Genomic DNA, 144,179 nt, shown 5'->3' on the forward strand with positions numbered 1-144,179 from the left:
ATTGTTAGGTCTTCTCTGTGGATAGACCCCTTGATTATGATATAATGCCCTTCTTCATCTCTTGATAACAGTCTTTATTTTAAAGTCTAGATTGATAATAAGATCTGATATAAGTATGGCTACTCTGGCTTTCTTTTCTTGAGCATTAGCATGATAGATGGTTCTCCATGCCCTTATTTTCAATCTGAAGGTGTCTTTAGGTCTAAAGTGGGTCTCTTGTAAACAGCATAGATGGATCTTGTTTTTTTATCCATTCTGTTACCCTATATCTTTTGATTGGAGTGTTGAGCCCATTGACGTTTAGAGTGAAAGATATGAATTTATTGCCATTATGATGCTTGTAGGGTTGGAGTTTCTGGGGTGTTCTCCGGTCCTTTCTAATCTTTGTTGCTTTTGGTATATGTGTGTGTGTATATATATATATATATATATATATATATATATATATGTATGTATATGTGTATATACTCATATATATATATGTATATATGTATACATATATGTATATGTGTATGTGCATCTGTGTGTGTATATATATGTATATATGTATATGTATATGTGTGTATGTATATATATTTATATATGTATAGGTGTATATATATGTATATATATACATATATATGTATATATATTCATCTTTTCTCCCCTCAGAGAGTCCCCCTTAAAATTTCTTGCAGGGCTGGTTTAGTGGTCACAAACTCCTTTAATTTTTGTTTGTCTGGGAAACTTTGTATCTCTCCTGTTTTGAATGACAGCCTTGCTGGATAAAGAATTCTTGGCTGCATCTTTTTCTGATTCAGCACACTGAATATATCCTGCCACTCCTTTGTGGCATGCCAAGTTTCTGTGGCTAGGTCTGCTGCAAATCTGATCTGTCTTGGCTTGTAGGTTAGGGACTTTTTTTCCCTTGCTGCCTTCATGATTCTCTCCTTGCCTGAGTATTTTGTGAATTTGACTATGATATGCCTTGTTTATGGTAGGTTTTTGTTGAATCTAATGGGGGTCCTCTGTGCTTCCTGGATTTTGATGTCTGTGTCTTTCCCCAGGTTAGGAAAGTTTTCTGCTATGATTTGCTCACATAACCCTTCTACCCCTATTTCTCTCTCTTCCTCTTCTGGGACCCCTATGATTCTGATGTTGCTCCTTTTTAATGAGTCACTGACTTCTCTAACTTTTTTTTTCAATATATGAAATTTACTGTCAAATTGGTTTCCATACAACACCCAGTGCTCATCCCAAAAGGTGCCCTCCTCAATACCCATCACCCACCCTCCCCTCCCTCCCACCCCCCATCAACCCTCAGTTTGTTCTCAGTTTTTAAGAGTCTCATGCTTTGGCTCTCTCCCACTCTAACCTCTTTTTTTTTTCCTTCCCCATTCCCCATGGTTTCTGTTAAGTTTCTCAGGATCCACATAAGAGTGAAAACATGGTATCTTTCTCTGTATGGCTTATTTCACTTAGCATCACACTCTCCAGTTCCATCCACGTTGCTACAAAGGGACATATTTCATTCTTTCTCATTGCCATGTAGTACTCCATTGTGTATATAAACCACAATTTCTCTATCCATTCATCAGCTGATGGACATTTAGGCTCTGACTTCTCTAATTCTTAAATCGTGCTCTTTTGCCTTAATCTCCCTGTTTTTTTTTTCTGCTTCATTATTCTCTATAAATTTGTCCTCTATATCACTGATTCTCTTTTCTGCCTCATCCATCCTTGCCACTGCAGCATCCATCCATGTTTGAAGCTCAGTTATAGCATTTTTTTAATTTCATTCTGACTATTTTTTACTTATTTTATCTCTGCAGAAAGGGATTCAAATCTATTTTCAACTCCAGCTAGTATTCTTATTATCGTGATTCTAAATTCTGGTTCAGACATCTTGCTCGTATCAGTGTTGATTAAATTCCTGGCTGTTGTTTCTTTGTGTTCTTTCTATTGGGGTGAATTCCTTTGTTTTGTCATTTTGAAAGGAGAAAAAGAATCAATTGGGTGGAAAAATTAAAATAAAAAATATTAAAATTAAAAAAATATTAAAATTAAAAATACACACACAAAAAGATTGAATAAATGCTGTTAGATCCTAGGAGTGTTTTGGTTTGGGTGTTGAAAGTGGTTTGACAGATTAGAGAAAAAAAAGTGTGGGGGGGAATCATTTGAAGATTTGAAAAAATGAATACACAAGTAGACTAAAATGAGGTGATGAGAATAAAATAGAATTTGAAAAAAAATACACAAAAATAAGAATATAGTAGAAAAAAATTAAAGAAAAATATTTTTAATAAAAATTAACAACAAAAATGATTTTTTTCTCTTTCTGTATTCAAGAAAAAGAAAAGAAATGAAAAACAGAAAAAAGAAAAAAAAGGAAATCGTTTGAAAATTTGAAAAAGTGAATACATTGTAGGAGACTAAAATAAAATGATGGAAGTCAAATAGAATTTGAAAAATTACATAAAAGTAAAAATATAGTAATAAATACAAGAAAAATATTTTTAATAAAAACTGAAATTAAAAATGAATTTTTTCTCTTTCTGTATTCAAGAAAAAAAAAGTGAAAAAGAAAAAAAATGAAAGAAAATTGAATAGTTGGACCTGCTAACATATTGAAATATGACTGAAATTACTTCGTTTTCCCCTAGAAGTCAGACTATGAAGTGCTCTGTACTCCATAAAGTAAGCAGGAGGTGAGACTTGTGTTCTTGAAGAGCAAGGTTGGACCAGTTGGGCGGGACTCAGTGTAACAGCTTTGTTCTCCACTAGATGGCGCTGCTAGCCTACTGGGGTGGAGTGTTGCGGGGCTCGTAGGTGCCTATGCGCATGCGTGTGCAGTGAAAATGGTGTCCGGCAGCCTCCAGTCTCTAGTATCAGAAGGAAATCTGTTCTCCCGGATCAGCAATAACGCACCTGTCCCATCTTCAGCTTTCATCCACTCCCCACTTTTTCACTGTCCGTGACCAGGCTCCAGGCAGTACCTTTCTCCTGAGTTTTGTTTCAGGTGTGGCTGTTTTCCCCGGCCTCTTACTTCTGAAGGACTGTGGCTTTGACCCGTTCCGCCCTTCTGCGCGAGGGTCTCGCCAAGCAATGGCCGAGTGTCGGCTGCACCCACGAACCCTTGCTGGACCCTGCTGCGGCCGGTGCCCTGAGACTGCAGCCAGCTGTCAGCCCGCTCCAGAAAAAGTTTGCAAGATAGTGTAGCAGCAGCGTTTCAGGGATTGTGGAAAATCACAGCACACATCTGGCACCAGGCTTCACCCTTAACGACCTTGTTCCAGCACCAGCGAATGTGGCCATTTTCTGGGGTCTGCTGGGACCAGTTGGCCTCAACGGTCTCTACCAAATGTCATTCCAGCAGCGGAACCGTTTTGCCCTGTGTGGCCCAAGAACTTCCCAGATCCCGCTCTGCTCCTGGGGATTCGCCCTTCCCACCAGAACATAGCCAGGTATCGAGCTGCGGAGTTGCAGACTCTGCGCTTCCCTTGTTTACAGTCTTAATGGAATTAAACCCTGTCCTTTCTCCGTTCCCCTTTCTCCTTTCTCAGTTTAGTCCCTGCGGCTGTTTCCAATTTTCTACTTTCTCTCCAGCTGCTTTTGGGGAGGGGTGCTTTTCCTGTATTCTCCCCCCATCCCCGCCCCCCCCCCCCCCCCCCGTCTCCATTCTCTCTCCACCCACAAAAGCGGCTCCATTCCTGTGGCTTCTAGCTCTCCAAGTTCACCTCTCCATACCCCGTACCTGCTGAATTCTGTCGTTCAGGTTGTGCAGATTCTTGTGTTAATCCTCCAATCAGTTTTCTAGGTGTGCAGGATGGTTTAGTGTTGGTCTGGGTGTATTTCATGCAGGGCAGACACACACAAAACTTCCGTGCTGTTCCGCCATCTTGGCTCCTCCTCCCCATTGATTACTATATTTAACAACTATTTCTGAGCTCGTACTATGGGCCAAATACTGTGCTAGACATTGGGGAGACACTTGTGGTTAACAACAGAAGCTAATTCATGGAGTTTTCATTGATATGAGGGGAGACAACCAATAAAATTATCCCTTTAAAGAAAATAAATACAATGTTGTGAGGAGCATATCAAAAGATACTGGTCCTGAGTTGAGCTCAAGCATGGTTTGCTCTATAGATGTGAGTTTGGAGGTGAAAACCCCAACGATGATTAAGGCTGAACCAGGGGAAGGGAATGGAGGGGAATAGGATTCCAGACAGTGGGAACAGCCTGCATAAAGGAAAGAGGGCAGGAACTGGAGAAGGGTCCATGTGACTGCAGTGCAGTGAGAGGACAAGAGATGCTCAACTACATGCCTGTAAACTGCAGTTAGTATTTGGGTTTCCGTCTTAAAAGCAACAGGGCAGCATTCAATGGTGTTAAACCTGAGTAATAATTAAAATAATCAAATTTCAGTTTTGAAGTGATCATTTTGGTTACAATATGAAGAGTATATTGGAGAAGGGTCAGAGAGGATTTAGGAAAAACAGTTAATTGGCATTGATAAGAAATGATGGCAGCTTGGACTAAGATGGTGGTAGTAAAAATGATGATTCGCAGAAAGATGTAAGAGGAAAGAGATAAAATATTATCAGGACTTGGTGATAGAGTTTATATGGGAAAGAGACATGATTGTTAGATAGTGAGGCCTGTATCCACAGAGATAGGTAATAAAAAAACAGCAAGTCAAGTTCAGGGTGCATTTGAGACGCAACATGTAGTTATGAAATAAGGTCCTACCTTTACTAGCCTGGAGTTTGTAGGTAGTAGATCTGAAGAGTCATTGACAGGTGGACACTGACTTATCTAGAACTAGATTCAAGCAAGGAAGCAGGGCCTAGGATAGAAACTTGAAGTCAAAGATGTAAGGTAATTATTGCGAAGAGGTTTCTCTCATATAAAAAAGCTAATTCAGCCAATTGCCAGGTAGAAATTTATAAATCACCTTTGTTCAGGAGATGAGAGAACCCAGCCAAAGAAATAAAACGGAAATTTAATTATTTTAGGTCACCTGTAAATCACTTTAAGAACAAGCCTTGACATGGGGACCTAGAGTTAGACAAAATTAATTCCTCATCTACTTCCTGACTGTAAGAAAATGTTCATATATTTGTTATCTTAGGAAGAATTTGAAAAGCAGTATTTTTTTCTTTAAAAGTGACTTGAAGCCCAACCTGGAAACTGATTATAGAAAAAGAGAGAATAATAGTCTTTGTTTTAGAGAGAAGAGCTGAAGTATTGAAATTTCCCAACAGTCACAAGAAAACACAAGTTTAAAAATAATGCTATTGAAAGAAATGTTTCTCTCTAGCTCCATAAAGAAAGACACAGTTTACCAAGGGTCCTCACAGCCTAGGTAGACATAGCTCATCCTTTGCGAGGACAGAGGTTCTGAGCAGTTAGCCACCTAGATCGACCTCACCTATTTTGGTATGATTCAGTCTGTATCACTTTCTTTGTGTGGCCTCCTCTGTCCTCCAAAAGAAGATGATGCCTTTCTAGGACCCTCTATTTAAAAAAAAAATTGTAATGTTTACTTATTTTTGAGAGAGAGAGAAAGAGCAAGCATGAGCAGGGTAGATGCAGAGAGAAAGGGAGACACAGAATCCAAAGCAGACTCCAGGCTATGAGCTGTCAGCACAGAGCCTGACATGGGGCTTGAACTCACAGACCAGAGCTGAAGTCCAGAGTCCAACCAACTGGACCACCCAGGTGCTCCAAGGACCTTCTATTTTCTTGACAGCTCAGATATCAATTTCTAATCATATATTAATGTGATTGTGTTCTTTCTTTCTTTCTTTCTTTCTTTCTTTCTTTCTTTCTTTCTTTCTTTCTTTCTTTCTTTCTTTCCAGGACCCTCTATTGTGTTTTTTTAGGACCTTCTATTTCTTGACAACCCAGGTCTCGATTTTTAACCATGTATTGGTGTGATTGTATAATATTTATCTCGCATACTAGGACATATGTTCTAAGAAAGGCAGGATTATATTGATCTGGTACCTGGACAGATACATAATAAACACTCAAAACTTCTTCCGATAGATGAGATAGGGTGATGTTAGAAATATGTCCCTGGACAGTGAATTGTTCTCATTTTTCTGGTTGGTTAGTGTTATTTTAAGTCTCACCATAGCCATTTAGATAAAGCCAGACAACATATAATGTAAACGGGGCGGGGGGGGGGGGAAGTATTTTACAATAATTTAGTACAAACATTCTTAATTACAAGTTTTGGGATGCTTGGGTGGCTCAGTAGGCTTAGCATCTGACTCTTGATTTCAGCTCAGGTCATGATGTCAGGGTCATGAGATCCAGTCTTGCACTGGGCTCTGTGCTAATCTTGGAGCTTGCTTAAAATCTCTCTCTCCCTCTTTCTCTCTGTCCCTTTCCTGCTCTCTCTCTCATTGTCTCTCTCAGAAAATTAAAAAAAAAAAAGTTTTGAAGTTATTTCATTTAATGACAAGGCCACCATAATCTATATTAAATTAAAAGTAATTTAAAAGTGTAATATATTAATATATATTAATATATTTATATATATACATATAGATTAATATTGTTCTACATTTCCCCAAAATATATCCAGAAACATAACAATTTTCCTTCAATTTGTCATTTATTCTATTCTAACATATCAACTTTCACAATTAGCAACACATTTTATTTTGAATCAGAAACATAAATGCTTTCCAGAAATATCTGATTAAACTAAAGCAACTCTTTGTGCAGAAATAAATATGCTCTGAAATTTTAAAAGGAAAAATGAAGTGTATGTGCTATCAAATTGTTATAAAGTTATGTTAAAAGTTACCACTATAAGCCTCAATGTATTTTAAAAAGAAACTTAAATAAAGTAGAATGTAGCCATAAAAAGAGCATACAGACTGTAAAACTGCTTAATCATTCATCAGGGCCAATATTTTCCATCTGATGAAGGCAGAATTGAAGGCATAGATTACTTGCATAAACTAACTGCTGAAGATTAAGGATGTATCAAAAAAACCTCTAGCATCGTAGAGTGAAGTTGCTAAGAACTACCTATGAACTGCATATGTATTTTGATATTTTTTTCCCACAGTAATTTTCCAATTAGAAAAGAGTCAAATAAGCATTAACTTTGGGGTCCCGATTCTGCAACTGACTTTCTATATGACCTTGAGAAAATCATTTGAGGTACTTGGTCCTCACTATTTTATGTATAAATGCCTTATGTATACATATACATATATGTATATGTATTTTATGTATAATGCCTCTCTCACATGAAAAATAATGGGATAATTCAAGTCAAACATCTAGCCTAGAACATTCTACATGGCAGATATTTTAACATTAGGCTACTCTTTCTCTTTTACCCAACTGTAAGAATTTCTTCCACAAAATCATGATAAATTGTATCCACCCTTTTCTTCTATCCTTTTGAGTCTAAATATTCATTTTGTGTATGTGTATGCCAGCTTGTTTCCAAATTTGAACATATATATAAATGTTAGCAAGCACTTTCTTCTATGAGATAAAATTTGCTTCTTGCAACCTATTTCTAAAGCAAGAGCAAAGGAACAGAAGGGAGGCAATAATAGGAATTGGTGAGGAAGAAGTGTTGGAAAATCTAGATACCTGTTAGTCATGGTAATAAAAAAATAAAGAGGATACAGTTTTTAATCTAATTAAAGAAAGATTATTTTTATCATGTAGAAATATGTTTTATATGATAAAAATAATAATACATCTATGTTTAGATGCACTATATATATATCATTTATATATATATAGCATTTAATAATATATATAGCATATATATATGCTATATATATAGCATTTATATCATTGCTAACATAAACTTAGCTTGTGTCCTTTTTATAGAAGAGTATATGTAGATAGCCTGGAAAATACAATGTTAAAAAGCAGTGTTACCAAAGATGGGAAAATATTTTCTTAGGGCAGTTAATCCTTAATTCAAATCATAAGAAGAAGACTGTAGTATTGTAAATACATTTTTAGTTTCTTAAAGGATTTATTTTTGAGGGAATTTTAAGTTTACAACAAAATTGAGAAAAAAGCACAGAGATTTCCCACATATTTTCTGACCCCACACATGCCTAACCTCCTTGCCATAATGGTACAGGGCATTTTTTACCAAGGCTGAACTTAGATTAACACATTATGATCACCCAGAGTCCATAGTTCACCTTAGGGTTCACCCTTGATGTGGTACCTGCTCTGAGTTTGGACAGATGTATAATGACATTTATCTATCATTATAATATCATAGAGAGTATTTTCATTGCCCTAAAAATCTTCCATGCTCACTACTTCCATCCCCAGGAAACCGTTGATCTTTTTTACTGTTTACATGGTTTTGCCTTTTCTGGAATGTCATATAGTTAGAATCATACAGTATGTAGCCTTTGTAGACTGGCTTCATTCACTTACTAATATGCATTTACTCCATATCCTTTTATGGTATGCTATCTCTATTTTTTTTAGTGCAGAATAATATTCCATTGTCTGGATGTACTGGGTTTATCCATTTGCCTACTGAAGGACATCTTCATTGTTTCCAAATGTTGGGAATGATGCATAAAGCTCCTATAAACATCAATGTCCAAGTTTTTGTGTGGTCATAAGTTTTCAACTCTGCAGGGAAAATACCAAGGAGTGTGATAGTTGGATCATATGGTAAGAGTATGTTTAGTTAAAAAAATTTTTTTTACATTTATTCATTTTTGAGAGAGAGAGACAGAGCACGAGTGGGGGAGGGGCAGAGAGAGAAGGAGACAGAATCTGAAGCAGGCTTCAGGCTCTGAGCTGTCAGCACAGAGCCTGACATGGGGCTCAAACTCACCAACCGTGAGATCATGAGCTGAGCCGAAGTCAGACATCCAACCGACTGAGCCGCCCAGGTGCCCCTAGTATGTTTAATTATTTAAGAAATCACCAAACTGTCTTCCAAAGTGGCCATATAATTTTGCAGTCCCACCAGCAATGTACAGAAGTCCCTGTTGTTCCGTATGCTCAGTAGCATTTAGTGTTTTCAGTGTTCTGGATTTTGGCCATGCTAATAAGCATGCACTGGTATCTCCTTGTTTTTGCATTTTGCATTTCCCTGATGACATTGGACGTGGAAGATTTTTTCATATGCTTATTTGCCATCTGTATATTTTCTTTGGTGAGGTTCTGTTAACATATTTGGTCCATCTTTTAATCAAGTTGTTTTTCTTTTTGTAGTGTTTTAAGAGTTCATTGTATATTTTGGATGACGGCCCCTATCAGATGTGCCTTTTGCAAATATTTCCTCCCACTGTGTTGCTTATCTTCTCATTCTTTTGATACCATCTTTTGTAAAGCAGAGGTTTTTAATATTGAAATCCAGCTTGTCAATTTTAATTCTTTGTTCCTTTATAGGTGAGGAGTTTTTTCTTCTGGCTTCTCTTTTTCTTCTGGCTTCTCTCAAAGATCTTTTACTTTACCTTGGATTTTCAGTAGTTTAAAACTGATACACTTGTGTGTGGTTTTCTTTGGCATTTATCTTGCTTCGTGTTTTCTGAGCTTCCTAGACTTGGTTTGATATGGGATATTAATTTGGAGAACCTCTCAGTCATTTTTGCTTCAAATATTTCTTCTGTTTCTTTCTCTCTTCTCCTTCTGGTATTCTCATTATAATATGTTACATCATTTGTACCTGTCCCGAGGAGCTTGGATGTTCTGTTAGGTTTTTTTCCAGTTTTTGTTCTATTTGCTTTTCAGCTTTTGAGGATTCTATTGATATATGTTATAGCTCAGGGATTCTTCTCTCAGCTGTGTTCAGTCTACTACTAAGCCCATCAAAGGCGTCCTTTGTTTCTGTTAAGTTGGGGTTTTTCTTTGTCATTTCTTCTTTTTGGTTCTTTCTTAGGATTTCAATCTCTGCTTACATTGCTCATCTATTGTTGTATGCTGTCTAATATATCTGTATCTATACCTATATCTGTATCTGTATCTTTACCTATATTTATATCTACCATCTATCTGTATATAGAGATGATAGATAGATATAGATATAGATTAGATATAGATATAGATATAGATATAGATAGATAGATATGGGTCATTTCAACATCCCTGCCTTGTCTGGTTCTGATATTTGCTCAATTTCTTCAAATTATTATTATTATTTTTTTGCCTTTTAGTATGCCTTGTAATTTTTTCTTGATAGCTCTACATAATGTGCTGGATTAAAATGAGTCTAGGAAGCACAGGAAACACCAAGGAAGATAAAAGGAACTATTGTAAATAAACTTTAGTAATGTGGTAATGAGGTGAAGGGGAGGAGAAGCATTCTATAGTCCTAGGAATCCATCTCAGTCTTTCAGTGAGCCTATGCTTCTGGATTATGAAAGTCATAAGTGTTTCTGACTTTTTTTCCTCCCCCTCTTAGGTGGGATAGGATGGCTAGATCAGACTGGTTTTGAGTATTTCCCATCTCCCATAAGGAAGGGTAGAGCTGATGGGTTGGATACATCTCTTCTCCTGGTTAGTTAGGCTCTGGTTAATTAGTTTCATGTGAGGGCAGACCTTTTTAAGAAGAATAGAGTTCTGGGCAGTATTTCAAAACGATTCCCTTTTCCCTGCCCCTCACTGGAAGCAAGAGAAGATTTTTCTCCAAGACTTTTTGCAGAAATGTTGTTGAATACTGAAGGTATATCTTAAAATATTTTACTAACCCCTCACTCACAACTGGACCCTCCTGGAGTCTTTAACTCTGAGTTGTTTCCAGCAATTTATCAATTTGAGTTCAGATTTACTTATTCTGGAACTGGTTCCCTCGGATGCTTCCTAATACCTCTCTGGTAAAATGAAACTCCCTGTGTCAGTTTCCTCCTCCCCAATCTCAGGGACTGTATTTTGCCCTGAGTGCTCCCCTCTCTTCTGGATCCAAGACTTGATTTTCAGTCTGTTCAGCTTTTTACCTGTTGTTAGGATGGAGTGGCGACTTCCAAGCTTCTTGTAGACAGAACCAGACACTCTTGATGTATTTTTCTAGGGAGCTAAATTCAGAATGACTTTGGTCTTTCTGGTAGTTTGATCTGATACATGTTATATAGAGTTTACATAAGAGGAGGGGGAGAGGACGCTTGTTAGTGTATTCTCCAGGCAAATTCCTTGAGAAACCGTTGCTTTAGATTTCTAAAGCAGGAAATTTTTAAAGCTTTTTTGCCGGAACTGGATAATTTGAATCTACAGGTACTGTTTTAACACCTGAATTCTAGATATTCTAGAATTAATTGAAAGAGTTCATTGAAAGAGTATCTACAGATACCGGCTGGCTAGAGATTCACTTGACATAAATGTAAAAATTAAATAATCTTCATTGTGACTTTATTTTTGTAAGGGATCTATTTAGAAAGAATTGCTACAGTAATAGACAAGTTAAAAATATTTTGCAGGAAGAAAATTTGGACTTGATAAAAAGCTTAGAGAAAGAATTGATTGAAGTCACAGATTTCTCTTCCATCACAATAAAAGACTGGTACATTACCTTGATTTAGCTGTATTAAAGACAGGACTTACCAATTATCTGAATTCAATTATTTTAAAAAAGGTTTTGAGGGTGTTCCTGGATGATTTACTTGGTTAAGTGTCCAACTTCAGCTCAGGTCATGATTTCACAGGTCGTGGGTTTGAGCCCCTCATTGGGCTCTGTGCTGACAGTTCAGAGCCTGGAGCCTGCTTTGAATTCTGTATCTCCCTCTTTCTCTGCCCCTCCCCTGCTCATTCTCTCTCTCTCTTTCTCTCTCAAAAATAAATAAACATTAAAAAACAAAAACAAAGTCTTAGTTCCCATACAACTGTCCATCACAGCTGCAGCTAAATTCAGAGTTGAGCAGAAGGGAGAGGACAGGAGACAACATAGCACTCTATTTTTTTCCCTCTTGAGATTGACTTAAAGCCTTAAAGTCTTCAAATGTATTTTTATTAAATTTTATATTTTCTCATCATTCTACAGGATCTTGGTAATTCCAAAATTTTCCCACATACAGGTAAAATATGCATTTGTTTTTCTGTCCTCTTATATTTCCTTATTTACATTCCATTACTCAGTTTATCTGACCCTTTACAGATTTCTCTTGCATGCGGCGAGTCTTTGAGAGATACTAATCCCAACAGAAACTTGAATATCCATGGTATAAAGTGGTATTATAAAAAGTCAATGATATTTATTTTTTATTAAATTTTTAAAAAATATTTATTTTTGAGAGAGAAAGACATAGCATGAGCAGGGGAGGGGCAGAAACAGAGGGAGACACAGAATCCAAAGCAGGCTCCAGGCTCTGAGCTGTCAGCACAGAGCCCAACACAAACTTGAACTCTGGGACAGGGAGATCGTGAACTGAGCCAAAGTCAGACCGTTACCTGACTCAACCACCCAGGTTCACATCAACGATACTTAATAATTGAAGAATGCAGCCTTCTAAAACATGGAAGCTATTTTTTTTAAACAAAGTTTTAAAAATTACAACTATTTTGCAATGGCTTTGGAAATACACAGCAGGCATGCTTGATTCAACTTCCTCCTAAACTCTGATAATCTATGTCTACCAAAGGGGACTCTAGCTTTGCTTTCCTTTCTTGGCTTTTTTTCCCTCTACTTGTGGCTTTCTGTTCCAAGTTACTGGAGTTGATTTAGATACAGAGACGGTAGTAAAATAATAACATGTTTTTTCTACTCAATTTTTGTTGTTTGTATTATAAAAAAACATTTTGTCAGAATTTTGCCATGTCATGGTACAGAACTTGCTGACTTCAATTATTTAAGTTTTCCAACAGTCTGAAGAGTCTTCCCCTGAAATAACTGTGTTAGATACTAACTTTGTTAGGTTCTATTTAATATTAAGTGTTCAGGTTATTCAGTTTTTTACTTCAATATCTGGAAATAGAATAGGAATCTGTTTACCAGTCTGGTTCTTTCATCTACTGGGGAGTGGGGAGGGAGAGATAGATAGCTCCATGAGACTCTGCAATTCTTATTCTCTGTTATATCCCATCACCTAGCCTAATGTCTCATACACAGAAGTCAGAATTCAATAATAAAATTGCAAAAACAGAAAGAAGGTAGTTGTGTGTATGTTTGTGTGTGCATGTTTACATGTAGGTATTTATAAGCCTAAAATACATGTCAGCAAATACAATATGTAGAAATTGTTTGGATTCTTATCCAACAAACCAACGTTAAATTTTTTTAAAAATTCAATATTTTAATACTTACTAGATATTTGATGTTAAGCGATTATTTTTCAGGATTTTTAAAGTTAAAATAATATTGTGGTTATGATAAAATAAATCTTATGTTTTAGAGATGCAGATTAAGACATTTATGAATATAATTATATTTTTTTGAAAGCAACCAATTTAGAAATTAAGGATATAAATGACACAAGAATGGTCTTGAGTTGACTGCCGTAGCCACGTGACAAGTATGTGGGAGTTACTTATCGCATTCTCTTTTTATATACTTGAAGTCTTGAAGTCTTGAAAACTCAAGTCTTGAAGACTTGAAGTCTATTATACCTTCCCTAATAAGAGTTTTAAAAGTTTATGCACAAACATGACCAGTAATATATTAAAAAACAAAATAAAACTGTGCAATGTCCTCATCTATACAAATAAAATTGAATTATTTAAATTACAGGGACTTAAATCACTGAGTTCCTCATTACTTCTCCAGCCCAGCACTTCTTAACTTTCTTACTCTTTCCATTCCACCCTTCTTCTACCTCAAGTACTTTAGGCAGACACCTGCATTCAAACACTTGTGCCTAATAGCACTCCCATCTGCAACTTGTTTTTTAAATTTAAAAATTTTAAATGTTTTTTATTTATTTTTGAGAGACAAAGAAAGAGCAGGAGTGGGGGAGGGGTAGAGAGCAAGAGGGAGACACAATCTGAAGTAGGCTCCAGGCTCTGAGCTGTCTGCAGAGTCAGACATAGGGCTCAAACTCACAAACCGCGTGGCCTGAGCCGAAGTCGGATGCTCAACTGACTGAGCCACCCAGAGATCCCATAGTGTGTTTTCTTAGACATCTACATGGCTTACAACTTTTAAATATCTAAACAAATCTCTCCCAATGAAGTGTCCCTATATAACTCAATTTCAAACAGGAACTCTTCTAACATATCACTTACCTTCATCTCCCATTGTAAGCTTTTTCCATTTTCTGTAACACTATTTGATAGACATATTTATATATACAATGTAGATACAATATATTTATATGTATAATTATATACATATATATTTGTATCTGTATATTGCCTACCTTCCCTGATAGAAGGTAAACTCAATTGTATTTTTAATCTATTTTGTTCATAACTGACTCCCTGGTGCCTTTAAGGAATTCAACAAATACTTGTTGAGGGAATAAATTAATCAAGTTATCACTAAAAACCATGTTTGTGTATTTCTCTATTTACTTTTTTGGAAATTGTGTATTTACTGTTTTGCTATTTTTTTTAACATCTTTTGTCTACAGTTGTAAAATACTGTCAAAAGTATTTGTACTTTTCACATAAAGTAGGATATCAATTTTTATATGTTAAAACTTGGATTATTTTTCTGTGATTATTACTTTATATTTGGACTTTATTTTTTTATTTATGAACAAACAATGTGAGTTTCTCCTGAATTTATCTTTACCAGGCTAGACTATACCACCAGACATATGTAATATGCTCTAACTTTAGATTTCACAGCACATCTACTCTACTAGATACTCAAATTTTAAAATAAGGCTCCTTAGTAAGGTCTCCACTTAGATTTTTAAGATTATTTTTGTTGTTATTCCCATACTAAATGTTATCCTACTTGAATATGGCCATAAGGTAAATTCTTCCCTTATGAGATCTATGGGAACGCTTCTCTATTATGTGCTCTTTCTCTTTGTATAGGATATGCACAAATTAAGCTTGGGGCATTGAAACATTAAGGAGCAGACAAAGATTATCTGGGAATTTAAGGAATAAAGCCTTGATATATGTTAGTGCAAGTCTTACTGGAAAGCAGTTCAACATAGAAATTGAATTCTCAATTGCCTTAGTCATATCTGCTATTTTATTACTTTCTCTCCATGAATTTGTAATCAAATGGTACATGTTAGATGTGGCCTGAGTCCATTCTTACTAGAGAGTGAGTTTAATTCTTAACTATTGCTCATTAATGAATGTATATGCTGAAGTTTCATTCAAGCCAGTACTTGTTGGAGAATAATGTGCATTTTGAGTTTCTCTTTGGAGCTCTTGTTTTCATCTTTCACATCTTTCACATCTTGTCACATGTATACAGAGTGGATTCAGTTAAGGAAGAGTATAGGTCTTTTTAAGTAGTTTTTTTTTTAAGTAGATGGTAACCTGCAAAAATGTAATTAATCTATTCTGTTTAAAGAACAAAGAATATATGGTGTGAAATTATTCTCCATCTATCTGTGTGATCTGTAAAAAAGTTATCTTTCAATTTTTATTTATCTGTGATGTTGGATTCAAATATCAACATTCAAAAATAAGAAAGATGACCCAAGATGATTTAAAGTTCAGAGATTTTCATATTGAAATGTCTGTAACCATAGAAATAATTTCTTATATACTTGTAGAAATGTTGAAATTTACAACCCAGTGAAAAAATGGCAATATGACGGGTGCCAATATCCATATCAATTTCATTCTACCAGATACAATGTGCATTTCTTTGGACAAAAGTGATTTGCGTTGCTCTCCCTTTTCTATATGTTAACGTTTACCTCAACAGAGTTGCAAACTAGACCAATCAAAGATGAACAAAAAGTGGGAATAACCTAGATGGAAGAGCTACCAGGACACCCACAAAATTGCAGTATCTGACCATTTTTCTTTACCTTCTCTATCCATCTGGCTCAATCTTCAAATACATCACATGGAAAACATAAAGATATATAAGGAACTGTGGAGTTCTTATTTGACTGGTACTGTTTTCAGTTAATGGCACATTCTCTAACCCAGAAAGACATTTAAGTACTCACTCTAGAGAGTGAATTCTCTAGAGCCTCTAATTCCTGAGACCTGTCAGAGTGATTTCTTTAATGGGGTGATGTATTATTCTCTGGATCATAACTTTCTCTTTGCTCCATCTCCAGATACCAGGAAATAACCCCAGCTTCTTTTTGAGATTTATTTAACACCATGTCTCTTGAACAGGTTCTGAGGCAACTCCTGCCATCTCTTTCAGAGGACCCAAATCTGACTCATCAGAAATGCAACTCCATCTTTTACTTTAACAAACATTGGGAATTCAGTCCTCCCAGTGAAACTGCCTTAATTTATGTGTCTGTAAAAGTAGCTTGCAATCTAATTTCTTACTCTTTATGTTACACAGATGAGAGTCAGACGTACATATGTCCATACTGCAGGAGTCACAAGCCTGTATGAGTTTATACTCTTGTTTAAGTCCTAATTGTAGAACAGCTCTTCTGTAGTGTGTTTGGGGGGGTGAAGTGGGTGGGATGGGAGGGAAGGAGATCAGAACACCAAGTCCCACCAAAAAAGAAAAAAATCTTTCATTGTTCACTTTCTCCTTCCTTGCACTTTATAATCTTTATTAGCTGGAAATGGGTGTCTTAGGGTTGCCAATCTGGTCTTCTCTTCTCTGCTTTGAAAGTCCTGAATATTAATGTGACATAAATACATATTCTGTGGTTTTAAGGCATTATGAAAACTGAGACTGGGAGGGTTTCTCTTTCATATCTTAGTTATGAGGAAAACATAACTTTAGTCTCCATGTTTTCATATGTGTTCTATGAACAAATAGCAGACATGTGTACCTAGTAAAGGGGGGCCTTCATTCAAAAGGATGACCACAACAAGTGGAAGGGGCTATTACAATAGGGAGAATCTTCTGACAACAAGATCTACAAGCTTCACAAAGGTCATGCAGAAGGAAATTTTCTTTTACTGGCAGGAGTAAATAAGACTAGCAAGAACCCAGTACGGGTGAGTGCTAACAGATCTGACATTTGAGCAGGAAATGTTCTCTGGTGGGGAAGGTCTGTTAAGGAAGGATAATTCCATATCAGATGTTGGATGCTGGTTTGGCTGAGAGTAAGCCAAAATAAAAGGCTTAACCTAAGTTTAGCAGGTCCTATTAGCAAGTATTTTGTCCAGATGGGTCAATGGTCATAAAAAAGGGGAATCTAGGGGGTGCAGTCAGTTAAACATCTGACTCTTCTGACTCTTGGTTTTGACTCAGGTCATGATCTCAGAGCTCGAAAGTTCTAGCCTACACCAGGCTTCCTATGGACAGTGCAGAGCCTGCTTGGGATTCTATCTCCCTCGCTCTCTGCCCCTCCCCCACTCATGCTTGTGTGTGTGTGTGTGTGTGTGTGTGTGTGTGTGTGTGTGAGAGAGAGAGAGAGAGAGAGAGAGAGAGAGACCCAGAGAGCACTCTCAATAAGAACAAGGGAGAATACCTGGAAGGTCTGTGTTTGGCCTTGTCATAGGTAAATAAGAGGGGCATCCAAAATCTTCCTCAGTTTACATGGGAAAGGGTCATTGTTTTTGGTTAAGCTCTCTGGGGAACACAAAAGGATCAGATTTCTTTACCATCACTCTTTTCCACAGGATACTTGGCTCAGGAAAATTTGACCTTATCACTTAACATCATTTACCTATTCCAACCAACTTACGTCTGTTAACAAAGCATCCTTAGAGCAACCTCTCCTGTTGTACCCTCAAAGAGAGAAACTGATTTTATTTTTTTGAGAATAACAAAAAAATAAGGCAGGATGTAGTTTTTTGGTTTTTTGGAGGTGGTTTTTTTTATTGTAAGGGACACTAGAAGAAAAAATTGTCTTTGGCAGTCTATTTCTGAAGAGGTACAAAGCTTCAGGCCCTTAAAATGAGGCCATGTAGCTGGAAACTTTATCACGTCTTTGCTAAGAGTCCCCATGTGAATAATTCTAGGCAATTCTAAACCTTGTGAAGAATATATTTGCTTTTAGGGAAACTGGAATGCTCCTATATAAGAAGAAGCAAAGTCTATCCTATTAGTCTGAGCACTGGACTGGAAGATAGAACTCCAGTTTCTATTTACAGCCTCAATGGAGATTTGCTATGGTCCCATGGGGCCTCCACTGCCTCAGTCTCCATGTTTCCACCAGTTATTTGCAAAAACATTTCACAAGTTTCTTTAATAGAATCACAGACAAAGCAACACTCATTCCTGGACTTTGCTTGTATATACACAGAAGTAAACATCATCTATGGAAGAGTTGTAAAAAGGCTAATACATGTTTATTAAAACTTGTATGATTCATGAAATAAAGTTTCAGGTTTACCAGACTTTATTCTAAGCTCTTTATGTATATGCCTTCATTTAAAACTTGCAACAACACTTTGAAGTTGATGCCATTATTACCTTGACTTTGCACTTCGAGATAACTAAAGGAAAGAGCAACTGAGTGGCTCGAGTTTAATACTGGAAAAGTGAGTTTTTGTATCCTGATGGCTTGACTTCATTAATTTACTGTTGATAGGTAATCAAAGACCTAATGTAATTAGAGTCTCAATCAACTTGCTATATCAACAATTGGTCCATCTGGTAGGAAATCTTTAGTAAGTCAAGGTTTTAGTTGAATCAATCTCTGAACCAAAAAGAGAGAGAGAGAGAGAGAGAGAGAGAGAGAGAGAGAGATACAGGGGCACCTGGGCGTCTCAATCAGTTGATTTCAGTCTTGATTTCAGGTTTCAGGTTAGGTCATGACACCAGGGTCATGGGATTGAGCCCCATGCTGGGCTTGTACTGATAGTGGGGCTTGCTTAAGATTCTCTCCCTCTGCCCCTTCCCTGCTCATGCTCTCTCTCTAAAATTAAAAAAAAAGTACAGATTTCTGTCTTAGATTTGAAGGATAGTGCCTTCATGTTGAGCATTTGTAATTGAGTGCATCTCTAGAAAATTTGCAAACAAAACCAAAAAGAATCCTGAATTGATGCACATCTTTATATTTCCTAGTAAATTTATGGTGAGCAACATTATTTTACAAGGAGTTCTTTGGAGGTTTAATGAGGATAACTTTGGCCTGAAATTCAATCTCAAGATAATTCCAGAGTAAACGGGAACATTATGTGTTAACAGATTCATTTATCACAGCACTCTAAAGCCTGATAGATGATACAATACCCCATTTTGCTAATTTGCTCACCCCTCCCCAAGCACAGAACCTGTAGCACCTGTGTGTTTAAGAAATTCTATTGGAGTTTATCAACTAACTATCAATTAGGTATTGGGTTATTTCTACACTTGACAGGTACCTAATTAGGTAGTTATATCTCTTAGCAAATAAAACCATTTTATTCCCTTTTTCTGGACATTTTAAACAAGATTTTAAAACTTGAACTTGTCCAGATAATCACTTGTTTCCAATCTTGCAAATATAAGCCAAATTGAATCAAAGCCTGAAAAATAGAAAATGTGTCCCTGGAATTTATATCACCATTTTTCTCTAGATAGCAGATCATTCTTGAGTTCTTCGAGCGATTTGATGATTAAGAAATAAAACTTTCTAAAAATTACAGTCACATTTACCTCACAGCAGGCAACAGCCTTTAAATTCCACAGGAGTTGAGTATCCCAGAGCAAAATTTGGCCCTAAAAGTGATGTAAGAGAGCATAGAAAGTGAAAATGAATTTCCTATGCTAGGCCATATGCTCAGCTTTCCAGAATTTGTTTTCTGTTAGCTCAGGGCCACCATGGTTGTTAGGGAAGTTTAGAACTCCCTAGTCTCTCAAAGAAGGAAGAACACGCAAAACTGCACTGAATGAACCGTTAACACATTTGACGTTTATGTGTCCTTTGTGATGGCTAGTTGTGCCAGGTTATCTTCTGGATGTAGTAAGTTCATTGGCAAACAGGAAGAAAATCTTCAGTTCTATAGATAAATCTTAATTTTCTGATGGGGGGGGAAAGGATGCAATTAGAATGCAGCAATGGGAAATATTTGTTCATAATGTAACGCTAGAGTCAGTAAAAGATGTGTTCATGTGGCAAAAGTCCCTCTACAATATTTAGAGATTAGGTAATTTACTGAGAGCTTCAGTAAACTCTTCTAAAGTTTACTTTAGAACTTTTAGTTCTAAAAAACAACAACAACAAGTTTTGATAAATTAACACATTTCATGTTTAACGTCAGATAGTGTTGTGTTCATGGTTCATTTGTCCCACTTGCAGTCACCTAAATATTTGCCAAGAAATACCTTGTAGTCTCTATGTGAGTTAATATACACATATAAATCATCTTTATTGCATTTAGAGTTTTCTCGTTCTTCATTTGATAATCAAGTTATACCAGAAATAGTTCGAGCTAAAATTAATTTAATAAATTAGACAATTGTCCTTTGGATCAGCAGTCTTAATAAGCACATCAAAGATTCCAATTGCTACCTTTCTCAGACTTATTTGGCATTTTAGAGTCATCTGTATTTATATTTATTTCTGTAAGTCACATTACTATTCTTGTTTTACGGTACAGAGCAGATGACCCTCCATGCTTTTCTACTCATTCTATTTACTTAGTTTCTGGGTTCCAAAAGCATTGTGTTCTTTTATTTCTCTAACCACATACTGTTTTTTAAGTTTTTGTTTTCATGCCAAAAAAAAACCCCTTTGAACATGATTTTATAGAACACACTATGTGGCCTTCCTATCCTAATAGAAGCAAGATTTAAATTAGACAGAAGCCATCTGCCAATATTGCCACATTTTCTTAGCAGTCTCCTTTGCTTTAAACTCCAAGAAAAATTCTAGGAATTCATTATCATTTCTGACACATGTATAAATTACATAGAAGCTATCATCTTCAGGGGCTCCAAGCTCTTTCCATGGCCCTTTAAGCCTATAGATGTTAATGGCTTCTCACTGTCAACACTAAGAAGTGTCAACAACACTTTGTACCTTCTGCACAAAGTGACTCTATTAATGCTCTTGAACAACTTTTGTTGAATTTTCTTTTCAGCCAGGATCTTAACTGACTCAGGAAGGAAGGCACCAGTCTTTCTTTGTGTTTATTTTTAGCATAAGAAGTCCTTGTTTGGTGCTTTATAAGTCACAGAACTTTAGTATATTTTGCACATTGGAGGTCATTCTAGCCCATTTGTTTTCTCACACTCCTTTTCTTTAAGTTTATTTACTTTTAATTTTTTTTAAATTTATGTATTTATTTTTGAGAGAAAGAGAGAGCACAAGCAGGGGAGGGGCACAGAGAGGGGGAGAGAGAATCTCAAGCAAGCTCCATGCTGTCAGAACAGAGCCTGATGTGGAGCTGGAACCCAGGAACCATGAGACTATAACGTGAGCCAAAATAAGGAGTCAGATGCCCAGCCTACTGAGTCACTGAGGTTCCCTGCTTTTCTTTAAATTTATTAAATTATTTGACTCCTTATTTTCAAATGGATTTATTTTTATAGTCACTTTGTTTGTTTTTGTGAATTTCTAGGTGAATTTTAAAGAAGTTTTCTTCCTGATTACCACACCACCCAGTATCGGTTTGATCTGATAGGGAATGGTTCTGAATTGGATGGGCTGGTGCAGCTGTGCCCTATTTTTCTCTTGCCCACATTGCCCTTAGTGAACCCTTGTCCCCTTCACACAACTGTGAAGAAGAAGGACAACCCCTCAGGATTAGTTCAGCATTATCCCTTGATAGAGACTGAACTCTTGTGAGGGAGAAATGTGTACATGCCAACAGTTTTTCATGTTCTGAGGAGTCTACTAACCTCTGCTGTGGAGCCCAGACCAAGGGTGCTCTATGTGAAGGTTTCTGGGAAAGGGTAGATTCCCTAAGAGTTGTGACAAAGGTGGTACAACAGCATACATTTCTTGCAATGCTTCCAATTGGCTTCTCTGCTCCCATAGGGAGGAATCCTGGGAAAGTAGATGTCAACACAAATATTACCTAAGTGGCAGCAGCATGGGTTTTCCCTGTTGTAATACAGTTCAACTTTCTCACAGTATTCCCCCAGAATGTTCCTGCAGCTTAACTCATTTCAGCTTCAAAATTCCAACACTGGAGAATTTAGTGGCATGGGAAGTTTCTTACAAGACAGTAAGGTGAATGTGCCTTTCTCTCAAGAAGTTAGTGTTCATGCAAAGAAATTTAATTATTAGAAACTGTTTCATAGTAGTTATATATTTCTGTGACAACTCATTAGGATGGAGATAGTTGATCTTCAACAGATATTGCTCAAATCAGAGAATGAAGCATGCACACATAATTGCTGGTGTTTAAGTGTTCTAAGCTAAGCTTGTTATATAATGTCAAATTTCTTGTTTCCAAGTAGTTTTTGGTCATATATTAACATGACCTATATTTTTTTGGTGATGCAGCAAGAAAGTTATTGTTAGATACTATGATTTCCACAAATGCATTATACTTTGAGCCTTTATGAATTATTCGTGCAATGATTATGAAGAAAATCTTTTACAGTCATCAAGGCTATACATTTAAAACAGGGAGTTGTGTTTAAATTTCTAACTTAACAATGCAATTGTACATTTCTAATAAAATCATGTAGGCTTAAGTACATTACCACTAAATTGAAATATACTTTGAAAATCAAAAGAAAATAATGAACTGTAAATCATCTAACACAGGTATTCCTGAGAGTAGTTATATTATCCCTAATATAAATTTTAAAACAATAATTTTCTAATGTCAGGCATCTTCAATTAGCTAAATCTCCTTTTTTCACTCTTTATAAAGGTGCTTTGTTTCCCATTTCAGTTTTCAGTATATGCTATTTGTTTCTCTAACAAAATAAGGAGTACTCTGCCTAATGTAAACTGGTGATTTCATAAAGGCATAACCATAACTCCATAGAATGAGAAAACAAAACAAAGCTTAATTTCCCCCATATAATGTCTCTTTGTATTCTTTATAAAATAAAGTCACAGATCATAAGGATATAATCATTGACATTCTAGAAAAAATTTAAAAAATAAATCTCAAGTAATAGAATCAGGGCAAATCAAATGGGAACAGGAAAAACAAATAAAAATATTTAGATAGTGCAGAATAATTATTTACAATAATATCAAGTCAGTGGAGAATTCTGGTTTCTATATTTTCAAATGCATGTTAGCACAAAACTTTCCAGGAAAAAATAATGGAATAATCAACCCATTAGATTTGTGTGCGTGTGTGTGTGTGTGTGTCTGTGTGTGTGTGTGAAGAGAACTTTTAGGATCCATTTTCTTAGAAACTTTCAACAGTGTAATACAGTGTTCTAAACTATGGGCAACATCCTATATTTCAGGTCACCAGGACTTATTTATAATTGGAATTTTGTACCTTTTGATCACCTTACTCATTTCACCCACTTTCCATTCCCACCTTTGGCAACCACCAATCTATTCCTGTATCCATGAATTTGTTGGTATGTTTTTTTGTTTGTTTTTGTTTTTTTTAGATTCCACATAAAAATTAGATGTGGTGTTTTTGTCTGACTTGCCTCACCTACCAAAATGCCCATCCATTTTGTTGCAAATGGAAAGGTTCCTGTTTTTAATAGCTGAATAACATTCTTGTGTGTGTGTGTGTGTGTGTGTGTGTGTGTGTGTGCATATGCCATATTTTCTTTATCCATTCATCCAGCAACAGACACAGTTTCCATATCTTAACTATTGTAAATAATGCTGCGGTGAACCCAGGGATGCAGAGATCTTTTTGAATTAGTGTTTCATTTTCTTTGGATAAATAACTAGAAGTGGAATAATGGGATTATATGATATTTCTATTTTTTATAACCTCTGTATTATTCTCCATAGTGGCTGCACCAATTTATATTCCCACCAACAGTGCACAAAGTTTCCCTTTCTCCTTGTGCTGTCCAACACTTACTATTTCTTTTTGATAATAGTCATTCTAACAGGGGTTAAGTTATATCTCATTGTGATTTTGATTTGTATTTCCCTGATGATTAATGATTTTCATATATATCTTGTTTGATAAAATGTCTATTCATATTCTCTGCTCATTTAAAATTTTTTTCATGTTTATTTATTTATTCTGAGAGAGAAAGAGAATGAAAAGAGAGAAAGAGGGTGATAGAGAATCCCAAGTAGACTCCACACTGCCAGCACAGAGCCCAATATGGGTCTCGAACACACCAACAGTGAGATCATGACCTGAGTTGAAACCAAGAGTCAGACACTTAACTGACTGTGCCACCCAGGTGCCCCTGCTCATTTTTAAAATTATATATATATATGTTTATTTTTTATTGTTGAGTTAGACAAGTTCTTTATATATTTTGGGCATTAACCCTATATTAAATATATGATTTACAAATATTTTCTCCCATTCCATTGGTTATCTTTTCATTTTGTTGATGGTTTCCTTTGCTGTGCAGATTTTTAGTTTTAATGTAGTTACACTTTTTTGTTTTTTGCCTTTATTGCCTATATTTTTTGTATTGAATCCAAAAATTCGTCCCCAAGATGCATGTCAAGAAGCTTATTGCTTGTGTTTTCTTCTAGTAGTTTTATGGTTTCAGGTCTTCCATTCAAGTCTTTAATCCATTTTGAGTTGATTTTTATATATGGTATAAGATAGTGGTCTAGTTTCATTCTTTTGCAGGTGGCTGTCCAGTTTTCCCAACACTATTTATTGAAGAGACTGTTCTTTTTCGATTGTATATTCTTGCCTCTTTTATTATAAATTAATTGATGTTTATAAATAAACACAATAAAAATTGTGTTTATAAATAAACACAGTTTATTTCTGTGTTCTCTACTTTGTTCCATTGTTATATGGATTTATATTTATGCCAGTATACTACTGTTTTGATTACTATAACTTTGTAGTATAGTTTAAAATCTGAGATTGTGATACCTCTACTTTGTTCTTTCTCAAGAGTACTTTGGCTTTTGGGGGTCCTTTTGTGGTTCCATACACGTTAAGTTTTTTTTTTTTCTATTTCTCTGTGATAGGGATTAAAATTTGATAGGGATTGCATTGAATCTATATATTGTTTCAGGTACTTTGGAAATTTTAATGAAAATAATTATTGTGATCCATGATCAAAGGATACATTTTTTATATATTTCTGTCTTCAACTACTTTCATCAATTTCTTAAATCTTTACTGTACAGTTTTTTCACCTCCTTCGTTAAATATATTCCCAGATATTCTTTTTGGATGAAATTGTAAATGGGATTATTTTCTTAAATTTGCTTCCTGATAGTTTGTCTTTATAGAAACACAACAAAATTTTGCATATTAATTTTGTATCCTGCCAGTTTACTGAATTTGTTGATTAGTTCCAACAGCTTTTTGGTGGGGTCTTTGGGGTTTTCTCTATATAATATCATGTCATCTGCAAATGCAGACAGTTGTATTTCTTTCTTATTTGGATGCCTTTTACTTCTTCTTCTTCTTTTTTTTTTTTCTTGCCTAATATGCTCAGGCTAAATTTTCCAATACTATATTGAATAAAAGTGGTAAGAATGGGCATCCTCATCTTTTTCCTAATCTTACAGCAATAGCTTTCAGCTTTTCCCTGTTGAATATGATGTTAGTTGAGGGCTTGTCATATGTAGCCTTTAGTATATTGAGATACATTCCCTCTATACCCACTTTGTTGAGTGTTTTTATTATTATGAGTGTTTTATTAGGATGTTGAATTTTGTCAAATTGTTTTTCTGTATCTACTGAGAGGATTATAAAATTTTTATGTTTAATTTTGTTAATGTGGTATATTACATGGATTTTTGTTGATGTTGAACAACTCTTGCATTCCTGGAATAAATCCCACTTCATCATGCTATATGATACTTTTAATATATCATTGAATTTGGTTTACTAATATTTAGTTGAAGATTTTGTGTTGGTTTGGTTTTGCTATCAGGGTAATACTGGCCTCATAAAATTGGTTTGGAAGTGTTTCTTTCTATTCTAATTTTTGGAAAAGTTTGAGACAGTTTGGTATTTAAGTATTCGGTAGACTTCAGTGAAGCTATCTGGACCTGGACTTTTGTCTGTTGCAAATTTTCTGATTACTGATTTTATTTTCTTAACACTAATTACTTTTTTCAGATTTTCTCTTCTTCATGGTTCAGTCCTGATAGGTTGCATGTTTCTAGGAATTTATCCATTTATTTTACGTTGGCCAGTTTGTGGGTACATAATTTTTATAGTGTCTCTTATGATCTTTTTTATTTCTATAGTGTCAATTGTAAGGTTTCATCTTCTATTTCTGATTTTATTTGAATCCTCGTTTTATTTTTTTTCCCCTTGGTGAGTCTAGCTAAAGGTTTGTCTATTTTGTTTATCTTTCCATAAAACCAGCCCTTAATTTTATTATTCCATTGTCTTTTTAGCTTCTCTTTATTTCCATTCTGATCTTTATTTCCTTTCTTCTACTAATTTTGATCCTCCCCCCCCCACCCAGTTCCTTAGGTGTAAAGTTAAATTATTTAATAATCTTTCTTGTTTCTTAATGTATCAATTTATGGCTCTGAAACTATCAGAACTGCTTTTGTGGCTTCCCATAATTTTTGACATGTTGTATTTCCGTTTTCATTTGTCTCACAATATTATTTCGTTATCCTTTGACTCATTGGTTGTTCAGTAACATGTTGTTTAATCTCCTCATGTTTATAAATTGTCTATTATTCGTGTAATTGATTTCTTAGTTTCATACCATTGATAGGGTTTGAGAAAAAATGCTTGATATAATTCAGTCTTCTTAGATTAAGACATGTTTTGTGGCCTAACATGATCTGTCCTAGAGAATGTTTTATGTGCACTTGGGAAGAATGTGTATCTAGATTTTGTGTTTTGATGGAATGTTTTGTGGATATCTGTTAAATCCATCTCGTCTAACATGTTGTTGAAGGCTGGTGTTTCCTTATTGATTTTCTGTCTGGATGATCTATCCATTCATGAAAGTAAAATGTTAAAGTTTTCTCCTATTAATACATTGCTGTCTATTTCTCCCTTTAGGTTTGTTAATATTTGCTTTGTGTATTTATGTGTTTCCATGTTGGGTGTATAAATATTTACATATGCTATATCCTCTTGGATTGAGCCCTTTATTGTTATGTAAGGACTTTGTCTTTCATTACTATCTTTGTCTAAAATTCTATATTGCCTGATAAAACTATGGCAATTCCAACTTTCTTTTGGTTTCCATTTGCATGGAGTATCTTTTTTCCATCTCTTCAATTTTACTCGGTGTGTGTTCTTACACCTGAAGTGAAAATCTTGTAAGCAATAGATATATGGATCTTGTTTTTTATTCATCCAGCCACTCGGTTTTTTGATTATAGAATTTCCACCATTGACATTAGAGTAGTATTGATAGTTATGGACTTATTTCTAGTTTAATTATTTTCTGACTAATAAGTGTTTGTTAATTATTTCTGTAATTCCTTTGTTCCTTTTCTTGCTTTCTTCCTTTGTAATTTGATGATTTTCTGTAGTCTTTAAATACCTTAGTCTTTATCTTTTGTAAATATAGTATAAGTTTTTGATTTGTGGTTACCATGAGGCTCACCTAAACATAGTCATAATAGTCTATTTTAAGTTGATAATAACTTCAAATGCATTCTAGAGTTTTACTTTTTATTCTACCCTTTGATTTTTTTTTATTTTTGATGTCACAATATTCTTTTTTTATCTTGCATATCCATTAACAAATTATTGTGGTAATGCATTTACTAAGTTTGTCTTTTAACAAATTATTGTAGTTATACTTTTACTAGTTTTGTCTTTTAATCTCATATTAGCTTTGCAAGTAATTAACTCATCATCTTTACATTATTCTAAATTTCACTATAGATTTTACCTTTACCAGCAACATTTATACTTTCATATGTATTCCTCATTCTAGTTATTGTTTCAGCTTAAAGTGGTCCCTTAAACATCTATTTTAAGCGTGGTCTAATGGTGATAAATTCCTTTAGGTTTTTCTTGCCTAGTTAACTCTTACAAAAGCCAACTTTGTGGATTGAGTATTCTTGGTTGCTAATTTTTTTCTTCTTTAAAAAAAACTTCAGGGGTGCCTGGGTGACTTGGTTGAGTGTTGGACTTCAGCTCAGGTCATGATCTCACGGTTTGTGGGTTCAAGCCCCGCATTGGGCTCTGTGCTGAGAGAGTCATCCAAGCGCCCCTCTATTGTATTTTTCAGTTTGATTATTCTACAGCTCCATGACTTCTATTTGGTACCTTGTTGTATTTTCTACCTTTTTGTTGAAATTCTCACTTCATTTATGCATTGTTTTTCAGGAATATACGTAAAGAGCAGACATTAAAAAGGTGTCAGATAAAAAACTGATGACAATTGCTATCTCAGGAAAATATACAATATGATGTTTTCTCTGGGCCTTCCCAAGAACTATGACATGTTTGACTGAAGGGATGACATTTTATTGTAGCACTGAAGAGATCAAGAATTGTCCAAAAGATAAAGCATCAATTAATATTTACTGATATCTTTGGCTATGTAGCAAGGTTGGAAAGGTCTTTTCTGATTAGTGTGTTAGTGGACTAGTGTTAATACTTGCTACACTTGGCAGATTTTAAAGCTGAGCTTTTCTCTTCTGGTTCCTTTGAACACATTCTAGAAGAATGCATGTCTCCTATTCACAGAAGTTCTCTCCAACTTCTTTTTGCAAATTTTTAAAAAAGTTGTTTATTTATTTTGAGAGAGACAGAGCACAAGCAGGGGAAGGTCAGAGAGAGAGAGAGACAGAATCCGAAGTAGGCTCCAGGCTCTGAGCTGTCAGTGAAAAGCCTGATGTGGGGCTTGAACCCACAAACTGTGAGATCATGACCTGAGCTGAAGCTGGACACTCGGTTGACTGAGCCATCCAGGTACCCCTTCCTTTTGCAAACTTATTGCATCTTTCCAGTAGGTTGTTTATGATACTATCTTTTATGTCCTAGGCATTTTATAGATATCTCCAGATTCGTTATGCTAAGATTCCCTTGTTCTCCAGGCAGCCTACTTGGATAGGATCTAAGACACATCTGCAAGAGCAATCTTCTGACGGTAGCTCACAACTGATCTGAAAAAAGTACTTTCCCATTCTTTGCCCAAGGAGTACATGCCAACCCAGGGAAGCACCTTTCTCTTTTTGCTTAGAAAATCTCACAAACCTCAATCTCCTGATCTGTCAGTTTCTTAAGCTTAAGTGAGATACCAGTTCAAGCTATGCTCCCAGCTCCTTGAGACTTATATCTGTTTTTCAGGTGATCTCATTACAACCCCTTTCCCTGTTGGGGAGTATAGGAGTGGTTGAAAGCTGTTGGCTTGGGTTTCAAACCAGGTCAATTTCTTTTAATTTATTTTCTATGATGACACACATGCATTCACATATAAACATATACACTCTCGAAGTATACATAAAAAACAATTTTGGGGGAAGGTAGTAGTCTGAGGGTTGGTGAAAGCAATTGTAGAGTTATGCTTTTATCTTTTATCCTTATCATATAATGTTAGTTGAATGTTTTCACTGCATATATATGTATGTGCCACTGCTATGATTTTATATGTATATGAATGTATATATGTGCATACACATACAGTACACAAAGAAATGCAGAATAAGATTTTTATTATTTTTTTAATTCTCCAATTTCCAGCTTTTCTCCCCCCATCCCCCATTTTTAAGCCACCACTAAACTACTTTCTGTCTCTTATAGATTTCCTTACTCTGGACTTTTGTGTAAATGGAATCAAATAATCTATAATCTTTAATAATTGGTTTCTTAGCAAAATGTTTTGGAGGTTCATTTATATGGTAACATGAATCTGTATTTAATTTATTTTTGTGGTCAAATACTTCATTTTATAGGTACACAATTCTATTATCTTTTCATTCAGTAATGAATAGGTGGGGTGCTTTTACCTTTTGGCTATTATGAATAATAAATCTATGAACATGCAGGTGCAAACTTTTATGTAGACATATATTTTTGTATTTCTCTTAGAGTATTGAACATTTTAATTGCCTCTTTTCCTGGCTATGTTTTATTTATTTTGAAATTTCAAATAATATAGAACATGAAGTAGGTAAGTGTACATAGAATAGGCATGGGTTTAAGCATTAAAAAAAAGTGCTTTATTTTTGAGAAAGATAGAGAGTGGGGGAGGAGGAGGGGGAAGGAGAGAGGAAAAGAGAGAATCCCAAGCAGGCTCCATGCTGTCAGTGTAGAACCTAGTGCAGGGCTTGATATCCCATACCCTGAAATCATGACCTGAGCCAAAATCAAGAGTGAGACACCTAACTGACTGAGCCCCTTCCATTCATTTTTTAAAATGGATTATTTTTGTGTGTTGAGTTGTTCTTTATAAATATTGGAAGTTAATATTTATTTATAAATATTGAAAGTTAATCAATATTTATATTCATTCAGTAGGTTGATTTTTCATTCTATTGATGGTTAATTTTGCTGCACAGAAGCTTTTTAGTTTGAGGAAGGCCTAATTGTTTGTTTTCACTTTTTTTATCTTTTGCATGGGGAAACATATTTAGAAAAATATTGTTAAGGTCAATGTCAGTGAGTCTACCACCTATGTTTTCTTCTAGGAGTTTTATGGTTTCACGTTTTATGTAATCAGTTTTGAATTTATTTTTATGTGTGGTTTAAGAAAGTGGTTGTTTCAGTCCTTTCATATAGCGGTCCAGTTTCCCCATCACCATTTATTGAAGAGATAATATTTTCCCTGTTCTATATTTTCACCTCCTTTGTCATGATTAATTGACTGTATAAGCATTGTTTTATTTCTAGGCTTCGTATTCTGTTTCATTGATATGTCTATTTTTGTGCCACTACCATATGTCTTGAATACTATAGCTATGTAGTATAGTTAAAACATGAAATTGTGATAATTTTAGCTTTGCTCTTTCTCAAGATTGCTTTGGATATTGAAGATCTGTGGTGGTTCCATACAAATTTTAATATTATTCTAGTTTCCTGAAAAATAGTATTGGTATTTTGGTAGAGACTGCATTGAACTTGGAGATTACCTTGGGTAGTACTGTATAGACATCTTAAAATACCAATTCTTCCAATCTATGAACATTGTATATCTTTCGATTTACTTGTCATGTTCAACTTCATTTATCAATGTCATTGTTTTCAGAGTATAGGTCTTTCATGCTCTTGGTTAAACTTATTTCTACATATATTTTTTAATATAATTGTAAATGGGATTGTTTGCTTAATTTTCCTTTCCACAATTTTGTTATTAGTGTATAGAAATGCAACAGATTCATGTATATTGATTTTAAACCACTGTTTCCTTATTGATTGTTTCCTCTGTTTGGATAATCTATCTATTGATTTAAGTCCACTAGAATTACTGTGTTACTGTTAATTTCTCCCTTTTCTTTTGTTAATATTTGTTATATGTATTTAGATGCTCCTGTAATGGATGGATAAATATTTAGAATTGTTATATCCTCCTGTTGGATTACCTTTATCTATAAATGTAATGCCCTTTTCTTTGTCTCTTATTACAGTCTTTAAGAACTATTTTGTCTGACATAGTATTGGATCGCTCTCTTCTTTTTTTTTCTTTCATTTGCATGTATTACCTTTTTCCATCCTTTCACTTTTACTCTGTATGTGTCTTTTGGTCTGCATGTCTCTTGTAGATAGTATACAAATGGATCTTTTTAATCCATTCACTCATCCTATGTCTTTCGATTGGAACATTTAATCAATTCACATTTATAATAATTACTGACAGGTATGTACTTATTGCCATTTTGTTTATTGTTTTCTGGTTGTTTTTGTAGTTCTTCTGTTCCTTTCCTCTTCTTTTCTTGTCATTTGATGATCTTCTTTAGCATTATGCTTGAATTCCTTTCTCTTTATTTTTGTGTAACTATTATAGTTTTTTGGTGTGTGGTTATGTTGAGGTTTATGTATAACATCCTATGTTTATAGCTGTCTGGACTAAGTTGATGGTCACCTAAGTTCAAACACATTTTAAAAACATTGCATTTTAACTTTCCTCTCCTTTTTTTATGTATATGATGTTACATTTTACATATTTTAACTTTGCATATTTCTTAATTTTTGTAGAGGTAATTGATTTTACTTCTTTGGTGTTTTAACCTTCGTAGTAGCTTTGTAAGTGATTGATATATACTACCTTTCATATATGTTTGCTTTTACTGATAAAATTTTTTTCTTTCATAATTTTCTTCCATTTAGTTATGGTCTTTTGCATTTATAGAAGTCCCTTTAACATTTTCGGTAAAGTCAGTTTAGGATAATGAACTCCTTTAACTTTTGCTTGCCTGGGAAACTCTTTCTCTCTCCTTCAATTCTAATAAGCTTGGTTGGTACAGTGTTGTTGGTTGTAGGGTTTTTTTTTCCTTTCAGCATTTTGAATATATCATGCTACTCCCTTTTGTCCTGCAAAGTTTCTGCTAAAATAATCAGCTGATAGACTTAAGAGGTTTTCTTGTATATAACTGTCTGCTTTTCTCTTGCTGTTTTTAGTGTTTTCTCTTTATCTTTAACTCTTGCCATTTTAATTATTATGTGTGTTGGTATGGGACTCCTAGTGTTTGTCATAGGAAGAGGTGAGCTCAGGATCCTTTCACTCCATCTTCCCTTATCACCTCAAGAAGAGTCATTTTGAGGTAACTTTTCCCACTGAGAAAAGTTCTGCAATGTGTGCCTGCTTATAGACAAAGTAAAATATATTCTAGTATAAGGAATATGTAATCAGTATTAATGGTAACTTCTTGAAATTTTCATGACATGCTTATCTCCAAACTTCCATTCTTGATTGCAGTGTTTACCTGCTACATCCTAATATTCAACATGGATTTATACCTATTTTTCTACCTTATAATCTCTCTCCAGTTACATTTTTTGGGAGGAGTTAATATCTTGAAAAGAATTTGGCCATTAGAATTGATTTATTCTATCAAGTGCAGGGTTGAAATTCAAGTAAAAAATTTTTATCAGCTACCTATCCCTCTATACCTGACATATTTCTTATGTTTATCAACAACATAGACAGTTAACACTGAGAGATCAAAAACATTTTGCTCAAATTAAAATCATTTGTAACAAAATGAAATAGAATGCCATCAAAATATAAGTAACCAAAAAGAGAATGGTTAATAAAGTAATTAGGTTAAATACTCAAAGAATGCCAAAGACATATTATTTAATGCTAAAATTGCTAACAATTTAATGTGTGAATTATATTTTAACATGCAATTAATTTTGATATATCAATAGATTTTCCTTAAAAGGAAACTAAAACTTTAGAAAAATCATATTAGTAGTCTGTTTTTTGAAATAGTCTCTTCAAAACTTCAAAACTGACAAATAACAATGCATGCCTCTAAATAATATATATATAATTTATAAATAATATAATAAACAATAATTTATATAATAAATAAATATAAATAATATATAATACATAATAATATATATAATAAATTATTATTTTATAATAAATAATTTATATATGTATTTATTTATACAAATTAGAGAAATACCCACCAGGCTTAAAATTTCTTTCAAAAATGAAAAAACATACGTTATTTAGTATTAAGAGTAGTAATGGCAATAAGAATTGGTAAGATTAAATAAAATGATATCCAGATCTGCATATTGTTAGGTGTGGATCAATTCAACATTAAAAATTTTCATTCACTGTTAATTTTGTATATATTGAATCAGAACATAATATAAGTTATTTGAAGAAAAACTTGGAATATTATTATTATTGTAATTTTAGTAAATGTTTCTAAATTCAACATCTCATTTTTACATGATAGAATATGGGCTTTATGTGGCAAATCAACTGTCACAAGTGTCAAACAAAACTATGATACTGTATGCATACTATATTCTTCCCTTAAATCAGTGCAAATGACTGGTTATCAAAAGGGGGAAAATGTAGCTATTTTGTCTGATGGTAGAAACTTGAGGTTTTTTTGTTCTAGATGATCAGCTCCACATTTTGTACTCTCTGGAACCATCAGCATCATCAGTGACCCTTTGGTAAATAGTATTTCACGTTAGAAGGTTTTTGAATGCCCTGAATAGAATAGTAACAATACAGAGTGTCTAGTCCCAATTCTGCCATCATCTATAATGTTGCCTTATGTGAGTCACTTATCTTTTCTGTTTCTTAGTTTTTTAAGGTGCAAAGTATAAAATTAAAGTATTTCTAAAGTACCCTCTAAGTAAAATTTGGAAGGACCACCCATAGAATAAGTCATAAGGAAGATAATGTTTATTAGTGGTGAGAAGTTGACAATGTCTGGACTGTGGCCAATTGGAAAAGTCACATTTAGTTGCTTAAATGTTGAACCAGGAGGGCAATATCAAGATCAAAAAGTAGAAAGACAATGACTACTTTTTAGACCTCATCATTTTCTGAATGTCAGATCTAGTTGTAAATGTATTCTATACTTTAAAAAAAAGTTTATTTATTTTGAGAGAGAGAGAGGGCATGTGAGCAGGGAAGGGAGAGAGAGAGAGAGAGAGTGATAGAGAGAATCCCAAGCAGGCTCCATGCTCAGCACAGAGCCTGACATGGGGCTTGACGCCAAGACTGTGAAATCATGACCTGAGCCCAAATCAAGAGTTGGATGCTTAACCAACTGAGTCACCCAGGTGTCCCTAAATGTATTCTTTTCTTAATTTCATTGTTATGTAACAGAGGTAAAGTAACATTTTTTTTTTTTTTTGCCCAGAATAGAGACCATGACTATTTCTATATACCTTAAGTGAATAAACATAAATAACTTATGAACATTAGATTGGAATACTGGAAATCCTGATTACAGAAGTGTTACTTTAGCTCTATCATTAAAATTATGTGCGTAGTTAAAGATTTAGGGAAGATTTTAGTAAAAGTGTAAGCACTCCCTCAGGACAGGGCTGATGAAGTAAATCGATATTTCTCACTAACTTAGTAGAGAAATGAAAGTCGTCAGGATAGAGAATATAAGTTACCCTACATCATTTGTATATCTAATACCAATATTTACACTTTCTTCTTCCACCAGCCGTCACTGTATTTGGAAATTCTTTGGCTTGAGATGCCTGGGTAGCTTAGTCAGTTAAGCATCTGACTCTTGATTTGGGCTCAGGTCATGATCTCACAGTTCATGGGTTCGAGCCCCGTATCAAGCTCTGAGCTGACAGTATGGAGCCTACTTGGGATTTTCTCTTTCCCCCCCTCTCTCTCTGCTTCTCCCCCACTTAGCCCTTCTGTCTCTCAAAAATGTCTTTAAAGACATTAAACTTAAAAACTTAAAAAAATGTCTTTAAAGAAATACTATGGCTTGTAATTTGCTACCTTCATGCAAAGAAGAAGGGTGTCTGTGTGCATGCATGTGTGTGTGTGTGTATGTATCTATGATAATCTACTTGAGAAAAGTCTGCAAATCACTTGAAAGTGAGTAGCTTCAATTGCTTTGAAACACACCTATTTATCTACTCAAATCAATCCTACCCATATTATGTTTATTTTGTCAAACACAAACTTGTTAATTCAAATAACTGACTTCTTGTCTCATTCCCAAAGAGCGAATGACTTCTCAAGAACAGGTAGGAAAGTTCACAACAGTAGAAGGAAGAAACAAGTTTTTCAGACTGGAAACAAAACTCAAGAGTGAAGTATCAAAATAATGTGCTAGAGGTGACAGCTCAGGTGTCTATCCAGTACGCTAGAGTTTTTAGGTACTGCTCTTACACTTGAGAATCTTGAGAGGGGAATATCAAAACACATTTAAAATTGATGTAGATTAATCCAAATTAAAGGCCATTCATATGAAAAGAGTATCCCCAGAAATTTAGAATTCAAAGTTAAATATAAACATGGGAATAGAAGTAGTATGGGAGTTATATTGGTTTGGAATTGGGAGCCATATAAATTTTGACTCATTTACCCATTAGAGTGCATTTGCAAAAATTACTTATTATTGGAGTGTCTCCTTATCTGTCAAGTGCATGGAGTGGATTATAACACAACTGTGATCTTTAACAGCTCTCTGCTCCTGTAATCCTCTGTCAAATGCTTGCCAGGTCTCAAATGGCTGTGACAAATCTGCAATAACATGTGAGGACATTCACAAATGAAAGTAAACATGGGATCATAAACTGAAGATAAAAGTGCAGTGCTTTTCACAATATGCTCTTAGGTTTGATAAACTGAAAACATCCTTTAAAAAGCAGAGAAGCTCAAAAAAACCAAACTATTTTTTTTTTATCATTTTTATTCAAATGGAAAGAAATGCTCATCCAGTTTTCCTCTCTTCTTTATGTCGACTACAGTAATGAGGGCCCGGGGAATTCTTCGTCTCTCCAGAAAGGTTTCTCCTTATTTCAGGCAGTATATATTATTTATAATAAATATGCTGTTTCTATTTTTGTGGTGAATCCTCTGCAGAGAGCTCCTGCTATTTCATTACTCGATTGACGAAGCCAACATTCATTTATGGTCAGTAGTAGCACCAGTACTCGCTGTTGATTGTCTATTTGCCATCGTCACTTAGATTATTTATTAAATCCACTGCAAGCCCCATAAGAGAACTATTTTCTCATTTTTCCTTTATTCCTCATTCTTCTCTCTCATTCTCTGTGGTGCTGACCTCACAGAGGCCGTTAGTTGAGGGATCTTAAATTCTCTTTATTATCAGTTTTCAATTTGAAGATCACCTCTCCCTCTTATGCACAGATCTTTATTTCATTCGGACTGCCATAGATGCATTTTTGTGTTATGTGAGATGTTTGCTTCATGTTTTTAATGCTTTCCTGAAGAACTTTGCTCAAAACATTACAATTTTCTTTTTTTAGTTTTCATTATAAAATAAATGTGGAGTGGTACGCTGGGGAATGATGAAGCAATGAATGAGGGAGAGGTGTTGTTTTATAGAAAGGGATTTGTAAGAGAACAGAAATAGCCTACTTCCTTCATCTACTACACATATAGCAGTAGTTGGCATTAGAAAAAAACAGACCACCCGATCACAGCTTGAAAACAGTATTTCTGGTCCTTCACAAACATTTGGAGGAGACTTACAGCCCTAAAGCCAAGTACTTACAGTTATAAGCAGCGGGGAAATGGATCACCTGCTACTCTGTCTGCCTCTAGTGACAAGAGATCTGTGTCTCCCCATATCCACAGAGGAATGCCAACAACTGAAAAACATTAATCAATATATTATAAAAAAATAGTTTGCCTGTCAGAATTCTGATACAATAGCAGACTTGAAATGATTCTCAAATTTACAATCTACCTCATGATCATCTATTTCCATTTCTAGTGAATTTTGACAGGACAATATAATAATTAAAATTAGAGTTAAGATGTGTTTACAAGATATTGAAAACAGATTCAGAATACCCGAAACAAGCTACCTTTTATTATTGAAAAGTAACATTACAAGTCGGAGGAAATCTGTTCAGAGTCTTAACAGATGTCTTGAGATAAATTCCAATTCTTGCCTTTACTATTATTCAACCATTTACCTATAAAACTAAGCATACACAGTTGTTTAAATGCCATAGAAGGTAATCCAAAATTTATTGTAAATGTTAAAATGTGTATGTAATATATATGATAATAATATTAAAATGTGATGAACTGATAGTGAAGGTAAAAATATAATTTCATTGATCATTAAGAGGCCAGATAAGGAAGAAATGGAAGAAAATTTTTGAGGACAAGATGAATATTTTGACCACAAAGAGAAAACAGAAGTCGTAGGTTTTCTACGAATTTAATTTAGCATTACTTGACAGGGAATTCCTCTACCCTTAATACTAAAGTGATTCAAAATAGGGAGAATATTTAATATTTCTTTCTTGGTCTTTGAATCAATGTGGTTTTCCCCTGAGTTTGTAGAAACTCACCAGACACAGATATTCTGGAGATCATTTAAACATTTTTAGAGTAAAAAAAAATTTTTTTTAGAGTAGTAAGCAAAAGGCTAAATACCACACTAGGAAAAGAAACAAACTTTCTTGAAAGAGAACTGGGGAAATATGAAATACATTAAAGGAAATTTGCCATTATAGCATATGGTCAAATTACAAATTTTGAGATGTTTCCAGTTGAAATTCACTTTTAGTAAAATTTGAGCTGGTAATATCTCAAAAATCTAGAGAACATGTGACTACTGAATACAGTCATTTAGAATCACAAAATAACGACGACTTTGACATTGGGTCATTCTCAATTTACTGTAAAAGCTCAGCATCATAGCCACCCAGTCATCACAGAGCTCAATTAAAATATTGCAAATGATAAACGGCATCCTGTAATGAATCACAGAAAGATAGGCAGTGGGGCTGGAATTTCCCTAGGTCATCATTTGGACTTATTGCAGGTAAAATGGGCAAGTATGATAAGATGGATACTCTCTCTGGTGCCTTAGCAAGTGAATAGTAGAACCAGACAGTCTGAATCTAAGTAATAGTAGGCCCATTCTTTTAAAGATGGCCTTTTAGAGAGAGAGACTCAGTCCTTGCTATACACATTACTAAACTTAGAGTTTTCAAGTTGACTGAGGGGAGAATTCTGCCTTCAGTGACTCAGTGGAACAGACAACTTGAAGCATGTCCTTGAATATATATTGTGAGGGTAACTTAAATAAACAGAGAAAATATATTCTACCTTAATGGAAAGGAAAAATCCAAGTAAGGATGCTAGTTTTTTCTTAAATAGATGTACTCATTTGATAAAATTCTAACTAGAATTGAAGTAGAAATTTTGTGGAACTTACAAAGTCATTTCAAAATGTATAGAGAAGAGCAAAGGACAAGGAAAAGATTGTACTCTTCTGAATAAAAAATAAATAAATAACTTAAAAAGAAGAAATCAAAGAATCATAAAGCTGTTAAAATTTCATGTCCCAGGTGTGCCTGGGTGGCTCAGTTGGTTAAGCATAAGACTCTTAATTTTGGCTTTGGTCATGATATCACTGTTTCATGAGTTCATGCCTCTGCAATGCATTTTGTGCACCGACCTCATGGAACCTGCTTTGGATTCTCCCTCTCTCCCTCTCTCTCTGACCCTTCCCCACTTGCACTCTCTCTGCCTCTCTCAAAATAAATAAGCCTAAAAAAAACTTCATGTCCCATCAATTCCTCTGCAAGGTATATAGACTACACTTACGTTGGAGAACATGGAGACTTGTTTGTAAAATGTACATACTAATATTGCTCATAAAACCAAATATAAGAAATGCCCAAAACTTCTCTCTAAGAAGTATGGATAATAACTGACATCTACATAACACTGGGTGATCACAGAAGTAACAATTAATGACTTAGAGCAACATTCATTAACATGAATGCATTCTTAAAATATACTATTTAATGTTAAAGTATTATGCAAATTACTTCTTAAAAGGATAACTTAAATACAATAGGAACTTCTGGGTGCAGTTTTTAGGAATGCATTCACACCTACACCTATTTTAGTATTTCATACATATATGTTAAAATATATATGAAGATAAGGGAATAATATACACATATTCAAGATGGTGATTATATTTAAGTAAGAGTGAGTTATTTGACCAAGAAGAGATATTCAGAAGTCTTCAATGGCATTGGTAATTATCCATTACTTATTTCAGTTGGTGGGTTCATTCACATACATCATATTTTTGTATTTCCTGGAAGTATATGTAACTATTATATTAAATATATATTTATATTATGTATACACTAATAGTAATGACATAGAAGTACTCTTGTATGTAAGACTCTGTACAGATGAAATATGTTTTCTACATATTAGCTCAAGGCTCTCAGAATACTATAACTGGCAAATTACAGATGAGGTGAAAAAGCCAACCCTTCTAATGGTCCTTGGCTTTTCTATTCCAGATTTGCTTTTTCAGGTGATTGGAAGAAATTAAACATTAGAATGTTAGTTTTCTTATGTCTAATATGAAGGTTTCACTGGATAATTCTAAGTATCATTTTATGTACTATTTGTCAGGTTACTGCGTCGAAAATTGGGAAAGAAAAATTAAAAAAAATTGTTTTGAATGCCAAAATTTAGTCATTCCAGAAATTCAACCAAATGCAGTATCTCATTTATTCTTTTCTGAACACCAATTTCATCTTGCCAATTTTATTGTCAATTGTTTTTATTACATTCCTTTGTTCTTCCCAGTACATCCTGTTCTGTTAATTACATTGTCTACTTATTACACCTTAAAAGTTATAATCTCTACTAAATTGACTGTCTCATTTTGTCAAAAGTGCTCACCTTTCTTTATCTGAAAAAAACAACACTGCATTAATCTTAAGCTTCATCTAATTAAATTTCCACTTTTCTCATTCATTTCCTATAAGATTCTTTAATGAATAAGTGATGTGTATTATATGAACTTACTTTCTCTCTTATGCTTAAGATAGCCCTTTGAAAATGTTTAAATTCATCTCCAATACCTTCTCTAAATAGAAAAGTTTTTCTTAGTCCTAGTTATACTTGCCTTTATGTAACTGGTAACTTTTCATGTTTATTAAAATATTTACCTTATTTTCAATAAATGACTCAATGATATCTTAATCTAATCTTTAATATAATCTGGGTGGACCCATACAAGCCTGTCTTCCTTTCTTCACTCATCTTTGTTTATCTTCTTTCCCTTAGACAAATTAACCACTCTCAAGCTTATGATCATTCCTGCATTGTAGCCATAATCCTTTTCTTCAACCCCATTGAATTTTCCTCATGTCTCCATATTATCTTTTTTTTTTAATTTACATTCAAATTAGTTAGCATATAGTGCAACAATGATATCAAGAGTAGATTCCTTAATGTCCCTTACCCATTTAGCCCATCCCCCCCTCACCCAACCCCTCGAGTAACCTTCTGTTTGTTCTCCATATTTAAGAGTCTCTTATGTTTTGTCCCCCCTCCCTGTTTTTAGATTATTTTTGCTTCCTTTCCCTTATGTTCATCTGTTTTGTCTCTTAAAGTCCTCATAGGAGTGAAGTCATATGACATTTGTCTTTCACTGACTGACTAATTTTGCTTAGCATAATACCTTCCAGTTCCATCCACATAGTTGCAAATAGCAAGATTTCATTCTTTTTGATTGCTGAGTAATACTCCATTGTATATATATACCACCTCTTCTTTATCCATTCATCCATCAATGGACATTTGGGCTCTTTGCATATTTTGGCTATTGTTGATAGTGCTGCTAAAAATATTGGGGTGCATGTGTGCCTTCAAAACAGCACACCTGTATCGCTTGGATAAATGCCTAGTAGTACAATTGCTGGGTTGTAGGGTAGTTCTGTTTTTAATTGTTTGAGAAACCTCCATACTGTTTTCCAGAGTGGCTGCACCAGCTTGCATTCCCACCAACAATGCAAAAGAGATCCTCTTTGTCCGCATCCTCGCCAACATCTGTTGTTGCCTGAGTTGTTAATGTTAGCCATTCTGACAGGTGTAAGGTGGTATCTCATTGTGGTTTTGATTTGTATTTCCCTGATGATGAGTGATGTGGAGCATTTTTTCATGTGTTGGTTGGCCATCTGGATGTCTTCTTTGGAGAAGTGTCTATTCATGTCTTTTGCCCATTTCTTCACTGGATGATTTGTTTTTTGGGTGTTGACATTGATAACTTCTTTATAGATTTTGGATACTAACCCTTTATCTGATATGTCCTTTGCAAATATCTTCTCCCATTCTGTCGGTTGCCTTTTAGTTTTGCTGATTGTTTCCTTAGATGTTCAGAAGCTTTTTATTTTGATGAGGTCCCAGTAGTTCATTTTTGCTTTTGTTTCCCTTGCCTCCAGAGACGTGTTGAGTAAGAAGTTGCTGCAGCCAAGATCAAAGAGGTTTTGCTTGCTTTCTCCTCGAGGATTTTGGTGGCTTTCCATCTTACATTGAGGTCTTTCATCCATTTTGAGTTTATTTTTGTGTATGGAGTAAGAAAGTGGTCCAGGTTCATTCTTCTGCATGTCGTTGTCCAGTTTTCCCAGTACCACTTGCTGAAGAGACTGTCTTTATTCCATTGGATATTCTTTCCTGCTTTGTCAAAGATCAGTTGGCCATACATTTGTGGGTCCATTTCTGGGTTCTCTATTCTGTTCCATTGATCTGAGTGTCTGTTCTTGTGCTAGTACCATACTGTCTTGATGATTACAGCTTTGTAGTATAGCTTGAAGACTGGGATTGTGATGCTCGCTGCTTTGGTTTTCTTTTTCAAAATTGCTTTGGCTATTCGGCGTCTTTTCTTGTTCCATACAAATTTTCAGATTATTTGTTCTAGTTCTGTGAAGAATGCTGGTGTTACTTTGATAGGAATTGCATTGAATATGTAAATTCATTTGGGTGGTATCAACATTTTAACAATATTTTTTCTTCCTATCCAGGAGCATGAAATCTTTTTCCATTTTTTGTGTCTTCTTCTATTGCTTTCATAAGCTTTCTATAGTTTTCAGTATATAAATTTTCACCTCTGTGGTTAGATTTATTCCTAGGTATTTTATGGTTTTTGGTTCAATTGTAAATGGGATTGATTCCTTGATTTCTCTTTCTATTGCTTCCTTTTTGGTGTATAGGAATGCAACCAATTTCTGTTCATTGATTTTATATCCTGCCATTTTGCTGAATTCATGAATCAGTTCTAGCAGTCTTTTGGCGGAATCTTTTGGGTGTTCCATATAGAATATCATGTCAACTGCGAAGAGTGAAAGTTTGACCTCCTCCTGGCCAATTTGGATGCTTTTTTCCTTTGTGTTGTCTAATTGCAGAGGCTAAGACTTCCAATACTATGTTGAATAATGGTGGGGAGAGTGGACAACCCTGTCTTGTTTCTGACCTTAGGGGGAAAGATCTCAGTTTTTCCCCATTGAGGATGGTATTAGGTGTGGGTCTTTTGTATATAACTTTTATGATCTTGAGGTATGCTCCTTCTATCCCTTCTTTCTTGAGGGTTTTTATCAAGATGGTATGCTGTATTTTGTCAAATGCTTTTCTGCATCTATTGAGAGAAGCATATGGTTATTTTCCTTTCTTTTATTGATGTGATGAATCACATTGATTGTTTTGCAGATACTGAATCCCAAGTATGAATCCCACTTGGTCATGGTGAATAATTTTTTTAATGTATTGTTGGAGCCAGTTGGCTAATATCTTGTTGAGGATTTTTGCATCCATGTTCTTCAGGGAAATTGGTCTATAGTTCTCCTTTTTAGTGGGGTCTGTGTTTGGTTTTGGAGTCAAGGTAATGCTGGCTTCATAAAAGAGTTTGGAAGTTTTCCTTCCGTTTCTATTTTTTGGAACAGCTTCAAGAGAATAGGTGTTCACTCTTCCTTAAATAGTTGGTAGAATTCACCTGGAAAGCCATCTGGCCCTGTACTCTTGTTTTTTAGAAGATTTTTGATTACTAAATCGATTTCCTTACTGGTTATGGGTATGTTCAAATTTTCTTTTCTTCCTGTTTCAGTTTTGGTAGTGTATATGTTTCTAGGAATTTGTCCATTTCTTCCACATTGCCCATTTTATTGGCATATAATTGCTCATAAAATTCTCTTATTATTGTTTTTATTTCTGCTGTGTTGGTTGTGATCTCTCCTCTTTCATTCTTTTTTTTTTTTTTACAGCACCCTCAAATTAGGTTGAGGAGCTCATTTATTTTTTTTAATTTTTTTTTAACGTTTTATTTATTTTTGAGACAGGGAGAGACAGAGCATGAACGGGGGAGGGGCAGAGAGAGAGGGAGACACAGAATCTGAAACAGGCTCCAGGCTCTGAGCTGTCAGCACAGAGCCCGACGCGGGGCTCGAACTCACGGACAGTGAGATCGTGACCTGAGCCAAAGTCGGACACTTAACCGACTGAGCCACCCAGGCGCCCCTCTCCTCTTTCATTCTTGATTTTATTTATTTGGGTCTTTTCCTTTTTCTTTCTGATTAACTGGTTAGTGGTTTATCAATTTTGTTAATTCTTTCAAGTAACCAGCTTCTGAATTCATTGATCTGTTCTCCTGGTTTTTTTGGTTTTGATAGCATTAATTTCTGCTCTAATCTTTATTTTTTCCTGTCTTCTGCTGGTTTTGGGTTTTATTTGCTGTTTTTTTCCAGCTCTTTATGGCATAAGGTTAGGTTGTGTATTTGAGATCTTTCTTCCTTCTTTAGGAAGGCCTGGATTGCTATATACTATCCTCTTATGACCGCCTTTGCTGTGTCCCAAAGTTTTTGGGTTGTGGTATTATCATTTTCATTGGCTTCCATATACTTTTTAATTTCCACTTTAACTTCTTGGTTAGCCCATTCATTCTTTAGTAGGATGTTTTTCAGTCTCCATGTATTTGTTACCTTTCCAAATTTTTTCTTGTGGTTGATTTTGACTTTCATAGCATTGTAGTCTGAAAATATGCACAGTGTGATCTTGATCTTTTTGTACTTGTTAAGGGTTGATTATTGTCCCTGTGTGTGTTCTATTCTGGAGAACGTTCCATGTGTACTAGAGAAGAATGTATATTCTGCTGCCTTAGGATGAAATGTTCTGAATGGTTCTGTTAAGTCCATCTGGTCCCGTGTGTCATTCAAAGCCATTTTTTCCCCGTTGATTTTTTGATTAGGCAATCTGTCCATTGTTGTGAGTGGGTTGTTGAAGTCTCCTACTATTATGGTATTACTATTGATGAGTTTCTTGTTGTTTGTCATTTATTGATTTATATATTTGGGTGTTCCACATTTGGCACATAACTGTTTGCAATTGTAAGGTCTTCTTCGTGGATAGACCCCTTGATTATGATATAATGCCCTTCTTCATCTCTTGATACAGTCTATATTTTAAAGTCTATATTGTTTGATAGAAGTATGGCTACTGTGGCTTTCTTTTGTTGACCATTAGCATGATAGATGGTTCTCTATCCCCTTACTTTCAATCTGAATGTGTCTTTAGGTCTAAAGTAGGTATCTTGTAAATAGCACATACATGGATCTTGTTTTCTTATCCATTCTGTTACCCTATGTCTTTTGATTGGAGCATTAGTCCATTGACATTTAGAGTGAGTACTGAAAGATATGAATTTATTGCCATTATGTTGCTTATAGAGTTGGAGTTTCTGGTGGTGTTCTCTGGTCCTTTCTAGTCTTTATTGTTTTAGTCTTTATTTTATTTATTTGTTTTTTCCTCTTTTCTCCCCTCAGAGAGTCCCCCTTAAAATTTCTTGCAGGGCTGGTTTAGTGGTCACAAACTCCTTTAATTTTTGTTTGTCTGGGAAACTTTTTATCTCTTCTATTTTGAATGACAACCTTGCTGGATAAAAAATTATTGGCTGTATATTTTTCTGATTTGGCACATTAAATATATCCTGCCACTCCTTTCTGGCCTGCCAAGTTTCTGTGAATAGGTCTGCTGCAAAACTGATCTGTCTTCCCTGGTAGCTTAAGGACTTTTTTTCCCTTGCTGCTTTCATGATTCTCTCCTTGCCTTAGTATTTTGTGAATTTGACTATGATATGCATTGTTGATGGTTGGTTTTTGTTGAATCTAATGAGAGTCCTCTGTGCTTCCTGGATTTTGATGTCTGTGTCTTTCCCCAGGTTAGGAAAGTTTTCTACTATGATTTGCTCACATAACCTTTGTACTCCTATTTCTGTCTTCCTCTTCTGCGACCCTTATGATTCTGATGTTGTTCCTTTTTAACGAGTCACTTATTTCTCTAATTTTTAAATCGTGCTCTTTTGCCTTAATCTCCCTCTTTCTTTCTGGTTCATTTTTCTCCATAAGTTTTTCCTCTATATCGCTGATTCTCTGTTCTGCCTCATCCATCCTTGCTGCTGTGACCTCCATTCGAGATTGCAGCTCAGTTATAGCATTTTTTATTTCTTGCTGACTAGCTTTTACTTCTTTTATCTCTGCAGAAAGGGATTCTAATCTATTTTTCACTCCAGCTAGTATTCTTATTATCATGATTCTTAATTCTGCTTCAGACATCTTGCTTGTATCTGTGTTGGTTTAGTCTTTCTTTTGGTTGAGCTCCTTTGTTTCATCATTTTGAAGGGAGAAAAGCAATTAATGAGGTAAAAAAATAAAATTAAAAAATAAAATTAAAATATAAAAAATATAATAATATTAAATTTAAAAAGTTCCAAACAAACACACACAACAAAAAAACAAATAAATGATGCTAGATTCTAGGTGTGTTTTGGTGTTGAAACACCAAAGCCCCTGGGTGTTGAAAGGGTCTTGATAGATTAGAGAAAAGAAGTGAAAGAAAAAAAGAAAGGAAATAGTTTGAAAATTTGAAAAAATAAATACACTAAAGTACACTAAAATATAATGATAGAAGTAAAATAGAATTTGAAAAAAAATACACAAGAGTAAAATTATAGTAGAAAAACCTAAAGAAAAATATTTTTAATAAAAATTGAAAATAAAAATGAGTTTTTCCTTTTTTGTATTCAAGACAAAGAAAAGAAATGAAAAAGAAAAAAGAGGAAAAAAAGAAAATAAATAAAATTGAATAGATGGACTGGCAACCAGACTGAAATACTAGTGAAATTACTTTGTTTTCCCTTAGATGTCAACCTATGAAGCATTTTATAGTCCTTAAACTAAGCAGTCAGAGAGACTTGTGTTCCTGAAGACTGAGGTTGGCTCATTAGGCAGGGCTTAGTGTAACAGCTCCGTTCTCCACCTCATGGCACTGCTTAGCTTACTGGGGTGGATTGTTGTAGTGCTTGCAGGTGCGTATGTGCATGCCTGGGAGCGGTGAAAATGGCATCACCCAGCTACCAGTCTCTAGTATTGGAACTCTGCTCTCCCTGATTAGCAATCATGTACCTGTCCTTTGTCTTCTGCTTCCATCCACTCCACTCTTTTACACAGTCCATGACCAAGCCCTAGGCAGCACCTCCCTCCTGAGTTTTGTCACATATTCGGTTGTTTTTCCCAATCCCTTACTTCTGAGGGACTGCAGCTTTGATCCATTCTGCCCCTGTGTGGAGGGTCTCACCAAAAAGGGCCGTGTGCCAGTTGTACCCAGGAACGTTTGCGGGACCGTGCTGCTGCCGATGCCCAGAGCCTGCAGCCAGGTGCCAGCCCACCCCAGGAAAAATAGTGAGATTGTGTAACAGCAGCATTTGAGGTACTATAGAAAAAGCACAACACACATCTGGCACCAGGCTTTACCCTTAATAACCTTGTTCTAGCACCAGCGAATGTGGTTGTTCTCCCGGGTCCTCTGGGGCCTTGCCTTTGGGGGACCCACACAGCCTCTACAGGTGTCCTCCCAGCAGGGAAACCATCTGCCCCATGTGGCCTGAAGAACCCCGGACTCCACTCTGATCCTGGGGATTCACCAGGAGCACCAGAGCACAGCCAGAGCACAGCCAGGTATCGAGCTGCAGAGTTTCAGACTCTGTGTTCCCCCCTGTTTATAGTCTTAATGGAATTTAAACCTTCTCCTTTCTCCCTTTTTAGTTCCATCCCTGTGGCTGTTTTTCTACTTTTCCACTTTCTCTCCAGCTGCTTTTGGGGGGGGGGGTGCTTTTGCCTTATTCTCCCCTGCCCCCTGTCCTCTCTCCACACACCAAAGCAGCTCCCTGCCCTCCACAGCTTCTCTCTCCCCCAGCTCACCTCTCTCTGCTGTGTACCTGCTGAGTTCTGTGGTTCTGGTTGTGCAGATTGTTGTGTTAATCCTCAGATCAATTTTCTAGGTATGCAAGATGGTTTAGTGTTGGTCTGGTTGTATTTCATGATGGAAGACACACAAGAAACTTCCATGCTGTTCTGCCATCTTGGCTCCCTTATCTTTTTTTGTCTGAATGTTTATATGGGAGTACTGGTGATCAAAAGAGAGCATTCTACTGTTGTAGTGATCTTGCAAAGAACCAAACAAGGGTCTTCATTGGCAGAAGCAATCTTACTTCTAAACTCTTGGAACTTTAAAGATGAGAATATGTTTAAATAAGTTTGAATTACATAAATAGCATATATGCTGACAACAACAACAACAACAACAAAAGGTAATCAGGTGTCCCTCCAACCTTGCTGAATCTATGAGTTTCAAATATGCATTAATGAATTTATAAAACTGCCATTTGCCTATGTCAATATAGAGGAAATACATAATTCATATGCCTCTGTGAGGATAACTCATAGTCCAATATGTGACTATGACTATAGTATTTGACTATTGGTCAAAGCTGTTGTATGAAGGATAAGCGGATGGAACAAATTAATGTCCAGAAGAAGGCTAAATAATATTTTGGCATAATTTCATCACAGTATATGGATTTCAATCAGGAATCAAAGATGTAATCATCATGGTTACATACTGTTGGAAATGATAAGGTATTAGGACATCTGGATGTAATTGGAAGGGAAAGGCTTGAAAGAAAATAGGCAAGGGAATACACATAATTCTTATTCAGTATCTAGGGACAGTTCCTTACTTTTCAGACAGTGATCCAAAAGTACCATAATAAATAACTATAGCAGCTGCACCTTGGCACATGGACAAAAGTCTCATTCCTGGAACAGTACTGTAGGTGAGAAGGTTAGCAAATAAATGCCATTTAAAAAATATGAGCCAAAATCAATAGATAATAGAAATAAAACTACTTTTAAAATATGGTTATAGAGTTAAAGAAAGAATACATTATAATGTTTGGGAAAATAATTGTTAAATCGTATAGTCACACAAGCATCTGTTTATATATATGTAACCAGACCAAAATTTCATTGGGTAGTTATTTTAATTTTTGTACTAGGCAGGATTCCAAAAATAGAATTCTTGCAGTCTAAAAAGCAATATATTTTTTAAGCCATGATCACTTCTAAATTCATTCATCTTCATTAATACATATGAAAATGTTATCAGTAATCAATTTGAAAGTTTAATTTTATTTAGATTTCATTGGCAGAAAATTTTTTTTCATAAACAGCTGTAGTCCTAAACTAGATAATTAAATAGTAAGATATTCTAAGAAAAATGCCATTCAAAGAACAAGTAAAACTGGTGGATTTTAAACCTTTTCCAATGGTATATTTTTATCTTTAAATTATTATCTTTCTCAAACAATTTTAGCTACATTGACTGATATCTATTACCACTGAGAGTACCTCAAACTTCATAGATATATCAGTCACATAATGCATAAAAACATATTTTTGTAAAAAATAGATGATGAATAATCTTTGTGGGCCAGCAAATGCAATGCAAGGAATAGAATTATGTCTACCAAATTCAACACATTTCTGAAAGATGACTTAATAAATATGGCTACTTGGAGAAATACGTTATGTTCACATCATAATTGCAAAACCTATTCAAGTCATTCCACTTAATATAAAGGGGAATGAAATAAAACTACTCAAAAATAAAGGGAGTATGCTAAAAGTGTGTGTCACTTTTTTTTCAATTAGGTTCAAGATTTCCTATGTTGCAGTTTCATTAGAAATTCCTCAAGATTCAAAATAAAAAATAGGAACCTGTTAGATGTTGTAAATTAATGTCTGTCATTATTATCAACACAAATGGGCTTGTATCCAAGGCCACTAAAAGCATATCAAGGCAGTGTTAAATTTACATAGCATTGTAGGATTTTGAATGATATGTATCACATGGAATTTTGTTCATAGTTTTATACATCTGACCTTAAAGAAGTGACACTAAAGAGAAAAAAGAAAGAAGAAAATGCATCCACAAAATAAAATATAAAAATATGAAGAATTACATCTAATAGGTTATTATGAAATTTGATTATTTAAGCATGAAATTTATCTACCTATAAATATGGCATTATATATCAGGAACTAAATGAAGAAGAAAATCAGGAATGATGGGAAACTAATCATGGCTCATGAGATTTGGTTGTAAAACTTTCATAGATTTATTTCTTAAAAAAATGATAAGGAAATACATTACTATCTTGGTGCAGAGACACACATGTAATGAGTAAACTACAATTTACTGCTAGAAGAGATCACCGTATAATTCAATTTATTGCCCTCTCATAAATTTCAGAATAAGTTGAGTTTTTACTGCTAACATTCTTTCAGTTATATATAGCCTCAGTACACCAGTAAAACATGTGGACTTGAGATGCAACAGACTCACTCTAATGTCATAGGGATAACATGTGTATGATGGTGAGGACTCCTTGCTAAACCATTTATTTGCTCAAAGGACAATTTTGTCATCGTAAGTAAAATTAGTATCTGTTTTAGTTCCTAGTTTTTCCGGATTCTCCGTTTTGCCTGCTGTGCAGTCACAGAGATTAAATGACCGTGAGAACTTGATACCCACCTTACAGTCAGGCAAAGTTTACACGTTCATTATGAAGAAATTAATTCTGCTGGTGGTAGTCACAAAAAGAAAATGAGGTAAATAGAAAACAAGAGGAAATACATATTTTTTAACAATACAATTTTGTTTTTCGCCCAGTCATAGGTTTATAAGCCAGGTAGATTGCTTCACTTTTTACTATTTTTAAAGCAATTTTAGGTTCACAGTAAACTTAGGAGAAAGAGACAGCAAACTTAGGAAGGATCACATGGTATTTCTAATTTTTTGAGGAGTGCCCATGCTGTTTTCCAAAGTGGGTCTTCCAGTTTACATTTCCACCAACAGTGAATGAGGTTTCCTTTTTTCCACATTCTCATCGATACTTGTTTCTTGTCTTTTTGATTTTAGCCATTCTTTTTTTTGCAGGACGGGGGTGGGATATGACCTTTACTGATATGAGCTTTTCCACTGGAGTGGAAACAATGTACAGAACCAAATGTTTGTGACTATAACTTCTGCATCACAATTAAAATCCATACAGGTTTGTTTTGTTTTGTTTTGTTTTTTTGTAAAGTCAATTCAATCAAAATCCACTACTTCAGAGTCTATAGCTTCTTTGAAGCCACAGTAACACTGAAATATGGTTAAGACTCAAATGCAGAAATTTGATTGGTTGGAAAGCTAATTAAACTTCCAACTTGCTCAAATAGAATTACAAAAAGGCAGTGTTGTGTTTTTCACAGAGATACAGTCCCCTGGAATCACCAACACTGGACAGCTGTTAAGAGTGTTTAGAGTCCTGAGATAATAAGGAATCCGGGAATCCTTTAAATAGTCTTTGATTGTCCTTTCTTCCCAATCAGAGATTTGTTTATGTGTGGATTGACACCACCACCAGCAATTGTAGCCTTGATGAGAGAATCCAATTCTTCACCTCCACGAATAGCAAGTTGTAAATGAGGAAGGGTAACAAGCTTTACCTTCAAATGTTTGGATGCATTTCCTGCCAGTTCAAGTACTTCTGCGGTGAGGTACTCCACGATGGCTGCATCTTGCACAGCGACAGTCACGCCCACACGTCCATGATTGGTCATCTTAGGTTTCACTGAATATTGCCCACTGGCAACTGCAAGCCAGCTCTCTGCTGGCCATGTCCCTATGTCTTGGCCTTTCCAGAGTCCTTCCCAGCCTTACTGCCAGCCTTTGAATTCTGCTGAGGCTTAAACAAGCAAGGCAGAAAAAGAATTAGAAAACCAAGACCCCACAGCCTACTCTTTCATCGGACCCCGATTCAAACTGCCAATTTTAGCCTTTCTAACAGGTGTGAGGTGAAATCTCATTGTGGCTTTAATTTGCATTTCCCTGATGACAGCGATTTTGAGGATCTTTTCATGTGCCTGTTGACCATCTGGATGCCTCCTGTGAAAAAAAGTCTATTCAGGTCCTCTGTCCATTGTTTTTAATGGGATGTTTTAGTGTTTTCGATGTTCAGTTGTATATCAGTTCTTCATGTAATTTGGATATTAATCCCCATATCATTTGCAAATATCTTTTCCCACTCAGTAAGTTGTCTTTTTGTTTTGTTGATGGTTTCCTTTGCTGGGCAAAAGCTTTAGTTGTTTATTTTTGCTTTTATTTCCCTTCCCTCAGGAGACCTATCTAGAAAAACAGTGCTATGAATGATGTCACAGAAATTATTGCCTGTGTTCTCTTTTAGGATTTTTATGGTTTTAGGTCTTATGTTTGGGTCTTTAATAGATTTTGAATTTATTTTTGTGTATGGGGTTAGAAAGTAGTCCTGTTTCATGAGAATGTCCCCAGCACCATGTATTGAAGAGACTGTCTTTTCTCCATTGTATACTCTCGCCTTCTTTGTCAGAGATTAATTGACCATATAAATGTGGGTTTATTATCCAGGCTGTCTATTCTATTCCATTATCTATATGTCTGTTTTTGTGCCAGTAGTATGCTGTTTTGACGACTACAGCTTTGTAGTATGTCTTGAAACCTGGAATTGTGATACCTCCGGTTTTGTTCTTCTCTCTAAAGATTGCTTTGTCTATTCAAGGTTTTTTGTGGTTCCATACAAATTTTAATATTAATTTTTCTAGTTTTGTGAAAAATGCTGTTTGTATTTTGATAAGGATTGCATTCAATCTGTAGATTACTCTGGGTAGTATGGACATTTTTCACAGTAATAATTCTTCAAATCCATAAGCATGGAGTATTTGTGTCATATTCATTTTCTTTCATCAATGTTTTATACTTTACAGAGTACAGGTCTTTTACCTTTGGGGTTAAGTGTATTCCTAGGTATCCTTTTTGGTGCAATTGTAGATGGAATTATTTTCTTAATTTTTCTTTCTGCTACTTCATTATTAGTGTATATCAAATCCAACACATTTTTATATATTGATGTTACACCCTGCGACTTTACTGAGTTCACTTATTACTTGTAGTTTTTCAGTGAAGGTTGATTTTGTCAAATGCTTTTTTCTGCACTTGTTGAGATGATAATGTAATTTTTATTCTTTTTTTGGTTAACGTGATATGCCATGTTGATTTCAAGATGTTGAACCATCTTTGCATCACTTGAATAAATCCCAGTTAATCATGGTGTATGATTTTTTGTGTGTATTATTGAATTTGACCTGCTAATATTTTGTTGACTATTTTAAAAACTATATTCTTGAGTGATATTGGCCTGTAATTTTCTTTTTTTCTAGGTTAGATATCAGAGTATAGCTGGCTTGGTAGAATGAGCTTGGAATCATTTCTTCCTCTTCTATTTTTTGAAATAGTTTGATAAAAATAAGTAACTCTAAATGTTTGGGGGAATTCGCTTGTGAAGTTGTCTGTTACTGGACTTTTGTTTATTGGGAAGTTTTTGATTGCTAATTCAATTTCATTACTAATAATTGGCCTGTTCAATTTTTCTGGTTCTTCCTGGTTCAATTTGGGAAGATTGTATGTTTTTAGAAATCTGTCATTTTCTCCTAGGTTGTCCAATTTGTTGGTGTGTAGTTTTTCATGGTAGTCTCTGTTTTTCTGTGGGGTTGGTTGTAACTTCTCTTAACTTTTGATTTTATTTGGTCCCTCCCTTTTTTTCTCTATGAGTCTTGCTAAAGGTTTATCAATTTTGTTTATCTTTTCAAACAACCATTTCTTAGTTTTATTGATCTTTTCTATTGATTTTTAGTCTCTAGTTCATTTACTTTTACTCTAATCTTTATTATTTCCTTCCTTTTTTTCTTTTTCTTTTTCTACTTCCTATAGGTGTAAGGTTGGATTGTGTCTTTGAGATTTGTTTTTTAAAGTTAGCCTGTATTGCTGTATATTTTCCCCTTAGAACGACTTTCACTTCATCTCTTAAATTTTCAAGTGTTGTTTTCATTTTCATTTGTCTTAAGGTATTCTTAGATTTCCTCTTTGATTTCTTCATTGATGCTATTTAGTAGCATGTTGTTTAGACTTGTGTTTTCTTGTTGTTGTTGTTGTTGTCGTTTTCCAGATTTCTTGAAATTGGCTTCTAGTTTCATAGCATTGTGCTGAGTAAAGATACTTTATATGATTTCAGTTTTCTTAAATTTATTGAGACTTGTTTTCTGACCTAACAAATGATCTATCCTGGAGAATTTTCATGTGTACTTGAGAAGACTGTATAATCTTCTGGTTTTTGATAAATGTGCTGTTAAATCTCCTAAGTTGATTAGGTCTAATGTTAAGGTCAATGTTTCCATTTTCTATCTGGATAGTTTACCCTTTGATGTAAGTGGAATATTAAAGTCTCCTCCTCCTCCTCCTCCTCCTCCTCCTCCTCCTCCTCTTCTTCTTCTTCTTCTTCTTCTTCTTTTCTTTTCTTATTCTCCTTCTCCTTTATTCTTCTCCTTCTCTTTCTCCTTTCCTCTTCTCCTTCCTTTTTTCCAAATGCAAACTTAGTTTAATAAATCAAGGAACCACAGGTGACTGCACTCTAGGAGAACATTCAGTTCCTCATGGCCCATTCATAGTCTTCTCTGAGACTCCACTGCTAATGGTGTGGCCATGAAGCTTATAGCCATCTTGTCTTGCTAATGCCACTGTGCCAGGCTGTACACCAATGCCAGTGGGCACATGACAGATGAGTTCATACTCATGAGGGTCATATTTGTCATCCATGGATGTCATCTTCTCCAGGCCATGTTTGGCAAACATTCTTTAGCTTTACTTCTAAAAGTGATAACTCTTGGAAGATATTCTCCAGAGTAAGCTTCTGGTCCCCAGGCTCTGTTTCTTCAGAAATGTACTCTGCAGTCCTTTCCAAAACGTCTGCCACCTCTACCAAGTCCTTACAGAAACTCTGGATTCCAATATCTTGGCATCTTCTACATATATCTGGGTTTGCCTCCTTATGTTTTCATCATCAGGCACAGCTCTCTGGTATCTCATTGTTAAGTCCTGGACTTCCTTCTCCAGTTTCACAGCTTTAAGGTTTAAGGCTCGTTCTGCAAGAGAGGGTCCAAGTGCATCAGGAGGGTCCTCAGAACTGCAGTCCTCTTTGGCAGTTCTCTGAGTGGCAGTGCTGAAAGGATGCAGCGATCCCCTGCCTTCCAACACAGCACTGAAGGCCGGAAGGCACTGCACCAGTGGCTGGATTGCTCACACTGATCACACAGCCATATTCTGGATCCCCAATGTTAAAGTCTTATGGTATTGTTTTATTACTGTCATTGTCTACCTTTGTATCTATTAATATTTGTTTTATATATTTAGGCTCTCGTATGTTACGTGCATGGATATTTACAAGTGTTATACATATTTTTTTGGACTGATCCTTTTATTATTATGTAATCTCCTTTTTTATCTCATTAAAATTTGTTTTAAAATCTATTTTGTCTTGCATAAGTATTGCTATCTCAACTTTCTCTTGTTTTAAATTTGTGTGTAATGTATTTTTCAATCACTTCACATTCTATCTGTGTGTATCTTTAGATCTAAAGTGAGTTTCTTTAAGCAGCATATAGATAGGTCTTGTTTTTTATCCGTTCTGCCACACTATGTGCATCCATCTTTCCTTCCTTCCTTCCTTCCTTCCTTCCTTCCCCCTCCCCTTCCCTTTCCCCTTCCCATTCCCTCCTTCTTGTATTTTTTTTGAAGTTTACTTATTTGCTTTGAGAAAAAAGAGAGGGGGGAACATGAACAGGGGAGGGGCAGAAAGAGTGAGACAGAATCCCAAGCAAGCTTTGTGCTGTCTGTGCAGAGCCTGATGTGGGGTTCTATCCCACAACCATGAGATCATGACCTGAGCCAAAATCAAGAGTCAGATGCTTAACCGAGTCACCAGGCACCCCTATTTCTTTTTCTTTCTTTCTTTCTCTTTCTTTCTTTCTTTCTTTCTTTCTTTCTTTCTTTCTTTCTTTTCCTTTCCTTCCTTCTTTTCTTCCCTTCCTTTCTTCCCTTCCTTTCTTCCCTTCCTTTCTTCCCTTCCTTTCTTCCCTTCCTTCCTTTCTTTCCTTCCTTTCTTTCCTTCCTTTCTTTCCTTCCTTCCTTTCTTTCCTTCCTTTCTTCCCTTCCTCTTTTCCCTTCCTTTCTTTCCTTTAGGAGTATTTAGTTCATTTACCTCTAAAGTAGTTGTTGATAGAGATTTATTTATTGCCATTTTTTTAAGTGTTTTCTGGTCATTTGAAAGTCTTTGATACCCACTGTCATTCACATTTTCTCCAATGTTAGCTTATAGAAGCTACATAGTTTTGAATATTATATTTAGGTCTTTGATCCTTTGGTAATTTTTATGAAGTGTATAAGATCTGTGTCTAGATTTTTTTTTCATGGGGTGAAATGTGTTCCAACACGTTTTGTTGAAGACACTTTTTGTTCCATTGTATGACATTTACTCTTTTGTCAAAGTTTAGTTGACTACATTTGCATGGGTTAATTTTGGGCTCTCTATTCTGTTCCATCAATTCATTTTCTGATTCTTGCACCAATACCACACTGTCTTGATTACTGAAGCTCTATAGTATGTCTTCAAGTCAAGTAGTGTTAACTCTTAAACTTTGTTCTTCTACTTTAATAATAGGTTGCTTATTTTTGGGTATTTTGCCTCTCCATAAGAACTTTAAAATCAGTTTGCTGATGACCACAAAAACTTGCTGGGATTTTGATTAGAACTGTGATAAAACTAGAGATCAAGTTGTAAACAGTCAACATTTTGGCAATATAAAGTCTTTCTATCCACGACCATGTAATATGTCTCCATTTATTTTGTTCTTCTTTAATTTTTTCTTCAGTTTTGTAGTTTTCCTCATATAAATCTTAAACTTGTTTTTTAGATTTATAACTAAGTATTTCATTTTTGGGGTGCTAACGTAAATGGCACTGTGTTTTTAATTTTAAATTTCACCTGATTGATGCTAGTATATAGGAAAGTGGTAGTTTTTATATGTTAACCTTATACCTTGAAAACTTGCTATTATCACTTGTTAGTTCCAGTATGTATGTATGTGTGTATATGTGTATATACACACATTGACTATATATATATATACACATTGTGTATACATATATACACACATTGACTATATATATATATATATATATATAGTCAATTCTCTCAGATTTCCTACATGGATGATTATGTCACCTGTGAATAAATTAGTTTCATTTCTTCCTTTCCAATCTGTGTATCTCTTAGTATGAATGCTTTAGATGTTTTGTAGATATTTTTGTCAAGTTAAGGATATTCCCCTTCTGTATCTAGTATGCTGAGAATACTTATTATAAATGGGTGTGGGATTATGTCAAATGCTTTTTCTGTTATCTATAGCTATGGTCATATGATTTTCTTCTTTATATATTAATATAAATTAATTTATTAATTAATATAATGTATTAATTTATGTACTTAATTTAAATTATTTGATTTTTTATATTTGAATCAGCCTGGCATAATTTGAAATAAATCTCACTTGGTCATGGTATATAATTTTTTATACATCATTGGATTTAATTTGTTAAATTTTTTTAAGAATATGCATTTATATTCATCAGAGATAAATGTCTTTGATTTTGTTGTAACATCTTAGTCTAGTTTTGTTATTAGAGTAATGCTGGCATTGTAGAATTAGTTATTAAGTATTAAGTAAATTAGAATTAGTTATTAACTATTTCCTTTGCTCTGTCTTCTTGAAGAGATTATAGAAAATGGGTATTTCTTCTTTGAGTATTTGGTAATATTCATCAGTGAACCCATCTGGACCTGGTGCTTTCTGTTTTTGAAGGTTATTAATTATTGATTCCACTTTTTAGGAGCACCTGGGTGGCTCAGTCAGTTAAGTGACCAGCCCTTGATTTTGGCTCAGGTCATGATCTCATGGTCATGAGATCAAGTCCTGTGTCAGGGTCCAGGCTTAGCATGAAGCCTGCTTGGGATTCTGTCTCTCCCTCTGCCCCTCCCCTACTCACATGCTCTCTCTTTAAAAAAAAAAAATACTGATTCAGTTATTAAATATAATTCCAGTATCTATATTTTCTTGTGTGAGTTTTGGCAGAATGTGTCTTTTAAGGAATTGATTCATTTCAACTGGTTTATAAAAGTTATTAGCATAGATTTGATTATATTATTTCTTCATTATCTTCATATATCTTCATTATCTGCCCAGAGCACAAGCAGGCAAGGGCAGAGAGAGAGGGAGACACAGAATCCAAAGTAGGCTCAAGGCTCTGAGCTGTCAGCACAGAGCCCAACATGTGCCTCAAACCCATGAACCTGTGAGATCATGGCCTGAGATAAAGTCAGATGCTTAACCTACTGAGCCACATAGGCACCCCAAATTTCTTCATTATCTTTTTAATGTCAATGTGATCTGCAGTGATGTCATTTCTTTAAATTCTGATATTGTCAACTTATTTCATCTCTCTTTTTTCCTAGTTAGCCTTTAGCTTTATTCTCTATTGATTTTCTATCTTCAATTTCATTAATTTCAACTCTAGCTTTATTTCTTTTATTATCTTTATTTTTGATTAATTTTTCTCATTTGTTTTCCAAGATACAAGTTCAGATGATTAATTTTTTATCTATCTTCTTTTCTAAAATATGCATCCACTACCTGCCTTAAATTTTGAGACGTTATATTTTAATTTTCATTTAGGTTCTGTTATTGACTTATATTTTAATTCTAATGTGGTTTGAAAAGAAACAATATATAACTTTCATCCTTTTGAATTTTCTAAGTTATGTTTTGTGGTCTAGAATATGGTTCATCTCACCGAATGTGCCATGTGAGCTTGAGGAGAATGTTTATTCTGCTCTTGTTGGATGAAGAAGTTGATAGATATTAATTACATCCAGTTGATTGATGGAAAAAGTAGAACACACTCAATGATGAAAAGCTCCAAGTTTTTCCTCTCAGAACAGGCATAAGACAAGGGGGCTCACTCTTGACACTTTAATTCAATTAGTATTAGAAATCTTACCCACAGCAATGAAAGAAAGAAAGAAAGAAAGAAAGAAAGAAAGAAAGAAAGAAAGAAAGAAAGAAAGAAATAAAAAAGAAAAGGAAAGGAAAAAGAAAAGGAAAGAAAAAAGAAAAGGAAAGAAAAAAAGAAAAGAAGGAATGAGCATCCAGACTGGAAAGAAATTTTTGGTAGAAAGTAATGTTATGATATTTATCAGTCAGCATGATTTTTAATTTTATAATTGAGAAAGTCCTGCATATAATACTAATACCATTCATAATCTGCCCATCTCTAGAACATTGATAAACTGTGAAGTCACATTGAAAAATAATAGTCTTCAATCACTGTCTATATTTTTTTGCTTTTAATTGAAAAAAAAACTAATATTATAAAAGATGTCAAATTATACATCCAAAAATGTCAAAGAATTCCTAATTGGATAAATCAGTAAGTACACCTAGATATCCTCATCAGTCTTTAGAATAGCAAAAATAAACAGTCTTGTAGGCAGCCAGAGAAAAAGAACATAGTAGAGAAGGAAAAAAAAAGATAATTGCAGCAGATGTTTCTTCAGAAAACAGGCAAGCTAGAATATAACAGAGTGCCATCTTCATTTTTATTATTTACTTATTTATACGGTTATGTATTTACTTATTTATTATTTTTTTAGAGAGAGCACAACAGGAGTAGAGGTGTAGAGGGGTAGAGAGAAAGAGAGATAATCTTTTTTTTAATTTAATTTTTTTTAATTTACATCCAAATTAGTTAGTATATGGTGCAACAATGATCTCAGGAGATTCCTTAATGTCCCTTACCCATTTAGTCCATCCCCGCTTCTACAACCCCTCAAGTAACCTTCTGTTTGTTCTCCATATTTAAGAGTCTCTTATGTTTTGTCCCCCCTCCCTGTTTTTAGATTATTTTTGCTTCCCTTCCCTTATGTTCATCTGTTTTGTCTCTTAAAGTCCTCATATGAGTGAAGTCATATGATTTTTGTCTTTAGCTGACTAATTTCACTTAGCATAATACCCTCCAATTCCATCCATGTAGTTGCAAATAGTAGATTTCATTCTTTTTGATTGCTGAGTAATATTCCATTGTGTGTGTGTATGTATGTATGTATATATATATATATATATATATATATATATATATATACCACTTCTTCTTTATCCATTCATCCATCAATGGACATTTGGGCTCTTTCCATACTTTGGCTATTGTTGATAGTGTTGCTATAATATGGGGTTGCATGTGTCCCTTCAAAAAAGCACACCTGTATCCCTTGGAAAAATGCCTAGTAGTGCAATTGCTGGGATGTAGGATATTTCTATTTTTAGTGTTTTGAGGAACCTCCATACTGTTTCCCAGAGTGGCTGCACCAGCTTGCATTCCCACCAACAATGCAAAAGAGATCCTCTTTGTCCGCATCCTCGCCAACATCTGTTGTTGCCTGAGTTGTTAATGTTAGCCATTCTGACAGGTGTAAGGTGGTATCTCATTGTGGTTTTGATTTGTATTTCCCTGATGATGAGTGATGTGGAGCATTTTTCATGTGTCGGTTGGCCATCTGGATGTCTTCTTTGGAGAAGTGTCTATTCATGTCTTTTGCCCATTTCTTCACTGGATGATTTGTTTTTTGGGTGTTGACATTGATAACTTCTTTATAGATTTTGGATATTAACCCTTTATCTTATGTGTCCTTTGCAAATATCTTCTCCCTTTCTGTTGGTTGCCTTTTAGTTTTGCTGATTGTTTCCTTCACTGTGCAGAAGATTTTTATTTTGATGAGATCCCAGTAGTTCATTTTTGCTCTTGTTTCCCTTGCATCCAGAGACGTGTTGAGTAAGAAGTTGCTGCAGCCAAGATCAAAGAGGTTTTTTCCTGCTTTCTCCTCGAGGATTTTGATGGCTTTGTGTCTTACATTGAGGTCTTTCATCCATCTTGAGTTTATTTTTGTGTATGGAGTAAGAAAGTGGTCCAGGTTCATTCTTCTGCATGTCGCTGTCCAGTTTTCCCAGCACCACTTGCTGAAGAGACTGTCTTTTTTCCATCAGATATTCTTTCCTGCTTTGTCAAAGATTATTTGGCCATACATTTGTGGGTCCATTTCTGGGTTCTCTATTCTGTTCCATTGATCTGAGTGTCTGTTCTTGTGCCAGTACCATACTGTCTTGATGATTACAGCTTTGTAGTATAGCTTGAGGTTCAGGATTGTGATGCCCGCTGCTTTGGTTTCCTTTTTCAAGATATCTTTGACTGTTCAGGGTCAGAAAGAGAGAGAATCTTAAACAGGCTCACACTCAGCATGGGACCCAATATGGGGCTCCATGCCCTGACCCTGGAATCATGACTTGAGTCAAAATCAAGAGTAGGATGCTCAACCAACTGAGCCCACTCAGGTGCCCCTAGGGTGCCATTTTTAAAGTACTGGAGAAAGATGAGTCGAAATTAAAAAATAAAAGAAATATATATATATATGTGTGTGTGTGTATATATATATATACACACATATATATATACATACATACATATACATATATATATACATATATATATGTATATATATATATACATATATATATATATATATATATATATATACTATAATCATTACACAGATAAAAAAAAGAATTGGAAAAAATTCAAAATTCATTGTGAAAAATATTCTCAGTACAGTATCTATAGAAGAAAACATCCTTACCTTGACAAAGCCATTTATTACAAATATAAGGCTAATGTCAAGACCATGATGAAAGACTTAATATTTTTCTAAGTCTAGAAATAGCGCAAAGCTTGAACTGATGACTTTTATTCCATACTTTACTGGATTTACTGGTCAAGGTAATGGGAGAGGGGAAAAAAAGCCCTAAAGAGTAGAAAGTAATAGGTAATACTGTCCTTAGCCACAGATAACACAAGGTTTGTATAACATGTATGTAACCTAAAAATAAAAACCAACAAATAAACAAATTTTACAATGTTACAGATAGGTCAACAGAAATAAAAGGCAATTTTTTTAAATTGTTTTCTTTTTTTTAAAAAAATTATTTAAACCCAAGTTAGTTAACATATAGTGTAATAATGATTTCAGGGGTAGAATTTAGTGATTCATCACTTACATATAACACCTAGTGTTCATCCTAACAAGTGCCTTCCTTAATGCCCATCACTCATTTAGCCCATCCCCCAGCCAACATCCCTCCAGTAACCCTCAGTTTGTTCTCTGTATTAAGAATCTCTTATGGTATGCCTCCCTCTCTGTTTTTATCTCATTTTTCCTTCCCTTCCCCTACATTCTCCTGTTTTGTTTCTTAAATTCCACATATAGGTGAAATTGTATGATATTTATCTAGATTTTTTTTTCTTATACAAGTAGTCAATGAATATTCAAAAAGGATGTTCAACATATTAATCATGGAAATGTAAATAAAACCAAAATAAATTCCCATTTTACATCCATTACAATGACTAAAATTTACATTACTGATAATATCAAATAGTAGTGAAGAAGTGGGTTAGATAAAACTTTCATCCTTGCGTGGTAGGATTGCAAAATAATAAACCGTGTCAAGAAAGAGTTTGGTAGTTTCTCAAAATGTTCACCATATGACCCAGCAATTCTACTCTGAGGTAATTAGTCACAGGAAAAAAAAAAAAAAACAACTTTGAAAAAGACAAACAATAGCCACATAGGTGAATAATTATAATAACTATATTTAGACAAGTCAAAAATCAGAAAATGTCCAAATAAAGGAATAAATTCATTTTCATGCAATAGAGTATAACTCAGGGGGGAAATAAAAGGAAAACATTATTGATACAGTTACAGGGATAAACCTCAAAAACATTAAGCTGACCAAATAAGGAAGACAGAGAGACAAATTAACATTTTCTCTTATATGAAGGTCAAAAATCAACAAAATACTTTCTAGTGATAGAAATCAGACCTGTGGTTTCCTGGGGAAAGAGGCTGATGAGAAATGCTAAACTGACTCCAATGGCCACAAGAGATTTTTCTGTGTTATAATGTTCTATAACTTGTTTGGAGGGCAAATATATGGGTCCATAAATTTATCATAACTCATAGAATTGTACACTCACATTAGGTACAACTTAAATTATTCCTCTACAAATTTGATTTAAAATGCCGGCATAGAAGTCTTCTTAATCTTTTAAATTTATTTAATTTTTTTTCATCTTTGAGGATAAGTGCATATGTTAATATCCCTTATACAGTCAAAATCTTGTTTGAAAAATATACTTGGAGTAGAACTTTTTTCTTGATAATCTCTTCCTTTTGCTCTTGTTTAAATCTTATGGGGAAAGTTTTTAGTTCTTAAATTCTTTCAAACAGAAATAATATTATATGTCCTATTTTCCAGCCATCTAAGTACATAAAATAATTTTATTAAGTTGTCAGCCCATATCTAAGCTATCAAACTCATAACATGGGTGAAAGGAAATATCATTAGCATTTTCCTACAAACCATTTCACATGGTGAAAACTCCAGAACCAACTATCAATTTTCGTGAGAGGTCCACAGTAGGAGACTAGAAAATACAATATGTGAGAACATATGGCAATACTTACATAAATGAAATACAGCCTATACAGATGGTTTCCTTAGAGAATAGAGTGGCATGCTTGGGTTGTTTTTTGTAGTCAGTCTGCTCCAAGATAGAGTGTGGTATTGAGTGAGAGTTGGCACTAGTAACTTAACGGTAGAAGAAAAAATCTATAAAACCCATATGGGTAACTTTGTTTAAAAAAATTTTTTTAATGTTTATTTATTTTTTTGAGAGAGACAGAGAGACAGAGCATGAGTGGGGGAGGGGCAGAGAGAGAGGGAGACAGAGTCCAAAGCAGACCCCAGGCTCCAAGCTGTCAGCACAGAACGGGACATGGGGCTCAAACGCACCAACCGTGAGACCATGACCTGAGCTGAAGTCAGACGCTTAACTGACTGAGCCACCCAGGTGCCCCTATATGGGTAACTTTGAATACACTTTCTTTCTAGCTGGAATCCTCAAGTTTGTTTAGCCAGCTCTTCCCAACAGATTTTCTAATAAAGGTAAAAATAAAAAATAATAATCCGTAGTAATTCTAAATGGTGCCCGAAGATGTGTAAAGTTTTTCAAAAACTGACAAATCACAAATTAGGTAAAGACTAAAGCTCTAAGCAAATTTATAGAAGTGTGAAATAAAGAAAGCCAAACAAAATTACTATTCTATTCTTTCAGGCATATGTACCTGTGGCTGTTTGTGATCTGTCATGTGTCTTCCACTCTCACCTTCACACGGATACTTTCTGGAGTCACCTGTGCATCTCTGCTGCAGGGCTTCTTCTCGATGACCTGAGTAGGCTCAGCACAAGAAAGGCCAACTGAAGTTGCCTTAGAGTCCATGCCCCTAGAAGAAGTCCTCCTTACAGTGCTGAATGAGAATTTGGCATTTAAATACCCACTCCCTTGCCTTTCATGGAAATAATTCTGAGTAAGGTTCTCTACACTGTCTCTTAGAATCGCCAGTGGAACCAGGGTACTCCTTTGTCCACAGTTGCTAAATTGCTTAATAGCATGCTCTTTATTGGTTTCCTTCTTCCTGTCTCACTTTCCCACTCCATTAACAGTGTTAACTGAGATCCATTCCCAACTAACTAATCATACTCATATCATTGTCTTGGTAACTGCTTTTCAGGTAGATAAAAGACAGTTACCTAAAGAAAAGGAAAAGTACTAAAAGTTACATACATTTTTGTAATTGAAATATTTCTAATTGCAAAGAAGGTGTACATAAAGTCTGGATAATTTCATGCCTCTGACTTCTAAGCAAAAAACACAAAATCAATATTCCCTAAGAAATGTAATTGAGGGAAGACATTGTAAGATAAGATCTATCTCATTTGAAAGTTTAGGCAAAGGTGAGGGGTCATTTTTCATTGAAAGTTCTATAAACATGAATGGCTTGCTTGCTTTCTTTCTTTCTTTCTTTCTTTCTTTCTTTCTTTCTTTCTTTCTTTCCCCCTCCTTCTCCTTCTCCTTCTCTTTCTCCTCCTTCTCCTTCTCCTTCTCCTTCTCCTTCTCCTTCTCCTTCTCCTTCTCCTTCTCCTTCTCCTTCTCCTTCTCCTTCTCCTTCTCCTTCTCCTTCTCCTTCTCCTTCTTTTTTAATGTGGCTTGAGCATGGATCCTGGTTCCTGCTTCGGGTTCTTTGTCTCCCTCTCTCTGCCCATCCCCTGATTGCACTCTGTCTCTTTCTCTCTCTCTCAAAAATAAATAAACATTAAAAAATTAAAAAAGAAATGTGACTTGAAATTAAGTCAGTTCTCTGGGTGTCTCTTCTCTTTTGCCTTCAATGTGACTTAAAGGACCATCTGTTAGCCACCCTCTCATTCCCCCCACTCAGCTTCCTGCTTGTTCCTTCCAGTTATTCTTTTCCAGAAGTCAGCCAAGACAAGATTCCACATGCACTATTCCACTGTAGGCAGAAGGGTCAAATGGGCTGTCACTCCATTTCCTTTGTCATTGATCGGAGAAGCACTATGATGGCTTTTGCTTAATAAGTAGTGACACCTAAGAGTTTATCTTGGGTTCAGGGCAAAAGAAGCCCCAAAAGTCTATTAGCTAGGTCATAGAGTCCAATTTAGTTCACCAAAATTTTGCAGTGTAATTTGTAGCTAAAAGCACAGGTAGCAATTAGGCTGTGCTTATTTTTGCCTTTGATATTTTTTGTTGTGTAGGGGCAAAGAAAAATAAGGGAAATGGGAAATGTAGGATCAGGTATAAATGCTTGTTTGCTTGCAAAATATGGAAGAAATTGGAAAATATTTCTCTCAAGAAGAGGGCAGGTAACCAGGTGTTGTTTGTAAGTAATGAATCACTAAATTCTACACCTGAAACTAATATCACACTGTATGTTATCTAACTGGAATTTAAATAACTTAAAAAAACAAGACAAAAAGATGAGGGCAGGTAGGCAAGGAGACAAAGGAGACACAACATTGAGGAGTCCTGGAGAAAAATGTTCTGCACTCTATTTTTCTATTGAAGTTCTGTGGAAATAACAAATGTCACATAAGTTTTCAGGGCCAGAGAGAAAAATAGGAGTAATTGCAAGACTCTGTCAAAGGTATGGCTTACAGTGAACCTGAGTAATAGACCTCTGGGTGTCATACAGGAATTTCAGTAAGTAGAAAGGACAGAATAATTTCTGCCTCCCAGAATAACACATACAAGGAAAAGTGATTCTGGGCCTGAAAAGACAGGCAGAAAAGTATCAAACATAATGGTGAATATTTCAGCGGATATTTCAGTTCATTAAGTCATCAAATATTAATGGATCAACTACTATGCAGTAATACTATTCTAGATGCTAGGTATATAGGCAGTGAGTAAAGTATAGGACATTGGATAATGATATTTTATTGGAAAAAAAGCAAGGGGCATAGGGAAAGCTGGATTTGGGATTAACAATTGTAAGTAGAATACTCCGAAAATGTCTCACTGAGAAGGGTAAATTTAAGAAAAGATGAAAAGGAAGTGTTGAGTGATAAAAGCAAATCACTAGCAAAGGCTTTGAGGAAGCATGCATAGGATGCTCCATGAACAACAAGGCAATTAGTATGGCTGGATGAGAGGAGAAATTGAGGTTAGAGAAATATTGAAGGTTCTTCTAAGGAGTTTACATATTATTTTGTGTTAAAACAGACGTCATTAGAGACATCAAAGCCAAGGATTAACATATACTGATTTGAAATATATGGAGATCAATTTGGCTCTTGTATTAAGAACAGAATGTGGAGAAGGAAGGTGAAAACAGAGTGAAAAATTTGTAGGTTATTACAATAATTCAGATATAAGAAGAAAATCATTTGGAATGAATAGTAACAGTAAGGAGTGGCATGGCATTCTCATTACAATTGGAAGTAGAGTCCACAAGTTCTGCTGACATATTGGAAGTGGAATGTGAAACAGATAAGTAAAAGATGACTCTATCTCTTTCGTCCTGAGGAACTGAAAGTGGTTTTAATTATTGGGGATAGGAAGACTGTGGGTGTAACATAGGCTGGAGTGGGTAGGTCAGATCAGGAGTTTGGTACTGACATCCCACTTTAGCTGGGCAACCTTACTTTTATCTCTAAACTTGGGTGATAAGGAAACTTCTTTTGCCCTTTCCACACTGTAGTAGTTGACTCTCACACCATGACTCTAAATTAATTTAAGAAGGCTTAAGTTGGGAATAACTTGATTGGTGGGGGAGAAGTTATGTTTAGTGTAAAAGGGAAGTAAGTTATTCAAACAGAACATTCTTCATGAAAAATATTCTTACTGGTTGTAGCTGAACAAACCAATTCTTACTAAGTTCCCTGATGAGCTTAACGTCATAAATCCAATGGGGAGGACATCGTTTAGTCTTTGCCTTAACTTGATCCTCTCAGTAACATTTTTTGACAAGGTTGATTGTTTGTAATTCCTAAAGCACTGTCTTATGTCCGTGACCCACATTCTTCAGATCTTTGACCATTCCTTTTAGTTTATATTGCATACTTACCACCTACCATTTGGTAATTCATGGTAGACATTTCTCAAGTATTAGTGCTATTTTATTTAAAAAATAAACTCTTGGGGCGCCTGGGTGGCTCAGTCGGTTAAGCGTCTGACTTCGGCTCAGGTCGTGATCTCGCGGTCCGTGAGTTTGAGCCCCGCGTTGGGCTCTGTGCTGACTGCTCAGACCCTGGAGCCTGTTTCAGATTCTGTATCTCCCTCTCTCTCTGACCCTCCCCTGTTCATGCTCTGTCTCTGTCTCAAAAATAAATAAACGTTAAAAAAAATTAAAAAAAATAAGCTCTTAGATTATCTTATTTCTCGTTTAGCTCAATAGTTTCTGCCACTATTATAGCTTGATTGCTATTGAAGCTAAATCTATAACACTTATTTTTCATTTGAGTTCAAACTGGAGTTTGAGCCAATTGGAATGGTCCCCTTTGGCACATTCTTCAGCCATCTTTATCACTTTATTCCTTCCAGATAAGTTTTTGGACTACATTGCTCAAATGAATGGTGCATAAATGTTAAATTCCCTCTAAAGTGTATCAATTTACACTTTTATCAGTGTAATAAATATATGAAGAATAAATATATGAAGAAGCTTGTTTGTTTGTTTTCTTCCCAATCCAGACTGTTACCACTTTTAATATTGAACAATTTGAACTAAATGTATCTTAATTTCATGTTTGTGTTACCAGCTTGCATATAATTTTTGTTAGTTACTTGTATTTATGCTTTGGCCTCTTTTCCCCTATTGAATATTTATATTTTCTGATTTTTAAAAATCAGTGCATTATAAGTAGATAATCTGGTCTCTGTTGAAACTATATTCTTGGGGCACCTGGGTGGCTCAGTCGGTTGAGCGTCCGGCTTTGGCTCAGGTCATGATCTCACAGTTTGTGGGTTTGAGCCTCGCATCGGGCTCTGTGCTGACAGCTTAGAGCCTGGAGCCTGCTTCTAATTCTGTGTCTCCCTCTCTCTCTGCTCCTCCCCCACTCATGCTCTGTCTCTCTCTCTCTCCTTCAAAAATAAATAAAAACATTAAAATTTTTTTAAAAAAGAATCTCTCTCCTTCAAAAATAAATAAAAACATTAAAATTTTTTTAAAAAAGAAACGATATTCTTTTGATTATTTACATAGAAGTGAGAAGTGAAAATAACTATATCTAGATTTTTCATATAAGCTCAATTTCAGATATTACCAGTAGATTGCTAGATATAGTTTAGCTCAACAAGAGAGAATCCTCAAAAAAAAAATTAGGTAGGAGAGAAAGAAATAAAGGGAAATACTGCTTGTTGATTGGAACTCACTTATGTGGACACTAGGGAAAGAGTTACCTTTTTTTTGTTCACTTGAAGTACTCTTTTAAGTGCCAGAGGGGTGCCCCGGTGGCTCATTTGGTTAAGAATCTGGCTCTTGATTTCTACTCAGGCCATGATCTCATGGTTGTGAGATTGAGCCCTGCATCAGGTTCTGTGTTGAGTGTGGAGCCTGCTTGGGATTGTCTCTCTCTCTCTCTCTCTCTCTCTCTCTCTCTCTCTCTCTCTCTCTCTGTGTGTGTGTGTGTGTGTGTGTGTGCGCGCCCCTCCCTCTCTTTCCTTCTCTCTCTCTGCTCATATCCCTCTCAAAATAAACATTAAAAAAATAAAAATTAATAAAAGTGCCAGAAATACATACAAATTTAGCACTGCCAAATTGAAGTTGTTATATATAATAATCACATTTAGATGTTGACTATACATTTCCTACTTTTACTATAAAATAATTTCTTCTATGTTTTTTACTGTAGTATGTAATTTTATAAAATAATGGACCTTTTAATGACCTGGGTTATTTTGGTTCTGTATAATTTTTAATGTTCTGTTTAATGGGATTAATTTTTGCATTATAGAAATTTTCAGAACTTATTTTCTCATTATCCAAACTATGCAGGAAATGTCACTTACATTAATTCTTAACTACTTATAAAAATAATAGTGTGATTCTAATTGTCTTAATAAAATTGATTTAGTCTTAATTAAAATACCTTCTAGGAAAGATATTGCTTAGGTCTATAAGCATTTTCTTCATATTGGAAGGGACAGAAATGTGTTATGTATTTTTAAATTGGAAAACAGTGTTTGGGAATAAATACATTTATCCTTTTACTAGGTTGACATTCCTAGATAATGTGATGACTGTTGCAGTTTATAATTAGTTCTTGAAAGAACACGTGTGATAAGTTATCTTAAATACTGAAAATACCAGAAATGATAATTATTGTTTTCTTTCTTATAATGCAATTTTCATACCCCCTTTACTCATATTTTATTAAAAGAAAGATATCATAACAGTTAAGATATTGCCTTTTTGTATTCTAAAGTTTACTACTCTTTACTTTGATTTGCATAAATATTATTTTGTTATATCTGTAAGTGAATATTTTTGCTAATTATAATCTTTCCCAATGGTAATTTAGACATCAGGTAATAGAAAAATAATATCTAGCATCTAAGGAGGAACTTGGCTTTTGAGCTATATGTTCATCAATACAGTTCTTACAGTATTGCATGTTTTCCTTTGTGGTGAGATATTTGTATGCAAACCATAAATTCCTTATAGTATACATTTGGCCTTTGAACACTGCAAGGATTCAGGGTACCAAGCCCTCCTACATTTCAAAATCCACATATAACTTTTGACTCTCCCAAAACTTTACCTATTCCATACCTAATAGCCTGGTTTTGACTGGAAGACTTACCAATAACAGTTGACTAACACACATGTTTTATATGTATTATATTACTTTATTCTTAATATGCACTAGAGAAAATTGTTTTTAAGAAAGTCATAAGGAAGAGAACATACATTTACAGAACTGTAAATCTGTGTATAAGTGAACTTGTGCTGTTCAAACCCATGTTTTACAAGGAACAACTGTATTTTTCTTTCTCTTTTTACCTCCTGTATTTTGCATGTCCCCTTCAGGCCACCACACTTCACCCAATGCCCATCCCAGTGCCTAAATAATATGAGGTGCTCAATAATTTTGAATGAGTTGGTATAAAAACAAAATTACAATCCAGAAGCTAAAAAAACTATTGGCGAATTCACAGTGGAGAAGGCAGATATCACTGTTAAAACAAATAGCTAGTATAAGAAGTAGAAGATTATTAAGCAGTTTAGTTTTCAGCTGATTTAAATCTAAGGGACTGGAACTTGTAATAAATATCCGATATCAGGGTTAAAAGAAACTTCTCCTGCATTATACTCTAAGCTTTTTGTACCTGGAGAAAATGTACTATTCGTAATTGTGTTCTCAGTACTTTGAAGAATCTTTTTTTTTTTTTAATTTTTATTTATTTTTGAGAGAGAGACAGAGCACGAGTGGGGGAGAAGCAGTGAGAGAGGGAGGCACAGAATAGGAAGCAGGTTCCAGGCTCTGAGCTGTCAGCACAGAGCCTGACGCAGAGCTCGAACTCATAAACTGCGAGATCGTGACCTGAGCCAAAGCCAGACGCTCAACTGACTGAGCCACCCAGGCGCCCCATGCTTTCAGTACTTTGTACAGTGAGTGAGTGGTGCATTCTAGTGCTAACTGAATGATTGTGGAGGGAAGAAGGGAATGAGGGAAATAAGCAGGGAAAGAAGAAAGGGATCCCATACATTAGGAGTCACTTTTCATTCCTTCCTTTCTTTCGAAACTCTTAATAACAACTAATATACTTTCTGTCTCTTTGGGTTTGTTTTCTGGACATTTTATATAAATGAAAATATACAATGTGTGGCTTTCTGTGTCTGGCTTTCACTTAGCATAGTGCTTTCAAGGTTCATCCATGTTATAACCTGTATTATAGGTTGTTTTTTGTTTGTTTTTGTTTGTTTTTAATGACTGAATATTTCATCAAATGGATGGGCAACATTATGTTTATCTATTGATCAATTGATAGATATTTTGAGTTGTTTTCACTTTGAGGATATTATGAGTAATGTTATAATAGTAATTTATAAGATTTTGTGTGAAAATGTTTTTTATTTCTCTTTGATATATACCTAGGAATACAATTGCTGGTTGTATGGTAGCAGTATGTTTAACTTTTTTGAGGAATTTTCCAAAGTGGTTACATAATTTGTATTCTCACTAGCAACGTCTGACAGAATTTCCCCACATCCTTGCCAAAACTTATTATTGTCTGTCTTTTTTATATTAGCCATCCAAGTTGTGTGTAAAGTGGTATCTTACTGTGGTTTTGGATGGCGTATTCCTAATGACTGTTTGAGCATCTTTTCATGTGCCTGTTGGCAATTTCTATATCCTCACTAAACAAATATTTATTTATTCCTTTTGGCTATGTTTTTTATGAGTTGTCTTTTATTGTTAGTTGTAAAAGTTCTTTATATTATAGATACCAAATGGTTATCAGACACACAATTTGCAAGCATTTTCTCCCATTCTGTAAGTAGTATTTTCATTTTCTTGATCATTTCCTTTGAAGCACAAATGTTTTTAAATTTAATAAAGCCTAGTTAATCAAATATTTCCCTTTCCACTTGTATTTTTATAATTATATCTAAAATATAACTGTCAAATATAAGGTCATGATGATTTACTCCTATTTTTTTCCTAAAATGTTACAGTTTTAGCTGTTACATTTTATTTTTAATTAATTGTTAATTACTTTTTGTGTATGATGTGAGCTAGGCAGCCAACTTCTCCTCCCTCTCTCTCTCTCCCCCTCCTTCTTCTTTGTTGCATGTGGATAAGCAGTTTTCCAAGCACGATTTGTTGATATCCATCTGTTTTATGGACTGTCCTGACACTCTTGTCAAAAATTTTATTATTATAAAATTGACCATGAATATAAGTTTGGCCTTTGGGGTCTCCATTCCATTGATCTCTCTATATGTTATATAAAATACATATTACCACACACCTTGATTATTGCAGATTTGAAGTAAGTTTTTAAATTGGAAGTGTGAGCTCTTTAACTTTGTTTTTCATTTCCAAGATTATTTTGGCTGTTCTGGGTCCCTTGGATTTCCATATGAATTTTAGGATTAGTTTTTCAATTTATACCCAAAGGGAAGCTAGAAACTTGAAAAGGATTACATAGAAACTTTAGATCAATTTGGATTGCATAGATACTGTAGATCAATATTAAATCTACCAATGGAAAAAAAAATGGAATTAACTTAAGTCAACCTGTAATTAATTTCAGTGACATTTTGTAATTTCCAGTGTGTAAGTTCTGCACTACCTTTGCTAACTTTGTTCCTATTTTATTCTCTTAGAAGCTATTACAAATATTTTAATTTCATTTTAAAATTTTTTATTGATAATATGAAGAAATAAAATTGATCTTTGTATATTAATATTGTATCTTGCACTTTGCTAATCTTTTCATTTTTTATTTTTAATTTTTTAATGTTTATTTTTTGAGAGAGACAGACAGAGCGTGAGCGGGGGAGGAGCAGAGAGAGAGTGAGACACAGAATCTGAAGCAGGCTCCAGGCTCTGAGCTGTCAGCACAGAGCCAGATGTGGGGCTCAAACCCATGGACCATGAGATCATGACCTGAGCCGAAGTCGGACACTTTAACGGACTGAGTCACCCAGGCACCCCTAATCTTTTCATTATTTTAAATAGATTTTTCTTTGGTGGGTTCCTGAGGATTTTCTGTATAAAAGATTATGTCATTTGCAAATAGAGATAGGTTTATTTCTTCCTTTCCATTCTTGGGTGTCTTTTATGTCCTTGTTATACAGTGGACAAGGAAGTGTCAAGAACAGAAAGTTCACCTTATTCATAATCTCAGAAGAAAAGTTCTCATTTTTTAAGTCTTTCAGTCATTAAGCATAATTTTAACTGAGCTTTTTGTTATTGTTGTTTGCTTTTTTATAAATGAGCTTTACAAAGTGTAGGAAGTTCCTTCCTATTCTAGCTTGAGTTGTTTTGGCATACAAGGATATTGGGTTTTGTCATTTCCTTTTTTTTTTTCTGAATGTGTTGCAATTACCATGTGGTATGTCCTTTTTTATTATGATATATTGAATTGATTAATTTTCATTAATTGAACAAATTTTACATTCCTGGGATAAGTCCCACTTGGATATGCTATTTAATGATTTTTAAATGCTTATTAATTTGATTTGTATTTGTTGAGAATTTCTGCATCTATATTTATAAGGGATATTGACAGGTAACTTTCATTTCTTGTAATGTCTTTACCTGATGTTGGCATCAGGGTAATATTGGTTTTACAGAATCCATTTGAAAATTGTTAATTCCTCCTTTTTTTTCTTTTAAGAAATTGTTTAAATCCTTGTTAGAACTCACCAGTGAAGTAATCTGGTTATGGATAATTACTTAATTACAAATTAAATCTCTTTACATATTAAGTCCCAAACAGTTTTTATTGTTTCTTGAAATTTTTTAGTAGTTTTTTCTAGGGATTTATTTTGTCTGTTACCTAACATACCTAAAATTGTTGATGGTATCCTTATAATTCTTTTTATTTCTACAAGGTTAGTAGGACTATTCCCTCTCTCAGTTCTGATTTTAAAATTTCAGTCTTCTCTATTTTTTTCTTGTTTTGTCAATCTAATAGTATCCTAATTATGTTAGTTTCTTCAAAAAACCAACTTTTGTGTTTGGTAAATATCTTTATTGTTCTTCAATATTCATGTATTTCCATTCCTTACTGTTTTTCATCTTGCTTGTGATGTGTTTAGTGTGACATCCTTTTTCTAGTTTCTTTTGGTAGAAGATTAAAAATTTGATTTGATATCTCTATCTTCTTTTTACCGATATGGAGAAGCAAAAACTGATAGAAAAGCATATTCATTTTAAATGAAGTATAAGATCATTTATCTTTGAGTTAAAATTAGGATTTTAATGAATAGAAGTATACAAAAATAGAAATTTTCTCAAGTATTTTTAGATGACTAAAGTAATTTGAGACTGTGTGTACTACCCTTTGGATAACAGTTATGCCACAATAACTAAATAACCATTAAATTCACACAGACGGCAAATTAGACATTGCTTGCGTACCACGTCAGATCTCATTGTTCTCACCTTTGGTAAGACATTACTAAATGGTGTTTTTTCACCATTATCAGGGAGAGTCCTACTGGAGCACAAGGCAAAAGGAAAAATATGCTCCTATTTAGATACTTATCAAAATATTCTCCCTTATCTTGAACTAAATAGAAAAAGTTAATGTTCTACAATTAAGCACACACATACCCCATATATCAGGCCCCACATTGCCAAATCTGCTTTGCATACCACTTTCAGTCCTCCTATACCTGGCCCAACAGGGGTCTGGATGAGATGACCACATTGGCTGGGACTGCCTGGCTCACTGCAAGGATCTGCTCCCTTTGCACAACTCAGGATCACAAAACTGGCAAAGAGCTTGTTTTTTTTTTTTTTTTTCCATTTGAATATTTTGTCTGGGATTTTTGCATTAATTTTGATTTTTTGAAAAAGAATATTACATTAAAATGTTATTGTTAAAGTAATATTGTTTACCTTGACTGCTGAGTTTTTGGTGACCCCTTAAATTTAGCAATTGAGGCAAGAGCTGTCTTGTTAACCCTGATCCCATCCTTGCAGTATGTTCTTCTGCATCCAGTCACTGCTGAAGCAGCCATCACTGAAAGGGCCCCGACAGATTGAGGTTAGCTCCACCAGACAGTACCTAAGTTCATTATTGTAAAGAGCCCTTCTTTTACCCAACTCTGAGCTTCATCTTCTATTACTAACACTCGAAACACTGCAGACCCACCAGGCACCAAAACATGTGTAATCCAGAAATACAGAGTAAATCTTTGACTAATAATCATTATTTTTTCTCCCTCCTCCACCACCCACTCTTCCGCCCTGGCAGATGTATCTGAAATGCAGTGTTTCATATAACCTCTTGCACACAATCATCTAAAATTAAACAGCACCCTTTTGGTAGAATAAATTTGTATTAGCTGTCTCTCCTTGTCTGCTTCATGCCTTTTTTCCTCTCATGATGGAAGTTGTATTTCCTTATAAAATAGTAACAGATAAGTCTTGGTGTCAGACTATTTTCTGAACACCATCTAAGACAAAGGAATAATCAAACAATGCTTGCTAAGAACACCGTATATTTTGGAAAAGTTTTTATTTATATTATTGTAGGAAATATTATTTTAAAAAATGTAATTTTAACCGTGCAAATATATTGCATTTCCTATCATTGAGAAGTTTTTTACCAATAGAAATGATGTCAAAAATTCTAATTTTGAAAATGTAAAGAGATTCCATTTTTTCCTCAAAACATAAACCCAACTCTTCACTAAGAATTTGCAGACAGTTTAAGAATATCTTGAAATTTAGTTGATGGCCTAAATATACTTTTTATGGATATTATTGTATAAAAGATTTCAAGATTATAGAAATGATTAAGGTACTGAATACATGAAAGATCTAATACAATTCTGGATACAGGAAAGGCTGTTATAAGTTAACACATGAAAAATAAATTTTATTTGACAATTGTCACTTTGATATATTGCTAAAATATTAATCAATTAACATCACAGTAGTACATTTCACAATAGTAGGCTATAAGATGTAAACAGATAAATCTCAGCAATCACAAAATAATACTTAGAACTGAAGTGAAAAAGAAAAATAAAGACTAACAGGTGACAAATCATTCTTTAAACTCCTAAGAAGTATTATAAATTATGTGGCGGGTAATTCCCAGGAGCCAATGATTGAGAAGACAAAGAAATCCACCTGGTGTATATGTGAAAGAGATTTATTGACTAATTTTAGAACATGTGCCACAGGATCAGGGCTCTGCAGGAGATTTTTCTTATCTTCTTACAACTTCTTGTTTTTGTGTCCCATTTACTGAAGTGTGTCATAGGTTTTATAATGTGTGGGCTAATTTTCATTTTAAAACGTTATTTACAAACTTTCAAAGAGATAGTTTTTGTTATTTTCTGCATGCTATTTCTGAGAATTATGAATGCCTAGTTTATATCTACTAACTTGAGAAATAGTGCTTTCAATGCTATGTAATATATCCATAAGAAGAGACTTGTTGCTAAAAAATTGGTAGAAATGGTTATTTTTATTGCAGTCCATTAATCCCAGTGAGTTAATTAGAAAAGTCAAATAAGTTATAAAATTATATATTTAAAGGTAAAATATGCAAAAGGAAGGTCTAAAGGGATTAAAATGCTTATAAGAATAGAAACTTCAGAGGGAAGCTGAAGATGTGCTACTGTACCTGGGGACCTAGATTGTCTCACTATGATCTGGAGCCTAAGAAACAAGGTCTGGCCCTCACAGAGGGATATTACTGGGTATCAGAGGAATCAGAAGATATTTGGTGGTTGCCCATGTTCAGGGTTATAGAATTGGAGAGTTAAATATCTGAGAAGTCTTAAACACAGAGTGTTTGAAGACATTTGCCATATATGAAGCTATGTGGATAGAAAAAGTAAATAGCAAAACTGAAAAGCAGAGGATAATTCCTCCATGTTTTTCTTGGTAAGAAAATCAAACAATAACAAAAAGAATCTCTAGGTTTTCAGTTGAAACCCTGTTGGGCCATATCTTAAGATCTGGGGCAAATTAGAGGTGAATTTAATCTTCAAAAAAGCAACATGAGTCTCTAGTCAGATCAGCCTAATGGCTGATTGGACAAAGCTGACCAGCACTTCCCCCATTATCTGCCTATAATGGAAAGGGTAACTCTTACCTGATGAAAGATAATGTTGCCTGATTCCTGTACAGCTTTGCATTAATTATGCTCAGTATTAAATATAATGTGGTGTGCTAACAGGTGGAGACAAATAATAACTAGAATAAAATAATAAATAAAAGTACACCTGGTATGCTTCAGATATGGAATACAGCAGACAAGGGTTTTAAATAACTAGGATTAATATGTTTAAGAAAATAGAGCATGAGAAAAATAAAAATAAAACTGGAAATTAGGTTTCAAAAATGATAATATGTATATTTTAGGACTGAAAGTTAAAATAGAAATTAAGCACTAAATTGGTAGGTTTCATAGTTCAGACACACACAAAAAATGGTGAAGTAGAATGCAGTTCAATAGAAATTACTCAAACTAAAAGACAAAATTAACTTGGAAAATGGAAAGGGCATAAGAGGCATGTATGGCAGTCAAATTACATGTGTAATTGGAACTTCAAGAGAGTAGAGAATGGGCCAAAAAAGGGTATTTGAAGAGGTATGACTGATAGTTTAACAAAAAGTATGAAAGGCATGATCCTGTTGATTCAAATATCTAAGTGAGGTACAGACAGAATAAATGTAAAGAAACCCAAGTTAGGTATATCATCTTTGAATGTAGAAACTAGAAACAAAGAGAAAATATTAAAAAATATATATATTCATGGTGGGGGGGGGCATTACTTTGAAAGGAGAAACAATGAGAGTAACCAATGGAAGCTAGAAAAAACGAAATAGTATCTGCCATCATGCCCAACACAAAACGAAAAACTGTTATCCTAAAGTCCTAAACCCAGTGAGAATATTCTCCAGAAATGAAATGAAATGAAATGAATTATTAAAACAGTGACTAAAAGAATATATCACACCTATAGCTGTGTTAGAAAATATTAAAGAGTTCTTTAGGGAGAAGGAGAATGATCCCAGAGGGAAACACAGAAATAAAGAACATAGCATGGTTAAAAATAGAAGAAATTTTTAAAAACTGACATTCTCTGGAAATACTAGCCAAAGAAGAACTAGGATAAGCCTTACAAACATCAGGCACTGCTTTTCAGGAAAGGAGCTTTATCAGAGATAAAGAGGGATATGTTGTAAAGATAAAGGTATCAAAACACTAGGACAATGTCATATTTCTAAATTTTTATATAATAAATAATTTCCATTGGTAAGCACTATGTCTATCTAAAAAGCTGATAAAGTAGGCAGAAACAATTTTCAGTAAGGATTTAGAAATTCTGAATGGCATAATTAAGCTCAGCCTTACAAGGTATAGATATAAAAGCACCTGACAATGACAGAATTTACATTCTTTCGAATGCACATAAAACATTTATTGAAAGTGACCATCAAAGAATCTAGCCACAATAATTTTTAAAGAATTGGAATTATTTAGGGTATGTATCCTGACCTCAGTGGCTTTAAGTTAGAAATTAATGAATGATAACTAGATAATCCATCTGTGCCTGGAAATTAATGAAACTACTTGTAACTAATACAGGAGCTGAAGAAAAGAAATACAAAAGAAAATATCAAAAAATTAAATAATGAAAATGAAATATATGGAGTTCAACAAAATACACTCAAAGGGAATTGTAGAGCATTTAAATTACATATTTGAGAAGAAATTGGATAGTAATTATCTATGTTCATATTTTAAGCACATAGGAAAAAATGGCATATCAATCTCCCCAAGAAACAAAAATAGAAACATTATCAGAAGAAGGGCCATAGTTGATGAAAAAGTAAATATATAGTAAAGGAAATCAACAAAGATAAAAACTATGTAATGAAAATATTAGTATCATTCTAAAATAAAATAAATCTAGGGGTGCCTGGGTGGCTCAGGCGATTAAACGTCCAACTCTTGATTTCAGCTTATGTCATGATCTCACAGTTTGTGAGTTTAAGCCCCATGTCAGGCTCTGCATGTCAGCTTGGGATTCTCTCTCACCCTCATTCTCTGCCCCTCCCCTGCTCATGTACTCTCTCTCCCTCTCTCAAAATAAACATTAAAAAAATTAAAACAAAATAAATCTAGCTATTCTGATCACAGAAAATAAATATAGGAAACACACATTACTATTATCAGTAAAAAAAATCACTACAGTTCTAAGATATTTTAATATTTTGAAAAAAATTAATTAGTTTAATTAGAAGACATAAAAACATTTCTCAATAATTGCAGCTTGGTATAAATCTGACAAAAAATAAACTCTGAATATTGCTATTAAAATATTTAACCATTTACAAAATATATTTCCACAAGGAAAATCTCAGATATGAATGACTTTAGCTGTGACCTTTCCAAACCTCACCCAGAAATTATTGAAATTATATATAAATGAAACCATTATGGTTATATATGTAACAAATTTGTTTTCTTGAAAATCTGCTAATGTGAAAATTGACTTTTGGGAGAGGGGATAGAAGACATTTGAGGATAGTGTTGTGCATCAGCAATATTTAATTGATGGAAGAGTTCTTTGAACCCCTGAGGTTAGATGTGGAGGGATTTTAAGAGGGTGCCCTCCCTCCACAATCCTCCTCTCTTAGTTGGATAACCTCGTTCAGTTGCCTAGGTGTCACGATAAGATGGGTGTGAAGGTGGGTGGATGAAAATTGGAACGACGGTGATGATCTGGCAAACAATGGTCAGACTTTTACAAAAACCCTTCCTTGCCTGGTCACCCTGGTTCAATTAATCATATGTGATTTATGAATAAGTGTTTACAAGAAATAAAAGCAAAAAAGGACATAATTTATTTTCAATGACAAAGTAGATTGGATTTCTCACAGCTCGCTCTCACCATCTATGTTTCCTAGCTCTGGCTTCTATAGGATTAAGTGGGGTTCACAGACCCTAGACCTTCCTGCAGCAACCAAAAAATTTAATGTTGAGAATCCTGTCAGGTTGATCTATTTCTGATATCATTTTCCCTTTCAGATCCTTTTTTGGCTTCTGGCCTTGGAGAGGTTTGAATGTCCTGACAGATAAATGAAGCAATTTCAGCATTTTTGAGTCTAGGCTTTTGATCAGTTCACAAAGGAGATAAAATGTCTTTCTGACAGAATATCACCATGAAAAGCAGGTTAGACAAAATCTTACAGAAAGCGACATAGGGATACTGAGAGCAGAAAGACAAACTATTTTCTTACACTTCACCAAAGACCAGTCCTGCATGCTAGGAGAAATATAAACCTAAAAGCTGGTCATTTAAATATTGGTTTTTATTTTCCTTTATGTGAGTATGTTAACTGTATGAGCTACCTAGACAGGTTGATCTAAAGGAAAAAAAAAAAAAAGGACAGAAGAATAGAGGATTAAACATAATATAAAAATCAAGTATTTTAGTGATAAAACCCAACAGTCATTCTTTTATCCCTTCTTCCATCCTGTCTGAGGATGTAAAGCCTCTGAAATGTTATTTTGCATGTATCGATATAGCTTTACCTTAAAAATGTTAATTGTTTTTTTCTACACTTATTAAGAAAACTAGGCATGTGAAATTTCATTGTCTTACACTTCTGATTGAAATTAGAACCATGCAGAGAATTAACTAATTTCTATAGAACTTACACACGATGAATGGAACCCATTCACTTATTCAAACTTATACCGAATATAGTATAATAGACAGTATTCCAGGCCATGGAGAGAAGCCAGCAAACAGAATATGACTCTTTATGCACAAGAGAGCTTATAGTAGAGGGGGATTTGTTGGTCAGGGATGGGTTGTACGTGAATAGTGATAGCACTGGGAGAGTCTCTTTTTCCCTGACGACAAAGTTACCTGAGAAGTGAGGTGAGGGAATAAAAGAGTATGAGTTTTATTATCAAACAAAACTGTATTTTATCCCATTCTCTGCCATTAATTTTCTGTGTAAATATGGGGAAAGTTATTTGTCACCTACGAAAATATGTGATGATAATATCCACTATGTAGAATTGTAATGATTTTAGAAAACTTATGTGAAATTACTGACATGGAGTTAGCACCAATAAAGAGAAGTCATTAGTCACTAATTTCAGTATTTCTGCAGCTGGGTATCAATGATATCAAACCTTGAGCACCCTCTATCTTTTATACAATGATCCTTGAGGAAAATGCTAAGTTATTTATATCTTTTATATAAAAAACACTGCCATTATTCCCAAATTTCTTGGGCTATCACTATTAGAGAATCAGAAATACAAATTTTAGGAGTGCCTGGGTGGGTCGGTTGGTTGAACATCTGACTCTTGATTTTAGCTCAGGTCATGATCCCAGGGTCTTGGGGTCAAGCCCTGCATCAGGCTCTGCACTGAGTGCGGAGCCTGCTTGATTCTCTCTCTCTCTCTCTCTCTCTCTCTCTCTCTCTTTTCTGCCCCTCTTACCCCCTGGCTCACTCTCTCTAAAATAAAACTTTAAAAAATAAAAAGAAATATAACCTTTAAAGTTATCAAGGTATCTTTTTTTTTTTTTTTCAATGTTTATTTATTTTTGGGACAGAGAGAGACAGAGCATGAACGGGGGAGGGACAGAGAGAGAGGGAGACACAGAATCGGAAACAGGCTCCAGGCTCTGAGCCATCAGCCCAGAGCCTGATGCGGGGCTCGAACTCACGGACCGTGAGATCGTGACCTGGCTGAAGTCGGACGCTTAACCAACTGCGCCACCCAGGCGCCCCATGGTATCTTAACATTTTATTTTACTTTTTGTCTTACATTTTCATGCATAGACAATGAAAAGAAGTCAAATTTCTTAATAATAGAGAATAAAATACAAGTGTCCATGACTTATACTCTCCTGTATGGATTATAACCAGTAGAAAACTTTATATTTGGTATGGAATAGAATACATCTATGTGAATAGGGTATAGCTACATTGTGGGGATTATATTTATGATATGAACTTAATGAGTTTTATATTCTAATTATTTTAATTGACTAGTTATTCTCATTTTATACTTTGATTTAAATTTCCAACACAGATGAAGTAGATTGTGATTTCTATTTCATTTTTGAACAATGAATGCCAAAATTCTATTAATCCATATACCAAATAAACTGTATTACTTTGGACTTACACAGCTTGGGACAAAATATTACACAAACTTGACTTGATTGTTAATCTCTGTCCTGCTGAGTATTAAGATCATGAAGTTGTACTTTGCTTGATGAGAGTCTTTGACTAAAAAGAAACAGCATGGCTTTTCCTATCAAACACAGATGTATTAGTTTATTATTGCTGCTGTAACAAATTACCATCAACTGTGAGTCTTCAAGCAACACAAATTTATTATCTTACAGTTAGACTCCCCAAACCAACATGTTTGCAGGGCTTTGTTCCTTCTGGAGGCTCTAGGGAAGAACCTGTTTCTTTGCCTTTTCCTGAATTTCTTGGGTCATGATTTCTTCCTCTATCTTCAGAGGCAGCAGTATAACATCTTCACACACCCCTGCCTCAACCTCTTTTTCCTTTATTACATCTCCTTCTATAATTCTAACTTTTATGCCTCCCTCTTGCAAAGACCCTTGTACTTATGTTTTGGCCCCAAGATGATCCAAAATAATTTTTAATGTAATAATATTTGCAAAGTCTCTTTTGCCATGTAAAGTAATAATGTTAATTCTGGGGATTCAGGCATGGGCATCTCTGGGGGAGGGGGACATTTTTCTGTCTACCACATCGGGAGACAAGGAATGGGGCTGTGATGTGGCCTTCCTGAAATGGTTCCAGGGCATAGTTCCCCAATTCACCTGGAACAGTCCTGGGACTTGAACAATCACTACAAGGAAGTTTTCCAAGATTGATGTGTTACTGTGGCAAATAAAACATGGTATTGAAGGAACATATCTAACACTGTATTATTTTAAAGTAATCTTAAATATTACTTTCATCTAATTCTGAAAAAAAAATCTTATTCAGTACCATGAATTTTCTCAGTTTTGGAAAAAAAAAGGTAGTTGCTTAAAATTTCTTTCAAAAGATCATTCTGATATTAATAGGATTTTAATAGAGAACATAGTCTGTCCATAAATGCTTCTCCTTTGTGGTTTTGTAAATCCCCTTCCTGTGAATATCTAATATTAAACAAAATGAAAAGAACTTTAGATTACCAAGCTAGAAATGTTATGTGTACAACCATGGAATAACGATGAATCTGCTGATTACAAAACTTTAAGGAATTTATTTTTTGATTCAGCATGAAGGAAGTGGTAGGAAATAAAGCTAGAAATTTAAAATGAAGTTAGTTAACCCACTGGAATTTAGGTTGTGATTCCATGCCGCAATGGTAAAGCAATATGACAGATTTCATTTGGGATTTATATTGCTGCCTTATATACTTATATATTTTTTAAATATGTTAAAAAAAAGGAGGGTTGGAAAAACATGTCTGTGATCAGAGAGAACACTTGATAATAAGAGGAAGTGGGGCAGAAGATTAGTCTGAGGGTAAAGTAGTGCAGAAAGTGAGACAATTGGAAATGGTTCTTTGTTTGTTTGTTTGTTTGTTTGTTTGTTTGTTTTGAGAGAGAGAGAGCACACACCAGCAGGGGAAGGGCAGAGAGAAAATCCCAAGCTGCCTCTGCACTCTTAGAGAGGAGCTATCTCACAAACCATGAGATCGTGACCTGAGCTGAAATCAAGTCGGACCCTTAACCAACTGAGCCACACACGCACTCCTACAGTGGTTCTTTAGAGAGAGATTTGCAACCACCAAGTGTTACGTCTCCAGATTTGTGGAACAATGTTATTTTCAGCTAGCACTTCATTATTTTGGCAATTTGGCTATCACTGTGACTATGATGTAGGCTTCTACATCACTATAAGCTAGCTCATCAGCTAAGTTACAACCCAGACTGTCATCCTCAATATCACTTTATGCATTAAGTCTCTTATAGCATTAAAACTTAATGCTACCTATGGAATTCATCTTTAGCAGACTGTTCATTTTTGTCATTATACTGTTTTATTTTTGGACACCCTCAATTTTTTTTTTTAAGTATAGACATCTAACACCTTATACCATTCATTTTTTCCCCTCATTTCTTCAATTCATCTGTTTTGCTTAAACTCCTTCAATGGCCTTACAGAGAAGAGCAACTATTCTTCTGCTGGTTCGCTTCCACTATTTTGTTAAGTAATTTCCAATTAGTTAGATTCTCAAAAACAGCATGTTGTCACCCACATTTGTCATCTGTACCTTTTAAGAATCCTACCAGTGCTCGAATGCCCTTGGCCCCTTATCATTCTGACAAACTAAAAGCATCTGTCAAGACTTATTTAGGGGCACCTGGGTGGCTCAGTTGGTTATACATCCAACTCTTGATCTCGGCTCAGGTCATGATCTCACGGTTCATGAGTTTGAGCCCCACATAGGGCTCTGTGCCTATGGTTCAGAGCCTGCTTGGGATTCTCTCTTTCTCCTTCTCTCTACCCCTCCCCTGCTTATGTTCTCTTTCCTTCTCTCTCTTTCTCTAAATAAACATTAAAAAAAAAGATTTATTTCCCTTTTCTAAAAAGTTGCCTTTAATGTACCAACACCAAATTAGTTGCTTCCAGTAATTTAACCATTGTGCGCATTTGAGAGCTTGCTTATGGCTTTTATCAGAGGAAAAGACTTACTTGCACACCTATTCTCCCTATTTCACTGCAAACGCTTTGAGGACAGTGACTGTCATTTTTGTATCTCTATTTTCAGCATGGTGCCTACTTGACAGAAGGCATTTAGGTGAGAAATTGATTATTGTTTTTGAAATTAGTAGAAATTAATGAAATGTAGTCAGAGGCCAATAATTGAAAAGAGCTTATAATAACTAAGATCACAAACCTACCCTGAAAGATTTTAATAAGTTAGTTGCAAAGTACAATTTTTAGAGGTACCAAGAGCTATCCTTTCCTGGTACTATCTTTTATTGGTCACTCTAGTCCAAGAGGTCATTTTAATATTAGTAACCTCTTGGGTGAAAACATGTAACTCTTCTTTAAAAAGTTAATGTTTGAGGGTGCCTGGGTGGCTCACTCGGTTCAGCATCCAACTCTTGATTATGACTCAGATGATGATCTCATCATTTCTGAGCTTGAGCCCTGTGTAGGGCTCTGCTCTGACAGAGTGGACCCTGCTTGGGATTTTGACTCTCTCTCTCTCTCTTTCTCTTTCTCTCTCTCTCTGTCTCTCTTTCAAAATAAATAAATAAACATTAAAAAAAAGTTTATCTTTGCTTATATTAATGTTACACATTAATATTTTAGAGTAGCCTGAAAAAAGCTAGACAGCCACTAGTTGTCCTGGTTTCATATGACATTAGACTGAGGAAGACAAGAAGAGTCTGGAGTTAGAGAAGTCAGATTCTCATGTGATAAATAGTAGGGAGCCATGATCACAACAGCATAATATTAAGATAGGTACATGGAGGAAAAAACATGGGGGTCAAAGGGAATTATGAAAATAGTCAACATCCCTTGAATATTTACTTGGTGCCATATATTAACCCATTTAAATGCTAAATCAAATGTCAAAATTATTTCACGCAGTAGATATTATTCCAATTGTTAAATAACAAAAATTCACCGGAGTAAACTTTAAGGATCTAATTGATTTTGTTAATCAATTAATGAATTGTGCAGCATCCCATCTGGCAAGTAGAAGGGAACTCTGAGGAGTTATACAAAATGGATGCAGTTAATAGGGAGAAATGTGGAGGGACAATTAGCAAAAACAAAAATAAAACCAAAACCAAAACCAAAACCAAAACCAAAACCAAAACCAAAAACAAAAAAGAAAGGATTGTTGTCAGGTAAGGTCACCTTCTCTTAAAGAGAAGAGCAAGAGGTCTTACTAGGTGGATTACCTAATCTTTCTTAGGGCATAAGGAGGGCTCATGTGACAGATTTCCTCATTGCTACTGACCAGAAAATTCCTGAATGACTGGATAAGACCATATCTCTAGGGGAGTTTGAAAGTACAATCAGGTTAGGTATAAAGCCTGGTTCAGTGACTTGGCCTAGCATACATGACTCCATTTGGGGCCTGTGTTTTTCTTTTTAATAACTCCCTCCTTTTGATTGAACTCTCATATTAACTGAAAGATATGATAAAAATTTAATTAATTAGTGGCAGTCTCAGCTACTGGTCTGAAGTTTTTACAGTTTTTGTTGTTCCTTTTGTGTGGTGTCCATATGTGCTGATATTTTTGCTTATCCCCTGTGATATTCACAGGTCATGGCTCCAGACTCACATTCTTTAAGTCATCATTCTCTTTGTTTTTGTTTTTGTTTTTTATATATTCCAGTCTTAGGGAGATCGTTTCCTTGGTGGGTAGTGGCTATGAACGTGCATTTCAAGCTTTTGAAAAGGTACGACATACCAAGTAGACCATTATGATTTTTATAAGCAGGGTAATTTTCAAATGTTTGGAGTGTATTTCAAAGTCATTGTTCCAAAACCCAAACCAATCAAAGACCTCACTGATGGAGTGATGCCTTTAACCCAAATGGCTTGCTCAGTGATCTCACCTGAGCTTCAGTTTCCCCAGGAGTATTAATCCAGGTATCACAGGTAGATTTAGCCACAGCACAGATGCTTCCTTGCCAAGCTAAAAGATAATCAAGGGCTAGTCTCTTATCCAGAACAACTTTGGACAGAGAGTCTAAGAATCTTTATTGGGCAACTGTTGTTAAAATTTGCAATATCTTCAAGAGTTAAGAGGTTCCTGATCATAAATTCATTGACATTTACTCCTAAGTAAAAGGAATATGGTCCTATGAATCATGAGTCATGAAAGTCTCCTGGTAGGTCCTTTATAACTCAAGGATGTAAATTCAAAGGTGTTGATTAGTGAGGTGTTTCAGTCTGTCTGAACAGTTAGGGGTAAAGTTTGCTAACCTAAGAGGCATAGCTTCCTTATGTGCTGGCCATCTAGGCATTCATAAGCCCAAGGAAAGTGACAACCACCACAGACAAAGCTTAATACTGTCAGAGCTGAAACCATTTCCACTAAGGTGGCACTGTTAGTGGATTCATTTGCAGGTATGGCTGTATTGCCTGTTCAGGAACAATTTTATAAAAGCATCAGAATAAAACAATAACTGTGAAAAGGCTTAAAGATGTTCATTGTTAAAGATCTGGTGATAATTTATTATAATGGAACTGACAAGGAAATATGGTTATTTCTGTAACATCCAACATTTTAAGATAGTAACTAGAATTATGACTATAACATTATACCAGGACATGACAGAATTCTATACAATTTCTAAAACACATATTAACATTCACCCAATATAACCTATGGTTTATCATCACTTATTTGACAATGCTTCTCAGGTAATTTAACATACCAAATAAGGCTATGTATTATTTCTCTTTTATAAGGAGAGAAAACAAATCTTTTAAGATGGTCCAGGAGTCCTCTATAGTATTTTATATTTCAAAGTTGGTCTAAGTAAAAGAAAAAACAAAAAACCAAAAAACTTTATTTAGAACTTAAATTTTGGGAAGTTGGTCAAAAATATGAAAAGGTTTGAACATATGATTAAATAGGATCACAGATCACTATGAAACAATATTTATTTAACCAAAGTGACAAGATATTTTAAAGGTAAATGCAGAAGGTTACATAGTTGTTAGAAATACTTAGCTCTTTTAATATTGAGAAGATTCCATTTTCTTAAGTGATGAAAGACCTGATTAAGACAACATAAAACACAGGATGACATTTGGGTAAGACAGAATTTTTTTAGGCAGAATTACTTTAAGGGCAAAGAAAAGCCATTCACAGCCTCATATTATCACAAGCAGACCAATAGATAGTCCAAGAAAACTTTGTGCTTTTAACAGACAGGAAACCAACTTACTTTTGATATTAAAGCTCATTCACTTAGTTGAATTTATTCCAGTTTTAGCCAGCCCCGATATCTCTCTTTATTTTTCTGTATTTCTCTCTCTTTCTCTCTCTCTCACACATGTGCATGCTCCCTCTCATCTGCATGCACACACACAAATATGAATTCGTTTCCAAAGATTTCTTTTCCACAAATCTACAACATACATTTTACTTGTCTTTCATGTGGAGATGTTTCCCTTATTATTTCTAGTAGTTTTAATTTCATATATTAATTTGAATTCTTAACCTTCAGAAATCTCAATTTCTAGAAAAAATGAAATAAACATTTGTTTACACTGCCTGTTATACCATTATTCCTCAGACTAACAAATCCATGAATACCTTTCATAATTTCTAGAAGCATATGCTTTTTTTTCAGTTTTCCAGTGTAATACTAACAAATCCCTATGTCTTTTAGTTTCTCTGTAATAGGATGTAAAGAACACCAATAAAAAATACATAAATCAATGTTCAGTTATTAATGTTTCAGAATTTTATCTCATTTGGAAATGATCTAGATATTTAATGATTAATTGAAGTTGGCAAAACTCAAAGGTCTGGTTACTAAATAGACTTGGGGAAACTAAGTAGACATAAATATTGCTAAAAATTTATTTATAATTATTTCTTATACCTATTTAATTTACTTTTTTCTTAATTGTTGATATTAGTCATAAAAATGTCATGAATCATTAAAGTGCTAACCATCATCTTAAGTTATCTTTTTTGCTGACATATTTTATAAGCGATGACATGAACTCCACTTGACATTTAGTAAGCTTAGGTAGAATAAAAGTATTATATTTAATCCTGATAATTCTAAAGACATGCCTGTTTTTAATTAAGCCAACAGCCTTCACCTAGTTTTAATACTGAATGTTTTTCTAAATTATGTGAACTTGAAATTCATTTGGGTTGGTTTCTACTATATTTCTGAGAGTTTTAGAATGCTTAATGCCTAATTTAAACAAGCATTTGTTTATTTTAAACAAAATAAATAGATCACTGTACAAATAAATTAATGTGGCGATATCATCTGTAAGTTAGACCCAGTTCAACTCTGGCTGGTAACTACCAACAGTGTCCAATGTAGACTCTGGGAACCAGGGAAAGGGTTGGACTTTCAACTCAAAACAGGAAGCTGTGAAAGCCAATTTGATCAGGAGCTCAACACACAGTGAGTGGAGCTCATAACTGAGAGGAACTTACCAACGGTGTTTGAAAATGGCAAGAAACAGAGAACTCAAAGGGTTCATGGACATCATGCCTGTGCTTCTCATTATCCCTGAATGCCATAACAAATTTACTGCAGATCCTGACGTTGCCATCGAATCTGTTAAAGAACAAAAATTCAACCAACTAAATTGTAAACATCTCATGGGCTTTATTAACTGATTCATAAATCAAATGGCATCCCATCTAGCAAGTAGAGAGAAGTTGAGGAGCTGTATAAAATGGATGGGTTTTATAGGGAGAAATGAGGTGGGACAATTTGCAAAAGAAAGAAAGGATTGTTTCAGGCAAGCTCACCTTCTTTTAGGGGGAATATCAGTGATATCTATTAGGAGGATTACCCCCATTTTACTTTGGGGGAATAGAGAAAGACCAGGTGACAGATTTCCTCTTTGGTGCTGACGGATTAGTTAAGACCACATCTCTGGGGCAGGTTGAAACTGTAATTAGATTAGGTATTAAGCCCTGTTTGGTGACTTGGCCTAGCATAAATGACTCCATTTTAGGCCTGTGGTTTTCTTTTTAACATAATTTTCAATTTCAATTTTGTGGTTTGCCTCACAAGTGTGCTTAGTTCTGCCTCCATTTTTACCTATTAACAAAACTGTCAGGGACTAGTAACTGGCGACGGCAATATTCAAGTTCCCTTTAACTTTGATGATGATGACCATATTTAGTTTTAGAGAAACAAAAGTGTGGATCCTTTAGGGGATCCCTCAAGAGCACACGCTCCCACAAATCTGCGGAAGGCTAACCTCCATATTTTTCCTCAGTCCCCAATTAGTGAAGACAAAACAAGACTATAACAGAGTTTACGGTGCTCCTATTTGAAATGAAATGCTGGATTTAAAGGGACAGAAAGAAAGAACAATGTGCTGCTTTTTACTAATCCAACATTTTTTCGAAAACACTAAGTCACAGGAGATAGTTGCTATAGATATGTACTGACTGATGGATGAAATATCGATGATTCACATTAACCAAACCAAGGAAATATTTTGCATGAAAAACATTCAAGAAAGGAAAGGAATTTAGGTAAGTTTAGCATACACATTTTAACTCAGTATTCATCAGAATCTAAATTTATAAGAGACTAATTAAACAATTTTTCAGACATTTCTCTAGGATAAAGATGCCCTTAGATATATTGTGATGTTCAAAAAGAAACATCATAAATTATTAAATTATTCTTTGTTGTAAAATTTTGAATTTTCTTTTATGACTTGTTATCTTTTAAAATAATGTTTTACATTAGAATTTTAGTATTGCAGATTTATGTACACAGTTTTGGAAAATTTTTGTGTTCTAACGATGATAATTTAATGACGTTATTTTGTGTTAGAATATTGAGATTCATGTTTCATTTTTTCCTTAATAATTATATTTCTAAGAGTAGTGAGACAACAATTTGCTACTTCATACCATTTGGTATGTTTGCTGGAGAAGTAGGCTACATGTTTCTCAAAATTATAGACATAATTGTTTTGATATTTTTCTTTCTGTTTTTAAAGGGAAAATAGATAAAAAGGATATTATAAGAACAGACAAATATAAGCACAGAAAAGTGAATGGAAGTACAAAGAAACAGGTTGACTCAAAGCAGAAACAGGGAAAGAGTACAAAATTATGAATTCAATGTTATGTCTATCCTAATAAATTGAGCTCAACTGGAGATAAGGGCATTGGTAGGTAGACATCACATATAAATCACCTTTACTGCTTTTCCCTTTACAGATAATGCACTGTACCAAATGTACATGGGCAGCCTGAGTTCTTATTTGAAGGAGAGTAGCAATCTTAATCTAATAGCTATATTGATTTGGAAATAGCGGGAATTCTTTCTCATTACAGAGTAGTCTTGATTAGTTAAATAAATCATTACTATGTTCTACATTTACCTACATAAAAATTTGACATAATTTTACTTAACTGTCTTCTTTTTAAAAAGATTTTGGATTACATATCTTTGCCTTAGATGTTTGGCTTTGGTAGCATAGAGGCTCTGCAAGCAAGCTAGAATATTTTGATATTAGTTAGCTAATTTAAACAGGTTAAATAAATATAAATACAAGGAGTGACATCTGTTTGTGCCTAAGTCTTTTAGAGTAGATACTTTCTAGTTTCTGAAATAATCTAAAAATACAAATAATTTTAACAGTGCTTCCCTTGAATGATGTATCAGTTGTTTGATGTTTACAGCATTCTTATTTATGCTAACTTATTTCCTAAATGAAAGATTCATTTAAAATAATGCCATATGACAATTTTTACATTCCTATAATTGAGTACTATAAAGCCTACTTCAAAAGACTATCTAGAGTTCTCACACTGAAGACTGGTGATAGTGGGATCTGAAGAGAAGAGTCTTCATAGATGGCAATCGATGTGCTAAATGAATGGATGATGGTGGCAGGGAATGGAAGTTGCACAGTTATCGGTATAGTTGGTGAGTGAGCATGAAGGTGCAAGATGAATTGTTTGAGTAGCTGATTTTAGTTAAGAATAAACAGTTGACTGAAAATCAAGTTGAACTATATGCTAAGAAAACAAACAAACAAAGAAAGGAAACTTCAAGAAAAGAATCATGAAAAAAATTTTGATGTCCTGTTACTTTATGTGAAGATGTCCATGGTCAATGTAATGATCTTGTAGAACTCTGAAATTGGTGGAGACTCACCAGGCACATATTATCTAGTTCATGGATAATGGTATAGGTAGATACTGTTATTCATTATAGACTATGGCTTTTCTTGTGGCAGGAGACATGACTTTTCTATAAAGCATCACAATATTTAGAAAACTGCAAAGGATGGAAAATACTCAATATGTGGTTTTCATGATGAATATCTATAAGGGTATGTAAATGATAGTATTTGGGAATATTTTATAGATCTATTTCATTATCTTCTACTTATGGCACTATCATGGTTTCTCTCTTTCCATAGATACAATCTATGTATTTAATCATATTAGAGTCCTGGATTGCAAGAAAATCCACAGACAGGGCCACTGTGTGATCTTTTATGGTCATATCTGGATAGTATGTCTTCTCATGGTCCAAATGTTTGGATAACATCTTTTTGAAACATAGTCTCACCTTGGTTTCTCATGGTCACCAATTTATAATAGATATATATCGATTATGTCCTAGTTTACCATATTATCATGTGTAAAACCAGACTACTATTATAGAACTAGGCAACACATTAAAACATTCTTAATTTTGGCACAATATGTAATGTGTGAAGAACCTCATGTAATTCAATGCACCTCAGACTACCTCCTGTAATTAACTACTGGGAAAGCCAGACTTTGTGGAAAAGTGAATGTCTTTTTAAATACTTATTAAAAACAACACAATCTACACATTTCTGTGAGAGATTGATATCTCTGTTGCCTTTAAAATCCTATCATGGAACAAAATACAACGTGTGGATGAATAGAATTTACCAAATTTGAGGATTAAATTTGGTACAAGACTCTATAGATCAGTCTGTTCAATGATTAGTTTGTGTGCTTTGTTTATAGTAACTATATTCTTCTATAATATTCAAATGAAATTAACTATTTCATTCATATTGGTGCCCTTTAGAATTTTAGTTATAGCATTTCACTGGAATGGGCTTTAGATTTGAGTTTTATGTTTACAAAACTTTTCAGCCTCCATGTCCTGACATTTGTACCTATGATAAACAAATGAAATATTCATTTTAAACAAAAATGTCTAAAGTGTTGCACATTCAAAATTAGCAACAAGTATCAAATTTTGGACCTGAAGTAGCCTATTAAAGCAATTTAATTCACAAATGTCTTCAAATTTCAGGGCATTTGTGAAAGCAGTTGTCATTGCCCCCAGGGAACAGATTATTATGTCTGGGAATTTTATTCTCAATTCAATTCAATAAAGCTAACAATCTGGCTAAATATTTCCCAAATGCAGTTTGCAACAAAGCTAGGAATAAATACATACACATTGTATCAAGTGTCCGTATAAGCCACCACGCTGGCCATGCAAGAAGGACAAAGGTACTGACACAGTGACTTCTATCAGAACCTTACAAGTCTTGGTGGGGATTTAGCCAAGTGAGACAACAAAGGTTAATTAAGAAATCAGAAAAGACTTTATTTAGAAGGGAATATTTTTGATGTGTTTCAAAGATGGGTAGATTTAGATATATTGAAATGGAAATTAGGGGGGCTCCTGGGTGGCTCAGTCAGTTCAGCCTCCGACTTCGGCTCAGGTCATGATCTCTCCGTTTGTGAGTTCCAGCCCCATGTCAGGGTCTGTGCTGACAGCTCGGAGCCTGGAGCCTTCTTCGGATTCTGTGTCTCCTTATCTCTCTGCCCCTCCCCTGCTTGTGCTCTGTCTCTCCCTGTCTCTCAAAAATAAATAAATAAATAAATAAATGTGAAATGGAAATTAGGACAGGAGGCCTGCCAATTTTGAGAAACTACATAAAGCAATTAATGAGGAACATCGTGGGGCACATTGGGAGAACAAAAAAAAAAAACAAGAAGGAGAAAATGGGACATGAGATAGAAGGAGTAAGCAATTAGAATCAGTAGACACTAGTTACATTAAGGTAAACTGTTACCACATTAAAAATTCATATCAAAAAATAAATATTAGGTTTATTTTTAAACACACATTCATATACGTGTATAAAAGTTACTTGGTTCTTAAAATAATATGATAGCTATTAGTGACTTTTGAAAGTTTGGTTTTTTATTAATACATTTTAATGTATACTGTTATACTAGTGTTCCATGTATGAAGTTAATTCCCATACATACACCCAACTCCATATTTACCAATTATAACCTTAGTAATATTTTAATTTTTAACTAACTTGTGATTTATAGTGAAGATTAACAAATATTTACTGGTGATTTTACATGTCTCAGACCCTGGAATAAGCTCTTGGGTAACAAGTGGCAAAAGGAGTAAACCCCACCACTAGATCTGAGGTTCCAGCTGAAATAGTGTCTATATTGCTTGAAATCCAGCTGACATACTGGATTAAAATACCTGAGTTGGAAAAGGATTGTGAGCATGAAACTTTCTGTGACAAAGGTGATGATGTGTTTAGTTTATTGTAAATAAGAAAGTGATGCATATTTTTTTTCAAAAGTGGGTTGTAGTGGGTTTTTGGGATGAGTATGTGCAATGATTCCATAAAAGGCATTTCTCATATTCAACAGAAAATTGGTGTGTTTTCTGATTCAGTCTCTAAATTGTGAATTCAATACAATGTTGATTAAACAATATCACTCAAAGAAGCTATTGAATCAGAATTTCCATGATCCACAAAGACTGTCAAGTGCATTTCTGAGTCCATTGTGGGGCTCAAGTACACTTAGTGTGTTTTGTTATCTTTGAGGATTTGCAATAAAATACACTTCCAGATCTTTCATAAAACATGTCCAAATATCTTCATTGTTTTCAGACTCTTGACCTAATTTGTGTGTGTGTGTGTGTGTGTGTGTGTGTGTGTGTGTGTGTGTGTGTGTGTAAACAGGCAAAGGTCAGTCTCTCCAGGTAAAGCCCAAATAGAGTGCAGTGATTGCAGTAGTAACAAGGAGAAGGTTATTGACATCTGTGTGACGATCTGAAAAAAGTGTTAGCAAATTAGGTCTGTAGGGTACAGTTCTGCAAGTGAATATTTAGCAACCCAGTTATATGGATCAATCCTGCCATTCTCAAGGCTGAGGGATTTGTATCTTTCATCACACCATTTTCCCCAATCTTGACTGTTTAGCTCCCAAGAAGCCTGGCTTTAGGCATTTTTTAGTATGTTGATCTTTCTACTCAGGTATCAAACTCAGTGAAACAAATACACACCACATTTGACTATCCCTGTTTTTGTCTGTTTGATGAGCAGATAATTTTCTTTTTGTATCATTTCCATATATTACTGAAGCATGTCATTGTATGTGAAATATTTGTGAACCATTCTATATTTCATCTTTATGTAGACTTGACTGCCCTTTTCTTTCCCACCTCTCAAGACTCTGAATATTATATATTGTGCTATATTTTATAGACTTTATACACTTTATTGTTCTCTTCCTGTATGGGATTATACCCCTAAAAACTTCAGGAATTTTGCTTTAGTAATCTGTGTAATTCTGCACACAGGACAGAATAGATTAATAAATAAGTACACGGCTTTGAGAGAGCAGAAATGCTTGTCACAAAATACTTTTGGTTTCTCATAAAATTATCATATTTTCATATATACATTTGTCATTTAAAACACTTAAATTGTTGCTAATAGTATATGAGTGCAGAATTTCCACTTCTTGAGGCCACGGTCCATGTCTTGAAGGATTCCATACATATTTCCTAATGATTAACATAAAGCTTTTCAGATTATAGTTATAAATATTTATTATTTGACCCCAAATCTGTAAGAAATGATAGTATTAAATGGGAGAAACATACTTCACATCTCTATTTTCACTAGTAGAAAGAGATCTCTGAACTAATACCAATTCCATCATGAATGATAAAGTTTCCAGATAACTTGAAGCACCGTAGGTAACAATTCTTGTAAATTAACTTAATGGGACCCAGTCAGAGTAATATAGGTAACTTTTCCCATTTTTACACCAAATTTCTTTGATTTCTTTACTAAATTTTCTTCAAAACTGTGTGTGTGTGTGTGTGTGTGTTTAATTAAAATGTATGTATAACAATGAATTTTAGGCCTTGGTTATTAATACATGTAATACTGTATCATATTGGATGTAAGACAATAACTACAAACACTTACATAATAAATATAAAATTTCTCCTATACTGAGACATGTTCTTGACATTTGCTATGAATCTGGAAATTAAACTTGGCTTTAGATACTTTATTTTCAATTCTCTTGAGTATTTCTTGCCTTTTACCACTTCTGCCTTGGTATATTATCATTTAAATTTCTATTTTTAACCCTTGTCAGTAAACTTTAGGAAAAGAAGCCTGCATATTTCTTGTGTATTGATGTTTATGGAGGAAAGATCACACAAAAATATTCAAATATTCATTTACTTCATAAATCCCCTCAGTTTCTAATTCAGTAGGTAAAAGGTAAAGCCCCCCAGTTTACATCTCTAACAAGTTTCCAGGTGATTCTGAAGCCACTAATTCAGAGATTACACTTTGGGAATCATTTGCAGAAGTTTTCAATATTTTACTGGCACATCTGTTTACTTCATTTTGTTTTTCTTCTCTACTAGAATTTAATCTCCATGAGGGCAAGGTCATGATGGCTTTTTTCTTGTATTCCTTCCATATAAATAATAAGTAAATATTTACACAGTGAGTGAAAAATGACAAAGAACAATCTTTTTAACATACAAAGTGTCACTGTCAGAGGATCCAGTGAGTGGAATATTTCTAGTAGAAGTGATGGTCAAAACCTTTTATGAAAGAAAGACCAAGGAGAATAACTGAAAGTGCTCTTTGAGAATTTTTACTTTAACCTTCTTTTAACTTGAATTTTATTGGACTCAGGTTAGAGTTTTATTGGATTAAGTTTAAGGCACCTTGGTGGCTCAGTCAGTTAAGAGTCCAACTTCAGCTTAGGTCACAATCTCATGGTTCATGAGTTCAAGCCTCATATTGGGCTCGCCGCAGAGTCCACCATGGATCTTCTATGTCTTTCTGCCTCTCCCTGCCTCCCTCCCTCTCTCTTTCTCTCTCTCAAAGAAATTTATAAATTACTATTAAGTAAAGTCAATGCATTAAGTGTGCAACACCAATTTTGACACCATGGGAAGAATATAAATCATCTATATATCTGTCCATCTAGCTTATCTATCTAGGGGTGCATATTATTGACAACATTGACTAGAAATAGTATGGTAATTTATTCCTGTTTTTAGTTAGGGAATATGTTTTTATAATTAAAGAAAAGGATAAAAGATATATTAGGAAGACATTCTGAAGCAGAAAGTGATATGTGTGCATGGTAGGTAATATTGCTTTGTTAGGGGAGATGCAGATTTGATAATAAAATTCCATGAGAAACTTGTTACTAATATTTTCCATTTGAAATATATATTCATGATTATGCATTGATAATAGTTACTAATATATATTTTTCCAAAGCAATTGTACACTTAAATGGTAGTGTTATTACACCATTTCATTCATCATCCAACTAAAATGGTATGAAAAATAGAGTTTCTTTTGAGACATGCTTGAATTTTTTTGCCAAAATTATTTGTAACAACAATATTGTTTTGATATTTAATGTTCTTAAAATTATTATCAAAATATAATATTTTTAAAAGAAACGTAGGACTTCTAAAGAAAAGGTCAATATAGTTAAACAGAGTATAGGTGTTATTTTATATTACAGTAACATCACTAGAGAAATTCCTCTAGTGTGGTCACCAAAATACTACATACTTATCATTATGAAACATATCTGCAGTTTGAGATTTTCCTGGGAAATAATGAGCTGCAGCAGTCCATTATATACAAACTTGTATAATCCTAGTTACTAAAAAGAAGTTACATAAACTTATAAAATTATACATATGTTTGTTACACTGCCTAAAAAAATATTTTAACTTCAAAATACGTCTGCAAGGTATACTGTCCCTTCATTTCATCCTTATTTGACAGGGCATACAAAAAAAGATTCATCAAAATGATATAGTTTAAATAAAAAATATTTAGTGTAATTACATGGGTGATTTTACATTATTCAAACATACAAGCCCTTCCAAAATTTTTAACATTAATAAACATTTTTAACATATTTCAACAATACTATTACAACAATACTATTTTTAAAATATTTCAAAAATAGTAACATCTTTAGACACACTACCAAAATGTTTATCACTCACTCATATATACTAATAATGTCACATGGCCATGGAAGTGGTTAACATGGGTTACTTTGCACTTTGTTTCTCTAAATTTGGTTATGTGGTTTCTCTTCATTCTCATTTATCCAATTTTTGTGTGATGAACCTGGATGCAACTATTTTTAATAAATATTTGTAAATTGAATCTGACAATGTGTAGAAAGAATCATACACCATGGCAGAGTAGATTTTTATCCCAGGTATGCAAGACTGGTTCAGCATTCAAAATTCAATTAATATAATCCATCACAGCAACAGGCTAAGAAAGAAAAATTACATAATCATATCAATCGATACAGAAACATCATTTTAACAAACTAACACCTATTAATGATTAAAAACTGTCAGCAAACTAGGAATTAAGGGGAACTTCCTCAACTTGATGAACATTATCTACAAAAAAACCTACAGCTACCATCATAATGGTGACAAACTCAAAGCTTTCCCACCAGAGCAGGAACAAAGCAAGAATGTTTCATCTCATCACCCCTATTCAACATCCTTTTGGAAGTTCTAGCTATAATAAGACAAAAATAGGAAATGAAAGATACAGAAATTGAAAAGGAAGAACTAAAACTGTCTTTGTTCATAGATGACATGATCATCCATGTAGGAAATCCACAAGAATTAAAAAAAAATCCTAGAGCTAATAAATAATTATACCAATGTTGCAACATACAAGGTTAATATACAAAGACAACTATTTTCTTATATATTATTAATTAAAAATGGAATTTGAAATTAATTGCACAGTGCCATTTGCATTAGCACCCTCCAAAAGTGAAATAGCTATGTATAAATCTAACAAAATATGCAGAAAAATCTTTGTGAGGAAAACTACACAACTCTGGTGAAAGAAATCAAAGAACTAAACAAATGGAGAGATATTCCATACTCATGGATAGGAAGACTCAATATTGTTAAGGTGTCATTTTGTCCAAGTTTATCTATAGATTTAATGTAATCCCAATAAAATCCAACTGAGTTGTTTTGTGGATAATAAGAAACTGATTTTAAAGTTTATATAGAGAGGCAAAAGACACAGAATAGCCAAAATAATATTGAAGGTAAAGAACAAAGTAAGAAGGCTGATGCTACTCAACTTTGAGACTTAATATGAAGCTATGGTAATGAAGACCATGTGATATTGAGTAAACAGACAAATTGACCAATGGAACAGAATGGATAGTCCAGAAATAGACACAAATAAATATAGCAAACTGGTCTTTGACAAACTTACAAAGGGAATGCTATAGAAAAAAAGATATTCTCTGAAACAAACCATGCTAGAAAAACTGGTCTTTTATATGCAAAATAGTGATTTAGACATCGACTTTTACCCTTCACAAAATTTAGCTCAAAATGGATCATACACCTAGGTGTAAAACATAAAACTATAAAACTCCTAGGAAATAACATAGTAGAAAATCTACATAACCGTGGGTATAGTGATGACGTTTTAGATGTGACATTGTAGGCATGACCCATGAAAAAAATAATTGATTAGTTGGGCTTTATTAAATTTAAAAATTTTTGTACTGTGAAAGACATTGTCAAGAGAATAAAAAGGTAAACCACAGATGAGGAGAAAATATTTGCAAAAATCTATCTGATAAAAGACTGTTACCTAGAATGTATCAATAATTCTTAAAACTTAACAAGAAGACAACCTGATTAAATAATGGGCCAACAATATTAACAGAAAATATACAGATGAAAAATAAGCATATGAAAATATGATGCACCCCATATATCAACAGGAAAATTCAAATTAAAACAACAGTGATATACCACTGCACATTTATTAGAATGCCCAAAATTTGGAACAGTAACAAATACTGATGAGGATTTGGTGCAGTAGGAACTCTCATTCATCGCCGGTGGAAATGCAAAATAATGCAGTCACTTCAGAAAACAATTTGGCAGTTTGGAAGAACTAAGATGATCTTCTGTTGGTAAATGAATAAAGCAGCTGTGGTACATCCAGATAGTGGAATATTATTCAGTGCTAAAGAAACAAATAAGCTATCAAGGCATGAACAGATATGGAGAAGCCATAAATTCATATTATTAAATGAAAGAAGAAAATCTGGAAGGCTCAACAGTTTGTTTCCAACTATATGACATGCTGTAAAAGGAAAACTATGGAAATAGTAAAAAGATATGTCAGAGCACCTAGATGGCTCAATGAAGCATCTGCCTCTTGCTACAGTTCAGGTCATGATCTCATAGTTTGTGAGTTGGAGCCCCATGTCTGGATCTGCACTGACAGTACGGAGCCTGCCTGGAATCCTCTCTCTTTCTCTCTCTCCATCTCTCAAAAATAAATAAGTAAACTTAAAAAAAAATATATGTGGTTTCCAGGGTTGGGGATGGTGGCACTGGTGGGATGAATAGAGCACAGAGGAATTTTAGGGCAGTGAGGATACTCTGTATGATACCATAATGATGCACACATGTCATTATATATGTGTCTAAACCCACAGAATGCACAACACTGAGAGTAGGTCATAACAAAAACTGTTGACTTTGGGTGACAAAGCATATCAATGTAAGTTCATAAACTGTAACAAATATACCACTCTGGTGGGCGATATGAACATTAGGGAAGCCTATGCATATGTGGGGACAGTGGGTATATGGGGAGTCTTCATCTCTTCCACTCAATTTTGCTTACAACTAAGGCTAATCTAAAAAGTATAGTTTTAATTGAAAAACAGTAGTATAGAATTTTAGTTTCATAAGTGTGTTGCCAGTATTAACTAATTAATATGTTTAAGGTCAATAACCTATATTTTGTTAAGGTGACTTATGGTTGCTTTGCCCTCTAATATAATAGGGGTTATAATCTAATAATGTCCTTGATGGGAGACCATAACTTTTATTTTTGAAATATTTATTAAAACTCTCTTATCAAAATAAACAGACTCCTCAACAGGACCACACCCTGATACTTATCTCCAAACACACACAAACACACACACACCCACACACATACCTACATACAGAAATGGCCTAATGAAATATTATGAACAATAGAGCTTATTAAATCTTTGAAGAGATTTATAAATCCTAATGATCATATACACTTCTTTTCCAAACACACCCCAAAAATTTCAATTCTAGCAAAAGTGTGGGTGGTATCTTCTCCATGCCTCTAGAAGGTATGATGGTATCCATCATCCCCTTGATTTTTAAATAAATTTTACTCCCATACATTCATCAAATCAAAATGCTTTATTTCTGAAAAGGAATTTTGTCATATTTTCTATTTTATACATTTCTCCTATAAAAGAAACTATATAGGTGTGTTCTGGGATATAATACTGCTTTCTGTAGTGTTTGTTGGTTTAACCAGGGAGTTTTATAATAGTTATAGTAATGGCTATCATAATATATTTTAGAACTAGATAAATTCCCAGGTCTGACATTTGTTATCTATGGATTTGTGTAATTTTTGTGACCATGCTGAACTTTAGTTTCCTTACTGTAAAATGGATATTAACAGCACACACCACATTTTTGAGGATTAAATGTAATGAACATAAAAAGAGCCTACAACTGTGTGTGAAACATGGAGACAACTCAATTACAGTTAGCTATTATAGCTTATTTTTTAACATAAAGTATAACGAAAATTATTCTTAATTCTAATTGAATTCTTTAATTTGCTTAAATATGTTTTTTGCCTCCAATATTTGCTGACTTTCAAGTCAAAATAGGTGGGGCCACCACTGAGCCCTGCCTGACACACTGCTTAGAGTCTATATAGATGGGGTAAATGACCCTGTGTGCCAAATGGGGACAACATAGAGAAAATCTGCCATCACCTCCACCTCCTTGGCCCTAAAGTTCAGAAGTGGCTCTATGGTTGGAACAGATACATGGCTTAAGCTCATACATCAGTGGTGGACAATCCATAGCCATGAGACTTGTTTTCTAGGAGTCCAGGTGAGCCCAATGTGAAGATAGACATATGGTGGGCCGTGGGAACAGGAATAAAAAAACAGCATTCTTCCTAAGGTGATCTTTAAGGTGTGGTGCCTCTGACAAATACTTTTGTGTATTCCTTGTCTATATAAAATTTTTATTAAATATGTGTTATGAAATTTATGACTTAATGTGACTATATAAAATTTTGATTAAATATGTGTTATGAAGTTTATGACTTAATGTGATTATTTAGAATTATGAGCATAGGAGAGGAACGTACAAATTTGTTTAATGTCAATGCATGTGAAGAATTGACAATAGCATAAGACTTAACAACTCTTTACGTTAAATTATTGAGAAATTTAGAGAAAATCCATAGAGTTAAAATTATATATAAATGATGCCCAAGGAAGATCCAGGAAGAAAGCCTGAATATAAAATTAGGATAATATTTCAGGCAAATACTAGGAAAAGGAAGAAAACTTTCAGTGACAGAGCTCTAGTGAACACTTAACATTTAGAAGGAAAGACTCCCACCCTGAAAGAGAAAGAAAGGAAAAACTCCCATAAGGTTGAACTAGACTTTAGTGTTGGGTTAATGAAAAGAGAAAGCTGAAGGAAAGAACATGGATTTGAGGAGGCTTGGTAGAGGTTGATTACATGGACCCACTCAAACAATTGTTTCAATAAGTTATTAAAAAAAATTAAGATGGCCTTTCCTATTCGGGAAAAACTATGTCAAAGAAGAAAAGAATCACAAACCTTAGCATTCTGAAAATGGTTTGGAAGAAAAAAAAAGTAGGAAGAATAAATATGAATGATTTAGGATGAGGATTAATGGCAACAATGGTGTGTAAATAATCTCATGGATGTGATGTACAGATTTAGGAATAAGAAAAAAACAAAACAACAAAACCCAACAAAACGCTAATCTAAATCAGTACAACATTATCCCAGTAAATGCCTATGTTTGCTCATGTCTTTACACGGGCCACAGCAATTTTATGGCTTTATATTAAGAAATTACACACACACACTTCTGAAAAACACAAATATTAACACAATACAGGGAAGACTACATCATGTTCATTGTGGTAGAGATTTTGCATATCTAACCTAAGACAGGGAAAGAAGCCTTCCAATCTATTTCTAAGAAACAAAAATTATTTATGGGCTATGAATGGTATGTTTCAATCTAGTTTGATTATTTACGCACAGTAAGATTCTTTACTAATTCTTGAAGTAGTTTAACCATCCTCATTGCTGTTGAAATTACCTTTATTATTTCTGCAGGTATTTACTACAGCATTTCAGAAAACTTGTGGTACCATTTTATTTACTTATTAGAATAGTTGTACATCAGGAGACATAAGTAAACACAAAGATACAAATGTAGAAAAAGAAAATACAAAAGCAATATAGAAACAGATTTTAAGGTATAGACTCATTCAATGAGTCTAAGTTAGTCTTGGCTATGTTATTTTCTTATTTTCTCTGCTTGACCTTACAGAACACATAGAGAGCAAAGATCCTCATTTCCAAAGAGAAAGGAATGAACCTCCCATAGATATATAGTGTTGATTTCAATGCCGATAACCATTGCCAGAAAGTTTTCCTTTTTCACAATAGATCTTTCTGCTTGGAATAGAGACACAGACTGATGAAAATGTTCTCCTAAAAGATTCAGTCCCTTGGATGGCTATGGCAGCCTTAGTTATTACCCTTTTCTCTCAAACATGAAGAGGGTAACATTGTTGAACATGAAGTAGTGGTAGCTAGAGATTATTATATCCTTCGTGTATTTCCTTGCTCTTCTGCCAAGACTTGAAAAGGGAATAGCATAAACACGTGGATCTTTCACAGGTTCTCTGAGTCACTACTTTTAAATTTGGAAAATTAGAGCTCATAAGGATGAGCTACTTTAATTTTCTTAAAGTACTTATCCCCTGAACGGTGTGAATTTGAATTGATGTTACGTAATTTGTCATCAGTTTTCTAAACAAAGCTATATTTTATGCTCTGTATTCACTGTGAAGTTTGTATATCTCTATCAGAGAGAGAGAGAGAGAGAGACAGAGAGAGAAAGAGAGAGAGAGAGAAGACTTTATTATTAAGATATTTAACTGAGATTCACTCTTGAATACTATGCACAGAGCAGACATTCAATAAATGGTTTTTGTGACCAGAGATACTGTACAATGAGAAAAAAAAATTACAGATCTTGGGCTTCGTCTATTTTTACACTGGTATATCCATAATACCTAGAACAGTGCTTATCACATAGTAAGCACTCAATGAACACTTGTGGAAAAAGGAAAGAAGGGAGGAAAAATGGAAGAAAGGGAGAATTGACTGGAACTGAGCATGTAAACTTTTGTATATTTGTATTGACTTCCTATGAGGTTCTTTTTTTTATGGTATATTTCCTTATGGGTATTTGATTACGTTGCATGCTGCTATCTGTATGGAGTACATGTAAGAAGGGTCACATATAGATTTTACAAGGGGAGATTTGTAGATAATGACTTGTAGCTGCAATAACGAGAGGTAATGTGCAATATACCCCGTGTGAAGTCTGGTGACAGGAATTAAATTAACTCATGTCACTATTGTGAAGCAAGGTTAACTTGAACTGAACTGTATCACATCCCTGCATCCACTTAATAATGGTCCTGCCACAGGATGGTTAGAAGATAAATTAACTGAATTGTGATGTAAAGATAGCTTATAATGATCCCAACAAGTGAGATAATCCATATGATAGTAATATTCTCCCCAAATCCATCTTGAATCTAGGTAGAAAACAATTTTGAATTAAAACTTGTAGAAATATCTTAGTAAAAGGGTTTTGGGGATAAAACCTATCTTTGCTCCTATTTCCTCAACTCTTAATGGAAGCTGCACAGCTCAGGCTTAAGATTCTTTATAGACTAAACATACTTGCTGTTCTAAAATAATCAGTCATTATATTTTTTTGCAAGAATCAAGTTCAGGAAAATGCTAGCTAATGCTACATAGGATTTTTTCTCATCTTGGCTTGGATTTCTCCTATAAAATATTTAATATCACTCTGTTAAACTTATTGGTGACATTTTAAGTAACGATGTTTCTTTTTCAGTCATGGTTAGGTCAGGAGGAAACCATTTTCCAGAACATAAATAAAACTCAGAAAAATGTGCCACAGTTGTTAATTTTTTCCTGGCAAACTATGTAGCAATTTGATTAAATTTCATACCCTTTAATGTGATTACATTCTCAAATTCAGTGAAAGAATTTGAGCCTTCTTCCCAGACGTGATCACTAAGGGAATTGGTTAGCAGGGAGGTAGGAGAGGGTGTATACATATCCACATAGGAATTTCCAGTGATGAGGAAAAGGGAAGTATATAAATCAAAAGAAATGATAATGCTACAGTTCAATATCGGAAATTTATTAATGGATTTATTCATCCACAAATATAGCTTCAAATATCTTCTCTGTACCAGTCCTTCTACTAACAATTAAAAGTGTAAATATGAATAGTACACAGCCCCACATTTGAGGTGCCCACATTCCTATTAAGAAATGACTTATGTGGGGCTCAGTTAAACAGCTGACTTCAGCTCAGGTCATGATGCTGCAGTTCATGGGTTCCAGCCCTGTGTCGGGCTCTGTTCCGACAACTCAGAGCCTGGAGCCTGCTTCAGATTCTGTGACTCTCTATCTCTCTGCCCCTACCCTACTTGTGTTCTGACTCTCTCCATCTCTCAAAAATGAATAGACATTTAAAAAAAAGAAATGAGTTATGTAAAAAAATAGCGATAGCAATGCCATAAATTCCAAAATAGAGATAAATGAAATACTTTATAAAGAAAGAAAAGAACACTTACCTTTGCTGGGAGGGGATAGAGAAAACTTCCAAGAGGAAAGGAATCAGAGCTAAATTTCAGTATTGATGAAAAAGTTACCAGTACAACATGAATGCAAGAAGTTACCAATACAACTTTTCCAGACGAGAAAAAAAGAACATGCAAAACTGTGAGAGAAAAAAAAAAAAAAACTATGAAAAATTGGGAAATGCAAGTATTGCAGCTCAGATTGCCTCAGTAAGGGGTGCAGATAGGAGGCAAAATGGAAAAGAAATCCAGGACACTGACATGCCATACAGGGAGCTTAGAATTGTCGTTTAGAGAAACAAGAGCCAGAGAAGGCTTTCTAGAATGGGTAATGGCATGATCTGATTGCATCCCAGAAAGATCATTTTGACCACAAAATGAAAAAAGAATTGGCTAGGGGCACCTGGGTGGCTCAGTCAGTTAAGCCTCCAACTTCGGCTCAGGTCATGATCTCACAGTTCGTGAGTTTGAGCCCCATGTTGGGGTCTGTGCTGACAGCTCAGAGCCTGGAGCCTGCTTCAGATTCTGTCTCCCTCTCTCTCTCTGCCCCTCCCAGCTCATTCGCATGCATGCACTCTCTCTCTCTCAAAATAAATAAACATTAAAAGAATTTTTAAAAAATTAAAATAAAGAGAATTGGGTGGGAGGCAGGAATAAACACACAGGTGAGTCAGAACATGCGTCTAAACAAGAAAGTCAGGCAGCTGATAGAATGGCATGATATTTAGGAAATAACTTTATAGTATTTTTAGGTTCAGACTAACAAGTACATAATTCCCTAGTGAGCTTTCTAGATACCACGTGGTATTTGAGAAATAATAATTTCTACTAGTTAAGGTTTTTAAAAAATATATTTTGGTCAAATAACAAAACAACAGTAATGTAGCAAATTAGCTTAGGAAACCATTCAAATTTGGTTCAAACTGACAACAGAAATTTTGTAATTAGTTTCTCTTTAAAGAGATGTACTGAGGGTTGATGGGGGGTGGGAGGGAGGGGAGAGTGGGTGATGGGTATTGAGGAGGGCACCTTTTGGGATGAGCACTGGGTGTTGTATGGAAACCAATTTGACAACAAATTTCATATATTGAAAAAAAAAATAAAAAAAATAAACATCAAAAAAAATAAATAAAAAAATAAAGAGATATATTCTGTGCAAACCTCTGTCTGCCACTACACCACTGAGGGTATTTCTAGTTGCTAGGAGTTTCAATTCCCATTGCAAAAGAAAGTGTATAAGAGTAATATTTCATAGTTGTATTACATCATTCAATCTATATTAACATATTTTTACAAATTACAAAGTTACCTAGTTTGAATAATATTAAAAAGACAGTTGTAGGGGTGCCTGGGTGGCACAGTCAGTTAAGCATCTGACTCCTGATTTCGGCTCAGGTCATGGTCTCATGGTTCTTGCATGAGACTGAGCCCCACTTAGGCCTCTGCACGGACAGCAAGGACCCTGTTTGGAATTCTCTCTCTCTTCCTCTGTTGCTGCCCCTCCCCTGCATTTGCATTCTCTCCCTCTCTGACTCTCTCCCAAAATAAAGGAATAAACTTAAAAAAAAAAAGAAGTTGTAAAGGGTTTACCATAGGAATTTCAGAGAAGCTTACTTTCCATATAAAAACTCAAAACTTGAACTTGCTTATATACTCTTCTAAAATTATATTGTGGCTTCTGGATCAAAACTTCATACAATAAAAATTACTTATAATGATTCTGCTCACTGACTTCGCAATAAAATTCAACATCAGTAGACTAAACCTCTGGCAAATATTGATTATGTGTGGCAAATACATAAACATTCATAGTCTGATGAATCTTCAAATGATTAGTGTCCTTTTTGATATTTTCTTCATTACCATCTTAAGATTATCTGTTAAAACAAATATTCTAACACTTGATGTATTTTCATTAGATAACCATAAAGATTCAATGATGTATTTTGTTATGTAAAAATAACAGTTCTAACAATGAGTACATTTTTGTTGTTGTCTTGTTGTCTTTGTGTTTCAATCAAATGCCCTATGTTGATGGCCTTTCCACATGAAATATTCCCAACCCCTCCCTAGCAAAATCTTTTTTATGTGGGATTGGAGAGCCTCGCACAAACTTTGAACATATTTTTTTTACCTGGTTTTACTGTAACTTACTGTACCTATATTTTACTTGTTGTTTCTTCTAATATTTCGTGAACTTCCAAGCCAGAGCAGTATTAGTGGCTTTTTCTCTACTCGCAGCTCCTGGCATTGAGATTTTCCCATAGACAAATAAATATTTGATGAATAATCATATGGATAGAATGTATCCATATTTTCAAAAAACCTTGGGCAATAAATTACTTAATTATTAGGAAACAAATCTGAATTATCAATTCTCTGAATGACAAAATGCAATTATTAAAATATGTAAGCTTTGAGTTACAATGCTAAGGTCTTCTGGGCAATTAAATACTAAGTAAATGAAAGCCTTTTCATTAACTTAAAGTATAAAGTGTGAACTATGATGTATGAATCATGATTCATGAAAGAACATAGAAATAATTTCCTAAAAATAATAATGTTATAAACTAAAGATCAAAACAAACAAGACTCTTATCTTACTATCACACAATTCCAAGGTACAGCATCTACACCATTAATTATAAATCTCATTGCCATAACACAAGGAAGGTCTCGTGGAGCTTGAGGAAACCAGTGATGAATATCCAATCTAAAACAAAAAATAACTCTTTTGTAGCTTTTGATAATTAAAAGTTACAATTATTGGCAAAGATAATGGTTGGAAATTTATATGACCAAATTATATAGCACTATAAAGGGAGTAGACAGAACATCCATTTTTTAATTGAAAGGATGGGATACTTGCAAATCCCTGAGCTTGACAGAGGTAGTTTTAATATTAATTGAAAAAAGATCTACAAATTAGAATAAGAAAAACTCATGAATCCAATGAAAATCCAAATGGAGTAAAGATCAACAAGTAAGTAGTTTCAAGACATTTTTAGACTAATCACTGAGTAATTGTTAAATGAAGACACATTTATTTAATGATACATTTTTAAATTTTTAGGAAGAGAGATTCACCTACCCTGCTCCCATAAAATCCTTTTGTGCCACTATATGAAATGGTACACTGCGTAAGATAGACTGTGGCTTTATCAATATAGTGTGTCTTATATATTTATGTGGCAGTGTTCTGGAAATAAAATAGCTCATAAGTCATGGTTCATTTGAACTTTGGGTGGACTAGAGGTGAACAATGATGCTCTCTGCTCAGCTCTGTGCAGAGGAAAATGTCATTTTCAATTTCTGGAATGTGTGCATCCACAAACACAATATCATCACACTCATCTTGCCGTTCAAAGTAATTTCTCATCTTCTGTAAAGTAATGAAAGCTGACAGGTTAAGGGGATCATAGGACTGACAATGCACAGCCGGTGCTCATTTCAGAGACGGTTCTCTCCTTTGATTTAATGATGGGGCACAAGGTGGCTGTGAACACTCTCTAATTTGCACAAGAGAAATGTCCACTCACTCCCATGGCACCTTGTACCTCATAATAGCCAATTTAAGCTAGCAAAGCATTTCTGTTCTTATAAAAGCTGTAGAAACATAGGAAAATAAAAGGGAAAAAAATCAAATCTTTTAGGAAAATGCCATTGCTTCTCTGGAGATCATCTAGAGAATGAGATAAAAACAAGGGTAGAGTAGTGAAAATAACAAAAACAGAGTGATAGCAGAAATGTATCATTTAAGAGTGACATAAAATAAATAATAATAATAATATAAAGTAATATAAAATAAATAATAAAGAGAAAAGTTGTAAACTAAGGTTGACACTACACATTTTATGGGTGGAAAAATAACCTAAAAGTGATTTAGAGGTTGCAAACAATAAATTTAACTTTCCTAATTAAAAAAGAAATATTTTCTGGACTAGAAAACTGCTGTCCTCAAAAACCAGTCCTACTGTGCATGTTATGCACACTCCTGGCATGATGCTTTAAATACAGCTGGACAGCAGCCATTTTTATACACAGTTTTGAGGTCCCACTGAAGCAAGACCCTAAAGCTGCTACCCTACTTTCTTTTTTTCACAAATTTTTTATTTAAATTCCAGTTAGCAGATAGTGTAATATTAGATTCAGGTATAGAATTTAGTGATTCAGCACTTACAACTACACCTGGTGCTCATCACAGCAAATGCACTCCTTTAATCCCCGTCACCTATTTAATCCATCCCCCCCTCCTGCGAACGTCCCCTCCATTAACCCTCAGTTTATTCTCTAGAGGTTAAGAGTCTGTTTCTTGTTTTTCTTCTTTTTTTCACCCCATGTCATTTTGTTTCTTAAATTTCACATGTGAGTGAAATCATATGGTATTTGTCTTTCTCTGACTGACCTATTTTGCTTGGTATAATTATCTCTAGCTCTATCTGTGTCATTGCAAATAGCAAGATTTCATTTTTATTTATGGCTGAGTAATTTCCATGGTATGTCTCTTTCCATAATTTGGCTATTGTTCATGATGCTGCTATAAACATGGGGGTGCACGTATCCCTTCAAAATGGTATATTTGTATTATCTGGGAAGATATCTAGTAGTGCAATTGCTGATCAAAGGATAGTTTTATTTTTAACTTTTTGAGAAACCTCCATACTGTTTTCCAGAGTGGTGGCACTAGTTTGCATTCCCACCAACAGTGCAGGAGAGTTCTTTCTTTGCATCCTTGCCAACACTTGTTGTTTCCTGTGCTGTTAATTTTAGCCATTCTGACCAGTGTAAGGTGATATCTCATTGTAGTTTTGGTTTGTATTTCCCTGATGATAAGTGATGTTGAGCATCTTTTCATGTATCTCTTAGCCATCTGGATGTCTTCTTTGGGAAAATGTCTATTAGTGTCTTCTGCCCATTTTTTAACTGGATTTTTTGTGTGTTTTGGGTGTTGAATTTGATGATTTCTTTATAGATTTTGGATACTAACCCTTTCTCATACATGTCCTTTGCAAATTTCTTCTCCCATTCTGAAGGTTGCCTTATAGTTTTATTGATTCCTTTGTGGTGCAGAAGCTTTTTATCTTGACGAAGTTTCAATAGTTCATGTTTGCTTTTGTTTCCCTTGCCTCAGGAGACTTATCTAGTAAGAAGTTGCTATGGCTGATGTCAAAGAAGTTACTGCCTGTGTTCTCCTCTAAGATTTTAATGGTTTCCTGTCTCACATTTAGGCTTTCAATCCATTTTGAATTTATTTTTGTGTGTCATGTAAGAAAGTGGTCCAGTTTCATTCTTTTGCATGTTGTTGTCCAATTTTCCCAACATCATTTGTTGAAGAGACTTTTTCCCATGGGATATTCTTTCCTGCTTTTGTTGCAGATTAATTGACCATACAATTGTAGGTTCATTTCTGGGTTTCTATTCTGTTCTATTGATCTATATGTCTATTTTTGTGCTGGTGCCATATTGTCTTGATCACTACAGCTTTATAATATAACTTGAAGTCTGGCATTGTAATACGTCCATCTTTGCTTTTCCTTTTCAAGGTTGCTTTGGCTATTCTGGGTCTTTTGTGGTTCCATACAAATTTTATGACTGTTTGTTCTAGTTCTTTGAAAAATGCTAGTGGTATTTTGATAGGGATTGCATTACATGTGTAGATTGCTTTTGGTAGTATAGACTTTTTAACAATATTTGTTCTTCCCAATCCATGAGCATAGAATGTTTTTCCATTTCTCTATACCATCTTCAATTTCTTTTATCAGTGTTTTATAGTTTATAGTGTACAAATATTTTACCTCTTTGTTTAGACTTAGTCCTAGGTATCTTGTGGTTTTTGGTACAATTGTTAATGGGATCGATTCCTTGATTTCTCTTTCTGCTGTTTCATTATTAGTGTATAGAAATACAACATGTTTCTGTATATTGATTTGTATCCCACAAATTTACTGATTTTGTGTATCAGTTCTAACATTTTTTTTGGTGGAGTCTTTTGGGTTTTCTATATAGAGTATCACGTCATCTGCAAATAGTGGAAGTTTGACTTCTTCCTTGTCAATTTCGATGATGTTTATTTCTTTTTGTTGTCTGATTGCTGAGCCTTGGATTTCCAGTGGTAAGAGTGGACATCCTATATTGTTCCTGAACATAGAAAGAAAGCTCTTAGTTTTTCCCAATTGAGGATGATATTCACTGTGGATATTTCATTTATGACTTTTATTATGTTGAGGTATATTATATTCCCTCTAACCCTACTTTGTTGAGACTTTTTATCAGGGATCAATGTTATCCTTCATCAAATGTTTTTTCTGCAGCTACTGAGAGGATCATATGGCTCTTATCCTTTCTTTTGTTAATGTGGTGTATCATATTGATTGATTTGTGAATATTGAACCACCCTTAGAGCCCAGGAATAAATCTCACTTGATCATGGTGAATGATTCTTTTAATGCATAGTTGGATTTGATTTGCAAGTATTTTCTTGAGAATTTTTACATCTATGTTCACCAAGGATATTAGCCCATAGTTCTCTTTTTTAGTGGAGTGTTTATCTGGTTTTGGTAACAGGGTAATGTGGACCTCATACAATGAATTTGGAAATTATTCTTCCTTCTGTATTTTTTTAGAATATTTTTAGAAGAATAAGTATTAACTCTTCTTTAATGGTTTAATAGAATTCACCTGTGAAGCCATCTGGCCTTGAAGTTTTGTTAGGAGATTAAAAAAAATTAATGTTTATTTATTTTTGAGAGAGAAAGAGAGACAGAAAATGAGTGGGGTTGGGGCAGAGAGAGAGGGAGACACAGAATATGAAGCAGGCTGCAGGCTCTGAGTTGTCAGCACAGAGCCTGATGCGGGGCCCAAACTCATGAATTGCAAGATTATGACCTGAGCTGAAGTTGGACACTTAACCGACTGAGCCACCCAGGGGCCCCTGATTGTTAGGAGATTTTAAATTACTGATTCAATTTCTTTTCTGGTTATCTGTGAAAGTTTTCTATTTCTTCCTGTTTCAGTTTTGGTAGTTTATATGCTTCTAGGAATTTATCCATTTCTTTCAGGTTGTCCAATTTATTGGCATACAGTTTTTCATAATATTCTCTTATAACTGTTTGTATATCTGTGGTGTTGGTTGTTATTTCTCCTGTCTCATTTGTGATTTTATTTATTTGGGTACTTTTTGATAAGTCTGGCTAGGGATTAATCAATTTTATTATTTTTTTTCAAAGAACCAGCTACATTGATCCATTCTACTGTTTTTTTGTTTATTTGTGTGTTTGTTTCTATATCATTTATTTCTGTTCTGATGTTTATTATTTCCCTTCTTCTGCTGACTTTAGGCTTCATTTGTTGTTTTTTTTCTAGCTCCTTTATATATTAGGTTAGGTTGTTAGGTTGAATTATTTTTTTGCTCTTTGAGGTAGCCTGTTTTGCTTAGGACCACTTTTGTTGCATCACAAAAGTTTTAGACCATAGTGTTTTCTCTTTCATTTATTTCCATATACTTTTTTTTTTTTTTTGATATCCTGGTGGACACATTCATTGTTTTGTGGCATGTTGTTTAACTTCTATGTATTTGTGGTCCTTCTAGATTTTTTCTTGTGGTTGACTTCAAGTTTCATAATGTTGTGGTTGGAAAATATGTGTGGTATGATCTCAATCTTTTTGTAATTGTTGAGGCTTGATTTGTAACCCAGTATTTCATCTATCCTAGAGAATGTTCCATGTGCACTTGAAAAGAATGTGGGGGCACCTGGGTGGCTCAGTCGGTTGAGCATCCAACTCTTGATTTTGGCTCAGGTCATTGTCCCAGAGTTGTGGAATCAATCCCCCATGTCAGGCACTGCTAAGTGTGGAGCACACTTAAGTTTTTTTTTTTTTCCTCTCTCTCTCTGCCCCTCTCCTCCACTCTCTCTCGCTAAAAAAAAATAAATAAATAAATAAATCAATAGAAAAGAATCTGTATTCTGATGCTTTAGGATGGAATATGCTGAATATACCTGTTAAGTCCATTTAGTCCAGTGTGTCATCCAAAGCTATTGTTTCCTGGTTGATTTGCTGCTTAGATGATCTGTGCATTGATGTAAGGGGGGTGTTAAAGTCCTCTACTATTATTGTACTATTATCAATGAGTTCCTTTATGTTTGTTATTAACTGCTTTATATATTTTAGCGTTCCATGGTGGGGCCAGAAATATTAACAATGTTTAGATGTACTTGTTGAATAATCCTCTTTATTATGACATACTGCCTTTCTTCATCTCTTATTACATTCTTTGGTTTAAAATGTAGTTTGTCTGATATAAGTTTTGCTACTCTGGCTTTCTTTTGATGTCCATTTGCATAAGTGTTTCTCCATCCCCTCACTTTCAATCTGCAGGTGTCTTCAGATCTAAAACGAGTCTTTTGAACAAAACAGGTGAACAAAGGGGAAGAGAAAAAAAAAAGAGGGAGGAAAATCATATAAGACTCTTAACTATAGAGAGCAAACTGAAAATTGCTTAAGGGGAGACGGATGGGGAATGAACTAAATGAGTAATGGGTATTAAGGAGGGCACTTGTGATTAGCATTAGGTGTTATATGTAAGTTTTGAATCACTAAATTCTATACCTGAAACCAATATTACACTATATGTTAAGTAACTAGAATTTAAATAAAAAGTTAAAAAAATTAAAAAGAAATAAAAAATAAAAATAAGAAAACTACACTATTCAAAAGTTGAAAATTTATTTCCATTCTTTTACAATATATCAAGTCTGAATTTAGTTATATTTACTCTGCAAATAAGGTTATAGAAACTGCATTATGCCATTATTTTGTGCTTAAATCAATGTATCTAGAATATTGTATTTTTTGGTTGTAATGTGACCTTTTCAACATTAAGCTCACCTTTTTTATTTTTTTATTTTATTTTTTTTTTAACATTCTCAGTACTTTATTTTTTTTTTATTTATTTTTTATTTTTTTTATTTTTTAATATATGAAATTTACTGTCAAATTGGTTTCTTTAACAAATGGTGCTGGGAGAACTGGACAGCAACATGCAGAAGGTTGAAACTAGACCACTTTCTCACACCATTCACAAAAATAAACTCAAAATGGATAAAGGACCTGAATGTGAGACAGGAAACCATCAAAACCTTAGAGGAGAAAGCAGGAAAAGACCTCTCTGACCTCAGCCGTAGCAATCTCTTACTCGGCACATCCCCAAAGGCAAGGGAATTAAAAGCAAAAGTGAATTACTGGGACCTTATGAAGATAAAAAGCTTCTGCACAGCAAAGGAAACAACCAACAAAACTAAAAGGCAACCAACGGAATGGGAAAAGATATTTGCAAATGACACATCGGACAAAGGGCTAGTATCCAAAATCTATAAAGAGCTCATTAAGCTCACCTTTTTTAAAGAAATAGATTTAATAAACCAGTGGTTTAATCTGTAAATAAAATAAAATAAAATAAAATAAAATAAAATAAAATAAAATGAATCTCTTATAGGCAGCATACAGATGGGTCTTGTTTTTTAATCCATTCTGACACCCTATGTATTGATTGGGGTGGCTATGCTGCAGTCTTAAGGCACTGCTGTCCTCTGAAAATTTAATATACAAGAATACAGTCAAGAATGAAGCAGATAAGAATTCACCATTTTACTTGTGTTGTTTTACAAATTCACAGGAAGAAAATATCAACCTAGGAGCCTGCAGGAGGGGGGATTCTTAGGCTCCACATAAGCTTATGCAGTGGTCTGTATCTTCTCTATGCTCTTGCAGTGCCCTGGGTGTTTGTTTCTATATATCATTTATCATATTGTTATAGTCATTGTTTTAGTTCTTTTTAAACAAAACACATATAACGAATTAACAAATGAAATAGCACATATATAAAGAAAAATCATTACATATTCTTGTCTCACTAGATTGTAAGAACTATGTTTCATTTATTTTTTCGGCACTTGGCATAGTTATTGCCACTCACTTGGCACCGTATAAATAATTATTGTATAAGTACATGAATATCTTGGATTTAGGTTGATTTTCAAACCTATGTGGAGACTTATAAATCATTACTCTTAGGAACTTTAAGCAAATGCCTAAGGGGGGCTCTACCTATAAAATTTTAGAGATATCAATTATTTAATTAGTTTGTGATTTTGAAACAATATTTGTAGTATTATAATTTATGTATGAATTTAAGAAGCTTCCAAATTTGAGAGTGATAAACAATATCAGAGAAGTGAGAAAGAGAATATAGAGGAAGTAGAAATAAAAGAGTAAGACCAGATGAAACCTATGAATTCACTATGGTTTGCCATGGTTGTAGTTAAAACAATTAATGAATATTGATATAACTATTCATTGATCCATCCATTCATTCAATAAGTGCAATGTCAAGTATTGGGTATATGTCCTGGACATGGGAACAATAAGGAATAAGAAAGAGCCTGTCTTAGGGCTTAGGCTAGGATGGCTATAGTGAAAGCCCAATAAAGGGGCACCAGACCTTGAGTCTGATGATCACAAGAGAGTGTTCTAGGCAAAGAGAACAAGAGAAAAAATAAATTATGCTAAGATCCAGAAGAAAAGATGTTACGTACTTGCAAAGAAGTGAAAGGTGTTTACATGTGTGTTTATTTGTTTGTTTTTTTGTTTTGTTGTTGTTTTGTTTGCATAGACCAGGAATACTTATGTAGGAAAACTAACAGTCTTTTCAGGAATTGTAAATATATATCAAACTGCATAGTCGATTTCTCCCACTTTTAGCAAGACTTAGTTTTCTTGTGTTTTTTTTTTCCTTCCTTATTCTCTTCATTCTGTCTTTCCTTTCTTTCTCAAATAGTAGCTGAGTTTTCTCACCTTGTAAGCAATAAAAGTTTAGCAGAATGCTACATGGCTTGCATGACCAGTAAATATATATGTATATTTAGACATAAACTTCATCTTGAATCTTGTCTTATATATACAGATAGTTAAATCTTTCTCTAAAGAATATGTCAAAAAGGACCTAAATTGAGCTCAGTGTAGTAAGACAAAAGGCTAGTGTGACAATCCATGCCTGGGTTGGAGAGATTAGTAATGATGAATCAAATTAGATTGTGTTATCAGAGCTCCCAGAGGTATTAAAACTATTCAGCCTGGTTCTATAACAGATCACAGTTCAAAGTCAGCATGAAGTGACTTGCAAACTTTTCTGATGGTTTATTTCTAAATGTGTAATGGAATATGAGTAATTCTGTACTGTCGTCCTAATCCAGGCCTTTTACATGTGACCAGTAACCTTCATACTTTTATTTTAAACCTCTGCCTTTATGCCTTATGGTAAATGGCAAAAACAAATATTAAATATATATAAATATAAATATATAAATATATTAATATATACATGTAAAAATATATATGTATATATACAAATATACATATAAATATAAACATATTAAATATAAATATAGATACATTTAATATAAATATATTTATATATAATATATAAATATATTTAATATAACTTATTAAATATAAATATATTAATATATTATTATATATGTACTTGTATATATATACATACATATTTGTATATATATTTGTGTATATATATATATGAGGAATATGAGATATATCAGGAATATGAGACAAATACAGGCATTAAAAATGACTGTTCAGGGGCACCTGGGTGGCTCAGTTGGTTAAGTGTCCGACTTTTGCTCAGGTCATGATCTCACAGCTCATATGCCACATGAGTCCCGCATCGGGTTCTGTGCTAACAGCTCAGAGCCTAGAGCCTGCTTTGGATCCTGAGTCTCGCTCTCTCTGCCCCTCCTTCACTCATGCTCTTTCTCTCTTTCTAAAATAAACATTAAAAAAAGTTTAAGTTAGGGGCACCTGGGTGGCTCAGTTGGTTAAGCATCCAACTTTGGCTCAGGTCACGATCTCACTGTCGATGAGTTCGAGCCCCATGTCGGGCTCTGTGCTGACTGCTCAGAGCCTGGAGCCTGTTTCAGATTCTGTGTCTCCCTCTCTCTCTGACCCTCCCCCATTCATGCTCTGTCTCTCTCTGTCTCAAAAATAAATAAACGTTAAAAAAAAAGATTTAAAAAAAAGTTTAAGTTAAATAAATGACTGTTCACTATATGAACTTATTTTGCAGATAAGATAATTTAGACTGGTTAAAAATTAAAGTTAGTCCACTCAATACTAGATTTCAAAAACTTGCATAAATAAGGTATTCATTCTGAATCACTATATATTACATCCAGCAATTTCCAAAAAGGGGATTTCCAGAAGCATAACAGGATCATTGGGAAAGAATTTCATTTTGAAAGGAGTCCAGATCTTTCAACATAGTTTCCTGTGGAAGCAATTATGTTTAATATCCAGTGATTCCAAAATCTTCCACCTCTGAAGATTTGTGTTTTTTTCATCATATGTATTCTAATAATGATCCTTCCTGGAGCATCCCTCAGAAGATTGAGTATAAAACAGGCAGCCCATTAACTCACTGAGGTGTTATGAAAACTTTTATATGATTGTGACATGCATAGTTATTTTTTAAATTTTTCTTAATGTTTATTCATTTTTGAGAGAGAGAGAGAGAGAGAGAGCGCAATCAGGGGAGGGGCAGAGAGAGAGGGAGTCACAGAATCTGAAGCAGGTTCCAGGCTCTGAGCTGTCAGCACAGAGCCTGATGTGGGGCTCGAAGTCACGAACTGCAAGATCATGACCTGAGCCGAAGTTGGTCGCTCAACCAACTGAGCTACCCAGGCACCTCGTGACATGCATAGTTTTTAACAGCGTCCATGGTTTTCATTAGATTCCCCCACAGAGCCCATGACCCCCTGAATTGTTAAAACTATTTTTAGGAATTAAAAAAATTATTTCAAAATCAAATAGGAACTTCAAGGTGTTTAAATTCAGATACCAACTTTCCCAGATAATCAGCCAGCATGACATTAGAAGGTTAATGACTGCTTAGGTTAACAAGATCTCTTTGGAAGAAACTGTCTTCTACCTGCATATCATTCTTATCTTCTACCTATGTGGAGTAAGATAACAAAACAAGGTGCTCAGCTTCCTTTATTTCTTTTTAGGCATCACGATTTTATCTGTAAACCTTAGACCAGAGCTGATGGAACCAGTGACTTAACATAATTTCTTCAGTCGTACTCTTAGGAATAGCCTATTTCCTAATTTGCTTCCTAGCATGTGAAAGTAACATCTATATTATAAAGTAATAATACCTTTGCTTCTATAAAGTTTGAACATCTAATAAGACAGACACCTGAAAATTCCCCTTTGCAATTAAAAGTTTCCCAGGGCATGTGGGGCTCAGTCACTTAAGCATGTAACCCTTGATTTCAGTTCAGGTCATGATCTCAACGGTTCGAGTCTCACATCAGGGTTTGACCCTGCACTGACAGTGCGGAGCCTGCTTGAGATTCTCTCTCTTCCTGTCTCTCTGCCCCTCTCCCACTCTCTCACACACACCATCTCTCTCAAAATAAGTAAATGAACTTAAAAAAAATTAAAGATTGTCCTGATGGTCTAAAATAGATAATACAGAACTCCTCAAATATCTAAATTATCACTGGGGTCACAGAGACTAAATGAGAAGGACTTCTATGCCCTCTGTCTGTTGTGAATAGAAAGAAGGGCTCCTAGAAGCTTGTCACATGATTCTGCCATATGAGCAATAACGTTTAAAAATATATATCAAGTTGGGACACCTGAAGCTCAGTCTGTTAAGCATCCAACTTCAGCTCAGGTCATGATCTCATGGTTCATGGGTTCGAGCCCTGCATTGGGTTCAGAGCCTGGCGCCTGCTTCAGATTCTGTGTGTGCGTCTCTCTCTGCCCCTCCCACCCTACCCTGTTTGTGCATATCTCTCTCAAAAAATAAACATTAAAAAAAAAACTTATCTATCTATATATCTATCTTTCAAGTGAGTAATGAAAACATATGTCCTTCATGTCTTTTTAGTTCAAATTTTGCCTTATTAAGAACAAATAAGTTAAACAAATCCTTAGTATGTAAAACTGTTTCTTCAACATGAGTTAATGTTTTGTCCTTGAAGAAAGTAGTTTGATAGATGATTCCTGTTAAGGGTTAAATTGTGCTCCCCCACCAACAAAAAGAGGTTGAGGTACTGACTCTCAGAATTATATACAGGGGCATTGAATATATACTTCAGAATGCAAACTTATTTGGAAATAGGGTCACTGTAGATGTACTTAGTTAAAATGAGGTCATAGTGGAATAGATGAGGCCACAGTTAATCCAATGTGGTTGGTGTCTTTATAAGAAGAAGAGAAAAGACACAAAGACACAAGCAAACAAGGGAGAAGACCATATAAATACCGAGGCAAATATTGAAGTACTACAGCTGCAACCCAAAGAAAGTCAGGAATTAGCCACAACCACCAGAAACAAGGGTGAGGAGTAGGAGGACCGTCCCTAGCAGGTGTCAGAAGGCATATGGCCCCGCCCCACCTTGATTTCTAACTTCTCCCCTCTGCAACTAGAAAACAATACATTTCTGGTTTTTGTTTTGCTTTGTTTTTATTTAATTTCTGCTTTTAAGCTGCACAGGTTGTGATTCTTTGTTCCATCAGCCCTGGGAAATAAGTAGAACTACTAAGGACTTTTAATTCAAATATCCTTTAAGTCTTTAAAAAATAATCACTTGTTTATTTTTCACCTTACAGAGCTATAAAATCACAATATAGGTCTACCCTATTTTCTTGATTAACGTAAAACTGTTATTGTTTATGTTACAGTAGTATTATTATATAACAGAACCGCCTTAAAACTCATGGCTCTATATTGAGAAAAATAGACAGTTGTGTGATACTCAGAAAATAAAAAGAACAAGGAAGCAAAAATTCAAATGTCAAATACCAATTTTGACTTGGTATAGAAACATGAATAAGAAATCCATTATATTCTTTACCATATTCGTTTTGACTTTTAAATGGTATTTAGTTTCTAATTGCAAATATTTGCAGGAAACTTAAAATGTCGCATAAAAATATTGAAGTCATAAACCTGGCAATGTGCTAAGGTGCATCGTAAATATTGTAGAAAGTGTTAAGAAACTCTGAAAGTCCAATCTGTATTTAATATAGTTCTCTTAGCTCGTTAAAGCGTTAGAATTACATTCAATTTTTTTTATTATTAATTGAAAATCTTAGCTTGGAATTTTCAGAATGTAAAACATATTGCACTTCTCTTTAAACTACCTCTAAGAAGAAGACCAAAAGAACACCGTAAACAGAGTAGTTTTAAAATAAGTGCACTTTGTTGTTGTGGCAGGCTTTAGTGGAGAAGAAATAATTGAGCCATAATAAATCATCCATCCATGTTGGGCTCACCACGGAATGGGTCATGGACCTTGTAAACCTTCTGTTCTTTCTCTTTTCAGCTTTAAGCAGTTAGAGATCAAGGTGATTATCACCAGTAAAACCTACTCTCCTACTACAAATATATTATTGATTCATAGTTTCCCACAAAGTTTTAAGGATAAAGGATGATTGAGGCTAAGGTGCCTTTGCTGGTTTGAGTGCCTACCCTGTGACAATTAAATGTGTGAAAGGGTATTGACAGAGAGCTCTGGGGCCTCTGATGAAATATAGCAGTCAGGGTGAAAAAACCATTTTTCATTTAATAAACACTTCTGAAAGGCTTGTCGCTGCACACTGTATTTATAGGCACAGCTCAGATAGTCCCATTTTCTTCTGGTTCTGCTTCTATAAAACTTACTTAATCAGCTGGAATTGGATGTGACTCTGATGTCATAAATCTCATAAAGGGGTCAGTTAAATGAGCCCCATTTCAGGGGCATCTACAGTATGTTTTATAGGTATTTTAATGATAGATACTACTCAAGGGTTTTATATACTTTCCAAACTGGAGATACAGAAACATTCATTAGCTGAGCAAACTAGGACTCAAAGATAGGTTTTATAAAGAATCTGAAACATTAAAAATAAGATGTTTTCATTCTCTTTAACTTCCTCACTCTATATTATACTTTGAATATTATTTAAATTATTAAATTCCTCATTCTCTGAGCAGTTTTTCATTGTTTCTTCTTCACTACATCCCTTTGGTCACACAGGAGCAAAGTTCTTGGGAAAGTTCCCTTGAGCTATTTGTGAGGAAAACTAGACAAGGTCCCGGTGGTTTGGAGATTCTGCAATCATAAAAGCAGTGATCTTCCTAATAGCTTTCTACATATTTAAATCCATTTCTCTAGTTTTGTTTCAGCAATAAAACAACACAAGCTGCAGAGCAATTTTTCTTTTACTAGAAATGATGGTTTTATAAAATGTCTCCAAACAGTCTTTTTACTTTATAAAATCTAACTATGGTAATGAATATAGATTATTCTAGGAGAGAAATGACTTCATAGAAAGTTCTTCCTGACCCAATTATATGAAGCCAGGTCATTTTAGGCTGGGTCAGTCGGTGGACAAGTCTGTATTGTATATAGGCTGTGGCATCAGATGGAGAGTAATGGTTTTCCAGAGGAAGAAATGGGGGCACTTTATTTAGCCCACCGGATCCTTCTATTCCACAAGACAAAATTGGGATAATGCCTTCTAATCAGGGTAGTTTAAGGGATACCTATCATCTATCTATCATCTATCTATCTATCTATCTATCTATCTATCTATCTATCATCTACTTATCCACCATATATGCATATTATAGCATAGGCTATAACATTTACTTCAGTTAAAAATTGTGTACCCAATACTGTTAACTATGGTATATTTGAAAGTTGTTAAGACCAGATCCCAATTCTCATCATAAGGGGGAAAAGAATCTTTTTTTTTTTTGTAACTATATGGGATGATGGATCTTTCTATTGACATATAATTAGCATACCGTGTTATATTAGTTTCAGGTGTACAACATAATGATTCACCAATTCTATACATTACTCAGTGCTCATCATGATGTGTAGTTTCTCTTTGTTCATCGTGTTGTTTCTTAAACTTCATATATGAGTAAAATCATACCATATTTCTCTTTCTTTGACTTATTTTGATTAACATAATACCTTCTAGGTCCATCCATGTTACTGCAGTTGGTAAGATCTCATATATATACACATGCATACGTATATTTATACATACATACATACACACACATGCCACATCTTATCTACTCATCTGTTGACGTACATGTGAGTTGCTTCCATATATTTATATTGTATTTTTTTAAGTTTATTTTTGAGAGAGAGAGAGAGCAAGGAGGGAGGAGCAGAGAGAAGGGGACAGAGGATCTGAAGCAGACTCTGTGCTGATAGCAGCAAGCCCTATGTGGGACTCGAACTCATGAACCCAGGAGATCATGACCTGAGCCTAAGTCAGATGCTCAACCACTGAGCCACCAAGGCACCCCATGTAATTACTGTTGTAAATAATTCTTCAATAAACGTAGGGGTGCATATCTTTTCAAATTAGTGTTTTCATTTTCTTTGGAGAAATACTCAGTAATGGGATCAAATGGTACTTCTATTTTTAGTTTTTTAGGAAAACTCCATACTCCACAGTGGCTGCACCAATTTGTATTCTCACCAATAGTGCTGAGGTTCCTTTTTCTCCACATCCTTGTCAATACTTCTTATTCCTTATCTTTTTTGGTTCTAGCCATTCTGACAGGTGTAAGGTGGTATCTCATTATGGTTTTGATCTGCATTTCCCTGGATTAGTGATGTTGAGCCTCTTTTCATGTGTCTGTTGGCCATCTGCATTTTTTCTTTGGAAAAATGTCGATTCAGGTTCTCTGCTGATATTTTAATTGGATTATTTGTGGGGTTTTTGGCATTGTCTAAGTTCTTTATATATTTTGAATATTAACCTCTTATCAGATATATCATTTACAAATATTTTTCTCATTCAGTAGGTTCCTTTTTATTTTGCTGACAGTTTCCTTTACTGTGCAAAAACTTTTATTTTGGTATAGTCCTAATCATGTGTTTTTGCTTTTTGTTTCCCTTGCCACAAGAGGCATATCTAGAAAAATGTTCCTATGGCTCATTTCCAAGAGATTACTCCTTGTTTTCTTCTAGGAATTGTATGGTTTCAGGTCTCATATTTAGGTCTTGAACCCATTTTTAGTTTACTTATGTCTATGACAATAAGAAGTAGTCCCATTTCATTCCTTTGTGTATAACTGTCCAGTTTTCCCAGCACCATTTGTTGAAAAGACTCTTTTCCCCATTGTAAATTCTTTCCTCCCTTGTCATAAATTAATTGGCCATATAATTGTGGGTTTATTTCTGGATCCTCTATTCTGTTCTATTGAGCTATTGTCTATTTTTGTGCCAGTGCCATATGTTTTTATTACTACAGTTTTGTAGTATATCTAGAAATCTGGGTTTGTGTTATTTTTAGCTTTGCTCTACCTTCTCAAGATGGATTTGGCTATTCAGGAACTTTGTGATTCCATTAAATTTAGTATTATTTGTGCCAGTTCTGTGAAAAATGCTGTTGATGTTTTGATAGGGATTGCATTAAATCTGTAGTATAGACATTATGAAAACAATTGAAGACAACACAAACAAATGAGCATGGGATAGTTTTCCATTTGTTTGTGTTGTCTTCAGTTGTTTTCATAAATGTTTTATAGTTTTCAGAGTACAAGTATTTAATCTCCTTGGTTAAGTTTATTCCTAAGTATCTTATTCTGTTTTGGTGCAATTGTAAATGGGATTGTTTCTTAATTTCTCTTTCTGTTACTTCATCATTAGTCTATACAAATGAAACTGACTCCTGTATGTTAATTTTGCATCCTGTGACTTTACTGAATTTACTGATTGATTCTCATAGGTTTTCCTTGACAGAGTCATTAAGGTGTTCAATATATGGTATCATGTTCTGTGAAAATGGTGAAAGTTTTCCTTTGTACCAATTTGGGTACATTTATGTCTTTCTCTTGTCTGTTTGCTGCAGCTAAGACTATCAGTATTATGTTGAATAAAAGTGTTAAGAGTGAACATCCTTGTATTATTCCTGATCTTAGAGAAAAAGCTCTCAGTTTTTCACTATTAAGAATGATGTTGTGGGTTTGTCATATACGGCCTTTATTATGTTGAGATATGTTCTTTCTAAAACCACTTTTTTAGAGTTCATATCATGAATGATCATTACATTTAGTATTTTGTCAAGTGATTTTTCTGTATCTATTGAGCTAGTCACATTTTTATTCTTTCTCTTGTTAATGTGATGTATTACTTTGATTTTTGTATACTGAACAATCTTTATATCCTTGGAATAAGTCCCACTCAATTGTGGTGAATGATTTTTTTAAATGTATTGTTGAATTCAGTTTGCTAATATTATGTTGAGGGAGTTTGCTTCTATGTTTATCACAGATTTTGGCAAGGGATTTTCTTTTTTTGTAATGTTTTTGTCTGTTTTTTGTCCAAGTAATGCTGGCTTCGTAGAACGAATGTGGAAACTTTCCTTCCTCTTCCAGTTTTTGGGATAGTTTGACAGGACTAGGTATTAACTCTCTCGAAATGTTTGGTAGAATACACCTGTAAAGCCATCTGGTCCTCAACTCTTGTTTCTTGGGAGGTTTATTTTGGGGGTTTTTGTTTGTTTGTTTGTTTGTTTGTTTTATTGCTGATTCAATTTTATTGCTAGTAATCACTCTGTTCAGATTTTTTATTTCTTCCTGATTTAGTTTTGAAAGGTTATAAGTTTTTAGGAATTTGTCCATTTCTTCTAGGTTACCCAGTTTATTGGTATATAAGTTTTCATAAAATTTTCTAATAATCCTCTGTGTTTCTGTGCTGTCTATTGTTATCTCCCCTCCTTAATTTCTGATTTATTTGTGGTGTCTCATTTTCTTGATGGGTCTAGCTAAAGGTTTATCAATTTTGTTTATCTTTTAAAAGAACCACCTTCTGGTTTCATTGATCTTTTCTATTTTTTTAAGTCTCTATTTCTAACCTTTTACCTCCCCTCAGTAATGTTTTTGATGTCACAATTTCCCCCTTATATGTTTGGTAATGAATTATAATAACTATAATTATTTCCAATACCCTCTTCCTTTATACTATAATTAAGTGGTTAACACACCATCATGTTACAGAATTAGAATTTTCTAACTGTATACTATTTACCGTGTGTTGTATGGTATCATATGTTTTCATGTTAATAGCTTCTTTTCATTTCAGCTTGGACAACTCCTGTCAGCCTTTCTTCTAAGGCAGGTCTAGTGGTTATGCGCTCCCTCCACTTTTATTTATTTGGGAAAATATTTATCCTCAATTATGATGGATATCTCTACTAAATTGTTCTAGGCTGTATTTTTCCCCCTTTCAATAGTTAAGATTTCTGTTGAGAAATTTACTGTCAGCCTGGAGTTTCCTTAGTGGGTTAGAATATATATATTTTTCTTGCTGCTTTTAGTATTTTTTCTTTATCTTTGATTTTTAATAGTTTCATTCTAATGTATTTTGGAGAAGGTCATTTTAAATTGAGATAATGGAGTGACCTATTAGTTTTGTGAATTTGGATGTCTAAGTCTTTCCAAGCTTTGGGAAGTTCTCAACAATTATTTCTTTAAATAAACTTTCTGCTCTTTTCTCCCTTTCTTTTGAACTCTAATGACTCAAATAATTGATCACTTAACTCTGTCCCATAGATTACATAGGCTTAATTAATTAAAATTTAATTCTATTTAATTTTTTCTCTGAGGACAGGGTTATTAAGAAGTTCTGTCTTCTAGCTCTAATTATATATTCTGCCATTGAAGCTCTCTAGTCTAGTCATCATTGCATTCATTAAATAATTCAACTCCAGAATTATTGTTTGTTTCTTTTATAATTGATTACCTCTTGTTAAATTTCTCATTTTGTTGATATATTGTTTTCCTGACTTCATGAATTATCTTTCCATGTTTCATTGTAGCTTGTTGAGTTTCCTCAAAATAGCTATTTTAAATTCTTTATCAGGTAAATTATAGCATTTTGTGTTTTTGAGTTTGATTCCTTAAGTGCTATTGAGATTTTTTGATGATGTCATGTGTTCTTGATTCTTTATGTTCCTTGGGGTTTTGTATTGCTGTATCCATATTTGAAGTAGCAGTCACCTCTTCCAATATTTACTAGTTGCCTTTGAGCTGGGGTTATTTTTAGTTGGTACTATTTATATCTGGGGCTTATATCTCCAATCTTGTATGAATACACTTGTTCCACACCGCTTCCTCGGTCTTTGAAAAATTTTAAGTTTGTATGTCTTCTCTAGATCTTACAACTCACCAGGCTGGCTGCCAGAAACCTCTCTTTTGTTTTTAATAAGGTGGAACTACAGCTCAGACCCTGGACTGTTATCTGAATGAACTTCCTGTCTTCTGGAGATCATACCTACCACTACACTCAGGAGGATTATGCCAGCGCAGTGCCGTGGGAGATACAGGTTTAATATTTTGGGCATTAGGAGTACCCACATGCTAGGTCGGGGGGATACTTGGGTGAGGTTTTCCTATTGGCTCATGGGTGGGCTTCCTCCTGGAGTCCCGAACGCAGTCAGCAAGAATCAGTTCCTTTAATGCCCTTTGATATTCTCATGTGCCTCTTTCTTAACCCCCATCATCCCCCAGTCTTGGGGTTCTGGCCCCAATACTCTGGATGTTGAAGAAGAGTGACAGCTTTCTCCAGCAGCTTCCTTCACAGTTGGGGAAGCTGGACAGTCACTACCCATCTTTCCTTTCCCTCATGGGGGTGGTTGTGCTGGCAAGTTCCGCTCTGTGCTGGGCCACCTTGGGGTGGGCATGGCACTGGCAAAGTTTCTCTTACCTTCTCAGAGCATCCAAACTCATATTTCCTTTTGCTCCAGAATATCTCTTCAGGAAGCCTGGACTTCTACAAAGGCTCTATCATCTGTGGGTGTCTGCCTAAGGCAACACTCTACCAGTTTTCCTAATGCTGGCCAAGGGAGGGGCTAGGGCTGGTTCACTGGCTCCCCCTTTTTCTACAGCTATGCTGAGGTCTGTTTATTACCAGATACGTAGGTGAGAAAGACTCCCCTCTAGCCCTTTGGCTTATGTTGCTAGATACCAGAACTTCCACGGAGGTACTTTTGTTCATGGTTGGATACTGAATTTTAGTTGTTAACAGAGGAATCAAAAAGGAGGGTATCTTATGCCACCGTGATGCGATGTGACTTCCAGCATGACTGATATCTTTAGAAGTAAGGTTTTTTTTAAAAAAAATTCTTTTAATATGCCCTGCTATTATCCAAGAGGATATTTATATGCTTAAATAATTTTTTTTAAATTAAATGTTTTTGACAAAGTATATGTTATTCTTAAAAAGACTAGAGAAACTTCTGGGTCTTTTTTTTAAGTCTTCTTTTGACCCTAAGTCTCCTGGATGCATATTAGACAGATGATATGAAACTTCTAGGAAAAAAATAGTCATTAATATGATTTTTTAAATTGGTGGAATACTGTTTTCTGATACTGCTAACTGTTCTGTTGTAAGGCTCTAGTCGTAGACAGTCAAATAAGCACAGAATCCATTTACACTTCTTCTCCTGTTTAGAAACCTTGCTCACACTCAGACATGGGGGGAGAGGGGATTTGATTAATGTTAGGCCACAGGGAAATTTCTATAATAAAATCACTCACCATTAATTTGTAAAGGAAAATCACCCTAAAGTCAAATAAGGTCCACTGACTGTGACTACTTGGGAAATTCTTTGTAAACTTAAGTTTCTGCCAGTTCAAAGATGGCAGAAAATTTCCTTGCTTGTGTTCCCAACACAGAGTTGATCTTCATCCTTTTTAGATGTGATTTGTACGTGAGACACTTGCATTTACGCACTGCACTTGTTACCTTCAAGACGCAGAATGATGGGTAACTGATTTTTCTCTTGGATGGTTTGCGAACTTTTTTTTTATGGGCTGAAGAATTGTTTCTATTAGTGGCAGTAAATGGCTTAGGGAAGCTGTAACATAGGTGGAAATTTGGTTCTGCATAGCTCTTATTTTTAGACCACAATTCCCACCTAGTTTGAGGTGGGGTAGTAGCCCGTCTTTCTTTAGGGAGTGTTGAAGGCATCTCAGGAAGGTCTTCCATGAGAACCAGAAGAGAAGGAAAAGGCACAGGATTACAAAAGACTGGTATAAAACATTTGTTAGCCAGGAATTTTCTTGACTTAAAGTGCCCATTACTTTTATCAAAGGGATCTATCGTCTTCAAAGAGTAGACAAGGAGTCAAAAAAAATGTCTATAGGAGTAGTGCACAGATATAATTCATCTTGTAAGCTGCCATTTTTTTGACATCTGAAAGTTCTTATTTAAATATATGACTATATCCAAAATAGAGTAATAGCTTTCTCACTTAAATTCTTATAGTACTCATTCTGCCTTTTATTGAGCAGTTGACAGGACACAATAGGAATTTTTAAGATAATTTACTAAAGGTAAATTTCACAGTGGTGTGAATGGGGTTACTGGGACCAAAAGAGGATATTGAAGTAACCAGAGAACAACAGTAAAATAGCCTTTGCTATCCCCAGGCCTGAATAGAAAAGGAAAATTGAATTTACAAGACCTAATAAGAGCAGAAGCTTGGATTAAAAACCATCTAAGAGGGTCTTTACTTGTAGGAGGATGCAATTAATGCTGGAATCACAGCTAAATTGGAAAGTTGGGAGCAGAGGAAAAAAACAAAAAACAAAAACATTCCACCTCCATCTTCTCAGTGCTGCACCCCATGGGACGAATGCACTTGCAAAGAAGGTGGGTGAGGTCAGTTTGTGAGCCTTCCTGGGCATGGAGAAGGGCAAGGAAATGCAGAGAACGGACCAAGAGGAATGGGACAGAAAATACCAAACATCATTGGTGAGCTCCTGCATATAGGGCTTTTATATGATCTGTATTTTTGACTCATCTTTACACCAGGTCTCAGCACCGTGGCTAAATGATATAAACTTATAGAGGTTTTCCGTACAATTTGCTTAACAAATTTTCTTACTAAAATTATATTTTCTTTTGGTCAATAGAGAAATCCAAGAAGGTGAGAAAGAGTCATTTCTTCTACAATTAAAAAACATGACTGTCATGTTAAGTAACAAAAATTCAAATAAATTTGAAGATCTAATTGGCTCTATTAAACAATTCATGAATTTGGTAGCATCCCATCTACCAAATAGAAGGGACTCCAAGGAGTTGTACAAAATGGAAGGCTTTTCTAGGAAAGAGGATGGGGCAAGAAAGTTATAAGCTAAGGAAAAGAAAGGATTGTTTCAGGCAAGATCACCTTCTTTTAGCAAGAAGGGCAGGGGGGTTTATTATACATATTACCTGGTCTTCCTTTGGGGAGTAGAGGGGACCTAAATGAAAGATCACCTCATTGGTCCTTATCATAAAATTCCTGACTGACCAGTTAAGGCTTACATTTCTGGAAGAGGTTGAAACTGCAGTTAGATTAAGTGTTAGGCCCTGGTTTACTGATTTGGGCCCTTGACCTAAGCAATGCTGTTTTGAGTCTGTGGTTTTCATTTTAACATTTGTCATTTGTTCATCTTCTAAAAGAAGGAAAACAAAAACAAAGAACTAGAGTCACTGACTTAAATTAATTGCATTTAAGCATTATTTTGCATTTTGTTGGGTTTTGGGTTTTTGGCAGTGTAATACTGAGGATGCAATATTTGGTAAGAAAATTTCTTGTAAATAATTACAGAATTTACTAAGGTCTAAGCCCACTAAATATCACATTTAATTATCTAGAAATTTATGGACTCTTTAATCCCCAGAATTAGACAAAGTAATTTTTTAAAAGGTTTGATATGCTTAATATAAAATGTTTTATATGGAATATTTCTTTCCACTCACTCACCATCACAAAAATGATACTTACTTGAATGCCCAAATTAGACTGAAGCTTTGTAAAATTTTGACATCTTTAAATTATGTTTTCTTAAATTATGATCTCATTGTAAAATATTAATATATCATTAATATATTTTTAAATGATAATATTAATATATTAAATATAACATATAAAATACATTAAAGACATTTTGCAAAATAAGACCAAGCTGTTCTCATTTTAAACAGTAGAAAAATGACATGCAAGCTGAAGCTGTGCAAAGTGATCTTTTTTTAATGTTTTTTTTTTTTAAGGTTAATTTATTTTTGAGAGAGAGAGTGCATACACATGCCAGCAGGATAGGGGGAAGGGGCGGGGCAGAGGGAGAGGAGTGGGAGTAGCTCTGCTGTGACAGCAGAGAGCCCAACGGGGGCTCAAACTCACTAACCATGAGATCATGACCTGAGCCAAAGTTGGATGCTTAACCAACTAAACCACTCACGTGCCCCAAAGTAATCTTAATAATTAATAGCACAAACTGTAGTTTTGTGACTTAAAATTAAAATTTTTTCTCATTAATACTTGTGAATGTACAGTTGACCCTGAAACAATGTGGGAGTTAGGGACATCAGCTCCCTTCCTAATCTTACAGACACAGCTGAAAATTAGTGTATAACTTTGACCCTCCTAGAACCTAACTACTAATAGCCTACAGTTGACTGGAGGCCTTACCGATGACATACATAGCTGATTAACACAAGTTTTGTATATGTATTATTTCCTTTATTTTTGCAATAAAGTAAACTAGAGAAAAGAAAATGTTACTAAGAAAATCGTAAGGAAGATAAAATATATGTACAATACTGTATTTATAGAAAACTATCTGCATATAAGAGGACCTGCAGAGTTCAAACCTGTGTTATTTAAGGGTCACGTATGTAAGGAAAGGAACAAAAATAGCAAATCTGATATTTATTTAGTACTTCATAGTTTAAAACATAAGAAACATTGAGGGGCGCCTGTCGGTTAGGCATCTGGCTTCGACTCAGATCATGATTTCACAGTTCTTGGTAAGTTGAAGCCCCATTTCGGGCTCTATTCTGACAGTGAGGAGCCTGGAGCCTGCTTTGGATTCTGTGTCTCCCTCTCTCTCTCTCTGCCCCTCCCCCCGCTCACAAACTCTCTTCCTCTCTCTCTCTCAAAACTAAATCAACACGGAAAATTTTTTTAAAAAATAAAACATAAGAAACATTGAAAATTAAAGTGTTTTATTTACAAAAAATGTATCAAGTACAGTTTGAACATTATTCTCTTTTCATAAAATATGGAATAGGCATCTTTCTATGCTTTGGTAAAATCATAATAATCCTTTCTAATTGTAAATCAGCTTCCAACACTTTTTTCCTTGCACTTTCAAGAATTCCTTGAGGGTTAATGTTTTTGCAGGCATTACTTTCTCTGGCGTATATTCCTCTTTTTTGTTGTTTTGGTTTGGGTTCCTGTTACAACCACTTCATTCACCTTCACTAAATTCTACTGGCTATATATCTCAATATATATATCTATATACTGGCTATATATTCTACTGGCTATATATCTCAAATGGCAGCAGTAATAACATCCCCACAATCTGCTCTTCTTTCCTAAAACTCTATATACTTCTAATAAAACTTCGCTTCTTACATTACCACGTTTTGGTTTTTCACAGTAATTTCATCTTTGTCGGCTAATCCTCTTTTTCAATTATCCAGTTTCCAAAATTGTCACATGAGTTTATTCAGGTACACAACTATATGCTTTGCTGTCTGGACATGAACTGAGTAACAGATTTACAGTGACCATTAGTGAACATACTTTGAAAGAAATTATGTGATTGATCGTTGATCAGGTTGTGTATCTATTATTTACATAGTAATTTTTAGATTGCAGAACATCAGCAAAAGCTTTACTTTATGCATTTACAGTTAATATACTGAGGTAATTGAAATTTGACCGTATTCAGAGATTTGTTCTATTTAATTAAACCATGATAACTGAAATTTATGCATATTGGAATTGTGCAGAGCAGCAACTGCCTGTATTTAAAGCTCATTTATTACTTTATACCTAGAAAACTACTATTAATTTTTTTAAGTATCCAAGTGGATTTAAAAAAAAATTTAACGTTTATTTATTATTGAGAGACAGAGAGAGACAGAGCATGAGCAGGGGAGGGGCAGAGAGAGAGAGAGGGAGACACAATCCGAAACAGGCTTCAGGCGCTGAGCTGTCAGCACAGCGCGACGCGGGGCTCGAACTCACAAACCGCGAGATCCTGACCTGAGCCGAAGTTGGCTGCTTAACCGACTGAGCTACACGGGCGCCCCTATTATATTTTATTATAGTATTACTTTAATAAATGTTGGTGCCTACCCCCCCCCCTTTTTTTTTTTTTTTTTGCAAATGCAATCATCCTGCTAATACAAATTTGAATCCTTTTGCTTGTTTTTAATATTAAGATAAAGGGTGTGGGTTCTAAGTTTTAGAAATGATACTAACTTTGAAAGTCATACATGAAAGTTGTTTACATTGTATTCATTAATGTAAAGCTTTTTGACAGAGGTTTCTCAGTCATAACAGGAAGAAAAGAGAGAACATTAAAATAAAGGAAGAAAAGAAAGAATATAAAAACAAAAATAAATTGAAAGGGAGATGACAAGGAGATCCCAAGGGATCTTGGGGGACCTCTCCTAGCTTTCTTCCCCTTCTAGGGAGTCTAGAGACTCCCTAGGGTACAGAGAAAGGGATGCTCTCATATCAAATGCGGATATTTTAGCAAGTATCCTCTTAGTAAACATAGATGATTCAACATATTCAAATTTGAGTCACACAGTGCTCTTTCAGATAGAATGTCTTGATTTCAACATTATAAATCAAATTAAGAAAGAGAAGAAATAAACATTGAACACCCCTATTAAAACCAACATTCTTCCACTTTAAAATTCTGCACTTGTGATGAGGACTGGGAGTTAGATATAAGTAATGATTTGCTAAATTCTACTCCTGAAAGCAATATTATACTATATGTTAATTAACTAGAATTTAACTAAAAACCTGAAACATGAAAAAAATAATAAAATCCTTACTCTTTTTTTCAGTTGGCTTCACTGCCAATTCAGTAGTTGAGCAGGGCTGAGATTATGACTTTTGAAAGAAGGAATCTAAATATTATTACCAAAGGATTATCTATGGAGCCATTTCTATTTGACATTTTGTAATTTTCTCATCAGTTTACATCACCATGCAGAATTTTTAGGATACATGCATGGACAGCCATTCCAGAATACACATGAAATCTTTCTCTTTTGCACATGAACTTCAACTTGGTTAGGTATAGAGATTTGCATCGCATACTTTTTCCTAACAAACCTTTGTAGACATTACTCCCATATTTTCTGGCATGTTTAAAGTTAGTAAGAACAAAGTCTGAAACTGGCTTGATCATTTTTCTTTGTAAGTAAATTATGTCCAGTATCTGAATATATGAAGAATTTTTTTTCTTTAACTTTAGGACTCAATAACTTTACCAATTTATTTATTAATGTTAATTTTCAATAATAATGCAATGTATACAGTAAGCCTTTTATTCCACAGGTTCAGACACTTAATTTCCATTTCATCTTTGAATATAATCTATGCTCAATTTTGATCTAGTTTATGTTAATTTACTTAGGAAGATCAATTATGATCAGGTTTCCTGACCATGCTTTCCACTTTTATACCTACTGTTTTCCCTACAACTGCTTTCCTCTTTTATCCCCCTTCACTACATTTTAGGGAATTTTCTCAAGCCTGCTTTCCATATCACAGATACAGAATTTTAAAGGTCAATAGTGATCTTTGCTCTTTCTAGTGTCATTTTAATGATATATAATAACATTATTTGCCTCCTTTAATTCTTTCCTTAGTTCTACCACCAATAGTTATGATAAATCCTTTATATTGCTTCCTTGTCTTATTGCATCATTTCATAATATTTAAATTTTGTTTAAATTATGAGCTTTTTCCTGGGGCGCCTGGGTGTCTCAGTCGGTTGAGCGTCGGACTTGGGCTCAGGTCATGATCTCGGGGTCTGTGGGTTCGAGCCCCGTGTCGCGCTCTGTGCTGGAAGCTCAGAGCCTGGATCCTGCTTCAGATTCTGTGTCTCCCTCTCTTTCTGCCCCTCCCCCACTCATGCTCTGTCTCTGTCTCAGAAATAAATAAACATTAAAAATAAATTTAAAAAATTATGAACTTTTTCTTAAAGTTTTTCTAAGGTATACCTTTTTAAGAACTATATTATTTCTTTATTTCCTTAATTTTGTTTATTTTCTTCCTATCATTGAAGAAAGATGACAGAAAGCCCACAACTTATTTTGTTTTCTGCTTACTTACCTTTGGGTGATCTTTTCTATATGGTGCCGTCTAATTCCCCCTGCTCCTGCTCACCTGCTGTCTCCATTTGTTTCTAAACATCATTAGAATTCTTGTATCATAGTACTTAAGCTGTAAGTAAGGATGGGAGTGTATGAATGGGTGACGAATGCCTAATTTTTCAGCTTCTTCACAAAGCTTAGGGTGAAATTGGTGTTAGGGTGGGGGGCAGATATTATAGAAAATAACTTAGAAAACTATTACACTAAGGACATTTTATTCCACAATCACCGTATTTTGTACCTATATTTCTTAAAAACTCTGCATCAGTCATGAGCCCTGCTATGTTAGAGGCATATTCCCTGCTAAAGTTGGAGAACGGACATTTTGTAGTTGTGGTTGGATTCTAGTTTGAGAGGGTCCGCAAATTTTCCTTAAGAGTTAGAAGGAAGCACCTAAGTTCGGTAGAACAGGACTAAACGTCTTTCTTTCTTCCAGTCATACTTGCTATTCACACTTGTGGAATTGGCTCCTTAGAGGTTGTTCTCCATCATTTTGAAATCTACCACAGCCTGCAGACCTTGGGTGGTTTTCTTCTATTTCATGTCAGACCAAAATTGTACCAATATGAAAAACTATGTTCAAGAAAAGAATGTGGCAAGAAGCAAGTATTTCTCTATCATTCCTGCCAGTACTATTGCTCTTTGGCAGGTAAAGGGGGATTCAAACTGGCAATACCTATACCATTCCATTGCCTGCTTTTTGAGGCAGTCCTATACCCAGAAACTTAGCGCTATTTTTGAGTTTTCTAACAAATGCGTTTACCAATAATTTAAAATTATTCCCTGCACTTCTAGGGAAGGTAATTTTGTCTCAACTTCTTTTTTTTTTAATTTTTTTAAAACATTTAGTCATTTTTGAAAGACAGAGAGACAGAGCGCAAATGGGGGAGGGCTAGAAAGAGAGGGAGACACAGAATCTGAAGCAGGCTCCAGGCTCCCAGCTGTCAACACAGAGCCTGACGCCAGGCTGGAACTCATGAACCACGAGATCATGACCTGAGCCCAAGTCAGCCACTTAACCGACTAAGCCACTTACGCACCCCTGTCTCAACTTCTACTGTTATTTTAATTTAGTTATAATTTTAAACATTGCAATGTTTTGAAGAAAGAGTTTTTAAAGTTTGTGATATGAAGCTAATTAGTATGTTTCTGAAGCTTTTTCTTTTACTCATCATTTGTTTTGGTTATTTCAGTGAATAAATCCATCTTTTTGCCAATAGTTTTAACTTAGCCAATGATAAAAATAGGTAATAGACAAGGATAATCATATGCCTGCTCTATACCCAGTCTTTCAATGTTTTTTAGAAGTTCTTCATTCCCCATAAGATAAAGCCCAAATTTATAATATGGCAGACAGGTGCCTGTTTATCTCTCCAGTCTCATCTCTCACTCTTCATACCTGGCATGTAGGGCTGCAACTATATTTGACCGAGTTGTTCTCTTATATGGCATCCTTTCTCTCACCTTTGAAACTCTCTCACCTTTGAAACTCTACTCCCTCCTTTCTTCTTGCTCATTTCCCTTATTTCTAAATATTTGTTGAGGCTCCATTCAGTCACTATACCTTCCTGGTAGCTTTAACACCTTCCTTCTCACATAAGTACATACACATGGACAGACACATACATAGGCACAGGGACCATGCCACAGTCTGCACATCTGTCATTTTATCCGTAACGCTGGATTGATATTATCTGGTTATTTTCCCATTTCTACTAATAAATTGTGTGCTAGTTGGCCTACTGCTTGACTCATAATCAAATACATGTTTTTTCTAAATGAATTGATTCATTACTTATAAATTTATTGGAAATTATCCTATACCTTTTATATTTTTAGTCCTTCTCAGGATTTAGAATACTCTGTTACTACCAGTGATATAAAGTATATTTTTATATATTTTATAGTTCATCTGAAATAACTAACACATTTTTGATACTTTCTATTGCCAGTTCTCCAGAATCTAAAGAAGAATGTCGTATTTGCTTTATTCATATCCTTTGAGGCTTTATAACTTTTAATTATTTTGTCTCTTTAAGCAAATATTCTAGTCAATTTGCACTACCCAGGATTTGTTTTATATAGCATTTTCCATTCACTCTCCTTTTTTGTCCCTTTCTCTAGCCTCCAAAGTTTTTTTTTCCAGTTTCTGGACTACCTAAAACATATTTTATTAAACCACTCTGGTTTCTGATATACATAGAATAAGAAAATAATTATATGTTATTTTTAAAAAATTCATTTACCTGCAATATCATTTTAATCTCTTTACAACAAAGTGGGTTAATATTTTCCAAAAGTAATGTGCAGTAATTCTTGTCTGTTTTTTTTCCTAAGTTATAACTAAAAGTTTAGGGCCTATTTTCTTGTAAATTTAGTTTAGGTTGTTTTTCAAAGTTGCTTACCTACACTGAAGCTAATCTTCTACTTTTTAGCCCACAGTCTTTATGAAAACATTAGTTAATCATTATCAGCTTAGCATTTCAGTGACTGGAAGAATATATTGCTGCATTAAACTTTGCTATTTCACTATTTAGTCTTTCGTCATTAAATTAAAATGTTCAACAAAAAGCAAATTGATTCAGCCATCAGTTGATTTTGAATAAAAAAAAAAACAAACGTGGAGTATGTTGTCAAATTCACCCATGGATAATACAAGATTTTTTGAATATAGTTAACCGTGGTTACCTTATTAGCAATCATTAACTAAAGCCAGATAAAGTACTTTAATCTAGCTTGTTAATAAGCAGTTTATATTCTACCCAGAAACCTAGTTTATATGCACACCTATGGGTATAGTGTTATCACTACTGGATTCTTGTCAAGTAAATGAGAGTGGTGTTATTGGGACAATGGGAGTCTCTTACAGAGCCATGGAGCACTTCCAGTGACAAGTATATTTAATTCTGAGTCTTAATTATTGCTTCAAGTCCAGAATTACCTAAAAGAGCACATTCTAATAGTCCTAATTAAATCCAGAGCTTTCCAGAGTTTAGCCACTGAATACTGTTGAATATATGTTTGAGAGTCATATGTTTGCTTCCACAATTATAGGTATATTGTGCTTTCTTATAGTCATAGTTTACTTTCAGCTCGAACATTCCCTTTTGAAGCTCACCCTCAATGACAAGAACGATTATATCTGATCAGACAGTAAATGAGATTTGCTATAAAAATCAGACTTGCAACTTAAATAATGGCTCATACCATTCACAATCTATGAAAGTCCTCTGAAACCATATTCATGTGTCCACCAAAAAATGCTGAACTGTTTTCAATTCTCTGAATCTTTTGAACTAAACCCATTCCTGAAATATGGTATGGGGAGAAAAGATAAAATTCAGCTGCCGTATACTTAGTCCACACACACAGTTTGATTTTTAGTACTTGTGTTTGCTTTAGTACTTGTGTTTTTCAGTCGTCGAGCAGTCTTATGTTCAAAATGTTCAAACAATAATACGATAAAATCATGTGAGTCACCAAGGATCTGAGGGAAAAAAAAAACAAAAAAACTTCAGAACACTTTCATTGCAAGACGTGAACTGAGCCATCAGGTCTGTAAGTTTCTAGAGAATATTTCCATCATTTTTTTTCTAGCTGCTTCAGAAAAATTCAAATCTTGATACGTCATGGTTTTATACACCCCTTATGCCATGTCTCGTCCTCTCACCTGCCCATGCTCCAGACGTTACTGCAGCAACTGTTTCCTGCAAGTGTAACCTGAACTTACTTGATTTTTGTTGCCCCATACATCACACTGCTTCCTGAACATCTGGCCTGTCACTCACAGCACAGCTCAAAGTGCAAGGACGTATACAAACGCTGGTGGTTATCCTTGGCCAGTGAAGAATGGGCACCTGTGACTACATACTCCCTTCCTTGGTACCTTGAGCAAATAATACTAAATTGATTCAACATGGCTCCTCAGAGGATTCCTGTCAGTTCAGCTTCATCTGCCCACAGTGACAATTAGCCTAAGGATCCATCATCATTTTGTCTTTCCTTTTTCCCTACCTCCCTCTTCTGAGTTACCTGATTCCTCAAAGAGTACCAGACCGCTGCTACTCAGGTCCTTGGGTCAAGTTCTACTTTCTGGGGGAAGTCAGGATAAGAAATTTTGTTTCATATTTCTGAAATCCTATATGATGAGGAGAGTGGAAAGCATCATCATGAAGAAAAGTTATCATTTCTTACCTTTCTCAGTGTATTCATTAAAACTATTACATCCAAGCATAAAGTATTTTCTGTGGTGTTGGGTTCTTTTGTTCTTTTGTTTTTTGCGTTTTTTTTTTTTGTTGTTGTTTTGTTTTGTTTGAGAGAGCACTAGCAGGGGAGAAGGGTAGAGGAAGAGAGAGAAAATCTCAAGCAGGATCCCTGCTCAGTACACAGCCTAACGCAGGGCTCGATCCCACGACCCTGGAATCATGACCTGAGCAGAAATCAAGAGTCAGATGCTCAACCAACTGAGCCACCCAGTGAACCCACAAGCATCAATTTTTTGACAATTATATTTACCATGTCTTAAACTAGGGTCTTTACAGTGTCTTAAACCTACTCCTGTTTAAATATTTTTTTATCACAGCTAGTAGAAACAATCGTTTCAGTTGTTCAGGGAATAATTAAAATTAGATTCTCTCCTTTCTCTCACAAGCCACATCTAAAATGCTCTGCTCTGAAAAATGCTATCTGCTTTACTTTCAAAATATAATCAGGTTGTGACCACCGCTTTAACCCTCCCTGCTACTGTTATCTCTTGCCTGGGGTTTGTAATAGCCTTCCTGCTTTTAGATTTGTTCCCTCTAATCTGAATTCAGAATAGATACCAAAGCCATCTTAAAAGAAATTGCTAGATCTTGTCATCTGCCCTAAACTCTAATATCATTTTCCATCTCATTCAGATTAAAACCAAAGTTTATGTCATAGCCTACAAGACACAAAAGCATCTGAATTCACTCTGTGCTATCGTCACCCTTTCTCACTCCACTCCAGCCATACTGGCCTCTTCTTTACTCCTTGAACAGACCCCTCTAGTAGTTCCCCTCTAATATTATATCTATACTTTTGCCTTGCTATTCTCTCTGCCTGGAATGTTTGATAAAACACTGTACGCTAAAAGACATAGTCAAACATTTACTCACTCCAGGTAGTAACTCAAATGTAACCTACTTAGGATGCCACCCTATTTAAAGTATTACATTCTGGCACTAATTATCTTCTCTCACTTTTATTTTTCCCCTCAGCCCTTAGCACTACACGTTATACTCCATGGTTTTCTCACTTATCTGGCATAGTGTCTGTGCGTCTTCACAAATATAACTAAACTGACGCGTATCTGGTACACAGATGTCAGTAGCATTTGTTCAATTAATCAATATATAATGAAATGAATTTTAAAAAGATTTGAACTTCCCCCCCCCTCTCCAATTTATTAAACAAATGCTGCCTGGGACAAGATAATTCAGTTTTTGTTTTTAAATCAATTTCATATGTATATTACTTTATTGATTCTTATTTTTATTTTATATCTATGTATTTCATTATCATTCAGTAAAACTCTACCCTTATTTTCAGTATGATATCTTCTTTTACCATTTTGTATTTAGAATAATAGTAATACATTTTCACACACTTGGAGATTTTTTATTTATTTGCTTATTGGTTTCTAGATTAATTCAGTGGTGGTCAGAGAAGGTACTCTGTATGGCTTTAAATTTTTGAAATTTGTTGAATCTATTTTGTAAGTCAGTGTATATTAGAAAATGTTGAATCTGTTTTATGAGTCAGTGTATATTAGAAAAATATTCTATGAGAACTTCAAAAAGTGTATACTGCACTTTTGGGATGTAGTTTCTTTATATACTAATTAGGTCAAGTTTGATCATTCTAATGTTCAAATCTATATAGTTACTGAATTTCTGTTTACTGCCTTTCTAAGGTTTTGAATATATTCATTTTGCTACTTATTACTGATGATTTTGGCTAAATATATTGTGAGATTATGTCATCAGGTGTATTCAAACTTAGAATTATTGCATTATTTTGGTGTATTTTACACTTTATGGTCATTGACTATCCATCTTCCACTCTAATAATGCTTTTTAACTTTGAAACTTTGATCTGTTAGTATTGTTATATCAGCTTTGACTTGGTTTCTATTTGTAAATCGTATATGTTTTTTATTTTATAGAAAATGATATTTTCTATTATTTATTTCCGTCTTATATCCTTATATTAAATGTGTATCACTTATAAGTAACATACAGTTTTTTAAAATCCATTTTTGGCAGTGTCTGTCATTTATTTGGTGTAGTTTTTATATGTAAATTTAATATTACTGACATATTGTGTTTCTTACTGTTTTATACTATGAAATTAACTTAGATTTTCCTACATACTTGTCTTTCCCATTGTTCTTAATTTTTCCTATAAGTCTGTGCTTCCATCTGGTGTAGTTTTCCATTGCTAAACATTTCCTTTTTTTTTTTTTTTTGATTTTAAGTTTATTTTTGAGAGAGTGAGAGAGCACAAGTGGGGGAGGGGCATAGAGACACAGAGAGAGATAGAGAATCCTAAGCCAGCTCTGTGCTAGCAGAGGCCTGTTGTGGGGCTCAAATTTATGACCTGTGAGATCATGACCTGAGCCAAAATCAAGAGTTGGATGCTTAGCTGACTGTGCCATCCAGGTGCTCCAAGAAATCTCTTTAGTACTTACTTAATGCAGGTCTGCTTATAATGAAATATTTTAATATTCATATTATGAAAATAAGTTTATTTCACCATCAATCTTGAAGGATAGTTGCTATGTATGCTATTTTTTTTTTTCAATTTGAAGATATAATTCAATTGCTTCAGGTTTCTATTGTTTCCATTGAGAAGTTGAATGTCAGTCTTTCTGCTACTTCTGTGAAAATAGTCTTTTTTCTCTATCATGGAAACTTTTAAGATTTTTAATTGTCAGAATTTTTATTATATTTTGCCTAGGTATGTTTTAGTAGTTATTTTTTCTTGGGCTTTATATAACTTTTAATATCTGTTTCAAGGTCTTCAGGCAATTTTAGAAAGTTCTATGTCATTATCTTTTTTTGATAATGATACTATGTCATTCTTTCACCTTTTCTTTTGAGAATCAAACCAGTCATATGTAACAGTTGTCATCATATCCCATGTACATATTTCTCCCCATATTTTCTATCTTTGGCTTCTTTACTCTTCATTCTGAATATTTCCAATTATATTATTTTTGAATTCATAAATTCTTTTTCTAGTTGTGTCTAATGTGCCAGTGAGGCTATCTATCTATTTAGCTCTTACTTTGTCATGATACATGAAATTCTCCATTTGTTTTTCAATTTTTTGAATATATGGTTATACTAAAGCCAATGATTAATAACATCATTATTTGAGTCTCTCTTTTATAGCTATTTTTTTTCTTTTCTTCTTTGTTTTATTTTCTGTCAAAATTTGAAAACTTGTATGTCTATGTCTGCCTATTTTTGATAGAATTCCAGTCATCTTAAATTTTAAAAAATGCAACAATGTCATCTTCTTCAGAAAGACTTTACATTTCTTGCTTGTAGGCAGCTAGAGTAGGGGTTCTGGGAAGCTAAGATAACTTTAAGCAGGAATTGAGTGCTACAACCCTGTGATTTTTGATGGCGGGTCTGTGGTTTATTTTAAGGTATACATTTTGGAATGCCAGATAAAACCTGAGATATATGACAGGACTCCTCTTTGCAGTCTCTGAAATCTATGAAACAATGCCATTAACCTGCTTAAAGTTCTGCTTAGCTCTCCAGCACCTCAGTTACAGCTTTAAAGATTACCTCCCACAAAAAAAAAATAGTTTCAAGTTCTTGGCTGAAGCTTCTAAGTTTCTCTTCTTTACAATACTCTTGTAACACAAACCCTCTCTTCATTGGTAACAAATCAGTGTTTTCAAACAGATTTTTTTCATGTTTTAGAAAAAAGGAATTATTTTGTGAATTCTAACCAGTTTGCTATTATTGTAATAACTTTTCATCTTATAATTATTCTAACTGTTGTACTTTTATACAATAATTTAAGGTAGCCATAAACTGGTACCAGGTATTAGGCAGTTTACCCATATTAGAAATTCCTGACCTTGGGGTGCCTGCGTGACTCAGTTGGTTAAGCATCCAACTCTTGGTTTCACCTCAGGTCATGATTTCACAGTTCATGGGTTCCAGCCCTGCATCAGGCTCCGTGTTGTCAGCATGTATTCTCTTACACTCTTTCTCTACTCCTCCCTCATTCTCTCTCTCTCTCTCAAAATAAATAAACTTAAAAACATAAAAAGAACATAAAGAACCTAGTAATTATTTTTAATTATTTTTAATTATTTAATTAAATAATTTAAATTTATCTAAATTATATATAAAATATATATATATAAAATATATATATAAATTAAATAATAATTATTTTTAATCTGAAAGTGAATATATATATATACATATATATATATACACACACACACACATATATATGTGCACACATACATACACATACATATGTATACATTAAAATATATATGTATATGTGTGTATGTGTGTGTATGTGTGTGTGTGTGTGTGTGTGTGTGTATATAAATATATATAAATTTATAATTGATCTCCTGCTCTAGTGGAAGCCAATTATAGATTTACAATAAAGCATTCCTTGGGGCGCCTGGGTGGCGCAGTCGGTTAAGCGTCCGACTTCAGCCAGGTCACGTTCTCGCGGTCCGTGAGTTCGAGCCCCGCGTCAGGCTCTGGGCTGATGGCTCGGAGCCTGGAGCCTGTTTCCGATTCTGTGTCTCCCTCTCTCTCTGCCCCTCCCCCGTTCATGCTCTGTCTCTCTCTGTCCCAAAAATAAATAAAAAACGTTGAAAAAAAAAAAAAAAAAAAAAAAAGCATTCCTTTGTCTTCATGGTGACAAAAACTAAATTTCTTATTTATGTTCTATAAATATTTTTCTTCTCAAAATCAAATAAGATATGCTTTAAGTGTCTACCTTTCTATGTTAAACCTTTTCCATATTTACCAAATTAGGAGACGTCTCTGTCAGCGACAACTACTGAAACACTTTATACCACTTATTTTATGCAACTCTGCATTATAATATTTAAGCT

At 34.5% G+C, this 144,179-nt stretch overlaps 2 pseudogenes; both read right to left on the bottom strand.

Annotated features, from left to right (window-relative positions):
- Window positions 1–51,096: 51,096 nt before the first annotated feature.
- LOC102948521 lies at window positions 51,097–52,850 on the bottom strand (annotated as a pseudogene).
- A 1,412-nt stretch (window positions 52,851–54,262) lies between these two features.
- On the bottom strand, window positions 54,263–54,928 carry LOC102948806 (annotated as a pseudogene).
- Window positions 54,929–144,179: the final 89,251 nt, after the last annotated feature.

Source organism: Panthera tigris, chromosome B1 (assembly GCF_018350195.1).
Source record: "Panthera tigris isolate Pti1 chromosome B1, P.tigris_Pti1_mat1.1, whole genome shotgun sequence".
In the NCBI taxonomy this organism is placed as follows: Eukaryota; Metazoa; Chordata; class Mammalia; order Carnivora; family Felidae; genus Panthera; species Panthera tigris.